The sequence below is a fragment of the Camellia sinensis genome, chromosome 7 (assembly GCF_055761805.1).
Source record: "Camellia sinensis isolate YWXY chromosome 7, ASM5576180v1, whole genome shotgun sequence".
Classification (NCBI taxonomy): domain Eukaryota; kingdom Viridiplantae; phylum Streptophyta; class Magnoliopsida; order Ericales; family Theaceae; genus Camellia; species Camellia sinensis.
In genome coordinates, this window is record NC_138967.1 from 110,116,125 (window position 1) to 110,260,303 (window position 144,179).

At 38.8% G+C, this 144,179-nt stretch overlaps 3 protein-coding genes and 1 long non-coding RNA gene across 9 annotated transcripts; 3 read left to right on the top strand and 1 right to left on the bottom strand.

Annotated features, from left to right (window-relative positions):
- Positions 1-2,321: 2,321 nt before the first annotated feature.
- On the top strand, positions 2,322-4,827 carry LOC145794732 (uncharacterized). Its single transcript, XR_014334671.1, has 2 exons — positions 2,322-3,107; positions 4,271-4,827. It is a non-coding gene; the product is annotated as an uncharacterized LOC145794732 (long non-coding RNA).
- Positions 4,828-6,957: 2,130 nt separating this feature from the next.
- Positions 6,958-28,943, bottom strand: LOC114315057 (mediator of RNA polymerase II transcription subunit 22a). Of its 6 annotated transcripts, none has more exons than XM_082879069.1 (4): positions 28,774-28,943; positions 10,201-10,384; positions 8,423-8,488; positions 6,958-7,550 (listed from the first exon to the last, which is right to left on the bottom strand). In XM_082879069.1, the coding sequence occupies exons 2-4, from the start codon at positions 10,366-10,368 to the stop codon at positions 7,311-7,313; spliced, it is 474 nt and encodes a 157-aa protein (XP_082735195.1). In that variant the 5' UTR covers positions 10,369-10,384; positions 28,774-28,943; the 3' UTR covers positions 6,958-7,310. The 6 variants fall into 6 exon arrangements, with proteins under 6 accessions (XP_082735195.1, XP_082735198.1, XP_082735196.1 ...); XM_082879072.1 differs by lacking the exon at positions 28,774-28,943 and adding an exon at positions 11,734-11,936; XM_082879070.1 differs by lacking the exon at positions 28,774-28,943 and adding an exon at positions 10,677-10,757.
- LOC145796028 (uncharacterized) lies at positions 17,850-80,055 on the top strand. Its single transcript, XM_082881001.1, has 3 exons — positions 17,850-18,757; positions 18,845-19,109; positions 79,928-80,055. Exons 1-3 carry the CDS (start codon positions 18,167-18,169, stop codon positions 80,053-80,055), a joined length of 984 nt encoding a protein of 327 aa, XP_082737127.1. The 5' UTR covers positions 17,850-18,166.
- Positions 80,056-82,892: 2,837 nt separating this feature from the next.
- On the top strand, positions 82,893-102,330 carry LOC114310150 (secretory carrier-associated membrane protein 1). Its single transcript, XM_028256057.2, has 13 exons — positions 82,893-83,279; positions 85,392-85,457; positions 94,373-94,483; positions 94,592-94,654; positions 95,280-95,313; positions 95,412-95,534; positions 97,798-97,860; positions 97,951-98,044; positions 100,637-100,682; positions 100,773-100,840; positions 101,581-101,629; positions 101,802-101,867; positions 101,960-102,330. Exons 1-13 carry the CDS (start codon positions 83,223-83,225, stop codon positions 102,044-102,046), a joined length of 927 nt encoding a protein of 308 aa, XP_028111858.1. The 5' UTR covers positions 82,893-83,222; the 3' UTR covers positions 102,047-102,330.
- Positions 102,331-144,179: the final 41,849 nt, after the last annotated feature.

Sequence of the window (144,179 nt, forward strand, 5' to 3'; positions counted from 1 at the left end):
TCAAAATTTGAATTTTAGAATTAAATTAAATTCCCACAATAATTTTTATTGAAAAAATTCAAAAGAATTTTATCTAAATAAAAATTAATGTTAGACCCGAAAACGACGTCAACTTCCCATTCACTCATAAATGGTTTTGACGTTCCGTCTTCACCGTGTGACTTGCTACGCGGCAAGGAACACGTCACCTCTTCTAGGGATGGCAATCTGAAACCGGCCCGATGGGGACCCGACCCCCCGATCCCGAATATAACGGTTATTCCCCGAAAATTATCCCCATAAGGCCGGGGATGGTATTAAAAATAAAATCCCCGATAATTTTCGGGCCGGGGAGGGGGATAGGTTCCCCAACCCCGGACCCGGCCCGGCCCGGCCTCGACTAATCCCCAGCTCTATACATATGACTAATCCCCGTATATATATATATATATATATATTATATGTTTAGGTTATGTTGCGTCACTTCTCTTCTCTTAGCCTCTCTCTCACTCGCATTTCACTCACTTCCCTCAGCCTCTCTCCCTCTCTCTCTGCTGTGTAGTTCTTGAGATGAAGATCAATGGCGAACGAGCTCGTGCAGATGGGTGAAACAGAGACCTTCACTTTCCTTCCAAGCCGAGATCTTCACCAGATCTATAGAGCCCCTCCTCCGCTCTGAGAGCTCTTTCCCCAACACAGTGCCGTCGACGGTCCAAACGAACCAGGCCCTCTGCTGACGACGACGAGTGCCATCTCCTCTTCCTCGTCCTCCGACGAGATCGATCGAGCATGGTGCAGATTTGCTCAAGATCTTCACCGTTGCATGATGGATGGTATTACCAAATCTAGTTTCTCTCTCTCTCTCTCTCTTTCTCTCTCTCTCTATCTCTCTCCCTCCTCCGTCGTCCTCTCAGATCTGTGTATCTTATTCTATCAATTTTTTTTTTTTTTTTTTTTTTTTTTTTTTTTTGTAGTTGATCTGTTGTTGATGTTGAAAATCGTCCTCTCAGATCTGTGTACTGTATCTTATTCTATCATATTTTTTTTTTTTTTTTTTTGTAGTTGATCTGTTGTTGATGTTGAAAATGTATGTGTGTCTCTATGTTGTCGCTGATCTATTTGATGATATTGATGATTTTGTGCATCTCTCAAATCTGTGTTATTGTTGTTGTTGAAAATGTATGTGTAATGTTGTTATTGATGATGTTGAAAAAATTTAGGCCGTGTAATTTGCGGGATCGGGGAAACCCGATCCCCGATCGGGGGCGGGGATGGGGAGAGTAATAGGTTCCCCGTCGGGGATCGGGGCCGGGGACGGGGCAATGCTCACCATCGGGGATCGGGGACGGGGAGGGTGATCCCCGGCCCCGCCCCGCCCCGTTGCCATTCCTAACCTCTTCGGACCCACCCCAAAAAAATGTTTGGGGCCCACTCAAATTGAGCTAAAAAATATGCCTATATTAAACCATTTTTCCAACAGATTACTCTTTGCTACATCTAGCATGCCCCCAAAATTTCATTGCCTGCTTCATTTGTACCTATATATTTTAAATTTCATTTATTTATAATAGCAATAATAATTCTTAGAGCAAATTACAAATACAATCTATGAAGTTCGCTTAAAATATGAATTACACCTTACAGTTTGAAATATTATAAATAGTCCCTATTAGAATTTTTTATTTAACAGAATTAACTGAAAAAATAAAATTTTTAACTGCTCTTCTATACAATGATAAAATTATCTAAATTATTAATTAAAATAAATTTCTGACATCATTAAAAATCATTAATTAACTTGATGATTTATTAACAAAAGATCTTTGTTATGAAATTAAAAACTTTAGGGAATGGATTGTAATTTCCAAAATTATATGGGAAAAATTGTATTTTAAATAAATCTTAGGGGTATATTTGTAATTTATCCTAATTGTTATTGTTAATTAACCTAGCACATAAGATAAATAAATAAATGGATTAAATTAAGAGCACGAAGCTTTCATTGTTTAGTAAGCAGGATGTCACAAGTTGTTAAATTTCCTATGGCAAAAATCCCTTATGTGGGAGCTTGGGAGCATAAAGGTTAATGAAAAGATCTAGAACTTCTTAGCTCATTCCAACACTTGAGAGAACATGAGAATTCTAGAATATTCTTGAGTATTCAAGACACTTAGACTTGTAAATATCTTGTATAGATATTTCTATAGCATTCTAAAATATTCTTATAGCTTGTAAGAAAGGCTTCAAAGGGAAGCCTCTCCATGTATTTCCTAGTGGCTTCTAAAGTGTTCTATGAAAGGCCAAAAGTGCCTATAAATAGGGAAGGAGCTCATTTGCTCCATGAATGATCCAAGAGTTATAAAGCTTTATCGTAGGGAATACAAGGTATTCTCTCAAACTCTCTTGTGTTCCTCTTACTTGTCTTTCTTCTAAGTTAGGATGACTTAGCATCATCAAGGGAGACTTGAGATTGTCTAAGTGCCGCACGGATAGCTTGGAAACAACCAAGGCCATGACACGGAGGTCTTTGTAGATACCCCGTTTTTGACGGGCCTTACGACTTGGACGCCATCGCATGCACACCCGATAATGAGTTTATTTGCTCATCGAGTGGTCAAAGTCCTCAACCGAATGCCACAGCTTTGAGCCCTTCAAACCCTACACCTCTTGTTGCCTCATTTTGACCAAGCCTTGGTCCTTCAAACCTGCAGTCTCTGGTGGCTTGCCGGCCACCCCTTTTGGGCTACCAGCCATCACTTTTGGGTTGCCGGCCACCAGTTTTTTTTGCAAATATTTTGTGACAGCTGTGCCAGCTGTTTGCACAGATACATGCATTTGCCCCCATGTGTAGGGCTGAATATCCTTGAGGAGAATTCATGTTTTCTATATATAGGAGACCCCCCTCTCATGTTTTAAGGTTAGAAAATTTTGAGATCAAAATCTGTCCTCTCTCTCTCTCTCTCTCTAGCAAATTCCTACACTTTTGCTTACAAATCCTTAACCTTTACCTATACACCCTTAACCAAACCTTCTTATCTTGGAGCTGAGGCACTTTTGAGCTTGGTTTGAGCTCTTGAAGGGTGTGTTGTCTTGGTTTTGTTGCTTGAATTGCTTCTTCTCTTCAAGAGGTATAAGGCTTTGCCTATTTGCTTGCTTTCTCTACTATTATTTTTTCTATTTTCCAACTATTTTGGGCTATAAAAACTTTGTGTTTTTTGGCTGAAGCTTGAGTTTTAAGGCCATTAAAGGTTGAGGAGTGTTCTACTCTTCTTGGTACCTTGTTTTAGAGGCCTTTCCCCTTGTGCTTCCCACATTTCTACTATCTTTTTCTGAGCTTTTAAACACTGATTTTCAGAGCTTTTTCAGTAGTCAAAATCATATTTTGATGTCCAAATTTGAAGGGGTTAGCCTCCCCTCCTTGTGTCTTACTTACTAACTTAGATTGCGCCATGGTTTAGCATGTTAATCTATCTATTTTTAGCTCAATTCTAGCATGTTTTAGGACTGTATTAGACCTGTTTTAGCACTGTTTTGGGCTGTTAGTTGTATTTGAGCTTTATTTTGCATGCTCGTAGTGTAATAATCCTCATAAGTTTGGTGTTCTAGGCCTTAGACACCATCTCCTTTGAGTTGATAGCATTTATTCATGCTTTTCTTACTCATTTTTAGCACTAATAATCTCTGCAACCTATTTCATTTCTTGGCTTTTGTTTTGCTTTGAGAGTTGTTTTAAACCTCTTGTTCTTTTAAGCATAAGATTGAGGTTGTCATGCTTAATGGTTTAACCCATTTTAGGGATTCATTATCAACGGCATGACATCTCTTTCATGTCTTAAGTTGACTCTTGGTTTGGTACTTTACTCCATTAGAGGACTTAAACTCACCCTTTGGACTCCATTGACTAAAGAATGGTCAGTAATTTAAAATGGAGTAAAATTGAGGCTAAAAATGCTGAAAGACAATAATTTGGTTATGTTCAATCGGACGTTAATTAAACACATGGAAGCTTGAACCATTTCATACTCATTAGTGATGAAATGATTCGAGGTTCCAAGGTCACCACTTCGCTTGATCATTCATGATAGGGAGGTGGTTTTGAGAGTCTCATTTTGTTGCATTTATTGAACTTGCACACTTTGGTTCACAAGCATCATGCAATGAAATTGCTTGAGTTGATGGTTTGTGGCTTAAGCTCACTACTCCTTTGATTTGTTCATGAAAAGGAGGGGTGAGTTGTGCAAACAAACCCTTGAAATACCCTATGCATTAATCTGTTTGTTCTCTGTTGCAGCAAGGTGAACTGGGTAGCAATGGCCGGCAAGCCACTTACCATGGCCGGCCGGCTATCACTGGTGGCCAGCATGCCTCATCATTGGCCGGCCGGCCACTGATGCAAAATTCAGTAGTTTGTTTGTAAGGCAAAGCAGAGTTATTTTGCAAGTAGGCAACAGTGTATGTGTTCTATTGTGCAACAGAGGCTCTTTAGAAGCAAAACAGTGGCTTTTCGGGTGGAAACTGAGCATGTACATGCACATCCCTCGCGTACCGAGTTTAAATTGTTGTAATTAATTAGTAGTAGCTAGTTAATTTTGTAAAGTGTTGTAATTAATTAATTAGTTAACTAGTTATTCAATTCCGTTGTTAATTAAATAGAATAGTTAGTTAGTTAATTTATTTGTTGTAATAATTAGTTAAGTAGTTTAGCTAATTTCGTTTTGTTTTGTAATAGTTAGCTTAGCTTTAATTAGTAAGTTAATTAGTTAGTTAGTTAGTTCATTCAGACTCTCCTTCATGAGAGCGCAATGTTGTAATAACGTGTATGTCTTCCAACCCCACGTCTTTCTCCTTTTTATTTACTAGCTTATGATGGTTAGTTTAGGGACATCATGTTTTATTTAGCATTATTCATGCTTGCATCCACTTGTATTACATGCACCAAAGCTCAGTTCATCATTCTAATTGCATTGTCATTTAAATACTTTTTTGAATACGTGCTTAGACCGCATGCAATTTAATCGATTCATATGCCATATTAGTAGTCGAGCCTAGTAATTGCATATCGCATGTGTTGCATTAGTCATATTGCATAAGTTAGGATCATGCACTTTCTAACTTTATCATTGTTTTTGGTTTGGAGTACTAGGTGAGCCTTTACTTGCTGTTGATGTTGCCATGTCTAGCATGTTTGCCATGAGGCTAAGTAGTTAATTGATAAATTGCTTGAATGCCTATGGATGAAAGGCTAGTTGCTTGAATTAGAGTAATTTGAGTAATGTTCATATGCGATCACTTTTTCAAGTGGTACATATTCGAAATAATTTTTGCAAACAAACATGAATTAAGTGTTCCAATTCTTGCAGAATTAGTCTATACTTGTGTGTGTGCGCATCACATAGTAATGCTAGCCTAATAATCGGAATAAGAGCATATAATGTCCATAAAATTCATATTATGTTTAGTAGAGGTCGATCTTTGACCGAGCGAGCGGGGGTGCTCAAATTCATTCATGACCTTCCTCTCTCATACCTAAGTTCCTGAGCCGAGACAATCTTGGTGATGACGAACACGTAGCATTTGGCACGAGTCATGGGTTTCCTAGATTTTCCAAAATATTTAGGTGGCAACTTTGTATCTAGCAAAGTAGTCTATTTTTGGCAATTTGATTCAAAATCGATTCTTCAAAAGATTTGTCGAATTTAGATTCTTTGGTGATTATTTATTTCGCATTACACTTGTGAAATCAGATTTAGAACCACGGGAGTCTGAACTGTAGTATTTCTTTCGACTTCCGAAAGGGGGTGTGAAAAAATCGAGCTACACTCTTTGAGTTTGACTCTCAATGAAAGCACCTTCGTTTTTTTAGGTTTTTCTCTTTTCTCATCTACAGTCTCCTCATTTTGCACCAGACTCACCATTATTCATTACAAAAGCTATATTCATTGCATATTGAAGAAATTGGGTAAAATGATACCTTTGATACATACTGAAATGTTTATCACACCAGTTCACTAGCTTTTTGTACATTTTGAACAATTCAAAAAATTAGTTTTATTCCATCTTATAACCAATTTGGAGATTTCTTCTCCCAAAAGTGGCCTGACTACTTGAACATAACTCAACACAATATTGCATTTACATCAACTAGTGTCTTGCATAATTTAAGAGAAATAATATCTTACAAGTTAAAACCCCTCAGAAAAGCTGGTACCTTCTCAGCTCTGATCCTTGATGGCCAGCCTAAAAATAGACAGCATACAATCACACATTATTATCCTTATTATTATTATTATTATATTTTTCCCAATAAAAAAACAAAAACTAAATTGGAGCACATAAGTCTCTGAGGGTATGAAACCCCCGTATCATCATCATACGATTGATTAGCAATACAACTATGAAAAATATATGACCCATCAATTATCTAATATGGGTTAATTGTCACCAATTACGAATGGTTCACGAGGTACCTGCAGTCACACAGAAAATTACTAAGCTGATGAACACACAATATTACAAAGCTGATGAATTTCTAATAATCAACTATTTCATGAGATGTGCATCCTTTTCCACTTCTATGCTGCTCAATCCCAAATGAAAGTAGGTTTTAACCCGTCTCTTTGTGCTCACAATTCAGCTGCAATGCCAGAGATCAATCCAATGTTTTCTACATAACCCATCGACCCATCTGCCTAAGCTATCCCCAAAGATCCCTCCACTGCTTGCTATGCCAGGGCTTCCTTTAGTTGTAACAGAAAATGTGCTTACTTGGACAACAAACGTTTTACCAACAGCACACTACCACCATTACCACCACCACTGCTACTACCACCACTACCACCACCACTGCTATTGCTGCGGCCACCACCACACAGCCACCACCACCACAATTACAACAACCACTGACACATTAGTTTCAAAATTGCAACCAAACAGTAAAACATTTTCTATGGAAATAAACAAAGCGCAAGTAAAAACCAATTTAGAAGTACAAGAACAGAACAATTTAATGCTGCATTAGATTTCAGATATACAATTTCATAAAGCGCAGAGCAGTTACAACATATGTTTCTAAGATGACTGATAGGTGACTCCGGATTATGCCTAGCGACCAAAAAAGAACTAAATATTGTACTTTGGGGATAAAAATGATTCTGGAAATCATTACGAATGGTACTGTAGAATCCACAGGGAAAGATAGTTCCAAACAGCAGCACAAAAAGAAACACAGGATTCTTGTTGCTTGATGAAGAGCGGTGATTAGAAACTTTGAATCCTTCCACAATAGAAATTGACTTCGAGAATAAGTGAAGCAAGAAATACACTGCCCTTCTTCATAGCTGTGTGAGTTGGCTTCTCCTCTGTGCAGAGGAATAGTAATGCGACTCAAGCTCCTTCAGGCTAGCAGCTGCCTCCTCTCCAATTCTAGCCAACATGTGATCTGTTTTCTCCGCCTGTTGGTTAAATTCATCTATTCTTTGGTCTACATGGTCGTTGAGGGATGCAAAACCAGAAAAGATTGCTGTCTGTTTCAACTCCGACACCAACTTAAGTAATGAGTCAGCTGCCTGAACCTGTTCATGCATTATCATCAGGAAAAAAATAAAAATAAAAATAAAAATAAAAATAAAAATAAAAAACAAAGTGAAAAAAACAGAATGACATTGAGAAACCAGAAATAGGATACAGAAAAACAGTTTTAACTGATTGATTCACAATTCAATTGATAACCAAATTCTACATAATCACACTGTTCTGTCAAGAGTACTACTTTGTGAATAGAACCCCAGATCTGAAGAACATGAGAAGCTAAGTCTATTTGGATGGAACGATTTGATGAGAAATCATAAGAAATGATGACAAACAAAATTCTTTCTCATGTTTGGTTTACAAATTATGTAAGAAATTGTGAGCAAGGGTTAGAAATAGAGAGAGAGAGAATTCTCTTATTATGCCACTTCCATTTCTCACCAAAAATGGTGAGATTTGGTGAGAAACCAATTGTTTGGTTGATTTTTTTTTTTTTTTATAATACCAAGATTATCCATCAAAATACAAAGGAAGAAAAAGAAATCTCGCTCATATTCCTATTTCACGTGCTTTCCTTTCTTATTAATTCAAACATTATAGTGAGAAAACACAATCATTTCTTTTGTTTTCTCACTTAGATGAGAGACCACAATCATTTCTTTCATTTTCTCACCCCACGAATGGTGATATTCCTCTAAATCAAATTTCAATGTAAAGAAGTTCTAAGTTGTCTAATCAAATAGAAAAAAGTTTAAGCAATGTAGAACTTCAGTTGTCTTATTGCAGATGTTTTACTTGAAATGTGCATCAAACTAGCAGTCAACATAAATAAATAAGTACACATGAATTCATGTGCATGCACGCGTACTTTTACCTATGATATGTACGAAGAAAAATAAATAACAAACTCTCTTACCATTCTAGCTGCACGCATTTCCATCATGAAAGTTTCCTGTGAATTTCTAACTGGTGGATCATTAACCTACAATACAAATAGTTCTGTGATTACATCTAAAATACATGAATTTACAAATTCCATTTCAGTTATTTTTAATGTGTATTATAAAATATGATAAATAACCTCAAGAACAAAAGAAACCACTTCTTGGAAGACAGAACTTTGCCGACCTCCTCTTTGCATTACCTCCTCAAATAGACGACATAGTAACAAATTTACTCTACTGAAGTTATCAAGCATCTGATTTACTGGCCAATGTTGCTAATAATACCTGTATGTTCATGCAATGTTCTCTTTGGCTTTGCCTTTTTTTTTTTTTAACAAATCTCTTTGGCTTTGTTTGGATCATGGATTTGAGTAAACATTTGGAAAGGGAAAGAAAAAGGAAGAGAAAAATGCGAGGGAAATGGAGAAAAAATTCACATTTCCCTCGCATTTTCCTTTTCCTTTCCAAATCCCTATCCAAATCCATGATCCAAACATAGTCTTTGTTGGACGTACAGAGAATCAGGCTGTATTTGTAGAAAGGCTCTTATAATTGTCAATAAGCACTGGATATCAAGTTGTCAGCCTAATTCAAAATGCCATTCCAATTTGACTTTATTACACGTATAAAAAGTGATGGTGGGAATCTTAGGAAAGCTACCCACCCTCTACAACACGACATTAACTTATAAACAAAACAACAAAATGGATTTAAAAGCTTTGGTATTGACAGGCAATATTAAGTCAGCTTGCATACTAAGTCAAAGATCAATATACTTCAGGCATCAGCAAGGAGGTCATGGGCATACATTCTAATAACTCATACAGAAGTAACAAATAATTTATAGGAATCAAAATAAATGGAAACCATGATTTTAAATTTTAGAAATCTTCTTCCCAACTTTAATTCCATTATAAGCTGTGGATGTCTTCCTGAATCTAACTTATAAAATTCTGATAATCATGGAAACAAGAAATGCCTATAAGAACTATGTGTAATATAAATTCCTAAATATAAATTAACATAAACAAGAATTTGGGGCTTAAATCTAAACTACAGAAATCAATATATTTGCTGACACCAAACTTCCCCAAAATATGTGAAAACTAGAATAGTAATTCCCATAATTACTTTAAGCCTTGAGACATTATTTGACTAACTACAAATCAACCAAAGCATTTACTGGCCTCACTCACACTTACTTCAAATGGGATCACTGGTTCAGTGGTTACAAGTCAGCCTACTAACCTTGAGGTTCAGGGCTCAAACCCAAGGGCAACCACTTTATGCAAATCATGTCAAAAGTTCGGTCCGTACCAAACCTACACCTCCCACACCATCAAACAGGGACTAAATTGTGTCTAATTTTTTACTCACACCTACTTCATTTTTCGACATGTTATCATGTATGGATTAAAAAAAAAAGTTGCTTATATTATGCAAACTTTGACTTCAAATTGGATTTGGTTGGTCATCCAACATAGTACTTCAGGAGGTCGTGAAATGAGTTTAAACATCAAACAAGTAGGTCACGTTACTACTATTAGTCTAGAAACCACAGGGCTTGGAAATTAGATAAAACCAAAGCTCAGAAAATACCTACTCTCATACATGTAACCGACGGCATTAAAGAAATGCATCAAAGATGACCCCATTTGGTTTTGCACTAAAAATAACCCAGCAAGAAGGTTCACAAAGGTCACACAAACACACACATATATGTATATATAGAGAGAGTGAGAGAGAATACCCTGGCCACATTAACAAGGTAACTGAAATTATCAACAATATTTCCAATGTCATTATCAACTCTCTGCAACAATGTCTTCTGTTTTTGAGCTGCAGCTGCTGCTGCAGCGGAGGTTGGGCCGCCACCGCCACCACTTCCACTACCACCTCCAACCCCTCCTTTATTCATTGTAGATTTTCACTAGCTGTTTGTTGCACAAAAAAAAAAAACAGCAAGAATCAGAAATACTGAAATCAAATTTATAGGCTGATAACCAAGAACTAAAAATTTTACCTTTTTTACTCTGATCCAATTATCATATTAAAGTACATGAAATGACAATTGTAGTATGATAAATGCTTGATAAAGTGAAACCCACATGTTACATAGTTTAGAACTAGCTGAATCATAATTACATAAAAGAATCTACAAATCAAAGACCCAAATCAAAAACCCTAAATTTTTGTTGTTTGAAAAAGCGAGTTTGGAGGACGAACCTGGTTCAATCTATTCGTCTGTGGCGCCGCTTCACTTCTAGGTGTCACCCGTTTTTCAAAACTGTGTCGTTTTAAATAATTTGAGAAAAACTCTATTAAAAAAAACTGTAGAGGATTCTAGGGCAAATATAATTTGTTTCCTTAAATTTAAATATGAGGAGATAGATTATATTTGCCCTGGAATCCTCTACAGTTTTTTTTTTTTTTTTATATATATATTTTTTTTAAAGTTTTTCTAAATTTATTTAAAACGACACCGTTTTGAAAAATGGTGGCACTTTGGGTTATTTTGAGAAGATGATTTCAGCTTTTAATCAAGCTTTTTTACTTTTTCAAAAAGTCATTTGGGAAGTTAGTAAAAGTTATTTTTTTACTTTTTTAGTTAATAATTTTAATGTTGTCACATCATCCTGCCATAATGTAAAATGACCAAAATACCCCCTTCCCATTTGCAATTTACAGAATTTAACCTCATACGAGTATCCATCTCTCTGTGTCTCTCTCGAAACTCAAAAGCCTTGGAGAGCATTCAATGGTGGAGACACAGATAGATTTGTGAATTTAATCAATGTGAAACTAATAAAGAAGAATATAAAATTTGATTTGCACCATCTACAAAAAAAGAAAAACTACAATAACCAACTCTATTTTTCCTATGGTTGGGGATTCAGTTCAGTGGCTATAAATACTCAATAGGCCATATTGACAGCTTTTTGGTATAATCCATAAATGCAACCATGTACACTGTGATTCAAGTTAATGACTCATTGTTTTTGTTGTTCACAAGCAGAGATAGCTAATCTAAAAGGGGCTTCCATATGTTGCAAGATTAAGAGCACCCCTAATAAAGTTCCAGTAAATTTTTTTCATAGCAAAAAAGGCCAGCAGAAGTAGTAAAAAAAAAAAAAAACAGAGCACACAGTGGGTGTAAAGATGGCAATCGGACAACTGTTTACCCTAAAAATTATAACAAAAAAGGAGTAGCAGATGGCAGTCGGAAAGCCAAATAACACTTGTAATGTCATAAACGCAACTGAAAACTAACAGATCTATTTACAATTTAACAATTTCCAAACAATGGGTTGCAAATCACTGGTAGCAGAACACCGGCGGAGGGAAGAGGCTCGCATGATTGTGTAGATCAACCGACGAAGATGACCTGGTAGAGGGAAGTCGGTGGCGACATCGATGGCCAACATTGGAAACGAGTTTTCTGCGGCGTCCACAGCAGCGGTGCAGCGGTACGCAGACAATCGGAGAGGGAGAGAAGAACAAGAGGTGTAAGATGCGAAATGGTGAAGTGTCTTGTCTCAGCAAACCCTAAGTGAAGGGAGGGTATATTCGTAAATTGCAATATGGCATTTATCCAGCTTCCCAAATGAGTTTTAGAACAAAAAAGCCACGTTTGGCTTTTTCATCAAACGCCCAAAAGCAGCTACAAACCACGTCCCCAAAACAAGCCTTAGAAGTGAAGCAGTGGCACAGGCGAAGCACAGAGAGAGAGAGAGAGAGAGAGAAGAAGAAGAAGCAGCAGCAGCATCAGACGAAACTGGAGCAAAACGAACAGAGAGAGAGATAGAGGAAGAAATCGTTTGAGAAGAACGACGGTCCGCCGGAGCTCTCTCACGCCATAGATTGAACCAGATTTGTCCTCCAACCTCGCTTTTTCAAACAACAAAAATTTAGGGTTTTTGATTTGGGTTTTGATTTGTAGATTCTTTTATGTAATTATGATTCAGTCAGTTCTAAACTATGTAACATGTGGGTTTCACTTTGTCAAGCATTTATAACATGATTTGTAGATTCAAGCATTTATTTTATTTTCATTTAGTTTCTGAGCAACCAAGCGAATCACTAGGTCATTAACACAAATGCGTATAGTGAGATCTCGACAAATTGAGAAACAGCAATTTACTGGATCAGGGAATCAAATGGAAATCAATCGTGAATGTATGTAAATACGTAGATAAATATGAAGAGAGAGAGAGAGAGAGAGAGAGAGGGTTTGAGGGTGTAGGAGAGGGTTCGAGAAAAGAGTTAGAAAATTCGAAGATCTTCAAAGATCCTTGGAGAACAACTTCGAATTCTCTAGAATATGATGAGAGGCTTAGATTCTTCAATAATCTCAACTTAGGAACACAACAACAAAGGAGATGATGGAGATAAGAGATTGGGTGAAGAAGAAGGCAAAATGGCTAGAGAATAGAATAATGGCAAGGCTCTCCCATTGATCTCCCACTTTCACTCTCAAGGTTGATAATGGAGAAGGGAAATTAGTTCTTTCCCAAGAGTTAAAAATCTCCAAAATCCATCCCTTGTAAAGCTATGGGTGGGTGCTATTTATAGGCACCTCATGATGTAGGATGGAGCCCATGTGCAAGGCACATGGGGGATATTCTCTCTAACCACCTTGTCCGAGGGGGTGACCTCTCCGAGGAGGTGACTTCTCCGAGGAGGTGACCTCTCCGAGGAGGTGACTTCTCCGAGGATGAGAAAACCCCGAAGAGGAGATCAATCCCTCGGCGAACCCTTCTTCTTAGCCACACCTAACCAATGATCCCCAATCATCCCAAAGGGTCAGGGGTAGTCCCAGAGGACGTCCTGCCGCAAAATATTGCCGAGTCTCATGGACCCCCCGTGGTCGTGCCACCTCGACCCGGGTATAGGCTAGTTTAACCGAAGAGTGAATTTATCTCCACTCACCGTCCTCGGGATCGGGTCCTTTGTTCGAACTCCATTACGCCCATGGTTCTGGTGCGTAGATCCCGGAAAGCTCCAAGCCCGCAAGTGTTCTGGGACTCATTAACGGAGCGACTTCTAGATTGCGCCTGAATCCGTTCGAAGCCAAGTATTTCGGACCTCTAGGTTCGTGGATCCGAACCCTTTCGAGTCCGAGTGCCTCGGATCTCTAGGCTTGCCTAATACCCTTTCGAGTTCCGGGCCTGAGTAAGTCTCTAGGTTCGTGGATCCGAACCCTTTCGAGGCTTAGAGCGATTCAATCCGTTTGATGGCGATAAATCTGGGCCCACCGATTCTTGGACTTGCGATAAATTCGGGCCCACTAATCTTGGGCTATTGGGCCTAAATAATTTTGTGGGCTCAAATTAGCCCCTCTTACATTTGCCCCTTGCGTGTATGAGAAATTTTAAATTTCTCAGACATGCATACTGTCATTTCTTCGACCCTGTTTCGCATCACGTTCCCCAAAAAAAAAACGTTTTGTCACGACAGAGCCTATGGATAAAGTTGATGACGCACTTCAATTTACAGAAAAAATTGACAAGCAAAAATTTTATTTTTTTGTACTCTTTTTTTTTTTTTTTTTTTTTTTTTTTTTTTTTTTTTTTTTTTTTTTTTTTTTTTTTTTTTTTTGAATATAGAAAGGCTCACACGTTTTTTTAAAAAAATACAGCAGGATCACTTTTTTTTTTTTTTAAAGTCAAAGGTAATAAAAGCAAAGCACTCACCTATTTTTTTATTAAAAAAAAAAGGTAAGGCTCAAACATTTTTTCATGGCTTAGAAGTGAATACGGCAGCCTCTTTTATATATACATATATATATATTCAAAATATTTGATAAAATATTCCATGCATCAAACCCTTTTTTTTTTTTTATTTAAAGAAATGGCACAAAACCCTAACTTCACCAACCTATTTTTGCCTCAGCCGCCGAAATCACCCACATTTCTTCTCTTAGCCTACTCTCTCTCTATATTGAGAGACCCAGTTCTTCATTTTCAAGGAAAAACTTTGCTTCTAAAATACTACTAGGCGCCACTGTCGGGCTCTCTTTCTTCAACAAAGAGAGACCCAACTTTCTTCTTCATTTTTTTTTGGTCTTCGGCAACCCAGTGGCACAATCTCACTTTCTAAGCTAAGGACTAAACTTCTTCTTCTCCAAGAAAAGTCTGCTTCTACAACACCATAGGCCGCTGCCACTTGCTCACTGACCTCCACCGCAGCTCCAAGCTCCGCCGCTGTCGTCGTCTCCACTGCAGCTTCATCGCCAACCCACTGTCGGCCTCTTTGCTGCGACCTCTCTGCCAGCCTTGACTGTCCAACGCTGACCACACATATCGCCCCACTCAACGCGATGTGTGGTCACCGTTCAGCTTGTTGACAGCGTGGCAACTTGGAGGCGCGCACTCGCTCACGGCAGTCAGTACACTGAGTTGTTGATCTGCTCCACCCGCTGCTACACTACGGTTCAGCTCTCACCTTCGTGTGCCTCCAGGCTTGCATTATTTTACCGATTTCAACTCGGTCGTGGGCCATCCATGCCGATCTCATACCACACCAATGCTCACTAGTGCTGCTTTTCACCCAGCTCCTTCCTGCTGATTTTGAATTGTGCCGATTCAACCATTCATTGCTCCGGATCGGTAGACGAGCTTTTGTTCAAAGCCCATTTCTGAACTTCGTTGGGATTCGGGTTATTCGACAGCTTGTAATTCTGATTTGGGATTGCCAGTGCTTTATTAAATCTTGGTTTGTATTGTTCTTGGCCACTCTCTCTCATGGGCGTGGCCTTCAGATCTGTAAGTATTTTATCGAAACCCACTCTCGATCCTCTTGCTTTGATGAAATCTGAATTTCTTTTGATTTGGGCCTTTGAGATTTGTGGGCATTGTTTTATATCAATTTTGAATTTGAGATAACTGAAGCTTCCATTGAATCTTGACTTGCATATGAAATGAAATCCTGAAATTCATATTCTGGAGCTTCATTTTTGGTGGGCCTTGGTCTTCCTCTCAACTAATTTCATTTTTTTTTATTTTGCTACTTGAAAATCTGTAGACAAGTATATATATTGATTATATATATATATATATTTTAGCTTCGAATCTGCTGGTGCTTGCTTTAGATTGAATCTGCTGGTGGTTCATTTTTTTTTTTTTTTTTTTTCACTTTGCTGCTTGACAAACTTTGGGCAAATATATATATATACATACTGATTATCATATATATATATTTTTTTGTTTAGAGCTCGGATTAACCACATTAGCCTTGGCTTGTGCACAATCAATCGCTGCTTCCGGCTTCAGTTTATCCGACGTCGACCACGCACGTTCGCCCTCTCAACGCAACGTGTGTGGTCTTGCCCAACCTAGCTCCACATCGCTGCTTCCGGCTTCAGCTTATCCGATGTTGACCACGCACGTTCGCCCTCTCAACGCAACGTGTGTGGTCTTGCCCAAGCCTAGCCCAGTCTTGTTGATTACAGTCTGTAAAGCCTCTCTGATTTCAGCTTAAATTTCCAGTATCGGCTTCTGACTTCACCTCTCTAACTGCCCAAATTTGTAAGTATGACATTCGACCCCCTCTTCCGAATATAAATATATTTAAATATATATAAATATATTTTTGTGGCAATGTAGAGGGCTCAAGCAATCTGATGAAAATAAAAATAAAATAAATAAATAAAAACTGAATCTGAATATGGACTCAATTTTTGTGGCAATCCCAATGATATTTTTTTTTTAGCTCAAACACCGTGATTTTGGCCATATGGAAACATGCACTAGCACTTGAAACCTTATTGAGGTGCTTGGCTTGAACATAATTTGTTGAACTTTATCACCGAGGAAAGGCCGAATATAACTTGTTGACTAGTATTTGAGCTCCATTTTTGACATGGAGAGGGAAAACCCTGGACTTATGAATATGGACTTTGGAAAGGACATTCTTGTAATTTGCATAATGATCCATTGAATCTTGCTACTGATAAGCAATGTAATATACTTCGGATCTCGGGCCTGAAATTTACTATTGAACTTCACTCTGTCCAAATTTTGAACCCCGTATAAATTGGACCTTTAATATAGAACATAGTGACTTTTAAGAAATTGACCCAATTGAACTTCATCATGAAGCGACCTATGACATTGCACCTCTTATTGATGATAGAAGACGAAAATCTATATGTTGATGATGCACCCATTGGTATTAAAATTTGTTGAGCTTGAAGAATATCCAAGAAAATGAATTGTTGATGACGTCCGAAGTTGAATTTGTTGATAAACCCATCATGTTGCATGTAACAATATTCTGAATTTTAATACGGTCAACTCTTTAATATTTATACAGGTTATTTCAGCCATATGTCTTCTCGAAAGAAACCCGTTGTCCCGGGGTCATCGGAACCGGCTCTCATGAAAGAGAGGGATGTACCTCCGGTATCTGAGTGGAGGAAATCTCCTTATTTTGGTCGGAAGGACCCCTTCTGGCGGGCGGCTACCTCTACCACTTCTCTTCTATCTCCGAAGGGGGCTCCATTATGTCTCACTGAGGACACTAACTCTGGCCAGGAGGCCCTCATTTCTCCTTCCTCGGTGCTACGCTTTCGGATTGAGCGGGGGGACTTTCCATACTGTTATCCTCAGTTCAAGGCCTTCTCAAACCCTCCTTTCGGTTGGCAAGAGTGGGTCGATGATGTCCTCTCGGACAAGAGCCTCTGTCAACGGCTTCAGGAGGCTCGGCTATTGATCCCGGTGAAAATATCTAGATCTCTATCCATCCGTCGCAACAATGCTAGCCTGGAAGCCATGGCTCTTCGGTGGAGCACCGAGACACACACCTTTATACTTGGCCAGCACGAGATGGGGCCCACCCTTGAGGATGTGTTCATGTTGCTGCGTCTGGAAGTGACCGGCCCTGATGCCTTCGACCCTGAGCAGACACCCCCCGAAGATGATTCTTTGATCCAATCTCTGAAGCTAAATCTTCAAACTTGTGGTCGGTGGAGTTCTGTTTTTGATGGTTCAGCGAGGAGGACTAGTCGAGTAAGGACGGACCGTGCCTCCTATACTGCATGGATCCGTCACTTCTTCAAGGATCTTCAGCCCTTGGCCAGAGATGCTGACCCTGACTCTCGGGAGTATGAAGCCGGTCCGATGTATGGCTCCAGGCTCTATTTCTTGGGATTTCTGGCTTGCTTCCTTTCATTCTTCATTCTTCCGAGCACACCTCCGGATTCCCTCAATCCTTTCGTCTTCCCCTTGGCAGTCCGGCTCTTTAGAGGAGATCGGATCCCTTTGGCTCCCCTATTTCTTGGGAATCTCTACTATCGGCTGGATCTACTACATCGAGATATGGTTCGCTCCGTGGGTCGATATGAGCCTGTCTCCTTTATTCACAGCCAGTTCCTGCTATGTTTCTTCTTCGAGAGGTTCCCAAAATTTGCCCCTGCTCCGACTGTATTTGAGGCGGAAGTTCTTCGGGAGATAGTGGATAAAGATGGCATCCCCGTGCTCAATACTGATGGGTCTCGGACATTTGAGAAAGCGAAGTCTTGCCAGCCGTTGATTACACGGTGGTCACGTACCATTTCCACCTTATCCTTGAATACTCTGGTGGATGATCCCCGACGCTTTGTGGCACAGCCGTATGTATGCCCACCTGTGGGTGTGGCCACACCGCTTATCTATCATGGTTCCTCCCGCTCGGTGTCCTTTCCTTTGCCGAAGAACATCCCTGCACCCTTTGTTGATATGCTGATTATGATCCGTCCGAGTTCATTACCGGTGTGGCATGAGGAAGGCGTTGATAGTGCCGTTTATAGGCCTGACCGTGTAGCATGTCAATTCGGGTTTGATCAATGTGCCCCGGGGCCAGCACCTCATTTATTATCATTTTCAGAGAGCTACGGGCGCTTCAGTCGCCGGCTTATACACACCGTGCTTCCCATATCCGGCTCTTTGACGATGCCAGGCTTGAGCCGAGTAGGGGGTTTCACCCCCTCTTTCAGGCGGTATTGGCAGAAGAATATCGATGCGTTTATTGCATTTGTCCAGAGCAGACCGACCGTATGTTTGCCTCCGCCGATTTATAAGAAGGATTCTTCTCTTCGGCTACCCGAGAGCCGAAAATCTGACCACATGTACGAGGGTTTCTTCACTTCATCTGCTCCAACTGACCCTTCTGCTCGGGCATCTGCTTCTAGCTTGGCAATTACTTCTCCAGAGCCAGTCCCTTTGAATAAGGCCTCTGGTCCTCGGACGACCCGCCTTAAGAAGATGGCTCACAAGAGGACTTCTGATGCCAGTCCTTCCGCTCCTCGCCTTTCCAAAAGGCTTCGTGAGGTACCCGAAATTCTTGATTTGAAGCTACTTTCCTTCTTGCGACTATACCTTCTAAAATGAAAACTTTTATTTGCCCATGTTATGTAGGATCCTGCGGTTGTTGACGTTCTCGGTACCGTGGCTCCTGGCCATGCTGCCTCCCCCAGGCCGGACTCAGACTTGGACGACACCCTCCCTTTGTCTGCAAGACTTGTGAAGATGTGCACCCCTCGTATAGCAGTCATAGATGACGATGATGATGAGGCTGAGTCCTCCGATCATTTTTGTGACCTTATTCCACGCACGCGTCGTCATCGCCCTACCGTAGCTGAGGAGGAGCACTACCTTGGTGACGAGTTTGTTGGGGCTCACCGTTCTGATGTTGAGATTGCTGGAGGGACTGATGCCACAGAAATTGATGTCGCGGGCCATGCTTCTAGAGGCGATGTAGAGATGAGGTGCGCCTCTGGGAATGGTGTGGAGGTGGATGTGCTAGAGATCTCTGAGACTCGCTCTGGCACTTATGGTGATTCTCATCCTCCGGCCCTCCTTCCTTCTTCAGGGATGACTACTACTGTTCAGGCTTCATCAGACATTGAGATCGATCAGGTGGTCTCTACACGACCAAGTGACTTTGCTGATGCTAGGAGTCCTTCAGTTGCCCCTGCTTTGCATATTGATTCTCCCTCTGGTAATCTTTCTTTCTGAAGTTTGTCATTTACTTATATCTGTGAGAAATCTTTACTTAAATGACTTTCCTGTTCCCTACCTCTAATAAGGCCTTCTTATCTTTTCTTCAGTGTTAGCTGCTAACGGGGTCTTGCCTTCACCTACCTCAGACTCTGCTCCAGTGTTAGCTGCTACCGGGGTCCTGCCTTCACCTGCCTCGGACTCTGCTCCAGTGTTAGCTGCTACCGGGGTCCTGCCTTCATCTGCATCGGACTCTGCTCCAGTGTTAGCTGCTACCGGGGTCCTGCCTTCACCTGCCTCGGACTCTGCTCCAGTGTTAGCTGCTACCGGGGTCCCGTCTTCACCTGCCCCGGACTCTACTCCGACTCTCTTTGTAACTCCTCACGGTTCTCCTTCTCAAGGGGGAACACCTGCCTTTGAGACGACTGCTAGAGGTTCTTCATCGCCAGTGCCTTCAAATATTTTGGATTTGAATCTCAGTGATTTCCACATTGATAGTGATACTTTTGGTCTTTCCCCTTATCGTTCGGCATTCTCAGGCTCGGGACCTCTGCCGGGAGTTACCCCTCCGGGTGGTTCATCTAACCCGATAGACATTGGGGAGATTCCTGAGACTAGCAGCTTTCCGGCCCCAATTCCTCCTTCAGCTTCTGGCAAAGTATCATTTCTCCATTATTGGGTAGCTCCTGAGTTTGCTTCAGTTCTACAGCTTGTGCATTCAAGTTACCCGGAGACCTTTGCTTCATTTGCTTGCCAGTGTCCACTCATTCAGACTGCTCTTCTCGAGTCTTTTGCCACTATCTTATATAGCTTGGACACGCAACGGTTGTGTGACCTTAATGGAAAAGTAGTCGAGACGGCGTATCAGGGGATCTCTGACATGGAGCGTCACCAAGTGGACTTATCATGGCTTCGGAAGCGCCTGGATATAGCTTCGAACGCCAGTCATCGGCTGGAACTTATGTCTGTGCTTGCCTCTTATCGCACCTCTATAGATGAGACAAAGGTAACTCTTCGTGAACTTGAGTCGGGTTATGCTCGGGCCTTGGAGACTTTAGAGGCACACTCTACTGTTTGTCCTCCAGATGTAGATGTGACGGGCAGCTTCTTCGAAGGTGTCTTTAGGAAAGATTGAGTTTTTTTTTATCATTACTTTCTTGCCCCTTTCGATAAAAATGTTTTATCTAGGACAATGCAATGAAATGACAAAATTTTTGTTGTTTGGATATTTTCGCATTGTTTTCTCATTCTACTTGATAAAATATTTATTTCGAATGATAGAACAATCATATGCACATGTTTATAAAAGCTGAAATATTCTCATTAGTTCTTCAACTTTCTTGACAAAAGCATAATAGATTCACTGTAAGTGATGGGATAAAACATACACCATAGAGAAAACCAGCTTCTTCATAATGCAAGGGAAATACAACCTTTAGACAAAGTAAGAAAGTGAAAATGAATTTCAACATAGATGAGTCCAACTATGGGTAGTAATGCTTGATAAACTTTGCATTGAGCGGGCCAGTTCGGAAGCCGTCTTCAACCCTTACAAGTTTGTAGTACCCGCTTGAGCTTGCCTGAACCACCTTGTAGGGCCCTTCCCATTTTGGAGAAAACTTGGGTAAAGGCTGTCCTCGCATGATTGGGTCTACAATCTTCCATACTAGATCACCTTCTTCAAACTTCCTTGGTACCACAGTCTGGTTATAGGCTCGGGCGATGGACTCATGATACCTTTCCATGACTTTTGCAGCTCTGTCATGCTTTTCCTCTAATGCTTCCAATCTGGTGGTTCGAGGCTCCAATACCATTCCCGAGGCGAGAGCCATTCGAGCAGATGGCGTTTCCAACTCTATAGGTAACACTGCCTCGGACCCATACACAAGGGAGTAAGGAGTTGCTTGAGTTGGCTTTCTCTTCGAAGTGCGATACGCCCATAGGGCTACTATCAACTGTTCGGACCAAGTCCCCCCAAACTCATCCATCATCTTGCTCAGAATCCTTATCAGTGTCTTGTTTGTGGCTTCCGCCTGCCCGTTCCCTTTTGGATAGTAGGGTGTGGATTTGTGATGCTTCACTTGGTAAGTCTCTAGGAGGCTCTTCACATCTTTGTTTATGAAGGGAGTGCCGTTATCCGAGAGGATGGTGTTTGGTACTCCAAATCGGCAAATGATATTCTCCTTGATGAAGTTCGCAACTGCAGGCCCCGTAGCGTTCTTCAGAGGAATTGCTTCGACCCACTTTGTACTCAATTCTGTGGCTGCGAGAATCCACTTGTACCCCTTAGAAGATGTGGAGATGGGCCCTATCAGATCAAAAGCCCAGGTATGGAACGGCCATGGCGTTCGGATACTATGCAGGTCTACAGCTGGAGCATGGATCAAATTTCCGTGTTTCTGACAAGTCTGGCACCTCTTCACGTGATGGGATGCATCTGACTCCATGGTCGGCCAGTAATACCCAAGGTGTATAAGTTGCTCGAACAGCCGAGCCCCTCCTTGATGTTCAATCTCGTGGGCTCTTCCGAGGACTAGATCTGACTCCTCCTTGGAGAGACATCTCAGGGGAGTGCCCTCAATACTTCTTCTATACAGCTTGTCCTGGTCAAGAAAGTACCGCCTCGCTCTCCTCTTGAGGTGTGCAATGTCCCTCGGGCTCTCAGGTAGTGTTCCCTCTTTGAGATAGTCGATGTAGACTTGCCTCCAGTCAGGGGTATCAATTTCAAAGCAACTCTCATCCTCCCGAATGTATGACTGACACTTGGGGCATTCCCTCTGTAATTGATTTGAGTCCTTTTCCATCTCGGGCCAATAATAACCTTGTCTTTGGATTCTTCTATACAGACTGATATCCCCATCCCCGCAAGACTTTTCATGGATCTGTTGTAGCCGGAAGCTTGCTTCTTGTTGGCCAATACACCGGGCTAGGAATCCGGTACCTCCTCGGAAGTAAAGTTCACCTTGAATAATTGTGAATTGGGCGAGCTTGGCCATAGTCAGTTTTCCAACTTTGCTTCTGAGTTGCTCGAGGACTTCTCCTCTCCAGTCCTCCGGAAGGCCTTTGTCTTCGGGTATTATTGAAGGTTCTGTTCTCTTCTTGATAACAATTGTTGCCTCTTCCTCTAGAATGTCAACTCTTGCCCCTAATGTTGCGAGGGCATCTGAAAACTTGTTGTCGGAGCGAGGCACATGCTCTATTTCGACCTTCTGAAATTTGTCAAGAAGCCTTTGGACTGTTGTTCGATATGTGGCCAAGGCAGGCTCCTTTAAGACGAACTGTCCTGAAACTTGCTTCACTATCAGCTTTGAGTCCCCCCGGATCCGAATCTTCTTGATACTGTGCTTCTCAGCTGCTATCAAGCCTAAAATAAGAGCCTCATACTCGGCTTCGTTATTCGAACAATGGAAATCCAGTTTATAAGACAAATATAACTTTTCCCCACTTTTGCTTGTAAGGACTATCCCGGTTCCTCCCTTCCCTCCGGCTGCTGCTCCGTCAAAGCTCAATGTCCAGAAGCTTTCCTCGGAAGCCATAGCTGCGTGCACCTCTCCTCTTAATTCTTCATTCACTGGTTCATAGTCACCACTTGGAAATTGGGCAAGGAGATCAGCTAAGGCTTGGCTTTTGATCGCCTTGGGGGCTACACATGTGATCTCGAATTCACCCAATGCTAACAACCATCTTGCCACCTTCCCGGTTAGAGCAGGCTTGCTGAGGAGGTATCGGATTGGATCACTTCTAGTAACAATCTGAATCTGATGTGCTAGGAAGTAATGTCTGAGCTTTTGGGCAGTGAATACCAAAGCTAAACAATGTCTCTCTACTGGAGTATATCGGACTTCTGCTCCTCGAATCTTCCGACTGATGTAATACACCGGGCGTTCTACTCCATCTACATCTTGGACCAATAATGCCCCTATGGACTTGGGGGTTGAAGTTAGGTACAACATTAGAGGCACCCCGGGCTGCGGGGCTATCATGGTCTGAGGCGAGGTCAAGGCCGCCTTGATTCTCTCAAAGGCCTTTTGGTGCTCTTGGTTCCACTCGAACTTGGCATCTCCTTTTAACAAAGAGCCGAAAGGCGCAGAGATCTCTGCCAGTGCTGGGATAAACCTCCGAATATAAGACACCTTCCCGAGGAACTTCTTTAACTCCTTCTGAGAATGCGGGGGAGGCATTGCTCTGATAGATTTGACCTTGTCTTCATCTGCCTCGATACCATGCCTATGTACAAGAAACCCGAGGAACTTCCCGGCCGTCACCCCGAAAGCACATTTGAGAGGATTCATTCTCATTTTGAATTTCTGGCACCTCTTGAATACCTTCTCAAGGTCTCGGAGATGGTCTTCTTCTTTCTTGGATTTCACCACTAGATCATCAACATAATCTTCCACCTCATGATGGATCATGTCATGAAAGATTGCAGTCATAGCCCTTTGGTAAGTTGCACCGGCATTTTTGAGTCCGAAAGGCATGACTGTATAGAAGAAGTTTCCGAGAGGTGTTCTAAAAGCAGTCTTTTCTGCGTCCTCTTCAGCCATCTTAATCTGATTGTATCCACTGAATCCATCCATGAATGAGAACATCTGGTGTCCCGAGGTAGTATCCACGAGGGTGTCGATGTGAGGAAGAGGGAATTCATCCTTCGGGCAAGATTTGTTCAAATCTCGAAAGTCTACACATACTCTGATTTGGCCATTCTTCTTCTTTACTGGCACGATGTTTGCTAACCACGTGGGGTACTGTATTGGCCGGATGAAACCAGCTTGTTGAAGTTTTTCAATCTCCTCCTTAATCTTCTCTTCGAGATCTGGATGATATTTTCGAGCAGCTTGCTTAATTGGCTTGGAGTTTGGGAACACATCAAGATAGTGGGAGACTAGGTCAGGATCTAGTCCGGGCATTTCCTTATATGACCAAGCAAACACATCTGAGTATCGGCTTATCAACTTTAACAACTGTTCCCGCTTTTCTGGGCTAAGGCTCGAACTTACGAATACCGGCCTCGGTGCATCTTGTCCATCACTCAGATCTATTTCGATAAGTTGTTCAGGCTGAGGCTTCGGCCCATCTTGCATACATTCTGGAGCCACTTCAGGCTTTATTACTATATCATTGTCAGGAGGCTCTTCTTTTGACTCGGAGTCGGTGACTGAAGAAACCGACTCCCCGCACCTTCATAAATAATACACCATCTTGCCTCCTTCTCGAACTTTCATCACCTTCCGAGGAATAGGCGGACTTTCTGGTCTAGACATCGCCCGCTTACCTGATTCTGTCATCGGCTCCCTGTCATCTTTGATATCCTCCCAACGAGGAATTTTGACCCCCCGAGGCTTAGAGGTGGTGGGAACTTCTTCGACAGCCAGTTCGGTGAAGTAGATGGCATCAGAATAATGAGCTTCATGGACCTCGAAAGGCCTTTCTGTAGCCTGAATTGTCACCGTCTTCTTTCCCCATTTAGCCTTAACACACTGATGATAACTCGATGGTACAGCCCCATATCTATGCATCCAGGTCCTCCCTAGAATGATGTGATAATTTGCCTCAGAATCGATAATATGGAACTTGGTGGCCGAGCGAATCTCTCCAACGGCTAAATCAACTGTTACGCATCCGATAGTAACTCTCCTTTCTCCACTGAAGCCAGTGATGACTATCGGCTGCTTCACAATGCGTTCTTTAGAGATTCTAGCTTTTTCTAGAGTAGCGCGAGTCATAATGTTGATAGAGGCTCCACTATCTAGAAAGGCCCTTTTGAACTCAACCCCGTTAATAAAAACAGTCACATAAAGCGGGCGATTGTGAGAAAAAGGATACTTCCGATCAGCCTCGGAGAAAGTAATGGCACTAGATTGCTCTTTTGCCTTCCTCGGGATAGACCCCTCAGTCGACATGCATTCCTCATGGTGTGCCTCGGCTATATTAATGATAGACTTGGTGATTTCCGTTCTTGCCTCCCTGGAAAGTCCAAGCTGGTCAAAGAACTGCTTGAACTTTACACAGTCTTGCAGGGTTTTGGCATAGTGATCCAGATCTTTTTCCACTCTTGGAGGCTCGTAGTTAACCATCTCCTCGGTCTCTTCAAAATACGATGCCACATAAACATGGTGTCCTCCTCTTCCGTAGTACTCTGTTCCTCCTTCTGGATCAAAGGGATCTTCGCTATGAGTCATAAATGTTCTGCCCTCTGGATCGAGAGCACTTCCATAGTAAACTTGCCCACCCTCTGGCTCGAGGATGTCGTCCAGATAACAATCATCGTCATCGAGATTGGCGATAGCCTCGATCATCGGGCCTTCATAAGTTATCATAGCAACATTCTTGCCCTTGTCTCGGTGTTGAGGATATGGTTGTTCTCGGATGTCTTGAGTCCCTTGCTTTTTGAACCTCAATTCGTCTGCCTCGACTTTATCTCTGAAGATTTTCCTGAGGGTCCAACACTTCTCTGTCGGATGTTTCAATGTACGATGGTAGACACAAAATTCAGGGCTCTCACGGTCCTTTTTTGATGGCATTTCTTCAACATAAGGCAATTTTAGCTCTCCGTCAGCCACCCATTCCTTAACTAGAGCTTTCACTTCCTCGATTCCACATGGATAAGAAACATTCCCCTTTTCACCATTATATTGCTTTCTTTTCTGGCCGTTATGACCTCCTCCTTGTGAATTTCGGGTATCCGGGGCAGAGGCAGCAGCAACGATAGGTCCACGAGATGACTTGAAACTAGTCTTGTAACTGGCTTTAAATCCGGACTCCTGAGCCTGAGGAATGCTAATGTTCCGAGCTGCTTCTATTAATGCCGAGAAGGTGGGTAGCTTGTGGTTAATTAGAAACATTTTGTACCTGCTCAATGCCCCTTCTAGACAAATTTGAACCAGATAACTCTCCTCAACTGCTTCATGACAATCCACGGCCTTGTCCTGAAACCTTTTGACGTAGTCAAGGATGTCTTCACTTTCTTGTTGCTTCTCTTTACACAATGTAAGTGTGGTCACCTTCTCCGCCACTTGAAAGAACTTGGAGTGGAATTTGTTAACCATTTCCTCCCAACTTCGGACAGAGTTTGGGGCCAAATTAACATACCAACTATATGCTCGGTCGGTGAGGGACTTAGAGAATTCTCTCAGTCGGAGGACGTGGTTTGAACCATGAATACCTAGAGTCTCGATGAATCGCACAACATGTTCTCGGGCATTTCCTTGTTTGCCGTCGAACTTGATGAACTTCGGCACTGTATACCCCTCAGGGTATGGATAGCTCAGCATCTCAATGGGGTAAGGCGGCTTGACGTCTGGATCAGGCAAAGAGGGTAAGGTCCTCTTGCCCCGTTCGAGATCGAACATGGCCTGCACATCGGCGAGAGTGAGAAACTGTTGAGGGAGAGAGTTTGATGGTGGTATTCCCGGGACTTGGCTTATGTACCCGAAGACTGAGCTAGGGGCGTCTTGGCCATTCTGGTGCTGCGAATTCATCATTGGTGAGGACATTTGACGATACTGGCCATCAGCGCCTATAGACAAGCCAGTTGGTGATGGGATATTGAATTGAGGCCCGTAAAGTCCACCGTACGGCGCCGCTATACCGGGTTGTGCTTGCAGATTTGTTGTCGGCACCAAAGGAGGCCCGCTTGGTGCTTGGGTAACATTTACTGGTGGCGTGACAAGATTAGGTACGGGCAGAGCTCCCTTTTGTGCCATCACGCTCCTTATGTTTTCCTGGACACCAACAGTCGCCGGAGCACCATTCATTACACTAGAAACTCCCCTAGTCACCATTGGATCTTGGCTTGGCACGCCATGGAGCCCGGGTATGGGCAAACTGCCGCCGCCTACTGTGGTTTGAGCATGTGTTACTGTGGCCGTGTTGCCATGAGCCATAGGCTGATTGGGGCCTACTTCTCCTTGGATTTGATTTTGCGCTCCGGCGGGAATAACTCCACCACCAGTTTGATTTCCGTTTGGCGCCGGTGCAAAGTTAGAACTCATCACCAACATGGTGTGAGTGAGATTCTGAAGAGTGGTAAGAATCTCTTGCTGAGTATTCTGAAGTCCTTGAATGGCTTCAAGCAAAAGTGGTTGATCTGGAGTCATGGTTCTGTCATCACCACCATTAGAGGATCCTTGTTGGTGAACTTCATCTTCTCCCGCCATCCTTGTTGGAGTTGTGTGGATTCCAGATCTCGTTGAGACCATTAACCAATCCGCCTCCCCAGCAGAGTCGCCAAAATGTAGGAGAGGGTTCGAGAAAAGAGTTAGAAAATTCGAAGATCTTCAAAGATCCTTGGAGAACAACTTCGAATTCTCTAGAATATGATGAGAGGCTTAGATTCTTCAATAATCTCAACTTAGGAACACAACAACAAAGGAGATGATGGAGATAAGAGATTGGGTGAAGAAGAAGGCAAAATGGCTAGAGAATAGAATAATGGCAAGGCTCTCCCATTGATCTCCCACTTTCACTCTCAAGGTTGATAATGGAGAAGGGAAATTAGTTCTTTCCCAAGAGTTAAAAATCTCCAAAATCCATCCCTTGTAAAGCTATGGGTGGGTGCTATTTATAGGCACCTCATGATGTAGGATGGAGCCCATGTGCAAGGCACATGGGGGATATTCTCTCTAACCACCTTGTCCGAGGGGGTGACCTCTCCGAGGAGGTGACTTCTCCGAGGAGGTGACCTCTCCGAGGAGGTGACTTCTCCGAGGATGAGAAAACCCCGAAGAGGAGATCAATCCCTCGGCGAACCCTTCTTCTTAGCCACACCTAACCAATGATCCCCAATCATCCCAAAGGGTCAGGGGTAGTCCCAGAGGACGTCCTGCCGCAAAATATTGCCGAGTCTCATGGACCCCCCGTGGTCGTGCCACCTCGACCCGGGTATAGGCTAGTTTAACCGAAGAGTGAATTTATCTCCACTCACCGTCCTCGGGATCGGGTCCTTTGTTCGAACTCCATTACGCCCATGGTTCTGGTGCGTAGATCCCGGAAAGCTCCAAGCCCGCAAGTGTTCTGGGACTCATTAACGGAGCGACTTCTAGATTGCGCCTGAATCCGTTCGAAGCCAAGTATTTCGGACCTCTAGGTTCGTGGATCCGAACCCTTTCGAGTCCGAGTGCCTCGGATCTCTAGGCTTGCCTAATACCCTTTCGAGTTCCGGGCCTGAGTAAGTCTCTAGGTTCGTGGATCCGAACCCTTTCGAGGCTTAGAGCGATTCAATCCGTTTGATGGCGATAAATCTGGGCCCACCGATTCTTGGACTTGCGATAAATTCGGGCCCACTAATCTTGGGCTATTGGGCCTAAATAATTTTGTGGGCTCAAATTAGCCCCTCTTACAGAGGGTACCTCTTGTTTGCCCTTGCTGAGGGGTTTGTCGAGGATGTTGGTGTATTGCTTGATTTTCCCACTCCGATCATCCTCTCCTCCCCTCTTACTTTTCTCTCTCTCTCTCTAGAATTTCAGCGAGTAAACCAGTACACAATTTCCACAAGAAGCATAGAGCAGTTCGGAATGGGTGTTTGTTTTGTTGGGTAAATTACATTTATTATAATTTTTTTTACCTTTTAAAAATTACATCTCTTTAAAGTTTGAAATTTCGTTATAGATTCATCCTTCCATAATTTAATTTTTTTAAATATTAATTTTATTTTTATTGGATAAATTATATTAACACCTCTTACATTTTAGAAATTATAATTTCCTTCCTAAGATTTAAAATAAAACTACCATTTGCCTCCTCGATTAGTATTAATTGAAAATTTGAAATTTTTTTTTGTTAGTAAAGCTTTTAAATTTCTGTTTAAAAATCAACGTAAATTCATTTTTTGAATTTATATTTTTTTCTCAAATTTACAAACTGAGACAATCATTTATAAACAAAAAAAATTATCAAACAAGTTTTTATGACAATTTTTTAAAATTTTTGCAAATATAAATTGAAAACTGAAAACGGAATGGTTATCAAATTTTTAATTTTAAAAAAAAAATTCTAAAAATCAAACCATACATAGCCTAAGAATCTTTTGATAAGTCATTTTTTACGTTGGTAACTTATTTAATTATTTGTTAATTATACAACATTTTTACCATCAAGCCTATTTGGTAACCATTTCGTTTTCAGTTTTCAATTTATATTTACAAAACTTTAAAAAACTGTCATAAAAACTTGTTTGATAATTTTTTTTAATTTATAAATGGTTGTCTCAGTTTGTAAATTTGAGAAAAAAACGTAAATTTAAAAAATGAGCTTACGTTAGTTTTTAAACAGAAATTTAAAAATTTTACTAACAAAAAAAATTTCAATTAATTTTTTTTTTTCAAATAATTTTTTTTTTCAAATAATTTTTTTTTTCAATGAATTTTTTTTCCAACTAATACTAACTGAGGGGTAATTGGTAATACTACTTTAAACCTTAGGAAGGGGATTATAATTTCTAAAATGTGAGGGGTGTCAATATAATTTACTCAATGAGAGCAAAATTGGTATTTAAAAAAATTAAATTACTGAAAGAGAAATCTGTAATGAAACTTTAAATCTCAGGGAGACATGTAATTTTCAAAAAATAAGAAAAAATTATAATAAACATAAATCTTAAGGGGTGTGAGTGTAATTTACCCTTGTTTTTTTTTTTTGTTTTTTCAGATCGCAGCTTCTTTCCAACTCGCGAGACCAGGCAGCATACCTATTTTGCTAATTTGAGTTTATATTCTTTTATTTAATAGGATAAATTGTAAACATATTTTCAAGATTTATTAAAAATATAGATTTTTATAAATTACGTTTGAGAAATTACTTTTAATTATACTAGTAGAGGTCTATGTGCATTGCATGTGGTAAATTTCACATATTATTCTATATTTTTATGTTAATGTTTAAATATTAAAATTTTAAAAATAGATCAAAACTAATCACATAAAATAATTATACTTCATTGGTAATTAAAAAGTGAAAAAAATAAAACACACAACTAACATTGTAACATTATTATTATTATTAAAGGTGAAGAAATAAAATACCTGTATGAGAGGGTTCAAGAACGTCGTTAGAAAATTTGAAGACCTTCGAAGATCCTTGAAGAAAAATTCGAATTCGAATTCTCTAGAAGACAATGAGAGGCTTAGATTCTTCAATAGTCTCAACTAAGAACACAAAAGCAAAGAGCTGATGGAGATAAGAGATTGGGTGAAGTAGAAGGCAAAACAGTTAGAGAGAGAATAATGGCAAGACTCTCCCATGGATCCCCCACTTTCACTCTCAATGTTGATAATGGAGAACGGAAATTAGTTCTTTCCCAAGAGTTATCTCTCCAAAATTCATCCCTTGCAAAGCTATAGGTGGGTGCTATTTATAGGCACCTCATAATGTAAGATGGAGCCCATGTGCAAGACACATGGGGAATATTCTCCCTAACCACCTTGTCCGAAGAGATGACCTCTCCGAGGATAAGAAAAACCCTCGAAGAGGAGATCAACCTCTCGGCGAACCCTTCTTCTTAGCCACACCTAACCAATGATCTCCAATCATCCCAAAGGGTCAAGGGTAGTCCCAGAGGACATCCTGCAGCATAAGGGTCAGGGGTAGTTCAGGAGAACGTCCTGCCGCAAATATTGTTGAGTCTCAGGGACCTCTTAGATCGTGCCACCTCGACCCGGGTATAGGCTAGTTTAACCGAATAGTGAATTTATCTCCACTCATCGTCCTCGAGATCGAGTCCTTTGTTCAGACTCCATTACGCCCATGGTTCTAGTACGTAGATCCCAGAAAGCTCTGAGTCCACAAGTGTTCTGGGACTCATTAATGGAGCGGCTTCTAGATTGCGTCTGAATCTGTTCGAAGCCAAATGCTTTGGATCTCTAAATTCGTGGATCCGAACCCTTTCGAGTCCGAGCCTGAATAAGTCTCTAAGTTCGTGGATCCGAACCCTTTCGAGGACTAGAGCGATTCGGCCCATTTGATGGCGATAAATTCGGGCCCACCAACCTTGGACTATTGGGCCTAATTAATTTAGTGGGCTCTGTAAACACCCCATTTTTGACCGACCTTAAGACTCAGACGTCACCGATTGAGCGCTCGATGATGACGCATATTATGCTCGTTCTGAGGTTTCAGAGTCTCGGCTGCGAGCCTTGCCTCCAAACTTTGGGGCTCTTTTGTGCTTTGCCTCAGTTTGCGAATCAGGTCCTGTTTTCTCTGTTTTCTCTTCCTGAAGGGAGGGAGAGGTCTCGTAGTCCATCTCTCAGTGGTCGTAGGCTACGTTTCGTGGCCGTAGGGCATTTTTCCCGTTTGGAGACCAGTTTTCAGTTTTCGGAGCCGTCGGCCGTGTGCCTCGATTCGGGACCGCTTAATTACCTGCGTTTGCTCCGGTTTTTGGCACACACCTTGTTTCCTCTCTTTTGAGGGACACTGTGGCCCAAGAGACCACCTTCGTGGTCATACGCCACTTCTGGTGCCTAACAGCCTATTTTCGGGGCCCCAGGCTGTGCGTTTTGGCCCCCGAACATTTGTTTTACATCCATCTTGGTCCATTTTTGGTAGGGACAGTATTTTCATTTCTAGGGAGGTGGTAGTATGGTGGGAGGCCACTTTTTTCCCTTGGAAACCAGTTTTCTCTTTTTCTATCTTCTAAAGCCGGTTTTTCTCACTTTTGAGCCACAATTTCTGGTTTTTCATACCACCATTGTGTTGTGCTCATCTGGGAGGCCACCAATATGGGTAGGCCGACCAGTAATTCTTCTTGACCCTTTCGAACCTTGCTAAAAAGCTGGTTTTTCTCTCTCTTGGCTCACATTTTCTGGTTTTCCACCATACAGCTGTGTTGTACTCATCTGGGAGGCCACCAATATGGATAAGCCGACCACCTTTTTGAAATTGACTTTTTTGACCTGGCTGGCCGACCACCTAAACTTTTTGACCTGGTTGGCCGACCAGGACAAGTGGCTGGCTGACCACCTGAACCTTTTGACCTGGTCAGCCGACCAGGGCAAGTGGCCGACCGACCACCTGAACTGGTCGGCCAGCTTTTTCCTATTTTGTCTCATTAAGTTGAAGCCAGCTGTGCCAGCTAGAAGCCTCAGAATGCATCCTCCATACACGTGTATGGAGGATGTTTAAGCTAGCTTTGAAGCTTCTTGGAGAAGCTTTAGACCTTCTCCTCTATAAAAGAAAGGGCCCTCTTTCATTGCTAGGGTTGAACCCTTTGGTTAGAGCATACATACACTTCCCTCCATATCTGTCTCTTCCAAGCTCCAAAACCCCTTTGTTCTTGCACCATTTACACTACACCTCCTAGCCTACCACCTCCACCATCCATTCAACCACCTTGGGACTGATTTTCAGAGGTTGAGAGCTCACTTTCTTGGTCCAGAAGTTGCTGCATTGCTGTGCTATAAGGGTGAGTCTCTATTTCTCCATTTTTGACATTATTTTGCTCCATTCTTTAGCCCTATTTTCAAGCTTTTTTGGACTTCGACATGAACTGAAAAAAGTCTTGTTTTGATCTTCTAAACATGTTTGTATAAGAACTTTTTTCTGTTTGGGGTCATCTTCCCCCTTGTATGCTCCATTTCCTCATGTTTAGGGCTATGCATTAGAGCATTTGCATTGGCCTTGGTTTGGCCTTTTGGCCACTGAAATCTAGTGGATTTTCAGTGGCCAATATGTGTTTTTGGGCTCCAAAATCAGAGGGGGTGACCCCCTCTCTCCTTGTCTTGTTTGTTGGCCCTTTTGGCCTTCCAAAGGGGCCCCATCTTGCATTCTTTGAAGTCTTGTTTCAGGCCCTATTATGTGAGTTTTGAGGTTTGCCTTAGCTCTTTCCGGAGCCCCTTTGGCCATATTTTATGTCTATGATGCATGTGTAGAACAATCTCATTCAAGGCCTTTCAAAGGGGCCTTTCATTGCATGCTTTCTAGACTAATTTCAGGGCCTTTTTGGTGAGTTTTAGGGCTGTCATAACTTATTTCCAGAGGTGGTTTTTCCCTTTTGGCTGTCTATCATGTATGTGTAGAACAACCCCTCGCATGGCTTTCCAAAGGGGCTCATCATTCTTGCATATGTTGACTGAGTTTTAGTAATTATTTGGGCATATTTTGGCATGGAATACTTCTATTTTTGTCTGGTTGGGTGAGCCCTCATATGCTTCATATAGTTGTAGAACAACTCATGGTTCACTAGCTTTCTTTGCATGCTTTATAGGCCATTGATTCTAGCATATTTTGGCTATGCCTTAAACTGATAATGTGCTTATTTTGGACTGCCCTAGCTCTTTTTTTGGGTCTTGTGGTCGAATGATGTTAGTTTTGCATGCTTGTAGTTCAAGGTCCATGCTTAGCTTTGAGTTTTGAGATCCATTTCATGCATATACTGAGGTGTGTTCATGTTTGAGCCTATTATTCATCACATTTCAGAGCTTGTTTGAATACCATGTCGCCATATTTTCATCTCTTTAAATGCGTTTGAGAGTCGGGCTTGTATACCCCATTTACCGACCATTGAATGAGCTCCATTTCGTTGCATTCCGAGTCATCATTTTAGGTCAATTTCCCACTGTTTCAGACCTACCTAGGGTCTTTTTGGGGTTGGTTTTGCCTTTGGTGCATTGTTTTGGGTACCTTTAGTGTAACGCACTTCACTAGTTTCGGTACCCGGGCCCCCTAACTTGCATTGTGTGCCATATTTGCATGCTTCGGGACCCTTGCGCATCATATTTCAGTGCTGGAAATTGCATGTTTATATGCCATCTTTCATCCCTTGCCATGCTTTGGTAGAGTGGCATTTGATGCCTTAGGTTCGGTCCTTGGTATTTGGGACGTCTACAGTTTCTGGCGACTCTGCTGGGGAGTTAGAGAACTTGACTCGAACTCATGATATCTTGTTTTGATTACACTTATGTGTTTCTTTGCATTGCATGTGCATTGGTGCGCCTAGGACACCGTGTTTGCCGTATGCTATTCCTGAACGATTTGCCGGAGGCTCACTTCAAGAAGCGTGCCATAAGGCTGACCGGTTGCGGGCTCTGCCACGACGGGAACACAAACCCCGGTTTTATCGAGGCACCATTTTTTTTTACCATTCGACCTAGTGCATATTCGGAATCCATATTGACCATTCCAAACTAGGACAGGTTGCTTACCCGATTATAGGTTGTTTGAAACCGCTGTGCGGGTAATGAAACCCTAGCTCCTGACAAAATAGGACAGGGAAACCCTACCCTAACATAGGGGTGTTTTGGCTCTCATTTGCCTGCTATGCGCTGTCAGAGTGTGTCTCTGCAGGGCTGTGTATATCAGTTTGCAAGTCTGGGTATCAGGCCTGAGGGCATCAGTATGTGGAGAATCAGTTTGACCTGAGGGTATCAATTTACAGGCAGAATCTTGGACAAAATTCAGTAGAGAGCACAGTTATTCGGCTGCTCATATCTGTTTTGATGAAATCAGGCTGAGATGCTGCATGTTTTCTCTTTTGCTAGGCAGGTCTTGGAACCGTAGCTTCAGAAGGCTCCAATATCCCCCAAGGTTCATCGGACTTGTGCTGATAGATTTTGTTAGGTCAGAGTTTCAGTTCAAGCGAAATCAGTGTTCCTTTGCCAGAGGCAGGGTAAAAAGGCCAGTCAGGCACAGATCATCAGTGCAACAGTCTTCGGATCAGTAGTCATTATTCATCTCACCTGTGCGCAGTTGGGTTGAGATATCTATTTTTACAGAGATAGATACACCGGCAGTTCAGATAAATTAGGGCAGTATGTCAGGGGGCAATATGTCAAGGATGGAAGACATGGTGCGTCAGCTCCAGGAGAGCATGAAAGCCATGCAGGAGGACACTGTTCGTCAAGCAGAATTTGCCAAGCAACAGGCTGCGATCATGGCCCAGCAGGCCAAACTAATCACCAGGTTGCAACAGCAAAACGGAGCATCTGCATCGCATCAAGCTCCTCCACCACCAGGGGTTCAGACACCCGGGGAAACACCAAATGTCCAAGAGGGTACGGACATTCCAATAGGGCCGGCTCCGCCCCCAATCTTACCTCAGCTGTCCAAAACACCTACCAACCTACCGGACTCTCCCTTCGAATTCGAGGTCGACCCTACAGCATTGAAATTGAGCAAGCTTGAGAAGTTGTTCAAGAAATCCCAAGGGGTAAAGTCCATCCCAGACATTGAGGACGGGTACACTGACGTGGCTGTGACGCTGCCAGATAGGTTCAAAATGCCACAAATCGATCGCTTTGACGGATCTAGGGATCCCATGGTGCATCTCCAATTGTTCTCAGATATACTACGGCCAATGGGCCTCACCAGACCGCAGAAGCTTTCATTATTCGGCCGGACCCTGTCGGGTGTGGCCGCTATCTGGTACGCAAAATTAGAAGACGATGTTAAGAGGAATTGGGATGAGATGGCTGAGGCTTTTGACACTCAGTACTCCTATAATACACAGATCGAGGTCACAACCTGTGATCTCGAGACGACTAGGCAAGAGCCTAAAGAGAGTTTTTCTGACTTCGTAACCCGGTGAAGGGCCAAGGCCTCAATGATGACACTAGGCCCACTGACAAAGATCAGATTCAGATGATTGTGCGCAATCTCCAGGCCAAGCTTATGCAGAAAATGATTGTTCTCTCCTTCCCTACCTTTTCAGATTTACATGAGATGGGGGTACAAATTGAGGATGCTATGAAGCAGGGCCTCATTGACTAGGTGTAGGAGCAGCCCAGGAGGGCGTTTTCCTGCAATTCGAATGCGACCACCAGTGGTGATGCAGCTGCAAGATCTTCTGAAGTAGGTATGGTCACCACCGCCGTATCAAAAACAGTTACCCCATTCACCGGCGCGTCCAGAAGTAGCTCACAAAAAACTAAATATCCACCTCGAGTCAAGAGGGTTTTTACCCCACTTTATATGCCTTTGTCAAAAGCTCTAGAGGCCTTACTCCGAAAGGGATATCTGAAACCATTAGAACAACGGCCTCTACCCGATCCTATCCCTCCAAAGCATGACCACACTAAATACTGTGCCTACCATCAATAATCCGGTCATGACACTGACAGTTGCTTTTGTCTTCGCCATGATGTACAAGATTTGTTTGACAACAAGGTCATCGCCGCACCAGCTCAGCAAAGTCTATCGACACTTGATTAGTGAACTTGTGGGGGATAATGTGATGTGATCAGGGGATGAACCACCTGCGGGCGGCGCTCAGTTTACTCCCGATGTGGCGTATGGCACGCACTGTTTTGAGCATTTGTGAATGCTAGTTTTTGTACTTTCTGACTTGGGTATTGGGTCAGTTTTGCTGTTTTGTGCATAGTCAATCTTTTTGTACTGAGTCAGTTGGGTCTGTCTTATTGTATCGAGTCAGTCCTGTTTTGTTAGAGTCGGGTGATTTTGGGGGTGTTACCTCGGACATCACTTGCTTGTTTTGTGTTTGTCTTTTCGTTTTCTTTTGAGTCTGTTTCTGCCGGGGAGCCAGTTGTGCCAACAGGTCTGAATGAAACATCAGTGATTTTCACATTCTTGTGTTCACTTCTGCCTTGTACCAGTTGTGCCAAAATTTCTGAATAAAACGGCATTACTTTTTGCCTACTTTTATGTGTCTCAAACTCATTGCATTAACCTAAGTTTTCCAAAACTTTTCAAACACTGTGATGAAAACGAAGAGGGTGGAATTCCTCGGGTTCTGCAAAGTTTGATCAATTGAGAGAAAAAGAGACATGCTAAGCCCTTAATGAATGAAATCATGTTTGTTAACGTGAGTACTAAAAAGGATCCTGGCTTGATCCAGATTGGTTTCGCATTGTTTTCAGCGCGAGCGACTAATTGCTTTCTTAAAAAATTAAAAAAAATATTTTGCGCCGTCCTGCGAAGACCTGTGCGGAATCGCTCTTGAGATTGTGCAGCTTAGGATCGCTCTCGGCCTCGAGACTCGACCCCTCTTGATTTCAAACCTTGAACTTGGATTCAGAATGTTCCAAGGCCAATCATGATGTGAGGCCTGTGTGGCCAGATTTGAAGCAGCCCGTGAACTAGGGGCAAGAAAAGTCAGATTAAGAAGCTTGTGAAGCTAGATCATGAGCACCCCTCGAACTAGGGGCAAAATGTCAGATGTGCTCGAAGAGCCAAAGACGAAAATCGACAAGAATGCCAAATCCTAGAAGGGAGGAAAGGAGAAAGTATTGCCGAAGGACAACCAAGTTCCTATCTACAACACTAGGGGCCAATTCACCCTCCATTGGATGGACTTCTACATCATCAGCGAACAGCAGCCATTCTCCTGGATTCAGATGGCTTCGAGATCTCAAACCAATCAACATGGACGAAGCTACACTTTTACCCTTGAGAGGCTCGCTAGGCCGAAAACCCGGAAGGGCGACCCAGGCAATAGTTAGAGCAAGAAAAAAAGAGAAAAAATGCAAAGAATGAAAAAAAGAAAAGAAGAAAAATGAAGAAAATGAAAAAGGGAAAGAAGAAAAGAAATAAAAAGAATTGAAAAGAAAAGAAAAGCAGAGCTCGCAAGGTTGAAAACCCGGAAGGGCAGCCTTGGCAAAAGTTAGAGCGCAAAAGGAGAGTTTAATACTCGAGTGTACCTCAACCCCGGAACTACGCAAGGCTTGATTCCCATGTTTAGGATATGTAGGCAACTTCATTCTGAAGTCCAGCCGTAAAACACTTCAAATCTGACTGTGTCCATATGATGGTTCTGGTCATCTTTGTCTTCTCTGTATCCGAGAATTTGGTTATAATTGTCACTGTGAAGATTGGTTGCCATGTTCTGCGACGCTAGTGAGGACTGGTTGCCATGTGCTGCGGCGCTATTCAGACTAGGGGCAACTTTCCGTTGCCATACAGTGTGCCACGGTGTTATTCAAACAAGGGGCAACTTTCCGTTGCCATGCAATGTCCTTCAAGCAAGGGGCAATTTTCCTTCGGATCTGAGATTGTGCATCTCGAGGGTAGGTTCCGTGCTCGTTGAGCAGTGGCCGTTTGCAAAAACAGTTTTTGAGAATTTTTACTGAGGTTGACTATTTTTCTCGCAAAGTATTCCATTTTCCAAAACTGGACCGTTTCTTGGACCCAAAAAGGAAAATTTTCAGTGCTCATAACCTAACTTGCATGATTTCAAATCAGAAAATTGAACAAGCGTGTTAATCTAACTCTCATGTCGGTCAAAATTGTTTTAGTTGAAAACCAAAACAAAAAAATTGGTCAAAATGATGAACTACGGGCACGATTAAGTCAGGCTACCTGTCTTTTCCCCGTTGCCAATGCATTTGCCAAAAAGGGCACCATACTTGCCAAGAAGGGCACTCTCCTTGCCAAAAAAGGGCACAGCTGAAACTGTCAACAAAGGAGTCGAAAGCTTTCTCATCCTCAAACCAATGAGATATCAAGCCAAGTGCGAAGCACGAACTGGAACAGATCAAGGTATTCCACTCCCTCATCCGAACAGATCTAACCACGTCCAAACTCCCCGACAGAGCATCGACAGCCGATGTCAGTTGCAGATTCACTACACGCTTAGTTGCAGCGTAACCCCTCTGTGGGAAGAACTCACTAGCTGCGCACAGAAAAAGAAGAATCTAGCTGAGTGCTAAGGGCAAGAGCCCACAACTTTTTGTTTATCCATCAACCACCCTGGAGAGAGATAAAAAATGAGAGATTAAAGAATAGAGAGATGTGTGCTGAGAGGAAAAGCGAGGAAAGGGTTTTGAGAGAAAAACCGAGCTTGAAGGCCGAGTGATGTGAGAATCACAAATGAGAAAGGGTGGGAAACAATACCCAGAAAAACAGGCTCCCTGTGCACGTCTGAGCGTCGTGTCTTTTTGTTTTATCTTGATTCTTGTTTTGAGTCGTTTCGAGTGTTACTCGATGTGTTTAGGTTGTTTACCTTTTGTTTTCCGTTGTTGAGTCGTAGTGCGCTATGTTCAGTCGTAGGCTCAATACCTTGGTCAAAAACTCATCTCTCAATTTCAAAAATAAAATCGTTTTACGCTCAGAATGCCGTGTCGTTCTCCACATCCGTACAAAACAGGATTCGTTCTTTCATAAAACAGTAGGGTTCAACCTAGGTCATGTCAAAACAGTAAAGCCAGGACCTATCTGAAGCTATATGGGTTCCAGACAACAAAGAAAAAGAAAAGAGGAAATGTCGAGCATCTGAGTTTGTTTTAACTTCAGTAAGTTCCGAGACTACATTCCGTGTGTACCTCTTCAGGTCTTGCTAATGCTCCGAAGTATGAGTGTGCCTCTACCTCAAGCTCAAGATCAAGTCTACTTCAAGCTAGAATGGCGATCAGAAGTGCTCTCCCTGAGTACCATTCCCTGCCAGAGGCATCTTGGCTGTGTTCGCAATGAGTTCCTAGGAGGCCAACTGCGACGGTGGAAACTAGAGTTCGAATAGTTGTTGCCTAGAACGCAAAGGTTCGGGATTTCCGAGACTAAAGTCTGGTTTAAATGCCCAGAGGTGTCTCCTCGGCTTGAAATCTGTATGGAAGCCCCATAGGTTGAGATAGCGTGTATGCACCTCAATTCTGGATATCGAACCAACCTAGTCTGTCACCCCGTTGGAGAATAGGGAAAGTTGTGAATATGATCAGGAAGAAAGGCAGCATCCAAAGTGTCCTACACGAAGAACCCTTGTCAGTATTTCAGAGCCTTTGTACTGTGAGTTGAAGGTAAGTGTTCGAAGAGCACGAAGGGAGATCCCCGTCAGAGTAGAGCGGTTCATCGCCACTCACCCCATGAGGTGCTTTTTAAAGCGCCACTACGCTTGTTTATTGCGTTCCTTAAACATCATGCATTGTATGGCATTGCACCTATCAAGTTTCTTTCTCATTTATGCACGATATTGTATGTACAGGTCATTCAAAGAAGTTCTATTTGAGATCATTTATTTAGTGTATCAATCACACTTCATTTATTTAGTGTATCAATCACACCTCATTTACACTTTCTTCATTCGCTTAGTGTATCAATCACACTTCATTTATTTGGTGTATCAATCACGCTCTCTTTACTTAGTGTATCAAATCACACTTCTTTCATTTTCTGTATCTATCACACACATCCTTATTTTGTGTATCTATCATGCACATATTCACTTCATTTACTTTAGTGTATCTGTCACACTTCATTACCTTTTGTGTATCTATCACACCTGTTCACATAGTGCATCTATCACACTTTGTGTTCACCTTTTGTGTATCTATCACACCTGTTCACTTAGTGCATCTATTACACTTTGTGTTCACCTTTTGTGTATCCATCACACTTGTTCACACAGTGCATCTATCACGCTTCGTGTTCACATTTAGTATATCTATCATACTTGTTCACTTAGTGCATCTATCACACTTTGTGTTCACCTTTAGTGTATCCATCACACTGGTTCACATAGTGCATCTATCACACTTTGTGTTCACCCTTAGTGTATCCATCACACTGGTTCACATAGTGCATCTATCACACTTTGTGTTCACCTTTAGTATATCTATCATACTTGTTCACTTAGTGCATCTATCACACTTTGTGTTCACCTTTTGTGAATCCATCACACTTGTTCACTTAGTGCATCTATCACACTTCGTGTTCACCTTTTGTGTATCCATCACACTGGTTCACTTAGTGCATCTATCATACTTTGTGTTCACCTTTTGTGTATCCATCACACTTTGTTCACTAAGTGCATCTATCACACTTTGTGTTCACCCTTTGTGTATCTATCACACGCTCGCTTTGTGTATCCATCATACGTTTACTTTGTGTATCCATCACACACTCGCTTTATGTATCCATCACACGTTTACTTTGTGTATCCATCATACGCACGCTTTGTGTATCCATCATATGTTCACTTTAGTGTATCTATCACTACACTCGCTTTGTGTGTCTATCGCACATGCTTACTCACTCTGTGTATCTATCACACCTCGTCCACTTTTGTGTATCTATCGCACATACTCGCTAAGATTGCATAATCTTTTTATATCATTTCTGCATGTAATGTAGTTTGATTTTTATTCGCTTGCTTAAATTGTTGCATTTATTGTGTATATGTGCTTCATTACAGCTTCCTTTGCATGATCATAAGCTATGTTCGACTTTGTGCATGTCCCTTGCATTTTGCCCCTGCCTACGGGCATATTTTTGTTTATCTCGCCTGTTTGTCTAAGTCTTCGGCCTTGTCAAAAATGGATCGTCTCTGGGCTTTGACATTCACTCCCGTCACTTATGACTTTCGAGTTCTGTCAAAGAGGGGCAACTGTAGACACTCCATTTTTGACCGACCTTAAGACTCAGACGTCACCGATTGAGCGCTCGGTGATGACGCATATTGTGCTCGTTCTGAGGTTTCAGAGTCTCGATTGCGAGCCTTGCCTCCGGACTTCGGGGCTCTTTTGTGCTTTGCCTTGGTTTGTGAACCAGGTCCTGTTTTCTCTATTTTCTCTTCCTGAATGGAGGGAGAGGTCTTATAGACCATCTCTCAGTGGCCGTAGGCTACGTTTCGTGGCCGTAGGCTACGTTTCGTGGCCGTAGGCCATTTTTTCCGTTTGGAGACCGGTTTCTGGTTTTCGGAGCCGTCGGCCGTATGCCTCAATTCGGGACCGCTTAACTACCTCTGTTTGCTCCGATTTTTGGTACACACCTTGTTTCCTCTCTTTTGAGGGGCACTATGCCCCGAGAGACCACTTTCGTGGTCATACGCCACTTCCGGTGCCTAACAACCTGTTTCGGGGCCCCGGACTGCGCGTTTTGGCCCCCGAACCTTTGTTTTGCATCCGTCTTGGTCCATTTTTGGTAGAGACCCTATTTTCATTGCTAGGGAGGTGGTAGTATGGTGGGAGGCCACCTTTTCCCCTTAGAAACCAGTTTTCTCTTTTTCTCTCTCCTAAAGCCGATTTTTCTGACAGAAAGCTGGTTTTTCTCACTTTTGAGCCACAATTTCTGGTTTTTCATACCACCATTGTGTTGTGCTCATCTGGGAGGCCACAATATAGGTAGGCTGACCAGTAATTCTTCTTGACCCTTTTGAACCTTGCTAAAAAGCTGGTTTTTCTCTCTCTTGGGTCATATTTTCTGATTTTTCACCATACAGCTATGTTGTACTCATCTGGGAGGCCACCAATATGGGTAGGTCGACCACCTTTTTGAAAGTGACTTTTTTGACCTGGCTGGCCGACCACAAAAGTGACTGGCCGACCACCTGAACCTTTTGACCTGGTCGGCCGACCACCTGAACCTTTTGATCTGGTCGGCCGACTAGGGCAAGTGGCCAGCCGACCACCTGAACTGGTCAGCCAGCTTTCTCCTTTTTTATCTCATTGAGTTGAAACCAGCTGTGCCAGCTGGAAGCCTCAGAATGCATCCTCCATACACGTGTATGGAGGATGTTTAAGCTAGCTTTGAAGCTTCTTGGAGAAGCTTTAGACCTTCTCCTCTATAAAGGAAAGGGCCCTTTTCCATTGCTAGGGTTGAACCCTTTGGTCAGAGCATACATACACTTCCCTCCATATCTCTCTCTTCTAAGCTCCAAAACCCCATTTGTTCTTGCACCATTTACACTACACCTCTAGCCTACCACCTCCACCATCCATTCAACCACCTTGGGACTAATTTTCAGAGGTTGAGAGCTCACTTTCTTGGTCCAGAAGTTGCTGCATTGCTGTGCTACAAGGGTGAGTCTCCATTTCCCCATTTTTGACATTATTTTGCTCCATTCTTTAGCCCTATTTTCAAGAATTTTTTGACTTCGACATAAACTGAAAAAAGTCTTGTTTTGATCTTCTAAACATGTTTTTTTAAGAACTTTTTTCTTTTTAGGGTCATCTTCCCCTTGTATGCTCCATTTCCTCATGTTTAGGGCTATGCATTAGAGCATTTGCATTGGCCTTGGTTTGGCCTTTTGGCCACTGAAATCCAGTGGATTTTTAGTGGCCAATATGTGTTTTTGGGCTCCAAAATCAGAGGGGGGGTGACCCCCTCTCTCCTTGTCTTGTTTGTTGGCCCTTTTGGCCTTCCAAAGGAGCCCCATCTTGCATGCTTTGAAGTCTTGTTTCAGGCCCTATTATGTGAGTTTTGAGGTTTGCCTTAGCTCTTTCCAGAGCCCCTTTGGCCATATTTTATGTCTATAATGCATGTGTAGAACAATCCCATTCAAGGCCTTTCAAAGGGGCCTTTCATTGCATGCTTCCTAGACTAATTTCAGGGCCTTTTTAGTGAGTTTTAGGGCTGTCGTAACTTATTTCCAGAGGTGGTTTTTCCCTTTTGGCTGTCTATCATGTATGTGTAGAACAACCCCTCGCATGGCTTTCCAAAGGGACTCATCATTCTCGCATGTGTTGACTGAGTTTCAGTGGTTATTTGGGCATATTTTGGCATGAAATACTTCTGTTTTTGTTCGGTTGGGTGAGCCCTCATATGCTTCATATAGTTGTAGAACAACTCATGGTTCACTAGCTTTCTTTGCATGCTTCATAGGCCATTGATTCTAGCATATTTTGGCTATGCCTTAAACTGATAATGTGCTTATTTTGGATTGCCCTAGCTCTATTTTTGGGTCTTGTGGTCGAATGATGTTAGTTTTGCACGCTTGTAGTTCAAGGTCTATGCTTAGCTTTGAGTTTTAAGATCCATTTCATGCATATACTGAGGTGTGTTCATATTTTGAGCCTATTATTCATCACATTTCAGAGCTTGTTTGAATGCCATGTCGCCATGTTTTTATCTCTTTAAATGCGTTTGAGAGTCGGGCTTGTATACCCCATTTACCGACCATTGAATGAGCTCCATTTCGTTGCATTCCGAGTCATCATTTTAGGTCAATTTCCCACTGTTTCAGACCTGCCTAGGGTCTTTTTGGGGTTGGTTTTGCCTTTGGTGCATTGCTTTGGGTACCTCTAGTGTAACGCACTTCACTAGTTTCGGTACCCGGGCCCCCTAGCTTGCATTGTGTGCCATATTTGCATGCTTTGGGACCATTGCGCATCATATTTCAGTGCTGGAAACTGCATGTTTGTATGCCATCTTTCATCCCTTGCCATGCTTTGGTAGAGTGGCATTTGATGCCTTAGGTTTGGTCCTCGGTATTTGTGTATGTGTGCGCGCATTTCGGTTGTCTCATTTTTATCTAATGGCCACTGATGTGAGTGTGGCTGAGGTCCACTCATATTGGTGTAAGTTCATCGTGCATTGTGTATGCCATTTTTAGTCTATAGCATTGCGTATGTTAGGTTGCATGTCAGTCGCATTGTGTATGCCATCTCATTTGCATTGTGTTTGGAGTAGGGTTTAGTCCAAACACGGGAAACGAGGGACGTTTCGTACTCCGAGTGACTGAACGTGTCTCAATTCCCGGTCGCCGACACTCCGGATTACCCATGATGGAGTTTAGGTCTCGTTGCGTTTTCATATGCATTCATATCATATCGAGTCGTGCATTTTGACTCCTCGGCCATCATGCATCGAGATGCGTGATTGGTGGCACGAGGATCGAGGTGTGGATACATATGTGAAAATACTTTTTCATGCCCCTTTCTTGCCCTTTGTTGCAGCAAATTAGAAATCAGCAGCTTTCTAAAGCCTTGCACAGCATTCCGGCATCAATTGCAAACAGAGGCGAATCGGGACATCGCAATGGATTTCCGCGCAAGGCAACTCGAGCATACATCATTCATCATTCGGAACAAGAGCTGAAGCAGTCCATTTTATAATTTGCATGCTAATTTACTTGGTTTCCTAGTTAAGTTGTTAATTAATTAGGATTTTGTAATATTTAATCATTTATTCGGACTGTAATCATTTATTCGAACTGTATTATTTATTCGGACCCTCCGAGCGAGGGCACAATTGTAATAAGTATGCATATGTGTGATGTATGTCTTCCAACCCCACTTCTTTCTCCTTTTTATTTACCAGCTTATGATGGTTAGTTTAGGGCATGTTTCAATTAGCATACCTATGCCTGCATGTTTGCATCATTCATCTGTCTTGCATGCACCGGGCTTGGCACATCATACTAACTGCATTTGTATTTCAATTCCGAGTTAAATACTTGTTAGCTGTAACATTTCACATGTCATCTTAGAATAGCCGAGCCTATTGTAGTTGCATTTTTGCATGTGTTGCATTAGGCATTTCTGTATAGTTAGGATCATGCATGGATTACTAACTAGTTTTGGTTTTGGCTCGGAGTGCTCGGTAAGTGCTTATACTTTAGCATCCTTGCATGCGTGTGAGTGACTACCATGATAGCATGCTTGCCATGAGGCTAACTGCTTATGTGATATAACAGCCTGAATGCTTGTGGGTGAAGGTTGGATTATCTGAATTGGAATAATGCATTGACCATGAGTTTTAAGGTCACTAGATAGTGGCAAAACCATGTTTTGTAAGCCCACCTGAGGGTGGCAAATCCACATTTTAGCCTACTTGCGAGTAACAAACCGTTTTCAAAACAAACATGAGATGTTTTGTTCCAATTCAGGCGATCTAGTCTATACTTGTATGCTGTGCGCATCACATAGTAAATCTAGGCTAATAACCGGAATAAGAACGCATAATGTTTTCAAAACTAGATATCATGGTTAGTAGAGGCCGATCTTTGATCGGGCGAGCGGGGGTGCTCACGAAATGACCTTCCCCAATCGTACCCAAGTTCCCGAGCCGAGGCAACTTTGGTGATGACGGACACGTGGCCTTAGGCAACAAGTCAGGGTTTCCTAAATTTCCCAAAATAAAATATTTAGGTGGCGACTTTGTATCTGGTAAAGCAGCCATGTTTGGCACTTCTTTCAAAAAAATCTGTTTTCAAAAACGATTTGCCGGATTTGGACTCTTTGATGATTCATCGGTCTTGCATTGCACTCCGCGAGATTAGATACAGGACCATGACACAAATTGAGTCCGAACTGTGGTGAGGCCCAAGGGCGCGTCTACAGGCTCAAATTAACTCCTCTTACAATACCGAACTAATATTGTAATATTAAAATTTTAAAAGTAGATCAAAACTAATCACATAAAATAACTATACTTCATTGGTAATTAAAAAGTGAAGAAATAAAACACACAACTAATATTGTAACATTATTATTATTATTAAAGGTGAAGAAATAAAATACCCAACTAATATTGTAATATTACTATTAAAGGTGAAAAAAATAAAACATCTAACAAATATTTTAATATTATTATTATTTTGAAATAAAATAAGTAAATGAATTGAAAACTAAAATATTTTTATAAAATTCATTCATTCTCTAGTTTTGATCATCCTTACGGTTAAACTTTGGAAATTTGTCATATTGCTATTTTTCATCTCATATTGATTTTCGTCATTTTGTACTTCTTTTGTTGCAATCTTTTCAGATGTGCGATTTTTGTCATTAATCTTCCCCAACCTTGTAAAAAATATGTATGTATGTTCAAAAGCAAGTTTTATTGCCTTATAAAATTTGATATTCTTACTTTCCTACAATAACAATAACAATGGTATAGTTTTAAATTAAATTATTTACTTTGTTGTGTATGTATGTTACTAATGTGACACTTTTATGCATTTGGTAAACTTATCTTTTCTTTAGATGCTATGAATACAGTTGTTGGACATTCAATAATTTTCTCAGCCACTTCAAATAATGTGACATACAATTGTCTTTCTCCACCTCCAACTGTAAGTTTTGTCAAATATCTGATATTTAGTTTACTCAATCTATTCTGGAGTTTATTGTCTGTATCATAGAAGTTCATTGTCTATATAACGGTTCCGGTTTAGACTCGACTCATTTCATACTCTTAGATCCGGTATTCCATACTTTTAATTATTGTTTATGCCCTTTGTCATTTTGTTGGTAGTTGAGCTGAGTTGTTGGTTGTGTTTGAAACAGATTGGGAGTTAGTTTTTTAATGGAGTTTATGTCCAGTTTTCTTCTCGTTTGCTCGAGTAGTGTTTTGGTTGCTCGAGCGGTCTTTGAGATCTCCCAGTAGTTTTGTAGGTCTACAAAACTTCTGAGAGTAGGGTGTTGTTCGCTTGAGCTGTATTTCTTGTGCTCAAGCGATCTCTGCAGTCTGCAAAACTTTTGGGAGGGGATCATTGTGCGCTCAAGCAGTGTTTTTGTCGCTTGAGCGATCTCACTTATTGTGTTTGTGCTCAAGCGGTGGTTTGGTTACTCGAATGATTTGTTCGTATATCAGTTTGGGGAAAGGGGTTGTTAAATCACTTTTTCATTTATTCTCTCTCTTATTTGCTCGAGCAGTGTTTTGGTTGCTCGAGCAGTCTTTGAGATCTCCCAGTAGTTTTGTAGGTCTACAAAACTTCTGAGAGTAGGGTGTTGTTCGCTTGAGCTGTATTTCTTGTGCTCAAGCGATCTCTGCAGTCTGCAAAACTTTTGGAAGGGGATCATTGTGCGCTCAAGCGGTGTTTTTGTTGCTTGAGCGATCTCACTTATTGTGTCTGCGCTCAAGCGGTGGTTTGGTTGCTCAAATGGTTTGTGAGTATATCAGTTTAGGGAAAGAGGTTGTTAGATCACTTTTTCATTTATTCTCTCTAATGTTTTGGTCGCTCGAGCGGTCTTTGAGATCTTCCAGCAGTTTTGTAGGTCTACAAAACTTCTGAGAGTAGGGTGTTGTTCGCTTGAGCTGTATTTCTTGTGCTCAACTGATCTCTGCAGTCTGCAAAACTTTTGGGAGGGGATCATTGTGCGCTCAAGTGATGTTTTTGTTACTTGAGAGATCTCACTTATTGTGTCTGGCGCTCAAGCGATGGTTTGGTTGCTCGAATGGTCTGTGCGTATATCAGTTTGGGAAAAAGGGTTGTTAAATCACTTTTTCATTTCTTCTCTCTCTCTCTCTCTAAAACTTCTTAAATCCTAATTTCTTCCCATTCTCTCTCTAGTTCTTGTTTAAAACCTCAAATACTCTATCATCCATTGATTTCTCCACCATTGCTTTTGGAGAAAAAAGTCGAGCTCGTCAAAAGCTTCATTCTAATTGGAGAGGATCTCATTTTCAACTCTGTCAAAGTTTCACTCTTGCACTTTTCCTCTTCTACTATTAAGGTAGGGATTTCTTCAACCTTTAGTATGATCTTTAACTTGGTTATTTGCTCCCTAGAAAGGATTAGGGATTTAGGGATTTTGAGTTAAACCTAGGATTTGGTTATGAAATATAAAAAATGGGTTTTTCAAATAAATGCTTGAGAAAGATTGTGGAAGTGTGTATACTGATGGGTTGTGTTGAAATAAGAGAGGATCTTTCTTTAAATGCATTTCTTGGAAATAAACAAAGTTTTGTTTGAAAATTATTGATGTTTGATTTACGAAAGGAAAATGAAGGATGTTGGGTTTTTGAAAAGATATGGAAAAATGTATCTATTGATGATGAGAGTGGAGTTGGATATGTATTATCGCTCCCATTTTGAAATTTATGAGATTATATATGTTATTAGAAAGTTATCTGTTGAGTAGAAATATCTATTTTGGGCTATCGGTGGAGGATAGTTTTAATTGTTGTAGAAATTGCATGAAGATTAAATCAATTGAAACTAATTATTCATACATCTTGCATTGAGCATTCTTTCATAGTTAATCATTGAAAATGTATTGTTTTGAGAAAAATGGATGTATAACTTGGTGAATCTGGTTAGGGAGTGTGGTTATGGTTTATATTGTAGGCCTGTGTGTCCTTAGTGAAAGTCCAGAAATCCGCGCGGTTAGGTGCCGATCATTTCAGTTAGTATGGTAAAATGACTTTGGTAGTACTTGTGTAACCTACTGGCAGACACGTACTTAGAGATTCCCAATGTTTTGTATCCATTGCCCTGTTGTCTAATGTAAAAGAGTATTTTTCATGAATTGAAATATAATAATGAAGGCATTGCATTGTTTTGAGATGGAAAAATATAGGCCTTGTTTGGTTTGATTTTGAGAGAAATTTTTTGAAAATATACTCTATAAAGACTTTTTTAAGAGTAATCAAACCAAACAGATTTTCTCAAAAAAACTCTTAGAAATGTGTTTGGTTATCCAATTTCTAGGATTACTTTTGAAACATGTTTGCAAAAAAGACAAACCAAACAAGTTTTTGTACTTTTATCTCAAAAACTACTTTACAAAAAAAATCAAAGTTATTTTAGAGAGAATATTTGAAAAAAGACAAACCAAACAAGTTTTGTACTTTTTATCTCAAAAACTACTCTACAAAAAAAACCAAAGTTATTTTAGAGAAAACATTTAGAAAAAGGCAAACCAAAAAAGTTTTTGTACTTTTTTATCTCAAAAACTACTCTACAAACACAAACCAAACACACCCATAATGTTTGGCAAACTACATGCATATGTATTCACATTATGACTTGTTAAGTTTCATATTTAGTGTTAAAGTATCTCTACTGAGCTTTAACTCACCCTATGTAGAAAATAACGTCCAAGTGCTGATAATACGCCTTTCCCAAGGACTTAGCTTGGAAGGACTATAGAGCTGAAGGCTCATTTTTGTTTCTTTTGTTGTAATTATCTTTGGTACAAATCTTGGGCTTTTTAATTGTTTTGGACTTGATCTATATGTTGTAACCAAGCAACATCTTGGAAAGATGTAGCCATTAGGGCATAAACTTATTTGTATTACCTTTTATTTCAATTCATTCTTGTATGGCATATGCTATAGATTCATGATCTATGATTTAGGAATGCATATTCGCATGTCGTCTTTTGTACGATAAAGGTATATGAATGAAAGGGTAATATTTCGCATGTCTATGTTCTCTATTGAATATCATGAGATGAGTTGTCATTATTATATCGGCGAGTTACAGTCTGAATGCAAAAATGCTATTTTATGCTCAAATATGTCTATGAAATTCAACAACCTCTATTGTTTGAGAAGTAAATATGGTTCTTAGATATTCAGAAACTTCGGGACTTACAAGAGCTACTTCTCCGTTATGGTAACAAAAGCTTAGAGGTTCATATTCAAACCTTTTAATCTTACAAAAACTTCAAGGCGTCATTTTGCATAATTCATGTGTCAGAGAGTAAACAATGATGCATCACCTATTTTTCACATATATATAAAACAAATTACAGGCATTAGATTCAAATCTATATAGTAAAATATGTCCAAAATAATAATTAATTTTGTATGTTTACCATTTGTTGGAGTTGTCTAGTCATGTCTTTCCAAAGAGTAAGTTATTTTGTCAAATGTGTTTGGGCCCTTGCAATTTATTTTCCTATTATTAAAAATATTTGCAATATATTGTTTTCACTGTTCTGGTGTAAATTTAGAATATCAATTATTTTGTCGAGCACGACATTCTGAAATTGCATTTGTGATAAATCCTTTGATTAGTAATTGTACAAATAGTGAACATATTTTTTTTCTTTTTTCATCGAAATTGACATACAAGTTCATACTATTGGTTTTGTCCATCTCTTTTTGTTGGTGGAGAAGTATTTTCTTTCCTTGTTCTGACTGAAAATCTGAAGAAAAAAATTAATTAAATCTAAGAAGAAAAAAATAATAATTTCAACTAAGAAGAATGAACATGCATCTATCAATAAAATGACTGAACTTATTTCAATTAAAAAATTTAACTTAGATCAAAGCAAAAATTAGTTATTTTGCAAGGAAATCCAATCAGTTCGTATGTATTAATATGTGAGTTTGAAAAATCACTAATGTATATTTTTATACCACCCACTTGGAAGGCCAAGACCTTTTTGCATATTTTCATAGTTAACATTATCATAGTTGGTTCATATATATACCAGATTTTCTCTACAAAAGCGAAGTACATGATGAAGAAATTTAAGCAATTAAAAATCAATATACCAGAACTATGTACAAAGAAAACAAATAGAGTAAAAAGGACGATAAAAATTTTACACAAATCAATTAAGTAGATGATAAAGAAACTTAGGCGATTAAAAATAAATATACCAGAACTATTAACAGAGAACAAAAAATAAATCAAAAAAGTTGTGAAACATAGTTGATTGAGAGACAATGTGATCGAGTATTTGGTTATGAAACAAAGTGGGTTGTTATTATTGAAATTGTGGGTTTTTTTTAAGGCTTATTTTGGGCAAACTTTGTGCGCAAATTTGAGTGGGTCCCATACGTCTTTTGGAGTGGGTCCAAGAGGTGACGTGTTTCTTGCCGCATGTCAAGTCACATAGTGCGAACAGTTTGTCAAAACCATTTATAAGTGAATAGGAAGTTGAAGTCGCTTTTTTGGGTTCGTGGAATGGACAATTAAAGAGTAAAATGTGGGTTTACTTGAAATGTTTGTCCCATATTGAAACTTTAAGTGAGCTTATGTGGGTATGTAAGCTCTAGATAGACACACTTAAGTTGGGCCCCAAAGGGAATCCCAAGTTTGTAGAAGGGAGGAGTTATGGACATAGTGAGTCTTGGCTCAAACCACCACACACGCACCACTGCCGCTGTCCTACCGAGCCGGGCCGGGCCAGGTCCGAGTGCGGGTTGTGGGTTGGGTCCTTACATTAATTTTTTGGACAAAATTTATTTGAATTTTTTCCATAAATTTCTTGCAGGAAAATTATTATTTTTGGACGAAATTAATTAAAATTTTACGCCAAATTTGAATTCAATTTTCTGTCCAAAAGGTGCCTCCTCCAGTCAGAAATTCCCTTCGATTTTCAACAGATTAAACTGTTCTAAATAGATTTAAATATGTCTAGCAGATTCGGACAGGTTCAAACCTGTTTCAACAGGTTCAATTCAAATTTGTGTCTGTTTAGTTTGAATTTGTATCTGTTCAATTCAAATTCATACCTGTTCGGGTCTTTTCCTACAGTCACCAATCTGCCTATAAATAGAGACCCTCTTCCAGCAGATTTTCAGATCCATAAAATTCATTTCTCTTCCTGGTTTGCTCTCTCTTTGCATTATTCTTCATACTAGTTTTAGAGGATTTTTTTTTTTAGAGTATAGAACACATGTTTTAGTTCGCCGTACAGATTGTTTGGAGTGCTACTACAATCTATGTAGATCATTGTATCCTGAAAGATAGATGCCATTTATCCGTAAGCACCGAAGCGAGGTGAATCTGTCTTAAGGACAGAGTGTCACACACTTGACTTGATCAATTTTGTTTTTTATTCATTTCGGTAAATAAATTTTGTAAGTAATTTATTTTTATTTTTTTGATTTGGTTTCATGCTATTTATTTTACATAGAAGATTGTTCTAACAATCTTTAGACAAATTTGAATTATTCTGTTTATACAAAATTTATCGTTTGTTTCTCTTTCTTCCTTTCTTCTTCTTACAGAAATTATTTTCTGTGATTATACAAAGTAATATGCTGGTTGGAAAATACAAATAATAGTAATATACTATATGACAAATAGTAGTAATATATTGTTTATTTTCTTTGACAACTAGTAATAATATACTGGTAGTCATTAACAATTTCAGAATATTCATTTGTGAAGTTGGTCAGAAATTAATTTTGGGTTTCAGCAAATTTCTGAGTTTTCATTAATTAAAATTCTATTTTTAGTATTTTAATTTTTGAAGTGTTATAGAAATATTTTTCTGTGAGGAATTAATTTGTTTAAATAAAATTTTATTTCAAATTAATTGGAAATAAAAGTTATATTTTTTTTTTAATTTTATTTTTACAGAATTAAATTATGTGTTTATGGTTTAAATTTTCTGTGTAGTATAAATTCTAATTCATGGCTACTGAAACTAGTCAAACTAATGTTTAAACCAGTACTGGTATGGTGACTGCAATTGCTCCAACCCCTCCTTCTGTTGTGACTGTGCCAGTCAATCAAGGTGAAAAGCAAGAGAAGTTCTTAGGAACTGATTTTAAAAGATGGTAGTAGAAAATGCTGTTCTATCTTACTACTCTTAACCTGGCACGTTTCTTCCGTGAGAATGCTCCTTCTCTGAAAAATGATGAAACCAACCGGCAAGTGGTTGTTACGGTCAATGCTTGGAAACATGCTGATTTCTTTTGCCGGAACTACATTTTGAACGGGCTTGATAACACATTGTACAACGTCTACAGCCCTATCATGATGGAAAAGAAACTTTGGGAGTCCTAGGAGAAAAAATACAAAACAGAAGATGCTAGCTCGAAGAAATTCGTAGTAGGCAAATTTCTAGACTTTGTGATGGTTGATTCTAAGACTGTGATCAACCAAGTTCAAGATCTCTAACTCATTCTGTATAACATTCATGCAGAAGGCATGTCTCTCAGTGAATTCTTCTAAGTTGCTGCCTTAATTGAAAAATTACTACATGACTGGAAGGAATTCAAAAATTACCTCAAACATAAGCACAAAGAAATGACTTTGGAAGAATTGATTGTGCATTTGAGGATTGAGGAGGACAACCACAATTCTGAAAAGCGAGCTGTTAAGCATTTAATGGAGTCTAAGGCAAATGTGGTAGAATATGCTTCAAAAGCAAAGAAGCGAAAGTATTCTGGAGAAAGTTCCGCATAAGGCTCTAAAGTAGGGGAAACTAAGAAGTATAAGTTCAATGGCAAATGTTACATCTGTGACAAAGAGGGACATCAGGCCAAAGATTGTCGTAGTAAACACAAAGGCAAATGAAGATCAAGCAAGAAGCCTACTCAAGTTAATATAACTGAAGTGGACAAAATTTCCAATGGTGTAGAGGACATAAATCTTTTTACAGTTGTTTCCGAGGCAAACATTGTCAGAAATCCTAAAGAATGGTGGGTGGACACTAATGCTACTCGCCACATCTGTGCCGACAAAAAGACATTCATATCTTATTCTGTGGTGGACAACGGCGAACAACTTTTTATAGGCAACTTCTCGACTTCTAAAGTTGAAGGACAAGGAAAGATTATTCTGAAGATGACATCTAAAAAGGAACTCACTCTCAACAATATGCTGCATGTACCGGACATTCGCAAGAATCTGATTTCCGGATCTCTGTTGAGTAAAAATGGATTTAGGCTAGTTTTTGAAAGTGATAAGTTTGTACTTACCAAAAAGGGGATGTATGTAGGAAAATGTTACATGTCTGATGGCCTTTTCAAACTAAATGTAATGACTGTTGTCCCCTCTGTTATTAATAATAATATATCCTCTTCTTACTTGCTTGAGTCTTCAAATTTATGGCATGGTAAACTAGGACATGTTAATTATGGATCTTTGCATAGATTAATTAATATGGAATGTTTACCTAAATTGAAATTGATCCAAATCATAAATGTGAAATTTGTGTTGAGGCAAAATTAACCAAAACTCCTTTTCATTCAATTGAAAAAAGTACGGAACCACTTGAATTAATGCATAGTGAAATTTGTGATTTTAAATTAATTCAAACTAGAGGTGGAAAAAAATATGTTATCACTTTCATAGATGACTATATGAGATATAGTTATGTTTATTTAATTCGAACCAAGGATAAAGCTTTAGAAACTTTTATTCAATATAAGAATGAAATTGAAAATCAACTTGGTAAGAAAATTAAAAAACTAAGAAGCAATAGAGGTGGTGAATATGAATTACCTTTTGGTGAGTTTTGTAAAGAACATGGAATAATTCATCAAACTATCGCTTTTTATTCACCTCAGCAAAATGGAATTGCGGAAAGGAAAAATAGGACTTTAAAAGAAATGATGAATTTCATGTTAATAAGTTCTAGATTACCTCAGAACTTATGGAGGGAAGCAATACTTTTTACTAATTATATACTTGATAAAGTACCCTAAAAGAAAATGAATCAAACACCTTAGGAAATGTTACGTCAGAGTATGGGGGTGTTTGGCTAAAGTGACTATTTCTAGTCCTAAAAAGACTAAGATAGATTCTAAAACTGCTGATTGCATATTCATTGGTTATGCCATGAATAGTAGCGCATATCTGTTTTTGATTCATAAGTTAAAACATTTCGAAATGCATCTAAATACTCTTATTGAATCTCGGAATGCATCTTTCTTTGAACATGTGTTTCCTAATAAGACTAGACAAGGGACTAGTACTAACAAAAGATCTTATGATGTTATTATTAGTCATGATCAAGAGCAAGAGATAGATCAAAATGAGGAAAAGGAACCTAGGTGTAGTAAACGTGCTAGAACCTCAAAATCTTTTGGTCCAGATTTTCTAACTTTTTTGTTAGAAAATGAGCCTTTAACTTTCAAAGAAGCTATGTCCAGTCCTGAAGCTCCTTTATGAAAAGAGGCTGTAAATAGTGAAGTTGAATCCATCTTGCAAAATCACACTTGGGAATTGGTGGATTTGTTACCAAGTTGTAAACCTCTTGGGTACAAGTGGATTTTCAAGAGAAAAATGAAAGTGGATGGATCAATTGACAAATAAAAGGCAAGACTTGTGGCCAAAGGTTTTAGATAGAAAGGTCTTGATTACTTTGACACATACTCACCAGTTACTAGAATAACATTCATTAGAATGCTAATTGCGATTGCATCTTTGTACAAACTAGAAATTCATCAAATGGATGTGAAAATAGCTTTCTTAAATGGTGAGTTAAATGAAAAAATTTACATGAAACAACCAGAAGGATTCTCTATTCCAAGAAAAGAAAAAAAAGTGTGTAAATTGGTTAAATAATTATATGGTTTAAAATAAGCGCCAAAGCAAGGGCATGAAAAATTTGACAAAGCCATGATGTCAAATGGATTTAAAATTAATGAATATGACAAATGTGTTTATATTAAAAACACAGACAAAGGTTATGTAATAGTATGTCTTTATGTGGATGATATGCTTATCATAGGTAGTAATAACGACATAATTAAAACTACCAAGAAAATGTTGAATAAACATTTTGACATGAAAGACATGGGGATTGCTGATGTAATTCTTGGTATGAAAATCACCAAAACATCAGAAGGTTATACTTTGTCACAATCATATTACATTGAGAAAATACTTGACAAATTCAGCAAAGATGATGATCATCTTGCTAGAACACATGTGGTTGTTAATTTGTTTATTTCTAAAAATGTACAGGAAAGTATTTCTCAATTAGAGTATGCCCAAATTATTGAAAGCTTAATGTACTTGATGAACTGCATTCGCCCGGATATAGCTTATGCAATAAGTAAATTAAGTAGATATACGAGTAATCCAAGAGTAGAACACTCGAAAGCAATTATAAAGGTTCTAAGATATCTCCGATTTACTCATAACATTAGGCTAAATTATACTAGATATCCAGTAGTACTTGAAGGATACTATGATACAAATTGGATATTGGATACTAGAGATTCAAAATCCACCAGTGGGTATGTCTTTACTCTTGGTGGGGCAAATGTATCTTGGAAATCTTTCAAACAGACTTGCATTGCTAGGTCTATTATGGAATCAAAATTTATAGCTTTAGATAAAGCTGGGGAAGAAGTAAAATGACTTCACTATTTCCTTGAAGATATTCCAATGTGGCTAAAATCGGTGCCTGCTATATGCATACATTGCGATAGTCAATTAGCAATAGATAGAGCACAGAGTCATATGTATAACAGTAAGTCACGACACATTCGTCTTTGACATAACACCGTGAGACAACTACTCTCTAATGGAATTTTTTCCATTGAATATGTGAAGTCTAAAGACAATATAGCAGATCCACTAACCAAATGGTTAGCAAGAGAGTTAGTTGAGAATTCATCAAGGGGAATGGGGCTTAAGCCTATTAAATAAGAGTTACCATAATGGCAACCCAATCTAGTTGACTGGAGATCCCAAGATCTAGGTTCAAAGGGACAACCAAGTTATGTATGACTCACAAGGATCATTGGGGAGTCAAACTCCTACCTATTTTTATGATAAAATAGTGATATCTGAAGCGTTTTAGGTTAAGTGATACTTTTAATGATTCTTATATCTAGGAATACCTAGTGGAGTATGGCAGGATACTCTTAATAAGAATCACCTATGTGAGTGTGAACTGGGCTGATTCTATGAGATTTGTGAAAGGCTACAATTCTCTAGAGCACTCATGAAACACCAGGTTGTTTAGGGCCAAAATGATCATAATAGTGAGAACTAAACTGTGTCTGGTAATATACTGTGTGAGTTTTATTGTCTTGGTTTACACAAATGGCTGAACAGTTCAAGACATCATGTTCACTGGTTAGCTAGTAAATCCGATAGTGTCTCATAAGGGAATGTTCAAAGCCAAAAACTACCTATCTTTTGCAGAATATTTTCAATTTCTATACTCTGAAATTAGATCATGTTGTTGCATTTTCTCTTCGTCAAATTCTATTCATGTGGGGGATTGTTAGAATTGTGGTTATTTTTTAGGCTTATTTTGGGCCAACTTTGAGCCTAAATTTGAGTAGGTCCCACAAGTCTTTTGGGGTGGGTCTAAAGAGGTGGCGTGTTTCTTATAGCATGGCAAGTCACATGGTGCAAACGGTTCGTCAAAACCATTTATAAGTAAATGAGAAGTTGACGTCGTTTTCGGGTTCGTGGAATGAACAATTGAAGAGTAACATGTGGGTTTCCTTGAAATGTTTGTCCCACATTGAAACTTTAAGTGAGCTTATGTGGGTATGTAAGCTCTAGGTAGATACACTTCGGTTGGGTCCCAAGGGGCACTCCAAGTTTGTAGAAGGGAGGAGTTATGGACAAAGTGAGCCTTAGCTCAAACCACCATATACGCGCCGCCGTCGCCATCTGTTCGACTAGCCGGTCTATTTGAGCGAGGTCAGAGTTGGGGTCGGATGCGGGTGCGGGTTGTGGGTTGAGTTCTTACATTAATTTTTTGAAAAAATTTTATTTGAATTTTTTTTCGAAAATTTCTTGTAGGAAAATTATTTTTTTAGACGAAATTAATTAAAATTTTGCGCCAAATTTGAATTCAATTTTTTGTCCAAAAGGTGCCTCCTCCAGACAGAAATTCCCTTAAATTTTCAACAGATTAAATTGTTCTAAACAGATTTAAATCTACCTAGCAGATTTGGACAGGTTCAAACCTGTTTTAACAGGTTCATTTCAAATTTGTATCTGTTCAGTTTGAATTTGTATCTGTTCAATTCAAATTCATACCTATTTGGGTCTTTTCTTACAGTCACCAATCTGCCTATAAATAGAGACCCTCTTCCAACAGATTTTCAGATCTAGCAAATTAATTTCTTTTACCAGTTTTGCTCTCTCTTTGCATTATTCTTTATACTAGTTTTAGACAAAAAAAATTTTTGAGAGTATAAAACACATGATCTAGTTCGTCGTACAAATTGTTTGGAGTGCTACTGTAATCTGTGTAGATCATTGTATCCTGTGAGATAGACGTCATTTATCCATAAGCACCGGAGTGGGGCGAATCTGTCTTAAGGACAGAGCGTCACACATTCGACTTGATCAATTTTGTTTTTTATTCATTTTGGTAAATAAATTCTACAAGTATTTTATTTTTATTTTTTTGATTTGGTTTCGTGTTATTTATTTTACACAGAAGATTGTTCCAACAGTTATGTTTTGATTTAAAACCATTGAGATATGTAATAAATTTGGTCTAAAACATTCAAAATAAAGTGGGTAATACTGATTATAGAATCTATTTTAGATTGCGAAACAAGGTTATTCCGAACCCTCCGGAGCACAGTCGATTATTATTTGTGAAAGTATTGCAGTGGTTGTGATCGACGGTTTTTCTGAATCCTCCGAAACAGAGTCTACTATTAATACACAAAACTCAATTGAAAAAACACAATCCAAGGGCTATCACTTTGATAGCAAGGGAACTTTGAATCATCATCACTCATTCAAAGTAGATCAATTGCAAAAATATTTATTTTCTTTATATATTTTCATGATTTTTCTTGTTTTGAATCTGGCAGAATTTCTCTCACTCATCGTTCATAAGAAGGTAGAGGTGGATAGAAATATTGGATGGGCCATAGTAGTAGAATTATTATAAAAAAAAAAAAAATCATATTATGATATTTGAAGGTGTTTGAATTCCGAGAGGTGTTTGGTTGTTTAGTAGATGCAAGTTGCTGTGTGATGTTTAATAAGGTTGGGAAGGCATTTTTGGGATACGACAAAAGTAGAAAATATATGTGTTCTTCAGACTTTTAAAATAGTAGTAGATATCAAATGATCGCATCCATTAATCAGCCTATAAATCAAATTAATAGAATATGATGTAAACAACAATTTTTTTTTATTTTTTACAGAAATACGTATACTAATAATCTTTATAAAATGAACACTTTGTTTTCTTTTTCCTATCTAACCTTCTTTATTTCCTATTTTTCTATTAGTAGCACCATTTTCCCCAACAATCACACCATTCTCTTCTACTTTTGACTAGTACCACCGTTACTATTGTTTACAAATATTTGGTGTGTTGCCAAAGAGAGCTGAAGAATACTGTGTTGGTATAGAAAAATACTTGGCGATGGGTGGATGAAAATGATGGTAGTCTATTAATTTCATTTTGGTGCTATAATATAGTATTTTCAGTAAATATGTTGTGCATTTTTTATGATAAATACGTTGAAATTGTGTGTTTGATGGATAATCCCGGACTGAGCACAAATCTCAATAAACGGTGATTCATACTCACCACCACGATCACTTCTTAAAGCCTTAATCTTGCGGCCTAATAGATTCTTAACTTCATTCCTATAAAGAACAAACTTGTCAATAGCCTCATCCTTGCTTTTGAACAAATACACATAACAATACTTTGTGTAATCATTAACAAAAGTGATAAAGAACATTAAATAAATCCATATATGATAAATTACATTCTTGAGCATAAAGCATGAAACATGATTAACTTAAATATATGTTTAATTGAAATATTGAAAACAAGAAAACAAACCAAATTCTGTGTGATACCACAGTGTCTTTAAAACAGATTAGCCGCCTCACCGTAGGTGCTGGAGGAACGTCGACTTCTGTCTCCCAGGATAAGATGGTCTAGACTGGCTAATGCAGAAGCACCTTATGTTAGCTTTGTCGAACAAACAATGGTAGCACTTTCTCAAAACAGGAAGAAAATTATAGACACAAACAGACTGACTATACAATTCTGGAAGGCAAAAAGCCGTACTAAAACCAAGGAAGATGGGTCTCCTTTTATACCCCTTGGGGGAGAGAGGAGGAGCCTCCAGACATGAAGGTTAGCCACTAATGCCCATGAAGGCTGGCCACTAATGGCCATTACTTCTGCAAAACTGCTGGAGTAATGGACCAAAATTGATGGGAGAAAATATCTATGTTTTCTGTATACACAAGAGTGTATTTCTGTAGCAGACTTGACCCAAAAAGATTAGGTTGGTAGACCACCAATTCGGCCCAGCCCAAACCTAACCTATTCCAACAAGCCTTAAACCTCAAGCCTCAAGCCCAAGATCCAAGATCCACAGACCACGGCCTTGGCCCTGTCCGGGCTAGCGGGCGGCGCGCACGCACACTCGTTTGGCAATTTTGCCATAACCAACTTGGACTATAGTCTTGGCCCAAGCCCATTCTTGAAGCATCCATACCTCTCTTCCTTCGAAAATTTTGGATGCCCCAAAGGGCTCATGCCTTTCTCATAATCTTAAGGTTTAAATACCCATCAAAGCTTTCATCTACAATCAATATAAGATTGGTAGTTATACACAATTCTCAATACTTCATTCATGAGGCCATTTTTATGAGACAATTTCTCATTAAATTCTTAATATTTTTTGTCATTCTTTTTGTGGTGTAAAGACCTTGTTACAAAGAATCTAAATCCATTTAATCCCACCTCAACCAATGGTTGGGACCTAATTTAATTTCACATTAAAGTCACCCAAAACCATTTTTTCCAATAGGACAAACAACTCTTCATGACTTTTATTTGCTACAAATGGCACGTGCTTGATTTTTACATGAGGAAATGGGTTGCCCTCACCATTAATTTATCATTTACAATGTGAAGTAATTCTTCTGTAAAATATCCTTGCTGAAAATTATGAAATGATTCAAAATTGGTCGTATTTACACCTTGATTGTAATACACTATGTGCATTGATTATTTACTTGCATTTCACCTCCTTCTTGCGATATTCTTAGAATCCATTATGGTTAGTGCTAGGGTCCAGGGAATATTGAGTTTCTTTTGAGGGTGAGATCTAGTATAAGGCTTCCCTCAATTCTCATTTGCTTCCTTGCTTGGTTTCTTGAACTACAAGGCTCTTGGGTATACTAACATATATGTTTCTATTATCACAAACATGGCCCTCTCTGTGTAAAGTCTTAAAGCTTAATAAGGAGTGGCACAGTTGGTGTTTAAAATTAAAATATTTCAATCAAGTGTTTTACTTGATTGGAATACATGATTGTTCTTAAGCCAATAGATGTATTTTAGATCTCCACTATGTTGATCCCTCTTGTTACCTTCCCTTTCTCTTTTTATTCCTCTTTTTTTCTTTTTTACTTTTCCCTTTTTTGAGGGAAACGGACTAAGGCAATCTGATTATTTAGCTAAAGCTTGTCTTGGTTTAGTGAGTTGAGTTGAAGCCAAGACCTCTTTGCATGTGCATAATTTACAAACTATGCGACAATTTTTACTGTTTTCATAATATTTAATTGTTTTGGGTATATTTTTTGTCTTAATTTGTTGAGGTGTTGTGTTCCTACTTTGCATATAGCAGTTCATAAGCTTGATCAATTTGAGCATTTCCTTGTTTAAGCTGACTATTTTTTCTACTAAGCTGACTCAACACAAGTTTAACTTGTTTGGGCTTGTAAACAAGCTTGAATGAGCTTATGAAAGTTGATTTCCCAAATTTTTTTTTTTTCCTTTTGTTGTATTTTCCACTGTCCTGCTATTATAAGAAAGGAGATAATAAAAGAATTTTATATATTGTTCTATAATCCAGATGATTAGCTTCTTTTAAATGTTTAACACATATTACTTCTTGAATGATGTGATATTAGACACACAATAGAATGCAAGAATATCAAAGGCAAGCATGAGAAAATATCAGCTTTTATTTTTTCTAAGAACTTTTAAACATATTTTTTATGAAATTTTTCTTGAAACCCATCTCAATTCAAATTTTCTTCAAATCTTCATCTATAATCCTCTCAAAATTCATCTTGAATCAATTTATGTCTAGATTATTTAAGCAACACTAGAAAGAGGAGGAAATTTCTCACCGTAAATGATTTTTCCACAATTTTTTTTCCTATGAACCTCTTTTCTTCTCTTCTTCATCTCTTGTTTCTCTTATTCTCGAGCTCGCTCTCTCTCTCTCTCTCTCTCTCTCTCTCTCTCTCTCTCTCTCTCTCTCTCTCTAACCTAGTGAGGTGTGTGCTTCACAATTCCACTCTCTTAAAAGAATTTGTATTTGTTCATTCATTTCTTGATGGGTTTGAAATTTTTTTATAATAAATCTTTGGGTTTAGTTTGATTATTTGATTAAAAAAAGGTCAATTGATGGTGTTTGATTACAATTCTAGATTATGGATTATTTTATTTTTTCAGCTTATTTAACTCAGAAAAAGTGAGATTACTTGCAATTTTTTTCAACTTAAGAATGTGCCTGAATTCTTCTAAAATTGAGTAGAATAAGTTTGAATTTTCAATTTGGAAGCTAAATAGGATAATGATAGTAGAAAGAAATGAGATAAAGAGATATTATTTTTAATTAAATTCCATGTTTATATAGTAATTTAGTTGCCATTTTTATTAATATTAGCAAAGATATGTATCAATAAAAACATTGAGAACACTAGGAAAATGAAATCTTAAAATACCACCATAGTGTATTTGCTAATCATTTTTCACATTGGTGGGGGTTGTGCCTCTTTGGGTTGCTTCAAACCATGGTTGTTTTGTCGTGGTTATGCCTCTAGTTGGGTTGCTTGAAGCCATGATTGTTTAGTTTGGTTGTCAGGTGGCATGAGAGGTGTCACACTCTTCATGGTTTTCATGAAAATATTGTTGGCTTAGAATTTTATTCTCAATTTTTTTTTAATAGAATTGCAAAAGGATGTAGCCATGGCTAGAACTCTGTTTTTGTGTATATAACCCACTCTACTACACAACTATATCACTATGATATTGAATAAATGATGCACATGACAACCCAATTCCATTTGTATAAAACATTTCAATAAAGTCACTACTACAATAATGGTTAAAGGTCACACTTTCCAGAATGAATTTAGATAAGATTCAAGCTTAAAAGTAGCAAATCATGAGTACAAACCTCTAAAATTTTGCTCAAAGTGTGGTATGCTTTAGTTTGAATTTATGTTCAATGTTGAGAAGTGTAGATAAGGAACATGAGGCTGCACCTACCTTGCTCCATTCTACAGATTTGATGAATAGATTTATAGCTTTCTTTTTCTTTTGTTTTATTTTAAAGCTATTAAATATATTTTATATAGCATTCCACCCCTCCCCCCTCTTCAATTTGACAATTCTAGTGGCCTCTCTGAGCTGCGTTTGCATTGCTGAATATATCTATTGAATTGTGGTTTTAACTTTGCATCTCTAAACATCATTTATAATTTTTAGATTAGATAACACTCTTCTGAGGAAGAAGTAGCCTTTGGACCTAGTTTTTGGTTGTGGGATTATTTAAGAAGTGGGGCTTCCAGTTTTCTGCTTCCACTTTCTGGTGGTGTTGATAGCCCATCTGCTGTTGCTGCATGTGCCAGCTTGTAGTAAAAGGTCAATTTTTAGCCTAACATATAATGGCAGTATTCTAGTATTGTACCAAATAATATTCTGCAAATCAACTCATAATTAATTAATTTAGGTACTTCATAGCACAACAATTTAGGCATTTACAATTATATATTTTGGCGGCGATTAGTAAATGTGTTCCTTCCTTGAAATGATGATGATTAACACCAAATTTGATTAGAAAACATGCATTTACTAGACTCATGAGAAGGATTTGGACCATATGGATATGAATATAGCTTTGGAATTTGATTTCTTTATTCTTTTATCCTATTATCAAATCTAAATGTTGTGTTCAAATCAAGAGGGATTGTTGTATGAACTTTTTTTTTTTGTTTTTTTTTTTGTTGACATTATGTTGTGTCATTGATTATATGCTTAGTTAAATTAAATAAATTCATATTTTTTTTGTACTATTGCATCCCATATCAGTTTAAGTATTTTTTGTTCTTTTATATTGAACATATAAAATCACTGCAATTAAGTATTTTTTGTTCTTTTATCTTATTGTTTTGAATTAATTATCATACTTAATTGCAGTGATTTTATGTGCTCAATTGAGCACTAAACTTTTCCTATGTTATGATTGAATTTTTGAAAGGCATTTGATATGTGGTGTTCTCTGCTATTATGATAGACCTGGACTAGAGATTGCTACAAATTAGCAAGGTGGCAGCAGAGAGGTCATCAGGACTATAGGTATCACATGTTTAGTTTTTGAACCATATAGATAATGATCATATGACTATGACTTTGGTTGTGTTTGTGAATCTTAAATTTTGCTGAAAATAGAGAAAAAAAAAACTTGAGTGCTAGAATTATGCCAATAGACACATCTCAGTTTCCTCCATTTTAGATTTACCAACTTGCGATGACCACCGCCACTAAACCAATTTCCCTATGTTTCTCTCTCCTCTTTATATGTGTTGAATTATTTCCTTTCTCTCTTGTGAAAGAGCATAGAATTGCCCAGATCACAAAATCTTATATCCCTTTCCCCATTTTTGTCTTGGTTTGAATTTTTGGATTAAGTCATTTTATGTTTTGGCAAATTTTTGTCTTTGATTTGACAAATTGATCGATTTTCATGAACTGTGTTGTACATTAAGAGCTTTGTTCTTCTTCTTCAATCAAAAAACACATCCGAGTATGCAAAATTCATTTTATCCCTACATGATTTGAGGTCGGAACACTTTACTCTCTATGGTTCAAATATAACTAAAAAACTCTCAAATAATTTTGGATTAAAGTATCACCGTTAATTTTCCATCCAAACTAAAGTGTCACCGTTAAAATAAATGCACTAAAATAATCCAAAAACAAAAAGTCGACTAGGCATAGTCTTGGTTGTGCTTTACATTTGATTTTGTTTGATTTTTTTTTCTTACTTTGTAATTAGTTATGGCAATTAATGTGACCTTAAAAAATTGTCAGTATGCACAAACATGCAAGAGTTTAATTAGGATGCGCAAGTGGCCTCCAAAGGTAAAGGAGGAAATCATTTATATCTTAATGCCTTTACATTGTTTTAGTGACAAAAGATAAATCATCATATTGAAAGAATTGTTACATTGTCCCAACCAACAAGCATCTTGAAGGAAAAAGTTCATAATTACTAAGATCTCTTTATTGATTTGGAATTTAGAAACCAGCTTGTACCATCCTATATAGGTGTGGTTGGTTGGGTGACAATCTCTTTTTAGGCAATGTTTATTGTCAAAAGAAGTAAACAAGCATCTGAGGTCAAAATCCTTCGTTTGGATTCTAACTTGTATTCCTGTTTGAAATCACCTCTTTACCTTGCAAACGGTTTTTCTGACTTAATCATATAGCGGAGAGGAGTAATAGAAAAAGAGAATATGAGAAATTTGAACAAGGACTTGATCGTCCAATGGAAAGGTGCTGTTGATCGACTTTGATTCTGTGAGGAAAAATATGTGATTCCCTATAAGTAAATCAATCAATGGGAATAAAAACTAATGCAGAAAAATTAAATCAAAGGTAACACAAGAATTTTTACGTGGTTCACTCAATGTGAGGTACGTCCACGGGATCAAAATCCGATTCCACTATCAACCAAATAAGTTCCAAACGATTACAAACGAGACACTAATGGTCTCATAAAACTACCCTTAGGTGAATTCCAAATAATCACAAATAAACAAAGAGGAAAGACCTCACCAAATAGATGAACCAAAATCTTCAGAACCAGAGTTGAAGAAGACCCAAAATAATAACCTAAATCAACACCGAAAACGAACCAAACAAAGCAGCCAAAACCACACCACCGAGTTGTATTCAAGCACTGCCACTCCAAACCAAAAATCACCAAAGGTGAATTAATTGGCACAAACCCCGAAAAAAAATGTTACAGCAGCGGCACCACTTCAAAAAGTTTGAACAAAATTTGTGAAAGTCGTACATCCCTCCTTTGAAGAATAAACAATATATATATATATATATTGAATCTTGGGTTTTAAAAACAAACCCTAATTGTTACCAAATTGAATTGGGTCTCCACAAATATAATATATAAAAATATATTATACCTAAACCAAGCCAAATTAAAACACTTTTTCCAAAACCAATTGGGTCCCACACTCCAATAAGGAGGTATACCCAACAATTCTCCCCCTATCGACTTAGGTGGAGAAATCAACCATACCCGCCAAAGTTCGACACTTTAAATGTTTGTCCCTCGACAAAGTCTTAGTTAACATATTCGAAATATTATCATCCGTGTGAACCTTTTCGAGTTACAACAATTTCGAATCTAACACATCACGAATCCAGTGGTATCTCACATCAATGTGTTTTGATCTCGAATGAAAAGTAGAATTTTTGCTCAAGTGAATAGCACTTTGACTATCACAATAAAGCACATACTTTTCTTGCTTTAAATCCAACTCTTGCAAAAATTTCTTCAACCATAACTCTTCTTTGCAAGCTTCCGTAATGACAATAAATTCGGCTTCGGTAGTTGAGAGAGCAACACATTTTTGTAATTTAGATTGCCATGCCACAGCTCCCCCTACAAAAGTCATCAAATACCCCGAAGTAGATTTCCTAGAATCAATATCACCAGTCATGTCAGAATCTGTGAACCCATCAAGCATCGGCTTACCATCCCCAAAACACAAACACACCTTCGAAGTCCCTCGAAGATATCTTAGAATCCATTTTACCACTGCCCAATGTTCTTTACCCGGATTAGAGAGAAAACGACTCACCACACCAACGGCGTGAGCAATATCTGGCCTTGTACAAACCATGGCGTACATCAAAGAACCAACTGCTGAAGCATAAGGAACTTTCAACATCTTTTCTTTGTCTTTCTCACTTGTAGGACATTGATTTGAACTAAGTTTGAAGTGACCCGCAAGTGGACAACCAACCGACTTTGCTTTATCTATATTGAACCTCTCAAGAACTTTCTCAATGTAGCTCTCTTGAGACAACCAAATCAGCCCCTTTTTGCGATCACGAACAATTTTCATACCAAGTATTTGCTTTGCCGGTCCCAAATCTTTCATAGCAAAAGACTTGCTCAACTCCAATTTCAACCTGTTAATCATGGTAGAATCTTGACCCACAATTAACATGTCATCAACATAATGGTCCGAAGTGGTTTTAGAAAAACCATTATTCATCATGGAAGAGTCAAATTTTTTGTACCATTGCCGCGAGGCTTGCTTGAGACCATACAAACTTTTCTTCAATTTGCAAACAAATTTCTCTTTCCCTTTCTCTACAAACCCTTCCGGTTGCTCCATGTAAATTTCTTCTTCAAGATCACCATGAAGAAATGCGGTTTTCACATCAAGTTGCTCAACTTCAAGGTTCATACTTGCAGCCATGCCAAGTACAACCCGAATAGAAGACATCTTTACAACCGGTGAGAAAATCTCGTCAAAGTCAATACCTTTCTTTTGCCCAAAGCCTTTCACAACAAGACGTTCCTTGTGCCTCAGATTCTTGCCATCATTCTTCAATTTGAAGACCCACTTATTTTTCAAAATTTTCCTCTCCTTAGGCAACTTCACTAAATCATAAGTGTGATTTTCATGCAAGGAATTCAATTCCTCTTCCATTGCCTTTTTCAATCATCTTTCTTTGCATGCTCAATTGCTTCTTGGTAGCTCTCAGGCTCCCCTTGATCGGAAATCAACACAAATTCATTGGGAGGATACTTGCTTGAAGGTTGTCGGTCCCTTGTAGATTTTCTTAACTCAAGTTGTGGTGGCGGTTCTTGAGTTGGATGCTCTTCCTCAATTTCTGGCTCAACTTCATTAGGATTAGCATCATCCTCTACATCTTCAATAGGTGGCTGCACATCTCCTCTATTTTCATCATCAACTGAAGATGAATGAGATGGATCCATGTCAATGAGATCACTAGTTTTTGGCTCCGGTTGATCACTTTTGCCAAAGTCTTCAATTGTTTGGTCTTCAAGAAACACAACATCACGGCTTCGAATGACTTTCTTGTCGACCGGATCCCACAATCTATACCCAAATTCATCACGCCCATAGCCAAGAAAAATACATTGTCTTGACTTACTATCAAGCTTGGACCTCTCATCTTTTGGAATGTGAACAAAAGCTCGGCAACCAAACACTCTCAAGTGCTCATAAGACACATCTTTACTGGTCCAAACTCTTTCTGGAACATCACCATTCAAAGGATAGGAAGGTGACAAATTGATCACGTCAACCGCTGTCTTCATTGCCTCACCCCAAAAGGATCTTGGCAATTTAGTTTGTGAAAGCAAACACCTTGTTCTTTCCACAATGGTGCAATTCATCCTCTCGGCAACCCCATTTTGTTAAGGAGTCTTCTTAACTGTCTTTTGGTGCCGAATACCTTGGCTGCGACAATACTCATCAAATGGCCCAATGTATTCACCACCATTGTCTGATCGGATGCACTTTAATTTCTGCCCTGTTTCTCTTTCAACCATAGCCTGAAAATGCTTAAATACTTCTAGAACTTGATCTTTAGTTTTTAGAAGAAAAGCCCAAACTTTCCTTGAATAATCATCAATGAAAGTAACAAAATAAAGTGTACCACTATGTGTTCTAACTTTTAATGGACCACAAACATCTGAATGAATCAACTCCAAAACATTTTCTTTTCTAGAAACAACATTTTTATGAAAAGAAACTCTATGTTGTTTACCTGCCAAACAATGAACACAAGTTTTGAGATGTGTACCTTTCAAACCGGGTAGAAGCTCTTTCTTGAACAAAACTTGCAGCCCCTTTTCACTCATATGGCCAAGCCGCTTGTGCCACAATTCAGTAGAAGTATCATCTTGAAGTGCATTGACAACACCTTTACAAATTTGTCCTTGCATCGAATAAAGTGTATGAGTCTTCTTACACTTAGCCACCACCAAGGAACCCTTTGTGAGCTTCCATATTCCATCACCAAATTTGTTGTTGTAGCCTTCATTATCTAGCTTCCCGGTGGAGATCAAATTGAGGCGAATGTCGGGAACATGCCTCACATCTTTAAGCAACAACTTGTAGCCTAAATTTGTTTCCAATAATCTTGGACAAACCTTCATTACCCATTCGAACAGAACCATAATCTCCTTTGATGTAGGTAGTGAAGAAATCAACTCGAGAAGTCACATGAAAAGAAGCACCGGAATCAATCACCCAATTGCTCTCTTGGCCCACAAAATTGATACAATCATCTTCACAAACGACCATGAGATCACCATTGGTAGTAACTGCCGTTGTGTCTTCTTGGTTCTTGTCCACACTTTTTTTCACACCTTTTCTCCTTGTTCTTGACCTTTCGGCATTCTCGCTTCATGTGCTCTTTCTCATGGCAATAATAGCACTCAATGTTTTTCTTTGAAAAAGAACCATCTTTTGATTTATCACGGCTTTGATCACGACCATGGGGAGTTTTACTCCACCCTCTTGTTTTGCTTCGGCCTCTCACAACAAATGCTTCTGAATGAGAGGGACCCGCTGATTTTCTTCTAGTTTCTTCATTCAACAGGCTACTAGTGACTTGGCCCATTGTGACAACTCCATCGGGCGCCGAATTACTGACGGTCACAACCAAAGTCTCCCAACTTTCGGGCAAAGAACTAAGTAGCATCAAAGCCTGCAACTCATCATCAAAAACAATTTTCATAGAAGCAAGTTGGTTAATAATACTCTTTATTTCATTCAGATGTTCTGGAATAGGGCTGCCCTCTTTATATTTTAAATTAACCAACTTACGAAATAAAAAAGCTTTATTTGTGGTTGATTTTCTTTCATAAAGACTCTCTAATTTTTTCCATAAATCATGTGCTGAAGTTTCAGTAGCAACATGATGAAACACACTGTCATCAATTTATTGACGGATAACACCAATGGCTTTTCGATTAAGCCTATTCCATTCATCATCTTTCATACCCTCGGGTTTGCCACTATCACCCTCAATGGGTCCATACAAATCTTTACAAAATAATAGGTCCTTCATTTTAGTTTTTCAAGTTACCTAATTACTTCCATTGAAGCTAGACATATGACCCACATTCCCCTCCATTGATTTACACAAATAAATAAACTCAAATAAACCGTAAGCTCTGATACCAGTTATTAGGGAAAATATGTGATTCCCCACAAGTAAATCAATCAATGGGAATAAAAACTAATGCGGAAAAATTAAATCAAAGGCAACACAAGAATTTTTACGTGGTTCCCTCAATGTGAGGTACGTCCATGGGATCGAAATCCGATTCCACTATCAACCAAATAAGTTCCAAACGATTACAAACGAGACACTAATGGTCTCACAAAACCATCCTTAGGTGAATTCCAAATAATCACAAATAAATAAAGAGGAAAGACCTCACCAAATAGATAAATCAAAATCTTCAGAACCAGAGTTGAAGAAGACCCAAAATAATAACCTAAATCAACACCGAAAACGAACCAAACAAAGCAGCCAAAACCACACCACCGAGTTGTATTCAAGCACTGCCCCTCCAAACCAAAAATCACCAAAGGTGAATTAATTGGCACGAACCCCGAAAAAGGATGTTACAGCAGCGGCACCACTTCGAAAAGTTTGAACAAAATTTGTGAAAGCCGTACATCCCTCCTTTGAAGAATAAACAATATATATATATATTGAATCTTGGGTTTTAAAAACAAACCCTAATTGTTACCAAATTGAATTGGGTCTCCACAAATATAATATATAAAAATATATTATACCTAAACCAAACCAAATTAAAACTCTTTTTCAAAAACCAATTGGGTCCCACACTCCAATAAAGAGGTATACCCAATAGATTCACCAAAGTCAACAATAGCTGCTGATGAAGACAAATGAAGGAGCTAAAGATTTTAGCCGAGCTACTTCATGGTAGGGTGGTTGATCTTCAGATCCTGATGGTGGTTGCCGCAAATGTTGTGGGTGGCTTGTCGATGGCTATGAAAACTTTGGTTCTCCCACTGCATCTATAAAAGGGTAGTGTATTGGAGGGATTCAAGTGTGGCAATTAGAAGAGAGTGAAATTAGAGTGTAAGCAACAGAGTGAGCGTGACTATGAGTAGAGTGAGTGTTTTTCCCTTCTCCTCCATTGTTGTAATATTTTAGTTTCTCTTCATATAGTGAAATCCGCTACCTGTAGACATAGGTGCATTGTCGAACCACATAAACCTTATGTTTCTATTTTCTGCGTACGTATTTGGTGTTCATTATTGGTCTCACAGGCACAACAAGAGGCATTTTATAATTAGAATAAGAGAAAATAGAAATCCAAACAAAGTTACTTTGACTTGATCATGTAGTGGGGAGGAGTATTAGAAAAAGAATAAAAGAACAAGAGATATTCGTACAACAAAAATCCGAACAAATAATCTCCTCTCACAAATATGAGCTTTGCATCATTTTTAAGAGGCTTTAGTGAGGCCTAATGCAAATTTTAAAGGTGCATGCATCTAGCTACTAGACCACACTACAACATATAAAAGCTTTAAGAACTTTCGTCTTTAAATGTGAAAATTTTATTGTAAAGAATTTTAGGAGACCAATTTCAGTTGTTATGTGCATCACCAATAAAAAGTTATCTCAAAAAGTAAAAAAAGAAGACATTTAAAAATAAAATTTAGAAATGTCGCTAATAATTGCATTTTTGTTGACAAAACAATTTGATGCTAAAAAACTTATACTTTTTAAGACAAAAATATTGATCCCAAATATAGTAATTTATTAATAAATGTTCAATTTCATTGTTAAAAAATATAACAACACTTTTGACATTTAAAATAATTTACCATTAAAAAGTAATTAAATTTTATCATAATGAAGTCTCTCTCAGTCCATCCTGATCCTCCAGCTTCATCATTAGTGGGACATGTTTAAGAAAGTGACCTCTAATCTATAATCATTTACACATCAACCATATGAAACAGATCTTGTTGTTACTTTATGCTTTGAAAAATAAAATGATTTATAATGGTTCTGTTATGAGATTATGTGCAAGACGAACAGGGTCTTAAAATGGTTTTGGTAATGCATTAATTAACTTGCACATACAACCCTTACAAAGCATTAATTAAATGAGCACAACCTTACCAATTACAAAACATGAACTCACTTTTTTTTCTTTTTTTTTTTTTTTGCCTTTTAAATTAGTCCAGTACTGTCTGTGTTTCAAGATGCCTGCCTAAAACTTTTATTTACACTCACGGTGTATATCAATTCAATTTCAAGAAAAAATCAAATTAAAAAGAGCATTTAAAAAAAAAAATAGAAGGGTACTTCTATACCCACCTAAATTATTTGGATCCCATTATTTCAAAACACCACCAACAAATTTTAAAATTTGTAAAAATTCTTTAGACACCTCTCCACTTAATACCAAAAATAACTCTACTCCCTAACCACCACCTCCCCACCCACCACCCCTCCTTGGCTCTGATTAGGAGCGTGCGTGGTGCGGTTTAAGAATAAAGTTATAAACTAAATCGTGAATGGCGGAATGACAAATTGTCAAATTGCGGTTTGGGCTATTTGGGCGATTTCAATTTGCTAAGAATAATTTTAAACAATTATTAAGCATTTGCATAATATTTTTCATGCATATTACACAAACTAATTTTAAGTAATATTTTTCATATATGTAACACTAACTTGCAATAACTTTCACATCTTAAATTTCTCTCACACTAATTTTTACTTTGATATTTCATAGAGATAAAAATATATGTAGGACAAAAGACAGTTTTAGTCTCTAAAGTATGTGTTATTTTTCAGTTTAGTCACTTAAGTTTCAATTTTGTATTTTGGTACTGAAAATTGTCAATTTTAGTCAATTTAATCCTAGGTCTAACGTTCGTCTACATTAAGAATATGGATAAAAGACAGTTTTGGTCCTCTAAAATATACATTTCTTGTCATTTTAGTTCCTCAAGTTTTAAATTGTCATTTTGATTATCAAAATTGTCAATTTGATCCTGCCTCAAATTGACAATTTTGAGGATCAAAATGACAAAATTTAAAACTTGAGGAACTAACATAACAAGAAATACATACCATAACAGCATGGGTTAGACCCAACCCTTTCATGTTCTTGGATCCCAGATCCGATACTTTTTATTGTTACATGCACTCCTCCTTATCTTCTTGTTATTCGGATTTAGTTATTTAGAATTGTTGGTTATGTCTTGAATAGGTTAGGAGTTAGTTTTTCAAAGGAATTGCTATCTGTTTCTTTTCCTGTTTGCTCGAGTGATGGTTTGGTCGCTCAAGCTGTCTTTGAGTTCTCTCAGTACTTTTGCAAGTCTGCAAAATTACTGGAAGTAGGGTGATCTTCGCTCGAGCGGTCGTTTCTCCGCTCAAGCGGTCTTCTGCAATTTGCAAAGCGTATGAAAGTGGGTCATTGTGCACTCGAACCGTGTATTAGTTGCTTGAGAGGTCCTTTGTTTTTGTGTCTTACGCTTAAGCGATGGTTTGGTCACTTGAGCGGTCTGTGCATATATCAGATCTGGAAAAAGACTTTTTTTTTTTGGGTCACTTTTTCATTTTTTCTCTCTCTCTCTCTCTCTCAAACATTTCTAAACCTAATTTCTTTACTCTCTCTCTCTCTAGTTCTTGCCTACATACACCCTAATCCATTGATTCCACCACCTTCGTACTTTGGAATAAGACATAGAGCTCGTAAAGGAGATTAATCTAATCGAAGAAGATTTCATTTTCGGCTCTGCCAAACTTCAACACTTGTTCTTTTCTTCTTCTAATCTTGAGGTATGGACTTCTTCAACCTTCTTGTATGGTTCTTAACTTAGTTATGTGCTCTTTGTCAAATATTGTGATTTGGGAGATGGGGGCTTGATTTAAGGTTTGGTTTTGAAATGAAAAATAGGGATCTTCAAAATGGCTTCTGAGAAAGGATGTGGGAGTGAGTATGTTGTTGAGTGTTGAAATATTGAAAATTTCTCTTAAAAATGGGTTTTTGAAAGTAAAAGATATTTCATTTGAAATCATTAGTGTTTGACCTTTGATTAAGAAGAAAATATGTTGAATTTTGAAAAGATAAAATAAATGTATCTATTGACAATGAGGGTGGAGTTGGATATGTATTATCACTCCAATTTTGAGATTATGAGATTATAATCATTGTTGGAAATTTATCAGTTGTATAGAGATATTTATTTTGGGCTATCGATGAAGGATAGCTTTGATTGTTGTAAAAATTGCATGAGGATTAGGTTAATTGAAACCAACTACTCCTCCATTTCGCATTGAGCATTATTTCATACTTAAACATTGAAAATGTATCATTTTGAAGAAAAAAAAAAGTGTATATAAACCTTGGTGAATTTGGTTAGGGGGTGTAGTAGTGGTTTATTATGTTGGCCTGTGGGTCATTGGTGAAAGTCCAGAAACCCATGCGGTTAGGTGCCAATCTTTCCGGTTACTGGCAGACATGTACCTAGAGATTTCTAGTGTTTTGTATCCACTACCCTATTTTTTGAATTTAAAAAGTATTGTTTATGAATTGATATATATAACTACGGGATTGTATTGTTTTGAAAGAAAAAGTGTAACGTTTTGGTAAATGGCATGCACACGCATTTATCATATGACTTTGTTAAGTTTCATGCGTTGTGCTCAAGTATCTCTACTGGGTTTTAGCTCATCCTATGTGAAAAACAACTTTCAAGTGTTGATAATATGCCTCACCAAGGACGTAGCTTGGAAGGACCTTGGAGCTGAGAGCTTCTTTTTGTTTCTTTTATGTAAATAATTGTTGCACAACCCTTGGGCTTTATATGTATGGAGTTTAACTCATTTTTATTGTTCCCAAGCATAGACTTGTAAAGATGTAGCCAGTAAAACATTAACTTATTTGTACTTTCGTTTGTTCCAGTTCAATCACACATGTCATATGTTATAGATTCAGGATTTATGATTTATGAATATATACATGCATATGTCATCTTTTGTATGGTAAAAGAATATCAATGGAAGGTTAATATTACGTAAGTTTCGTTTTTCCTTTGAATATCATAAGGTGAGTTGTTATTATTTTGGAGTGTTACACATATTTTATAAACCAAAATTATCTTTTATCTGAGGATAAAATAATTTTTCAGTTATCAACATAAACGGACGTTAGAGGTAAGACTAAATTGATTCAAATTGACAATTTTAAGGATCAAAATAACAAAATTAAAACTTAAGGGACTAAAATGACAAAGAACATACACTTGAAGGACTAAAACTGTCTTTTATCTAATATACATATATATATATATATTAACTATAACGGAGTTAGATGATTTTGAAAGTAGATTGTAAATTTCAAATCACAGATTAAAACTAACCTGCAACTAGCGGGCAGATTGGTGCGGATTGAGCAGTTTGGTGTAGATTGGGTAGTATTTTGCACAACCGTAGCTCTGATTACCCTCCATCGCCCTCCTTACCCTCATGTGCCACTCCAGCCTTTTCCGACACCACTGTTTGGCCCTTCGCCACCCTAGTTCTCTTTTTACTCTCCAATGTGAGAGAGAGAGAGAGAGAGAGAGAGAGAGAGAGAGACTATAGGGAAATAGAACGTACGATTAGGGTCACAAAGAAGGGACTAAGGTGGCAATCGGATTTGTGAAGCCCCCGAAATGTGTATTCACTTTAAAAATCCTAATGTTGAATTATTTTCTTAAAGCCCCTCGGTTACTTGAATAAATTCGAATCTTGTCAGTTAGCATTACTATTTTATTTATTTTTTTATTTTTATCGAAACAAGAATTACCCTAGCCGGATTAGGTTCCCTAGCCTAATTGAATTCTACATAAATTACATGTATTTAATACCAAGCCCTTACTTCTTTATTAAATTCAAAATAAACCGCAAAAACTAGTACATGTACCCTAATATTATTAGTACCATCAATCTTGTAAGATATATATATACACCTTGAAGAGTGTGCTCACTACAAGAAAAAGCATCTTTGGCGACTAAATTTTTAGTTGCCGAAAGTCGAGTTTTTACTTTCAGCGACTAATTTTTTTAGTCGCCCGTTTTGTCGCGTATATATGGTCGCCGGAGGTATTGGCGACTAAAATTTTTTTAGTTGGCAAAAAATAGCTCTTTAGCGACCAACGATTTAGTCACCAATAGTGATTTACATTTTTTAAAATCACACATTTAGCGACTAATCTTTTAGTCGCCAATAGTCCATGAATTGCCGACTAAACCGTTTAGTCGCCCAAAATAAACACTTTTGGCGACTAAAATTTTAGTCGCCAAAGGTGCTTCCGTGAAAAAAAAAAAAAACCAACTTTTTTGGCTTTGCTAAGATTCAAACCGCCAACCTCTCCCACATTCTAAACCTTTGGCTACACACTCTCTCCACTATGCCACTACAACACCACATAAATATATTTGCAACATATATTATTTATATACTATATTGACCTGTATTAATATCTAGCTATATATATGAAAATAATTATTTTTATTCAATATAATTTATGTAAAAAATAAATTATTTACTAAAAAAAATTAGATCACTTTTGGCGACTAAATCTATTTTTTAGTCGCCAATTGTATAGTTTTGGCTACTAATTATATTTTAGTCGCTAAAAAATTTCATTCCCGCCTAAAAACCTCCACTTTTGGCGACTAAACTGAAATTTAGTCGCCAAAACCTCTACTTTGGGCGACTAAACTGCATTTTAGTCGGCAATTCTTGACTTTTAGCTACTAAATTTTTTTTAGTAGCCAAAAAGCTTCACTTTTGGCTACGAAATTGATTTTTGTCGGTAAAACACGTATAATCGGCGACCAAACTATTTTTTAGTCGCCAAAACCTATACTTTTGGCTACTAAATGTTTTTAGTCGCCAAAAACCTTCTCTTTTGGCTTCTAAAATTTTTTTAGTCACTAAAACCCCTATATTCGGCGACTAAACTGACTTTTAGTTGCTAAAACCCCTACATTTGGCTACTAAACTGTTTTAGTTGCCAAAAGTGTTCACTTTTGGCGACTAATTTCATTTTAGTCGCCAATTCTGCTACTTTCAGCAACGAAAAATCCATTTTTAGTCACGAAATCTGCTTTTTCTTGTAGTGGCTCCAGGACCAAAACAAATAAAATAATAACCCATCACACTCCTAGGGAAGAGAGGGAAGCCAATTTTCAAGAATCATGATTATGAAATTCTAGGAAACTACAAACCTAGTACTCTAGACCTAGGATGCTAATCTCCACACTAGTTACCTTTCAACCAAGAACCAACTAAATGATGCCTAATCCTATGATTTAGCACCTTAGTTACTCCTATCCCATTTGACACCAAGCAAAATCCCAACTTTTCCATCCATTTTCAACTAATGGGCCTTTTTGTCCTTTTACACCAAATTGCCTGTATATATACCACACCCCCCTAGCTTGGCAAGCACAAACACCACACCCACACACACACTTTTGGCTAGAGAGAGGGAGGAGAGCAAGAGAGAGAAGTCTAGAGAAGAAGAGGAAGGAAGAAGAGAGCCTTCTTGTGCAAAGCTTAGTAGGTAAGCCACAAACACAACCTTCTCTTTCATTTTTTTTTTCAATACATGTTTCTAAGGGTTCTAAATGATGTTTTCAGATCTGTTATTAATGAGTTCTTATGTTAAAAATGCTAAGGGTTGAGTATTGATTCCATCTCTCTTGTATTTTCCCCATTTTGGCACAAAACTATCTTTTTTTATACTAATCTCTCAACTTTCCAAAGGCACTCTTTCAAGCAAATTTTCTGAGTTAAATATAGGTTAGTTAGCATGTTTTTTCACAAAATAAACAAAAACTTTCCCTTGGAGAAACCCTTTCCTCATAAAACTTCTTGTTTGGGGCATGGTACTTTAGAATCTGTTTTTGCAGCCCACTTCCAGAAATTCTAGAAAAATGTATAAAATTATTTTGGACCTCTATTTTATGTCAAAACCTTCCTTAAGGTGTTAGCTTTCAACTAAAATTTTTTTCATCGAAAAACATTAAGCAATTTGAAAGAAAATCAAATTTTCGTAACAGTCGACGGATCTGGACAGAATCTGGACAGCGCTGGAATATTCTCTAAATAACTTAAAATCTGGAAAAGCATTCCCATTTCTGAAAAATGTTCTAGAAACTAGATCAAATTCTCTGTGAACCATAGGAAGGCCAAGTCTGGTGAAGGATCCAAAATAGCCCTTTCATTTTAATCTTTATGTGATATTAAATCTGGAAATTTTGTTATTTATGGATGTTTTATGCCCTTGTATTCATGAAAATGTTTATTAGCTTATGATCATATCTTGGCATGATATTGTATGTGTTATGTTATGTTCTTCATCTTCTTCACCTTGTTGATGCATGCTTGTGTAGATATTTTTATCTTGTTAAGTTGTCTAACCTTGATGTAAAATATTTAACTCAACGGGAAACCTAATTAGGAGGGTATTGGGTTTTCGAGCACTTGAGTAATGAAAAGATGAGAAATGTGATATATGGATTGTTGGGATGCGTTCCCTATTTGAAAGTTAAAGTCTTGCACAAGTGGTTTTCTGAATCCTTGAACGGAGCGGTTGTATTCGGACCCTAGGTGGTTTAGTGTAAGGAGGGATTTTGGGCAAGGCCCTATTTTACCGTCTCTTTTGAGGCCCTGCGGTTGGCGCTACACGGTACATAACTGTTGGTAGGCATCTGGGGTTAGGTCTGCAACAAAGCAACAAAAGAGGGGGTATACCGAATAATCTGCGTCCGATTCTTGTGGTTTGGAGGACGAAATCTCTTTGGGGGATTTCTAGTTGCTAACATCTAACTTAACCCTTCATTTATTTATTAAAGTATCATGCTTTATTACTTGATGTTATAATTGTGATTGTGTATTGGACTGGGAAAAAGGAGTAGGGTGTGTGTGTGTTTACTGGGCATTCAAAGCTCATGGCGTATCATGCCAGGTGACAAAGCGGAACTCATAGCTGGAGATGACGAGCCCGAAACTTTTGAAGACTTTTGGTTATCCTAGAAAAAAATTAGAAGTTTCTTTTTGGATATTTTGTAAGACTCGTGTAAAGATTTAAGCTTCTTTTGGGATGTAATGTAATAGAACAAGCTTTTGAAATTAAGGATATTCGTGGTTGTTATGTACTTATACTTTAATATTTACATGTATGAACCTTATCGTTGCTTATGAGACCTTGTGTCAATACCTTTTAAGATCTGCCAAAAGGGTAGTGCGCTGCCTAAGAAAGCTGGACTTAGAAGGGAGACTAATCTGACTCCTCCGACGATCTGGGATCTTACTGGTTATTGACCATAGGACTGATTAGTGACTCTCCCTTGACTGCAACCAATGGTGTAGAATCAGGGCGTCACAGGATTACTAGTGAGGGTTGCGAAAATGGAAAGGGTAAAGAGGAGCTAAGGTGGGTGGCCGAAGTTGTGGAAATGGCTAGAGCTGTTGTGGTATATGGGTGGATGCAGGGTTAATGTTAGGGTTTGGGAGGTAATTAACAGATGGGGCTCAAAATGGAATTTTATGAATAGGTAAAATTCTAATAAATAAAAATTATGGATATATAACCAAAAATAAATTATATTTGCACACCATCTATTGTCTCAGTATATATGATTTACTTAGTACACATTACATATCATTTCACTTTTTAATTTTTTTTTTCTTCTCAATTCACACCATAATCTTTCAAATAATACCAAAATGTCCTTATCTCCTCAAAACTAATACCTTTACCCTAATTGCATCACCCACCACCGTTGCCATCAATCGTTGCCCTTTCTCAGCCCATCTTCCACCTCATCGCTAGTTTCTCTCTCTATTGTCTCACCTTTCTTAGCCTCTTTACACAGCCATTACTACTCACGTTCTTGTTTTGGTCCCATCACTACTGCTACAACAATAAATTTCCTACTACCGCCACCTTTACAATCCACCTCCGTAGTCCTTCCTTCTTTTCTCCCTCTATTGACACCTTCTATTCGGTCCTCTCAATCCCTTTCCATTATGGCCCATCCCCTTGTTTCCTTCACTACGGCCTTGCAGATGAGCAAGCAAGTGATTTGATTGATCAATTGAGAGTGATCAATCACTGAGAGAGAGAGAGAGAGAGAGAGAGAGATAGAGCGAAAGATCCCCCTTTTTAGGGTTTTTAGATTTTATAAAGAAGAAAAATGATGGAGAGAACATGAAGAGGACATCTGAGGAGGGGGTGGTCAGAAGAAGCTAGGGTAGAAAGGATAATGACTGGAATATAATGAGAAAAAGTTAGGGGTGGCAAAGCGATGCCGGTGGTGGTAGTAATAGTGGTTGGTAGTGGCGATAGTGGTGGTTAGTAAAAAGTGTGGTGTGCAGAATATTGTCCAAAAGTGTAATTTTCTTGAATGATACAAAATAAATAAATAAATAAATAAACAAACAAATGGTGTGTAATGGTGCACAAATAAAACCACTCATGACTAAAGGAGCATTTGGGGTTCTAGTAGCAACACCCAAAATAAAATAGACTAATTACAAGGTAAATTACACTTTACTCTTTTAAACTGTCACTCAACATTAGTTTACCACATTCAACTAAAAGTAATGGATTTTGTCACTTTAAACTATTAATTTGTATCAATGTAACTTTTCGCTTATATGAAAAATAAATATATACCTTACACATGACATATTAAATATCATAAAAACCTTCAAATAACATTTTGCCCACGATAACAACCATATTATAAGAAATCATGGTTGTTGATGTGGATGGAAGAAAAGAGAGAAAGGGAAAGATCTTTATTGTCATGCTCACATTGATACAAATTGAGAATTTAGAGTGATAAGTATTATATATGCATTTAAACAAATATATTAAAGGGACAAAATATTATTGGGGTGGAGTGATGTTAATATTTACATAATAATTAGATTGAACTAGTTAATTATACTAAATTCGTATCGTAGGAGATTGACACTAATCTGTCTTTTATTTATTTTTTTGGGTAAATTATGCCATTTTTTTTTTGAGGTTTGAAAAGAATATATAAAGTTTATAAGTTTGATATAATTATGTTGAATTTTTTTTTAATTTTAATTTATATAATACTCAACTCTATTTCTATCAATAATTCGTTAGTTGTACGAATACAAAATTATATGAGTAAATTACACCAATTTCCTCTTGAGATTTGAAAAAAAATACAACAAACCCCATAGTTTTGGTATAATTAGACTAACCTCTTTTTAATAAAGAAACATGGAGCAAAATTAATACAAATGGTGTGAAAAAAACAAGAATAAACAAGAAAAAATATACATGTTATCGTAAAAGAGATGATAACATCATTTCTATATCAATTTATCTAATGAACTATAAATTATATCATCATCCATGTATACAAATTTAAACGTGAAAGGAGCCAAATATTACTATGTCAGTATAATTTACTCAAATTATATCATTACCCATGCTACATTAAAATATATATTTTATTCTTGTCTCTACAAATCACATGTATTAACTCCAATTATTTTAACCCCTTCTAAAATAAAAATCGTTATAATTATATAAAATTTATAATTCTTATTATATACTTTTCTAGATCTTGGCATGTCAATTTAATTTACCTTCTATATATTTATTTATGTTTATGTTTTTTTTTGTCATACACCACTCTACCCACTTGTAATGAAGCATAATACTACCCACTTTGGGTTTGTTTGGCATGAAAGTTTTGGTTAAGTTGTAACTATTTTTGTCCCAAAAATATAAAATAAGTGTTTTAATTTAATAAGATAAAATATCATATTTAAATAATAATCATTTTATTTTTTCTCTCATAAAAATAAAAAAAAGTGAAAAAAAAACACATCCCAAACGAAACTTTTTAGTCTCAGGCTATAATATTTTGGGAAGTCAATAAAAAGCTAATTTTTTGATGACTTTTTTGTATAAAAAAATAAAAAGTAAAAAAATTAACTTTTTAAATAAATTTCTAATGTCTCATTTGGAAACATGCTAATTTAGTAACTTTTTAACGATTTAGTTAAAATATGAGCTAAAAAAAACTAGTATGTTCAGGATGATTTTTTGACTTTTTACGAAAAGATGTGGAAAAACAAGAGAGAAAAGAGAGTCTTTAATTTTTTGGTATGAATTGTTGACTTTTTAATTTTTTTAATGATTTTTTGATTTTTTAACTGAAAAAGTCACTTGCCAAACAAGACCTAAATTGCTCTTAAAATAACTAAAGAGTCAAAAAAAAAAAAAAAAAAAAAATCAATTCACATCACAAACAAAGACTCCCTTTACCTACAAAATTCCACCGAGTCACCGCAAGTTGACTCAACCGAGTTTTAGGACAAAAATCACAAAAAACATATTTCCCCACATCTACTGTTAACCCGCGAATAGTTTCCTTCGTGGTTTTCAATTTTCTTTCGAAACAAACACAACATTGGAAAAAAAAAATTACGAAAGAGAAAGTGGTACCCTACGTCTCCCTCACGTTTTCTTCGTTTCCACCCAATCGAAAAGCTTTAATAACATCTTTTTCCAGATTCATTTGGCCCCACGATTCAGATCTCCAGATCTCTGGTTTTGTGCCATTTTTGGTGCTTCAAATCAAAGAACTAGTACATTTTCTGATTCTGATTCATGGCCGGTCGTTTCGATTCTAATCCTTTCGACGAGGAGGAAGTGAATCCATTTTCAGTAAGTTCGAGATAATTATGTATATACCTATTTATGTACAATGTAGGTGTTAAAGGGAAAATTTAAAAACTAGAATACTTTTACGTGTGCTTTTGCAGTGCTATGTATATTCTTTTGACTTAGATTTGATGGTTTGAAGTATTCTTGGTTTATGGACATTTTAAAAATTTGCTATATACATTTGATTAGATTTTTTTATGGTTGATTTGGTTGTTTGAATTGCCAGATCTGTGTATTGGATTTGATTTTGTCTGTGAATTGAAACTCTTGTTGTGGCTGATTTGAATGGCTTCCCAATTGTCTCTTTCTTTTTAATTAAAACTATCATATTTTAGTAATGTGCTGTTTGGCTGCTGAGTAATTGTAGGGAAAACAATGAAAAGAAACAAAAGTTGGAAATTGAATTTTAGAAGTTTCCAATCAAGGAATTGGGAAGTAAATAATCTCCAGCAAACGAGCCTGGTTGAATTGTTCTGTGTGATTGAACTGAGGTTTAGAATTTTTTGTTTTTTTTTGGAACTTAAAAAACATGATCATTCTTTTCTTCTCTTTTCCTTGCTTCCTCAGTAGCCAAATGGAGTTGAACGAAAATTTTGTAATTGTTTTAGTGCTGTTTTTTATTGGGAGAAATTTAAGTTATTTCTATAGACGGAGCTACTTACTTACTATACTGAGGATATAATTTTTTGGAGGTAGGGAAGCAACTTCAAAGTATGGATTGTTTGTTTCTGAGTTCTCCTGGTTGTTGATAGTCTGCCTTTGAAAGTGGAATTGTTCATTTACCTGTATTATGATGTAGGCAAGTTGTGTTATCTTGTGGGTTGACTTTTGCTTAAAGAAGAAACGGTGTAGTGTATGTGTAGACATATATGTATGTTTACTGTAAATATATATAGGGTAATTTACAGTTTACATAAATACATAGAGGGTAATTTGCACTGACCTCCCTAGAAGTTTGGAGAGAATATAGCAAATCTCATAGTTTTGACATAATCACACTGACATCCTTTTTAGTAAGGTAAAAAAGACCAAAATTAATGTAGATGGTATGAAATTACAAACACACACAAGGTAAAATATACATTTCAATGTAAAATAGATGATACCACCATTTTTTTCATTCATGCGACTATTGAATTTCTGATAAAAAGGGGGCCAAGTTTTGTATGAATTAAAACCTTAAGGGAACCCAGTGTAATTATGCTAAACTTGTGGGGCTTACTGTATTTTCTCCAAACCTTAGGGGAGATCAGTGTAATTTACCCATATATTTGTATGCTATGCTATTATAAGGAGATGACACCATCTTGGTGTTACCTCATTTATAAAGTCATGTTGAGGTTTTTATTCCAGAATGAACATATCATATATTCTTCTTACCATTTGGTGGTACAATATAAGTTACTTTATAATAGATAGTTTGGATTGTAAGTGTTCTTTTTATGTGGAATTGAAGAGCTTGATGTAATCAACTTGATGAGAAAGAGAACAGAGAGAGATAGTTAACTAGGGGGACAGTGGAGCAGTTGACATTGGGAGAGGCTCTCTGATCTGATCTCTGGCTCTCATGTGCCAAGTATGTGAGTCATAGCTGGGAATACAAAACAAAAACAGACAAGAGTGTGAAAAAGGCAGCTCATGGATTTTCTTGCACAAGTTGTGTGTTGTATACATATCCCAGATTCTTCCAAGTTCTTCAGTCAATTTTTTTTAAATTTTTTTTTTTTATTCTTCATATGTGGTCAATCAGAGTCTCAAATGTGAACAACTATTGTTGATCACGGCTATTTGTCCCCACACTTAGTTTTCTCATCCATGTCACTCCCCCAACATTTATTCCTGGTGCTAGTAAGTAAGACTTTGTTTACTTTTGCTTTATCTTTGAAAAGCAAATAGGACTTTGTTAGTTATATAAGATCACCAAATCTGCAAATGTTTATCCTCTAGTGATTGTATGGAGCCTAATATTTTGGTGATCTATTGTTCAAAATTTAAATGTTGGGTTTGATATGTTACTTTGGTATTTTGTTCTTCTCCTTATTCACATGAAGTGAGGAATGTACTTTTTTAATAGTTTGCATTTATATGTAACTGCATTATGATTAATGTCAGGACCAAGCTGGTCGAGGGAAAGGTTCAGGACAATCAAACTATGGTGGAGGTGCATTTTATATGACAGTAAGCTAATTTTTCCTTGATTTTTGTAGTTAATTTTAATTTAAAATGATACTCCATTTTTTTGGAAAAACTGAGACTAAGCTAGTTTGTTTTGTTGGAACACTTTATGGAAAAGCATACTTCTTTTTCCTCTGCTACATGTCCTTAGAATAGTGCGTGTATAAATACATCGATGTTGAGTTAATTGTGTATTGAGATAACATTTAAACCTGCACATGGACTTATTTCCATATTGATTAACATGAAAGCTTATGTAGTAGAAGTTAAGTATGTAGATGGTTGTTCCTATCTTTGTTGTCTATTTAATCCAATGATTAACATTCTATAATTTTTTGTTATATATATTTAGGCTTGGTTTGGCATGTTTGAAAAAAGTCAAAAAGTTAAAAAGTCACTATCCTATTTAAGTCACACCATTTTATTTAAGTCACATCACATCTCTAATACATCACTTCAAACCCAACCCAAACCCAACCCATATTTCATACAAAGTCAAAAGGTGCAATTATTTAGATCATCCCAAACAACCCCTTAGAGAACGCCCATGAAATTCCAAATGATGCAGAAAAAAATTCTAGAAGGGTACAATGAGTCAGAAGTTCTCCGATACAAACAGCAAAAGATTCTAAAGAGGCTGAACAAGGATGCAATCCCCAAAAAATTATTTTTTGTCAAACAATATATGTTTCCTTCATAATTTTCATTCAAAAAAATATTTAGTGTTATCGAAAAGATCCATTTCCTTCCATTAACAGCATAAATGCTGTTAAGTTCTAAAATTATCAATCAAAACTCACATGAGAAGTGTTGGTCAGCAAGTACTACATCAAATCCCAAAACAAAAAAAATAGTTACCAAAATATAAACTGACCTAAAATTAATTACGTGGTACTTCTATACCTAATTTACCGAAATCCCTGAAATAACAGAATTATGACTTAAGAATGAACTAATTCCTAATGGTTAAATGCATGTGTGGGATTCTTGAAACTTCATTAGCATCTGGCTGCTGCTAATCAAGATGATTTCAGTCTTAGGCTAATTGAAAATGTTAACTCTTAACTTGTATCCTTTTATGTTAGTAAGATTATAACCTTTTGTGTATATGATGTGTTCAATTCTATCTCTCTCTTTTTTTTTTTTTTTTTTTGTGTGTGTGTGAATCTGTATGCTTATTTGTAAATAATCATGTTTGCGTGAGGCTGTGAGGAATACTATTGTTGACTTGTTGATGACAAAAAAGTTGAAATTGTGTGGAAACTTTTGGTTGTAAGATTATAATGCCAACAATTAGGATGAAGGATCTTATGAACAAAATGTGCAGTATGTTGTCTATGTGGACAATAGTCCAAGCTATCAAGTTTAAATAGTAAAGGACACAAAGAATGTCACACATATAGTGATCTTACTTATATATACAGTAGGAAAGCAGTGTAACAGCTACCTGCAAGATTTTTCAACTAAAAAAAATCATATATGCTTTCTAAAGTTTTGGATGGCTTAGAAGCTATCATTTTGATCTCTAGCTTTCGAGTTCACCTTGACCGTGAAATTGGTATCTAAATTCTAAGCATAAATTTAGATTTGTTGAGGATATTGTGCCATTTTTCCTAGTCATAGAATCAAATCAAGTTTTTGGAGCTTGTCTGTGTTGTGCAAACGAAATCCTTTTTTTGAATTAGCTAATTCAAAGCTTGTTAATTCTTAAATGAACCAATTCATGTTTTTTGTATGCGTTAACCAAAACTTTTTTCAAATCCTTCAATTTTACATTAGGTTTCCTATCTCTTAAAATAAATGATCAAATGTAAAGTTTCCATAAAAAAAGCAAATTTGTACATTTTTTAGTTATTTCATTTTTTTTTCATGACCAAGCACCATATACTTATCTAATTCTTGAATTAATTGATTCTAAATTGCTCCATTCATATTTTTGGGCACAATTAGAAAGTACCTTAATGTTTTCATTGGAAAACAGAGTATCATTATAATCCATCCCTTAGCTTCTTGTTGAAATGATTGAACTATCTCCAGAAAGTCATCATTTCCATTTTATTGGTGTTATCATTTGAACTATTAACCAATTTTTATCTTTATATATATGATTGCCTCTTTGGAATTGTCAAAAGTATTTCTATGATTGTCTTTGTGGTACTTATTTTTTATTAATGACTATATTTTCATCAACTTGTATTTGTTTGAGAGCCACTTTTGAAATGTTCAACAAGTTTGATTGATGTTTAATTGTTGTGAGATGTGTAACGTTCTAGATAATATTATACACATTTATATCACTAGAAGAGGATATGATGTTGGTTGAACATATTGAAAAGTGGGTGAGTGCATATTTGATACATAGAAGTATGCCTTTGAATATAGGCTAAGAAGCACGAACACTTCTAAGAAGGCAACGTGTTGTGTTTGACACCGTGTCCAAGGCTAACACGGCACAACCCTCTTTAGACACTTCCCATCACTTAGATACACATGAAATATATTATAACTTTGAATAAAATAACTTGGAATCCAATGATAAAACAAAATAATGCAAATTAATACCTATTCTACTATTGTCTTAGGTATAAATATTCATATATATGATATATAATAATTATTTATCCTTATATATGACATATAATAAATATATAAAATTATATATTTTGCATGCGTTTCCCATGTGTCGCATCTTACATAATTTGAAAATTTACGTGTTGGCGTGTCCATGTTGTGTCACATGTCCATGTGTATGTCCATGCTTCTTAGGTTATAGGGTTTGATTTTTTGTAGATAACCACTTATCAAAGGGAAGCAACAAAGATGAGTCTGTTCACAAGTTTGCTTTGAAGAAATTATTATGGTGTAAAGTAGAAAAGTCTTGGAAGTATTGGATTGTATGCAGGCAAATTTGACAAGGAGCTTTGTTATGGGGCTACATTTTTCTCAAGAAAATAATTATGGTATTAGTGGAAAGATTTTGAGGTGCTTTGATTAAAGACAATGGAAGAGGAGGATAGTCAAAAAGTACATGGAAAAATCTAATATGAAGGTACATAAATATATAGCTTTTGATGAGGTGTTAGGAGAGGTGAACTTCTTTTAAAATTAGGATGAAGCATTGTTGGCAATGATTAGGCCATAGTGGTGGTGACAATGGTCGTGATGATGCTAATAACAAGTTTGTGGTGAGTGTTAAAAGTTTTAGTTATTGTGGCTCCTAAAGGTGATGACTTTGTGGAATGGAGAGGCTATGGTTTTACTTTTTTATACATTAGATGGTGTTGGCCTAAGAAGCACAGACACTTTCATGGAGGCAGCATGCTGTGTTGGACACTGACACTCTACAGACACTCTGTAGACACTCCTGAAGCATGTTAGACACTTCTTCGACATGTCTTAATTAAAATTTTAAATTTATAATATCATACACTTTACACTTTGTAGACATTTTGGTGACACTTTTTGAACCCTTCAAATGCGACTTATGTGATGAATCTTATCGTAGTAAACAATGTTATAACTTGTGCACTCTAGATATGTTTTAAAACATTTATAAGATGAACATATCATGTACATTTCAATGTTTTTACTATTATTTTTCATTCTTTAAATGCAATTGTTACATGAATGATATCTTCATGTTTAAGATTTGGAATTTATGGCCTTTTAATTTTAATCATTATTATCTTACTTTCTTTTTTATTTTTTCATTACCTTTGAATAAAATATTCATATATTTGGCATATAATAAATTTATAAAAATATAAAATTTGATTGTGTCCCATGCATATTGTGCCCTGCATTTTTGAAATTGCCGTGTCAGCGTGTTTGTGTTGTGTCGTGTTGTGTGTCCATGTCTATGTTACTTAGGTGTTGGCACTAGTAAGATGGTAATTGTAGAAATTTAATGTATAAAGAGAAATAGAGAATTGTATTATTGATTCTTGTATTGATTTTATTACAATGATTCATGATTCCTATATATAGAAGAGGGTGAGTGTGTAGTAGGTAAGGAGTAGGTGAAGTGGAGGTGGTAGTGGTGTAGTGGGTTAGGTTTAGTGGAGTAGGTGAGGTGGTAGTGGTGTAGTGGGTTAGGTTTAGTGGAGTAGGTTTAAGTGGGTGAAGTAGGTGGAGAGTAGGTGGATTTTAACAGCCCCCGGCAAACTCAAGGGGGATAGGAACTAACTAACTTGAGTTTGGAGAGAGTAACAAAACAAGAAAATACATAAAAATAAAAGAGGATAAGAGACACTGTATGGTCGTGTCAGACCATTGGTGAAGACACTGGCATAACGTTGTAGAGGACACTGTATGGGGGTGTCATAACCATGTAGAGGACACTGTATGGTGGTGTCAGAACGGTGTAGAGGACACTGGATGGCGGTGTCAGACCGATGTAGAAGACAGTTTATGGGGTTATGTCGGACCGTTGTAGCAGACACTGTGTGGTCGTGTCAGACCGATGTAGAAGACAGTTTATGGGGTCATGTCGGACCGATGTAGTAGACAATGTTGTGACAGTTTACGGAGTCTTGCTGGACCCTTGGAGAAACTAACCGGAATCAATGTCGGGACAGTTTACAAAGTCTTGTCGGACCCATGAAGGAGCTAACCGGAATCAATGTCGGGACAGTTTACAGAGTCTTGTCGGACCCTTGTAGAAATTAACCGGAAACAATGTCGGGACAGTTTACAAAGTCTTGTCGGACCCTTGTAGAAACTAACCGGAATCTATGTCGGGACAGTTTACAGAGTCTTGTCGGACCCATGAAGGAGCTAACCGGAATCAATGTCGGGACAGTTTACAGAGTCTTGTCGGACCCTTAAAAAGTCGCACTCTCAAAAGGTGTGCCCAATCTTTCAAAAGGCGTGCTATCAAAAGGCGTGCCCAATCCATAAAAAGGCGTGCCATCAAAAGGCGTGCCATCAAAAGGCGCGCCCACTTCATCAAAAGACGTGCCCGACAGAAAGCGTCGAGCCATCAAAAGGGGCGCCTGACACGCGGCGATGCACGTGATTGACAGAGCGCGTGTCGGCCTCGTCGTCTCTGTCTTTATAAACCAAAGCGAAGTCTGAGGCTTGGAAGCATAACAAACCAGTTGAAACCTCTTCGTTCTCTGTAACATTCTGTAACCAACCCTTCTCCGAAACACTCAGCAACCCAAAAACATGGCTTCTTCTTCCCGTTCAGCTACCCAGAACATAGCCTCTTCTTCCCGTGGTCTGCTCACTCTCTTTCCCGACCTCAACGAGTCAACAAGAGAGATAACTGGTGCGGTGGCCTGTGAACCTCAACCAAACACCTCTGGTTTTGCTCCGTTGAACTTTCCGATGCGGTCGGTGGAGCAAAAAATGGCAGTACAAACGGATATTGAAGCTAATCAGTATACATTGAAGTCCTGTGTTGAAACTATGACTGCGGTCACAAACTTGTCGCACCGGCTGCAGAGTAGGACAAATGAGGTGCAGCAGTTAAACGCCCAACTGGCTCTGCTCCAACGCATGTATAAGGATGCGCGAGCAGAGATAAGTGTGCTAAAGGCGGAAAATAAGGAGCTGAAGCGGAAGGCCACCGTTATGTTCCGATTTGGAGGTCCGCCATATGCTGTAGTGGAGGAGCAGGGTGGAGTGATCGTGCCCAGTGGAGTGGGAAACACGGAGGCAACACCGTCAAGGGCCGCCCAGGACGGAGGCAAGAAGAAAAGACCGGCGGAATAGGCGAAAAAGTGAGGTCGGTGGGTGGCCGTCTGCAGAAAAGAAAACAAATCTTGTGGTGTTGTGGTTTGTGTTGTTGTGGTGGTGGCTTGTTTGTTTTTTTTTTTTTTTTTTTTTTTAAATTGTGATCGGGGTTGATCCCTGAGATGAATAAAAGATGGTTTGGTGTGCAAAGCTATATGGTATGAATGGAATTTGAAAAAGATTAAAAAATAATGTGAAAGAAAAATAAAGAAAGAAATAATAAAAATATATTTGAAATCAAAATGAAAGATGGGGGAAATAAGGAAAGTGGTTTGGAGAAAATAAATAAAAATAATGGATTTTGAAATCAAACGGAGGAGAGAGAGGGGACAAGCCCATGTGAGAGAAAGAGGGGAAAAATGATAGCCGATGCACCCAAAAATAATCTAGCTGCTATCCACAGGCGCTTAGGGGAAGGAAATGGTAGCAACAGACGGCCAACACCATATATGGCTATAGCAAAGAAATGGAGTATCAACCTCAATAGGCTAGGATTTAGACCAGAGAGTAAAGCCACTGGTCCTGTTGAACACACACCTCCAAGGCTCAAATAATCAAAACATGCTTCACGCATTTCCTTCCTTGCTTGATCAGGAGATGCACAAAACACCTTATACAGGGCTCCAGTCATTCCTCCACCAGTTAAAGGATGACGCATGTTGAAAGCATCACCTATTAATAGTGCTCCAGGAGTAGGGTAAGGAGCAGCTGGCATACTTCTATTGGGCATTGTTCTAATACTTCCCTTATCAATTGCAGCTATAAATGAATCATGCAGCTCAGGTGGAACCTGGGGAGCCACCAGAGGGAAGCAAAGCCGAAGGCTGTAAAAGCGAAAAAGGAAAAGAAGGCTCCGGCTAAGACAAAAGCTGCTGCGCCAAAAGCTAAAGCCGCTGTGAAGCCCAAGCCAGCTGCGAAGCCAAAAGCTGCTGTGAAACCGAAGGCTGCTGTGAAGCTGAAAGCTGCAGTGAAGCTCAAGGCTGTGGCGAAGCCCAAACCAAAGCCGAAGGCGAAGGATCCTAACAAGAGGCAAATGAGCATGGAGGAGAAGCATAGATTGAGTGTTGGGTTGCAGAGTTTGCCCTAGGAAAAGATGCCACAGTTAGTGCAGATTATGAAGAAGAGGAATTCACATTGGCCTCAAGAGAGAGGATTTAGGCAGTGATGGGAAGGTATGTGTAGAAAATAAGCGGAATAGGTTGAGGTCCGGCGGGCGGCCAAGGCGAGGTTGCCGCCCGCCAGTGAAACGAAAAATACTAAGTGCTTAACCTTGCTCTGATACCATGTAGAAATTTAATGTATAAAGAGAAATAGAGAATTGTATTATTGATTCTTGTATTGATTTTATTACAATGATTCATGATTCCTATATATAGAAGAGGGTGAGTGTGTAGTAGGTAAGGAGTAGGTGAAGTGGAGGTGGTAGTGGTGTAGTGGGTTAGGTTTAGTGGAGTAGGTGAGGTGGTAGTGGTGTAGTGGGTTAGGTTTAGTGGAGTAGGTTTAAGTGGGTGAAGTAGGTGGAGAGTAGGTGGATTTTAACAGTAATAATAGTTTGCGAAAATTGATGGCAAGGTGATTAGGGCTATGGCAGTCATCAATCATCAAAGGTGTTGGTGATGGCGTGGAGTCCTAGGATTGAATGAAATGGTGGTTGGTTTGTATTGACTATGTTTCGGAGGTGGTCATCTTCTGTTAATTGTGATGGTAATGGTAGTAGTAATGGCTAGCCAATGGTTGTGGTTGTAGTGGGATCGTAGCAGTGAAATCATTAATTATGTATGGTGTGATTGGTTGCAGTAAACTTATTGGTGTCAATTCTGGATTTTCCTTGGTGTTGGAGGTGGCATTGGTGCCCATTGTGGTGATGAGTTGTGGACATAATGAAGTGGCGGTGGCTATGGCAGTTGTTAACTTATGGGTGATAGAAGCAGTGTTGGCAAACATAATGTTCTTAATTGAGCCTTTGAGGTAGTTGAGGTGGCAATATATTGTTAAAGTAGTGGTAGTAATACTGGTGTCTTGTTATGAACAGTGCTAGGTAATGGGAATAGTTTGTACCGTTCAATGTGGAGGCATTTGCTGTGGAGGTAGGTCACTAAAGGTGGTGATGACGGTGGATGAGTAGGTAGTGTGGTTCTTTTTAGTTTCCTGTTTTTGATTTTCTGCTTATCAACCCTTTTTAGCAAGTATTGTATGTGATGCCTTTGTGCTATGAAGATTATTCAAGTTCTTTTTGTCACAAAAGCTCTTTTTTTTTTTTAAACACTTTTTGTGAAGGACTTTGAATTGGTTTTTGGTGTATAGTTGGCTCTCCTTTTTGTATATGGGTTACACTCCCTTGGTGCTTCTTTCTATATTATTCTTATACTCGAAAAAAAAGAAAAAGGATTTCTGATGGAATCCTGGTCAACAATGCTGGGTACACTTTTAACCTGACATTGGAATAAGACATCTCAGATTCAAATCTGACTGCTAATTTAATTATTATTATTTCTTGAACCAAATGCTCCGTAATATTTTTCTTACGTGCTTATTTTGTCTTGTATGGTCTACGTGATTTATTTTTCCCGGCAAAATGCTCTCTCATTGTCATAATTGTCTGTGTTTAGTTAACTTTGGTTAACTTACTGCTTTGTTCTTAAGCAACATTGTGCACAATGTTACCAAAAAACGCTGATAACCTAGCAAATTACATTTTGGAACACATGTTCCAAAATATGGTATACTTGCATTCTAAAACGGTAAATTTAGCGATCCAAAGTGATCCCAATTGTTTTTTCTAGTATATTTCCTTTTATCAAATATTGTGAACTAAAATCTAAGGCGAGTGAAGTTTTGGCATAACAAAACGTCAAAAATGGGTCACAATACTCATAAAAAACCTGTATGATCAATTTGAAAAAAGAACATTTTGTTGGATGTCTAATTGTTAAAAAAAATTACTCTAGATTAGAAGTACCTTAAATTCTTAGTGTAAAAACTATACAAGTATACATCACACCACAATTATGTGGCGTATTGCGTTCCCGTTCCACATATTGGAATTATCCATGTTCCAGGTAACATAGATTGTGCATTTAAGAGGCAATTGTGGTTGCATAGGAAACTTGTTCTTTATACATGATCATGTATTCTCTTGCTTGTGGTTTACTAAATTTTGTTCTTTCTGAGATAACCAGAATCCTGGAAGTGTTCCCCCTGCTACAAACTCAAGGCTTTCACCGCTTCCTCCTGAACCTGCTGACTATGATCGTGGTGCCACTGTTGATATCCCTCTTGATAGTGCAAAGGTAAATTAAAGTTCCAAAGATGGTGGATTGCATGCTTGCAAATTTACTCTTTTTTTGTTTGTAGAACAATGGACTTTGCTAATTTAATTATCCTATGCTGGAATCTAGGATTTGAAAAAGAAGGAGAAGGAACTCCAAGCTAAAGAGGCTGAATTGAGGAAGAGGGAGCAGGTGCTTGCTTATACTGATTTACATTGTAGCTGCTGTATATGATCTTCTTAAAATAAGTCTGATACACTACACTTTAAAATTTAATTTTTATTTTTTCTGATTTCTTTTGAGTTTGCATGTAATCGTGGTTTGATTTGAGAGATCTCTATATTTATAGTGGAGGTGCTGTCAGTCATAGATTTTAGCTGGCAAACAAAAATTCTTAGCTGCTAGTCCATAGTGAGTAGGTGGTCAAAAAAAAAAAAAAAAAAAGAAGAAAGAAAGAAAGAAAAAGAAATAAACCTAGCGTTTTTTTCTATGTTTTTGTTGTGGATTGGATTCCATGTAGATCTCTCACATTCTTGTTCTATATTTGGACACGAGAAATGCTAGAGACCCCAAATTCACCCAAAATGATGTGGCAATGGAGTTGGGCTGACGTACTTGAGTTTGTGACAAATCAAAAGTTGACACCTATTATGCCACATCATTGTGGGTCAAATTAGGGAAGCATTTTTTGGGGTCTCAAACGTTTTCCATTTGGACACCATAAGTGCTCCATGTGGCATAAATATTACATTTTCTTTTTGTTCACTTCCAAGCATAATCCATCCTTGTGGTAATCAATTATCAATTTTTATGATAGGAATTGAAAAGGAGGGAGGATGCTGCGGCACGAGGTAGTGCTATTGTCTTAAAAGTTTGTATATGAAGGAATCAAATAGGTTGATTTGCAATCCTGTAATATATAGCATAACTTGCACCTTTTGTTTGGCAGCTGGAGTCATTATAGAGGACAAAAATTGGCCACCATTCTTTCCAATCATTCATCATGATATTACAAATGAAATTCCAATCCATTTACAGAAGGTGCAGTATGTTGCATTCACGACGTTGTTGGGTATGTCAACTTCAACTATTTTTTTTTTTTTGGCATTTAGGTTCAGTTTTAAGAATGCCTAGATGCCAAAGTGAACACATTTTCTTCTCAGTTCCTTTTGGATGGGATGAAAGAAAAAGCTTGCTGAAAATTTTCTGACTGCAAAGGAAATGTAATTTTTTTTTCTAGAATGGAGGGCTAAACTAGGGTTAGTATTTAGTAATTAAGAGTTTTATCGTGAAGGAAAGGACTATTGAAAGGTTAATTACCATAGTAGGATTATGCGTCGTGTGCTGGAACTAAAATCAAAATTCAACAAGAATAAAAAGGATTGAAGAGGCTCACTCAAGTCTTCTAGGAATCTCACGAGTAGAAACTGATGTAGCATTGTAAAAAGAGTGCAGAATCTGTATAGAATCATTATTGACTTTCAGTTTTTGTATTTTATATACAAGAGTCCTCTAGAAGTATTTTTTTTTAAAAGCAAAAGCAAGTTTATTTTCTTTTTCTTGTTTTTGTTTTTTCATAAGCACTCATAAATTATTCATACGTGCCTGCGTTTGTCGTCTTCCTACTGATGGTGATGGAATTTCACAGAAAAGAGTTTCTAATAACCTGTCTGAATGAATTTGTTTATAGAAGAGTCTTTGTCCCATTCCCTGTTGCCGCTTGACCTTTGCCTCTACATTCTGTTTGCTTCTTGCATTCTTGTCCACCACATTTTTTTTTTTCACCACATTTTTTTTGCTCCCTTTAATCTAGCCCACACTAAGGACCTATTGATAAGGTCATTGTTACTACTATTTTTTGTGATTTTATTTTATTTTATTTTATTTTTTTCCAAAAGAAAAAAATATATGAAATTACATACCCTCTCTCTCTCTGTGGCTTTTTTGGGGGAGGGGCTTAGTTCGTCTACCTCAACTACATGTTCTATGCAAAACCTTGTATTACAATGAAATTACTGCAAGTCTCCTGATTTTGGAGATATTTTTTGGGGTAAATTATGCTTACCTCCCTTGAGGTTTAGGAAAAATACAGTTAATTCCGTACTTTTAACATAATTATACTGACTTCCTTTTTAGTATGACACTGAAACTAATGCAGATGGTGGATAGATATTGAAAATAAAGACAAACATACATTTTAGTTGAAAATAGATGATAACATCAATTTTTATTCATATGACTGACTTACTGATGAAAAAAGACCTAACTGGCATATGAATTAAAACCTCTAGGAGAGACTAATGGAATTATGTCAAAATTGTTGGACTAACAGTATTTTCTTCAAACCTTATAGGAGATGAGTGTAATTTAGTGTTTTTTTTTAAAGGGGAAAATACTTATTAGTGGTTTTTTTAAAAATAAATTACAAAATCATGAAAAATATATGAATTTACATATTAAAGTTTATAATGAATACCACTTGTTTGAAAATATTTTTGAAGTGTACATTGGAGTGCTATTTCCCCTTTTTTTATGGCAATAATTTTAAAATGACGTCAAAAAATTGATGTGAAATAAAAGTTAAAGACATTGGTGCATTACCATCTTATATTTTGGGCTACTCAACTGGTATACTTTTCCTATGTGCCTTTGAAAGGCATGCCATCTTTGGTTGATATTTTTGTTGCCAATATGAATCTTGTGTTCAACTAATTAGGATGACTCTTCTGGAGTTGGCTTGACGTGTATTTTGTTTACTACATTGCTTTTAGTCTTTTCCTAAGAAGCATGGATACAAACATGTGACATGACACAGATACGACACGGACACGCTGACATGTTAATTTTCAACAAATACAGGACACGACATGTGGGGGACACACATGAAATATATAATTTTATATATTTATTATATGTTATATATATAAATATATTATTCAAAGATAATAAAAAATGCAATATGACACTAATTCCTATAAATTTGTAGGGGTTTTGTTTTATTATTGTATCTTAAGTTGTTTTTGTCAAACTTATAATTAGTTTCACATGTGTTTAATCGATAGACACGTGTGTTTAAGCAATTGACACATGTGTTCTCCAAGTGTCCAAAGAGTGTTCGGGTCTTTAAAAAAATTTAAAAAATAGGACACGCTTTGAAGAGTGTCGAATACGTGTCCTAAGAGTGTCCAAAGAGTGTCGATGTCGGACACGGACACGACACGAATACGTCACCTTCTTAGAAGTGTTCGTGCTTCTTAGGTCTTTTTTATTATTAAAAAGTTCTAACAAGAAACCACTTAGTGAGTTGAGTTCTTTTAACTGCATTACATTTGCAGGCCTGGTAGTGTGCCTTCTATGGAATATTATAGCAGTTACCCTGGCCTGGATCAAAGGAGAAGGTTGGTTTGGAGCTACTTTGTATGACCTAAACCTCTTTATGACATGCCACTATCATATGTATGCCATTCTTAATTTTTCTTGTCTTGTAGGTCCAACAATTTGGTTTCTTGCTATCATCTACTTCATATCAGGGGTTCCAGGGGCCTATGTATTGTGGTATCGTCCACTCTATCGTGCTATGAGGTAATTTTCTATTCTCTCTACTTTTCTCATGCGCCATTGTTGGCCATTAGGCAATGACTGGTAAGATGTGTCATGTGCATTTTGTAAGGGGTATGAAATTACGGGCCCTCTACTTTCTTCGGATTGATCCCAAAATGTGTATTTGTGTGTTTTGTGAGATTTTGTGGGTTGAAACTAAATTGGATAGTCATTGTTGCGAGATTATTTCATTTTTACCCCTATACTTTGTCACGATTTTTAATGACCCCCCAAGACTATTATTTTCACGCGTACCCCTATATTATTTAAGTTACTATCAATTTTGCTCTTGCTGTCAGATTTGAAACGGAAAAAGTTAAAAAAATTATATTTTGGCCCCATATTTAAAGTGAAGAAGTAGAAGAATGAGGAAGATGGAGGAGAAATAAACAAAAGATGAATGTTTCGGAATTTTCAAAGTTAGGAGAACTTTTGACATACCGAAACCGCCCATTACATGAAGAAGTGAGAAAGCGAGGTAGTGTAGGACGAAGTAGAAAGTGAGGTGAAGAGAATGGCGAAAGAATAAAGTGGAACCGTGTAGAATCGAGAAAGATATGAAGTCCAAAAGATGGCTCGAAGAGAAGTCAGAAATGGAAAGAAAAGTCTTATTTTTTTTTTATTATCAACTTTCGGAGCTTTGATGACATGCAAAAAGAAGAAGAATGAGACATGTGAGAGGTGACACGAAAACTAGGCTATAAGATGAATCGAACCACGTAAAAATGAGGTGAAACGGAGTTATGATGAAGAAGACACAAGGGCTTGAAGTGGTGGTGGTGGTGGTGGTAGGAGGGTGGGTTTTTATCTTTCTTCTGAAATTTGGGGCAAGAAGGTGATTTTTTTAACTTTTTCCGTTTCAAATGTGACGGCAAAGGCAAAATTGATATGATTTCAAGAACTTTGGGGATAAAATTGAAATTAGTCGAAGTCTGAGGGTGTAATTGAAAATCGAGGCAAAGTATAGCAGTAAAAATGAAATTTTCTCAGTTTTGCAACCTGAAACCAGCAAAATGTAGTTATTAAATGAAAGCCCTGCTGTAACTGAAACTAAAAAGATACAGAGAAGAATGTGCTCTTAATGGACCAGTATTGATACTGCTGAAGTTGATTAGCGAGTAACCAAAGGCTTGAGAGTGAAGTTTATATTGATGAGGGTCAGAAACAGAAAATTCAACTTTAAGAAAATTTTTATGCTAAAATTGGTAGATGTTTTGATGTGCTGGTCAAATACTGAAAATACGTTTGGTATGTCAATAATTGTGAGGATGATTGTGTTCCTTAAGAGCATAAATAATAATTTTTATTCGAGCCTTGATTTGTTGACATGTCAATGAATGTTTGAAAGATTAGGTCCATGAAACACCGACACTTCAAAATGGGTGTTGTGTCCGTGTTAGACATATATGGGACACCGACATGCAGGGGACACCTGTGTCCAAGTGTCGGACATGCCATGTGATGTGCCAATTTTTTAATTATTATTTTTTTGTAGGACTATGGGGACACTTAATGGAAATTGTGTTTGGATACACCTCAGGATACCTTAGTGAGTTTCTTTTTTTTCATAAGTTTAGAAAGATGATTTGGCGAAAGTAAATGAAAATAAAGAGGGAGGAAAGTGAAGGAAAAAAAAAACACATCCACATATAAATTGATACCTCTCATGTGTCCTACAGTTATATTCATATACGTGGCAAATATATATATATAATTTTTGTCGTATCTCTGCTGTGTCCATATATTTTTTCAAAATCACTGTGTTTGGTGTCCATGCTTCTTAGTTGGGATCTTTTTGTAGGACTCTTTAATTAAAATCCTTTTTAGGCTATCTATGAAGCACGGGTACTTCGAAAACTATGCCGTATCCGTACTGAATACTTATCGGCATATGGTAGTATGGTACTTTTGCATACATACCGGGTACACGAAACACGTACTCAATTTTTTTTTTTTCTTAATGTTTGGCGTACCTAGATGTACCTAATATATACCCAAGCCGTACCGTACTTCAGTTGAAACAATATTTTCTTCTACTACAGATATACAACTTCTTTCACTAGACTTTTTATTTTTATTTTTTGTTTTATGCTTAGCATGATTTTAAAATTAAATTATGGTTTGTAAGTTATTTAATATATTGGCATTTAATTTTGCTTTATACCTTTACTTTTGGCATGAAATGTTAATTATAGATTGGATCTTAACAAATTAAACTATTTAATTAATTTTTGCATTATCTAAATTATTTTTTATTTTTTTACAAGCGTACCAAGACGTACCCATATCCTAATTTTTTAAAATTTTTTTACCGTATCGACGTATCCGTACCCGTATCTTTACCCGTACCCGTGCTTCATAGTAGGCTATGGACCTGTGGCGTCCTTTTATTTGCTTCACCTCTCGTATACCTTCCAGGGTAAGAATAGGATGACGAATAATTGTACAAGTAACGTCTGTCATCTAGATTTGATATTTGGGCCACTATTTACATTTTTGGTAAATTATTGTCCTTCAAAATTGGGATCTACTCCGAAATGCTCTTTTATATAATTGTTTGTTAACTCTTCACAGGACTGATAGTGCTTTGAAGTTTGGGTGGTTTTTCTTGTCTTACGCGGTAAGATTTTGCTTCCTGTTGCTCAATTTGCTTTCTACGTTGAAAGTTTTCTGGAAGCCTCATTTCTGTTATTTTTTCTTATCCATGCAGTTGCACATTGCCTTCTGTGTCTTTGCTGCAGTTGCCCCTCCAATTATTTTTAAGGGGAAATCTCTCACGTAAGTTTTATTTCAGAGATATTTGTGGGGTATACCTTCTCAAAATTCTGTCAGTTATTTCTAGTTGTTTCTATTGGGAACAATGAAGAATATTATTGGCTAAAAAGGAATTAGTGTTTTAGCGTGGATAACTCTATACCTATGATGACAATATGCAAACATGGATGGGGAAACATGTGAATTCATAACAACCTCAATTATTGATATAAAACTTTTGGATTTAGAATTTTACCACTCTGTTGAGTTCTTTTGTAATTGTTTGCCCCCAAAAAAATTAGAAACAGTGCACTTCTCTCTGATTTGTGGTGGCTCACTAGTCTCTCCTTGGCAAATGAATTTTGATCACTTGCATTCATCACATACATTGCTCTTAAAATTTGTTGGATATTAATGGCTAACAAGGGACTGAGATTGGACCTGAATCACATGCTGGTATACTACGAAGCACGGGTACTCCAAAAATGGTGTCGCACGAGTACCGGTACGGCGGTACGCGTACCAGGTATACTGAATACATGTCGGGTACGGCAAATACATTTGCGTACGGCATGGGTAAATCCATGGGAAATCATAACCATCACATTTTCCTGCATCACAAATCGAGCCACCTAGAGACTGCTTTTGGTGGGGCTGAATCCACTTTGAATTTGATAAATCCATTGCTTTTGAAGTATGTATTGTAAGTTGGTGTTTATTTTGTATTCTACAACTGACGTGCATATGATCCAAATGTGTGACAGGGGAATCTTGCCAGCAATAGATGTTCTGGGTAATCATGTTTTGGTTGGGGTGAGTTTAAGATCAACGAACCAGTTTAACTGCTGAAAATTGGCATTCTTATTCTATTTATATTTAAGCTAAGTAGAAATCTTATGCATTTATTCATGTTTTTAACTGGAGAGAGAGAGAGAGAGAGAGAGAGAGAGAGACCTTGATTATCTAATGATTTAGTTAATTGCAGATTTTCTACTTCATTGGATTTGGATTTTTTTGCCTGGAGTCAGTGATAAGCATCTGGGTTATCCAGGTTTGTTAATTTGATTTCAATTTCTTCTCCTTCCTAGCACTCATTTTGTTCCGTTCTTGAACTTTAATTTTATTTTTTCCCAATATATGCAGCAAGTTTACATGTACTTCCGAGGCAGTGGCAAAGCTGCAGAGGTGAAGCGTGATGCTGCAAGACGAACAGTGATGGCAGCGTTATGATTTGTGGCACCCAAACGACAATTGCAGACAGACAGATTCTTTGGTTGGATAATGCTCTGAGAAATTGAAATCAATCACTATTCTTACAATTTTCAGTGCCTAGTCTGGTATAAAGTTCATTCATGTGATTTCTTAAATATGTATCAAAAAGGCAGATCCCTGGCAAACAAATTTGTTTAGGACAATGGTAGTTTTGCTAATCATAGTCACCGGCTACTTTGAGGCCAATCTTTGAAACATTATTGTTTTTAAGATTTTATTTTGAAAGGCTATATTTTGTTCAATCTTTTTACTTGTGAATTATTGTTTAAAAGCATTTTAACCTTTTGAGTGGCAACTCCTAAAGTACTCCCGTTGCTGCTGTTGAAGTCTTTTGTATTTTTATTTGATTTATTTTAATTCATGCTCCAATTTTACTTGAGCAGGTAAACAATCTGATTGAACTTTTGTGTGTTAGCATGAGCCAAGATCTAGGTACTGAAAGAAGCAAAGAGGTTTGTTTGGGTAACTTGAATTTCTTCTGTTGTCACCATTTTTAGGTATAAGAGAAGCATACCATGAATGAACTAAATTTTGGTTATAGGGGAGAGAAGGGTAGTTTGAGAATCTCCCATGGAATGGCTAAATAAATGTGTTACATAGTTAAAAAATTATAAAAATGAGATGTAATTTTGTATGTTATAAAGTGTTTGTTAGTTTAAAGAGAGTGAGTGACAATGGTATAATTATAATGGGTAAATTACACTTTACACCCTTGCACTTTACATCAAATTCTACTTTGGCCCTACTCATTAAATTGTGACATTTAATTCCCTGCACTTTTGGTCAAGTGTTATTTTGACTCTTCTGTTAGCCTCATTGTTAACAGATGTTAGTCATATGAAAAACATACGAGGATAAATCAGACTTTGCACCCTTATATTTTACACAAAATTTCACTTTAGTCCCGACACATCAAAATTGTGACACTTAGCTCCCTAGAGGATAACCTCTAGTAGCCTCACTATTAACAAAAGGGTCAATGTGACACTTGATCAAAAGTGCAGGAGGTTAAGTGTTACAATTTGATGCGTAGAGATTAAAGTGAGATTTTGTGTAAAATGTAAGGGTATAAAGTGTAATTTATCCAATTATAATTGAAGTGTGTTAAAGTACATGTTAGATAAGGGTGGCGTTCACTTAAATGTATATATAGATAAAATGATTAAAAATTAACCACAAAAGAAAAAAGAAAAAAGAAAAAAGTATAGTGTCAATGTCTCTGCCAATTGTGTCATCACAGGATTCTGTACTAGTGAACTACAATGTTAACAAAAGCTTTGGAGAGGAAAAATTGTGTTAATTTGATGTCACAATTTCTGATGGTAATGAATTTTTAAAGAAAAATGTTTGAGGGCCACAATTTTTGTGGTCAAATGGCTCGAAATTGTCAAAACGACGTCGTTTTGGCAATTTCGAAATTGTTTTATATTCAAAACGACGTCGTTTTGACAATTTCGAGCCATTTGAGCCACAAAAATTGTGACTCTCAACCATTGCTGATTTTTAAAAAGCTTATTGGAGATGCCTTGTGCTTAAAAAGCTTGATCACTCTTACCTCGGCTAATTAGTAGTTTTCTTTGCTTTTCAAGAGTTGGACACAATAAGCAACAAAACAAAAGCAAAAGAACATAGAAAATGTTATGGAAATATTATTGAGGGAGAAAATTTCTAATATTTAAATTGATTAGTTAAACTCATATAATCAAAGTTTAATTTTTTGATAATATCCAACTAAAGCTTTTAAGACAATATCTTCTTCTTCTGATTAGGAAAACACATAAACGATGTATATACATACACATATGAGATTATAAAAGAGATGTACGTTCCTCGTCTAAATCCTAAACCAGCAAGGGAGTGGTAGAGAACTTCTCTCTAGTAATTTTTGGCATCCGCTTAGCGAGATGTAAAAATACTTTCGAAGTGTAAATTTTGAATTTTAACATTTAGGAAGAGGAATTTGAGCATTTCTCTCTCGATTTTTTGCATGAATTTTTGGATTCTTAGCACGTGACGGTTCCTTCTTCTCTCAATCCTCCTATCTGTGGGAAAAATGGTTTGGAAACCATTAATAGGTAAATGAGAAATTGACTCCAAAGTGTACCATTTGAGTATGGTTTTAAGACAAAAATTATTGAATTTAAAATTTGATTTTTATTTAAATAATTTTTTTTTGGGGGGTCAAAATTGAATCGAATTCGATACAAAATCGTGTCTGTTCAATTGCACATATTCAATGTAAGAGTTGTGTCACTTCATCGAAAAGTCATCACAAACCATTCGAAAAGCCACCAATTTTCCTATATAAACAGGCCCCCATTGCATTCATTAAGCATCAAATTCATTTGGAGTTTTTCTTTTCTTTGGCATCTGTATTTCTTCTGTAAAAGAGAATTCTGCACAGTAAGGTTCGCTAGACTTGCAATGGTAGTGCTGGTTTGCAAGGTTCGATCGTTGTATCTTGAGAGACAATAAAATCTTGTGAACACTATAGCGGGAGACGAATTTGTTTTACGTTGTGTTTGATGGAGGATTTGGGAAGGGAAATGAAAAAAATGTGTGAAATTAGGTGAAATATATGTATATATTATTCATATTTCACTTACCTTTTTCCTTTTCTTTTCCAATTCCCTTCGTAAATCCCCAAATGAAATACAGCATTAAGGAAATTATATCCAACACAAATCTCGATCAAATTTGGTTTCATTTTCAGATTTATACAATCTAACTGTGGCCCTCGATATATCGCATGGCTTGATTTTTTCCAAACAATTTACGTTGTTTTCAACATATGTATTCTAATGCCCCCCAAATTTCAATCCATTTTATAATTTAAAAAATTTAAGCATTCCCCAATTTATTACAAGAAAGTATTAATATGAAACATTGTTTGTTACTCGAATATTCTCTTCCTCATTGAACTAATCCCATAACAGTACATATTATGTTCATAATACATATCATAGTTCAAGAAGTTAGAGAGAAATCAAATAAGTATGCCCTAGCGGTGAACAAGTCTTCAAGGGCATTCCCTTGATTACACAAAAGGACAGACATCAGTCCCAAAACACAACATAGCTTCGGAGCTTCAATACACAACAATCATTGAGCCCACATGCTCCATGCAAAAGTCTTCACCGTGTCATCACTTGAGCGGAGTCACACCATCAGTTCCTAAAAGTTTGTTAGTTTGGGGTGAGCTAATGCCCAGTAAGAAACACTATTAATAGGGTATATAAATGATTGAGATGCATATAATCATTCTATACACGTGTTAAGATAAAATATATGTTTTTCTCTTCTAAAATTTATAATGCTCAGTGCATGATTCTGTTTAAAATCTCATCTATAACAATAGGGTGGTAAATACGTTATGACGTCCCAAGCAACAACCATAAAACCATACATACATATACAAATTTATTTATTGAAAATATTTTCACATTTGCCGACTCCTGAAATAGTAGGCTTGTAACGCCCCAAAATAATTACTATTACCCATACTCAATATCAACACATGCTCATAATGATAAAGAAGTTATCTTTCATTGATTTACAATTAAGCTTTACAAAAGAGTGATATAATAGAAAGACAAGATAAAAGTTAGACAAATAAGAAATGACCTAAAGGCTTACATCTTTCCAAGACGATACTTGGTTACAACAAAAGTGGACGTAAGTCCAACATAGTTAAAGCCCTTGGTTTGTACAAAAATAAATACAATAAATACACAAAAGAAGCTTTCGCTTTAAGTTTTCCCAAGCTATTGCCTTGGTGGAGGCATATCATCAGCACCTGAAATGTTTTTCCTACATAGAGTGAGCCAAAGTTCAGTAGAGATAATCCAATACAGTATATGAATCTTAACAAAGCTATAAGGTGAATGCATATGCAATGCTTGTGCCAAAACATTTTACATCTCTTTCCAAAACCATGCAATGCCAAGTTAATATCATGGTTCATAAATCATTTGCTTTACAATAGAAAATAGGTTTCCTTTACAATAGAAAATAGGGTAGTAAATCACACTCTGGGAACTTTAAAACAATACAACTTTTCCTGAAAATTTTGTCCCGAGGAAACCGTAAACCGAGACCCATGTAAACGTAGGCTATACAAGCACTACTATTGCTATTTCACAGAAATTTCATTTACGGGATTGGCATAAATGTATACGCGCGGTTTTCAGGACTTTCACCTTGGACATACAGGCCAACTTATTTGAAGTAATAATAACTCTTTCCCAGATTCACCCATTTTCTCAAAACAGTAACATTTCCAATGTATAAGTGTGAGATAATGCTCAATGCAAATGAATGAGAAAAAATAGTTTCAATTCTCCTAATTCACATGCAATTTCTATAGAGCTATCCTCCACCAATAGCCCAAAACAGATATTTCTAAATAGATAATTAATATTCTATAAAGATAAACTATACAAATTTCAAAAAGTGAGTGATAATACATATTCAACTCTAGCATCCTTATCAATATCAATCCATTTCAATAATTTCAACATCAATTTCATCATTTATACAAAATCAACATTTGAGGCAGTTAGAGTGAAATTCCTTTTTCTTTTCAAAATCAACTCCAAGTATCAAAATCAACCATTTTCACCAAACTCAACATTATTTCCAACATCAAAATCATTTCTAAGAATCTATTTTTTTAAAAAAAATCACTCTTTTGATTTTTTTTTTTTAAAACCAAAACCCTAGATTTGTTTCAAAAATTCCCAAAATCACAATATTGTTTAGAAATCACAAATAACTAAATTAAAACTCATAGAAAGTGCGAAGAATCCCTACCTCAAGTTTTAGAAAAAAAGAGAGATAGTGTAGGAAGCCCAAAGACATCGAAAACCGACTTTGCTCCGATTAGAATGAAGCTCTTGACAAACTCTACGTTTTTAACAAAGGCACACGGGTAAAAGATCGACGGATTTAGGCGTATTTGAGGGTAATAAATGAGTATGAGAGAGAGAGAGAGGCAGTGAGATATATTAGGGTTTTGAAATGTTTAGAGAGAGAGGGGTGAAAAAGTGACTCAGAAAAGTGTTTTTACGAATTGATATACGCACAGTTCGCTCGAGCGCAAGATGTGTCGCTTGAGCGACTAGACACAACAAGTTGCACTGCTCGAGCGTAAGAAACCTAGGTCGAACATAGAATACGAACTCCCAGTAGTTTTACAGACAGAAGACTGTCGCTCGATTGCAAGAAGCTTTGGTCGAGCGAAGAATGCAAACTCCCAGTAGTTTTACAGACCTGCAAAAGTACTGGAGGTTCATAAAGACTGCTCGAGCGCAAGAAGTGTCGCTAAAGCGAAGGAACAAAATTCTGGACAATAACCATTTGAAAAACAAGCTACCAACCTGTTCCAAACACAACCAACACTACCCAAAAGCCAAACTCAAAGAGATATAAGGGGAAACAAGACATGAACAACTTTATAAGACAATGAAACCCGGATCTGAAACATACAATGGGTTGGGTCTAAACTAGAAACACTATAACCTCCCCCCTTAAGGAATTTCGTCCCCAAAATTTAAACCAAACATTAAAACCAAGTTTAAACCAATTACAACAATGATAGTCATTCAATTTCATCACCATGACCCATCCACCGGTCATATATTCTCATCAACATGATAAACGAGTTCTCGATATGGAATATACAATTCATTTTTTCAAAACATATGCAATGTTTATATTTCATTAACATAACAAAGTTTTCAATACATGTTCAAACATTAATAAATAAGTCCAGATATTTCTCACAGACTTTCGCTTTACGCTCCCAAGTGGCCTCCTCAACCCTGTGGTATCGCCATAACACTTTTACCAATGGAATCGTCTTGCCTCGCAAGACTTGGTCTCGAGTATTTAAAACTCTAACAGGTTTCTCCTTATACGAGGCATCCTTATCTACCTCTAACTTCGTCTAGTCCAACACATATGATGGATCGGGCTCATACTTCCAGAGCACACAGATATGAAACACGCCATGAATCCCGGAAAGCTATGGCGGCAATGCCAAACAACAAACAACCTCCCCAATCCCCTCTAGGATCTCAAAAGGCTAAATAAACTAGGAGACAACTTCTCGCTTTTCCCAACCTCATCAAACCCCGTTTAGGTGATATCTTTAAGAAGATGTGATCTCCTACCTCAAAGGATAATGGTCTCCTCTTACGGTTTGCCTAGCTCTTCTGATGACTCTGAGCTGTAACCAACCTCTTACGAATAAGTGCAATCTTTTTTGTCGTCTCCTAGATGAACTTTGGACCCAACATTGGTGCATCACCCATCTTGGCCCAACACACAGGGGATCTATACGGTCGACCATACAAGGCCTCAAACGGTGCCATACCAATATATTCGACTAGAAGCTATTGTTATAAGTAAACTCCACTAAGGACAAGTGCCTCTCCCATGACCCCTTAAAGTCAAGGACACAACCTCGAAACATATGCTCAAGGATCTGAATAGTATGCTTTGATTGTCCATCAGTCTGAGGATGATAGGCGGTACTAAAAGTCAACCTAATGCCTAAGGCATTCTGTAGGCTCTGCCACAACCGAGCCGTAAAACACGGATCTCTATCCAAAACAATAGTTACAGGGACCCCATGAAATCGAACTTTGTCCCTAATATAAAGGTTGGCTAAATAGTCTACTGAATCACTCGTGCGCATAGGTATAAACTGCGCTAACTTGGTCAATCGGTCAACCACCATCCAAATGGCGTCATTACCTCATCGAGTCCTTGGAAGACCTACAACAAAATCCATTGTGATGTGTTCCCATTTCCACTCGGCTATAGGCAAGGGTTGTAACAAACCCGTTGGCCTCTGATGCTCAGCTTTCACTTATTGACAAGTAAGACTCTTCGATACAAACATGGCTGTGTCCTTCTTCATCCCTTTCCACCAAAACTGATGACTAAGGTCGTGATACATCTTTGTGCCTCCTGGATAAACTACAAGGAGTGAATGGTGAAACTCTCAGAGTACTTCCTCTCGGTAAGACTTCGGTATAAAAAGACGGTCAAGATATCTAACACTCCAGTCAGAATACACGTTCAAGCCTCTTTCTACCTTACCACTAGAGATTTTCTCCTGGAGGGTTCTATCTCAAAGTCACCCCTCTGTGCTTCTATAAGTCGGCTCACAAGTGTAAGTTGTGTAACTACCGAAAACAAAGCTACCGATTCAACGGACTCGCCAAGATGCAAGTCAAAGTCACTAATAGCACCACACATCTCCTATTCCCAGATGGCAATACAAGCTATATTGCTAATAGATTTCCTACTCGAGGTATCAGCCACTATATTGGCCTTTCTCGGATTATAGTGCAATCAAAATCATAGTCTTCCATAAACTCCATCCACTTCCTTTGCCTCAAATTTAGATCTTTTTGTGAAAACAAGTACTTTAGACTCTTGTAATCAGAAAACACCTCAAACTTCTCACCATAAAGGTAATGCCTCCAAATCTTCAAGGTGAAGATCATAACTGCTAGTTCTAAATCATGGGTAGGATAGTTCCTCTCATGTGTTTTCAACTAACGTCTCATGTGTTTTCAACTGACGTGAGCCATAGGCTATTACCTTCCCTTCTTGCATTAAGACACAACCTAAACCTTCCCATGAAGCATCGCAATACATAGAACAGCCCAAACCACTCTCCAGAATAATAAACACTAGAGTAGTGGTAAGTCTAACCTTAAGCTCTTGAAATGACTTCTCACAAGTCTCACTTCACACAAATTCGATTCCCTTCCTCGTCAATCTAGTCAATGGTGAGGCCAATCTAGAGAACTCCTTCACAAACTGATGAAAATACCCAGCCAATCCCAAGAAACTACGGATCTCGAAGGCATTTTTAGGTTATTCCCAATGTTGTACTGTTTCTATCTTGGATGAATCAACGGTAATACCCGGCCAATCCCAAGAAATTACGAATCTTGAAGGCATTCTTATGTTGTTCCCAATGTTGTACTATTTCTATCTCGCATGAATCTATAGTCACTCCTCTTTCGGATACCACATGGCCTAAGAACTTTATTTCTCTCAACCAGAATTCGCACTTCTCAAACTTACCATATAGTTTGTGGGCTCTAAGCAACTCATGTACAACCTACAGGTGTTCCTCGTGCTCCTCCTCAGAGGATGAGTAAATCAAGATGTTATCAACAAAGACGACTACAAAACAGCTCAAAAATTCACGGAAGATTCGATTCATCAAATCTATAAACACAGTTGGTGCATTGGTTAGCCCAAAAGGCATCATTGGGAACTCATAATGGCCATAACGTGTACGAAATGTTGTCTTTTGGATATCTTCCTCCCTTACTCTCAACTAGTGATAACACGACCTCAGGTCTATCTTGGAAAGCAACAAGACCCTTTCAACTGATCAAATAAATCATCTATATGAGGCATTAGGTACTTGTTCTTAACAGTTACTCGGTTCAACTTCGGGTAATCTATACAAAGTCACAATACACCGTTTTTCTTCTTGGCAAAGAGAGCCGGTGCTCCCCAAGGCGAAGTACTAGGGCGAATAAAACCCTTATCTAATAATTCTTGGAGTTGAATCTTTAACTCACTTAATTTAGCGGGAGCAAATCTATATGGTGCCATAGAAATTAGTGTTATGCCAGGCACTAAATCAATAGAGAATTCAATCTCCTAGTGAGGTGGCAAACTAGTGAGATCCTCAGGAAAAACATCCGGGTACTCACAGATTACCCTTGGTAAATTAGTTCGAACTTCATCACACTCACTACTTAAGAAGTTTGCAAGAAGGCAACTAAGCTCACTTCGACCTCGCGGATTACATACGGGCAATGAAGCTTTATCGGTCCTGTCTCCCATGAAATAAAAACAATCACCATTCAAGTTACAACAATAACCCTCTGATGGTAACAATCTATGACAGCCTGATACGATGACAACCAGTCCATACCCAATATAGCATCAAAACTCGACATGTCAATCAACACAAATGCAAAAAGAAGTCTGCGACTGACAACCTCTATCTCATAACCCCGACACCCCTGTTCCAATACAATCTCACCACCAACAGGTGACTTTACATTGAGTAGAGATGCTAAACGAGAAAATTCTAATCCTAATGTCGATGTAAATGTAGACGAGATGAGTGAATGAGATACACCTGTATTAATTAACATATTGGCAATAGAATTACACAACAAGAAGTTACCTCGTACTACCGAAGGTGCTGGCACTAAGTCTGGTGTGATAACAGCATGCATACGCCTTGTAGGTCTTTGCTCCACCTGCTCACCCCTCGGAGCTCACTCAATTTGCTCACCCCTTGGAGCATAAGTCTGATACACTGACTGGGCCGAAGAGGCTCTCTAATTAGCCCTTAAGGCCTAAATTGACTGTGTAGGCTAGTGGCTCTATGTCGGCCTCAGACCAGCCACATCAGGTGTGCTGCCCAACTGAGGGCAAAACCTCTTCATATGCCCTGACTGCCCACATTGATAACAAGTAGGTGGCTGCCCTCTCCTCTGACTCTAGCTCTGAGAATGAGTTGCAGGTGGTGCAGACTGTTACCCTCATTCTCTTTGCGGGCAAGCTGGAGACTTGTGATCTAACTGGCCACACTTGTAACAAGAGAAACCTCTTGGATTACTTCTCCTTGAACCCAAACTCCGCATAGGAAAGCTGGACCTAGACTGTGCTGCTTGGGACTATTGTGGGGTGGAAACCCTCTGCCTCTTATTGTCCCGATTCTTCCCCTAAACCTCTTAACTCCTCTTGGAGCCCTTTATCCGCTCCTTCTCTGCCTAAACTACAGTCTCAAGATGAGCTGCCGCCTACACAAGGCGTCCGTAGTCCCTAATCATCGACCTAGCTACTTTGAAAAGAAGCCCGGTCCTCAATCTCTTCTTGAACTCAATACAACAACGTTTCTCTATCACCACGAGTTTTGGTGCAAATCTAGAAAGGCTTGTGAAAGTTGTCTCAAACTCGGCTACAAGCAGGCTAAGCTGCTTGAGCTTCAGAAACTGATCTCTCAACTTCTCCCTAGCAGTTGGAGGTAAGAACTTGTCCTGGAAGGCGTTGACAAAGGCCTCCCAAGTCACCTCAATGCGCCCAGGCGCATACTTTCACCATTGACTTGCATCTCCCTTCAGCTAGAGGGATGCCAAGGTCACTCTCAAACTATTGTCCTCGATGCCAAACATCTTGAATGTCTTCACCATCTGTTCTAACCACTCATCTGCCTTCAGTGGCTTCTTAGTATCACCCAAAACTTATCCGAATTTGATCGGAAGAACTCCCTTTTCAAGAAGGATAGCCTTGCTTCAGTAACTTAGGCCTGGACTTGATTCTCAACCTTGAGAATGTCTATAGATTCCTGTAAAGCTCAGGCCATCTCATGGGCCAAAGTGCCCATGGTCTGCTGACCAACTGATTCGGTCACATTTTCCTGACCAATCCTTTCCTCTTGTGCCAGAATCTCATCCGGTAAAGGCACCTCATGCCTTCTAGGCCTACCATGCCTACCACCACCACGTTCATGTCCTAACATCCTAACAAAGGTAACAAAAGAATAGCACATTTACAAATGTGCCGAAGCTAACTCACTCGCGTCCTATTACGAAGGACAACAGTAATTCACTCCATGTAAGCACGAAGTCACATAAACACATACGAATTTCCTTCCTAGATAATGATCGTCCTGTGGCATTGCCAAAGTTTCAATTAGAAACAGCACTGATCAGGTGCTCGTCTAATAGGACTTCTAGAAACCCCGTATACCCAAACAATATCTTAGGAATTAAATCTCATACCCATATAATCACATAAGAAAGTTATCATATAGCATTACAAGCATACAAACATCTTTATCAAGCGAGATAAACCCATTGTGGTAAGAATCACTTCTCACATATCAAAAGTATTCGAATCCGGTACGCTCTGATACCAAGTTGTAACGCCCCGAAATAATTATTATAACCCATATTCAATATCAAAACGTGCTCACAATGATAAGGAGGTTATCTTTCATTGATTTACGATTAAGCTTTACAAAAGAGTGATATAATGGAAAGACAAGATAAAAGTTAGACAAATAAGAAATGACCTAAAGGCTTACATCTTTCCAAGACGATACTTGGTTACAAGAAAAGGACTTAAGTCTAATACAGTTAAAGCCCTTGGCTTGTACAAAAGTAAATACAATAAATACACAAAAGAAGTTTTCGCTGCAAGTCCTCCCAAGCTATTGCCTTGGCGGAGGCATATCATTAGCACCTGAAATGTTTTTCCCACATAGGGTGAGCTAAAGCCTAGGAGAGATAATCCAACATAGTATATGAATCTTAACAAAGCTATAAGAGGAATGCATATGCAATGCTCGTGCCAAAATATTTTACATCTCTTTCCAAAACCATGCAATGCCAAGTTAATATCATGGTTCACAAATCATTTCCTTTATAATAAAAAATAGGGTAGTGAATCACATTTTGGGAACTTCAAAACAATACAACATTTCTCAAAAATTTCGTCTAGAGGAAACCGTAAACCGAGACCCTTGTAAACGTAGGCTATACAAGCACTACTATTTTCATTTCACGGAAATTTCGTCCACAGGATCGGCACCCATGTATACACGCGGTTTTTAGGACTTTCACCCTGGACACACAGGCCAACTTATTTGCAGTAACCACAACTCTTTCCCATATACACCCATTTTCTAAAAACAGTAACATTTCCAATGTATAAGTGTGAGATAATACTCAATGCAAATGAATGACAAAAAATAGTTTCAATTCTCCTAATTCACATGCAATTTCTACAACAATCATAGTTGTCCTCCACCGATAAACCCAAATAGATATTTCTAAATAGATAATTACTATTCTATAAAGATAAACTTTCCAAATTTCAAGAGGTAAGTGACAATACATATTCAACTCTACCATCCTCATCAATATCAATCCATTTCGATAATTTCAACATCAATTTCATCATTTATACAAAATCAACATTTGAGGCATTGAGAGCGAAATTCTGTTTTCTTTCCAAAATCAACCCCAAGTATCAAAATCAACAATTTTCACCTAACTCAACATTATTTCCAACATCAAAATCATTTCCAAGAATCTATTTAAAAAAAAAAAATTGGTCTTTTGATTTTTTTAACAAAAACCCTAGATTTGTTCCAAAAATTCCCAAAATCACAATATTGTTTAGAAATCACAAATAACTAAGTTAAAACTCATAGAAAGTGAGAAGAATCCCTACCTCAAGTTTTAGAAAACAAGAGAGATAGTGTAGGAAGTCCAAAGACACCGAAAACTGACTTTGCTCCGATTAGAACGAAGCCATCGCCATGCTTTACCTTTTTAACAAAGGCACATGGGGTGAAAGGATCGACGAATCTAGGTGTATTTGAGGGTCATAGATGAGTTTTAGAGAGAGAGTGAAATATATTAGGGTTTTGAAATGTTTAGAGAGAGGGGTGAAAAAGTGACTCAAAAAAGTGTTTTTACAAACTGATATACGCATAGTTCACTCGAGCACAAGATGTGTCACCCGAGCGACTAGACACAACAAGTTGCACCACTCGAGCGCAAGAAACCTAGGTCGAACGCAGAATACGAACTCCTAGTAGTTTTACTAATAGAAGACCGTCGCTCGAGCATAAGAAGCTTTGCTCGAGCGAAGAATGCAAACTCCTAGTAGTTTTACAGACCTGCAAAAGTACTGGAGGTTCACAAAGACCGCTCGAGCACAAGAAGTGTCGCTCAAGCGAAGGAACAAAATTTTGGGCAACAACCATTCGAAAAACAAGCTACCAACCTGTTCCAAACACAACCCAAAAGCCAAACTCAAAGAGATATAAGGGGAAACAAGACATGAACAACTGCATAAGACAATGAAACCAGGATTTGAAACATACAATAAGTCGGGTCTAAACTAGAAATGCTATAACAATATGATGCTCATGCATGATTCTGTTTAAAATCTCATCCACAACAATAGGGTGGTAAATATGTTATGATGTCGTAAGAAAGAGCCATAAAACCATACATATATAGATTTATATATTGAAAATATTTTCATATTTTCTCACTCTTGAAACGGTAGGCTCGTGGACATCCAAAAACATTTTTCTACATTCGTCCGACAATAAGTTTAAGACAAGGCAATTGGGTACCTTGACTCCCTACGCAAGTACCAACACAATACTGTAGCTTGCTTTTCGTGCTCCTTTCGGATATGATAGCCCTACAGTTCGGACTCCCATGGCTCTGAATCTGATTTCACAAGTGCAATGTGAAATAGATAAACACAAATGAGTCAAAATCTGGAAAATCTTTTGAAAAATCGATTTTGAATCAAAATGCTAAAAATGGACTGCTTTGCCAGATTACAAAGTCGCCATCTAAATTTTTTTGAGAAATTTAGGAAACCCGTGTGTAACTTGACTTTTGTGCTTCTTTTGGATACGACATCCCTACAGTTCGGACTTCCATGGTTTTGAATCTGATTTTACAAGTGCAATGTGAATAGATAAACACAAATGAGTCCAAATCTGACAAATCTTTTGAAAAATTGATTTTGAATAAAAATGTCAAAAATGGACTGCTTTGCTAGATTATAGAGTCGCCACCTATATATTTTTGAAAAATTTAGGAAACCTATGACTCGTGCTGAAGGCCACTTATTTGTCATCACCAAAGTGTCTTGGCTCGGGAACTTAGGTACGAGAGGGAAATGTCATTAATTGAGCACCCCACTCGCCTGATCAATGATCGGCCTCTACTAATCATGATGTGATTCTTATTTACATTATATGCTCTTGTTCCGATTATTAGACTAGTATTACTATGTGATGCACACAAGTATAGACTAATTTGTAAAAATTGGAACACTTTGATTTCATGCTTATTTGAAAATTGTTTTGAATATGCACCACTTGAAAAAGTGATCCCATATATATACATTCATCAATTTATTGCAATTTGAACAATTAGCCTTTATCCACAGGCATTCAAACAGAAATGTCACTTAAGCACTTAGCCTTATAGAAGATATGCTTGATATGGCAACAATCACACGTATGCGGTATGCTAAAGCAATAAGTACTCACCTCGTACTCCAAGGCAAGCCAAAAGAAACAAAAGAGTTAGAAAAAAATACATGATCCTAACTAATGCAATATGACTAATGCAACACAAACAATTATGACTAATGGGCTTGGCTATTAACATGGTATTTGAAGTAATTTGATAGCATGTGGTCTAAGCACATATTCAAAGATTTAAGCAATAACAATGCTTTGGTAGAATGATGAACCGAGCTTTGATGCATGCAAGACATGTGGATGCAAAGCATGGAAAATGTTAAGAAAACATGATGCTCTGTACTACCATCATAAGTGGAGAAATAAAAGGGAGAAAGAAATGGGGGTTGGAAGACACACACACTTATTACATATTTGCCCTCATGCAAGAGGGTCTGAATGAGTTTCCAAATGTCTGAATTTAAACTAACTATTACAAAACCAAATGAATGAATTAAGCTAAGAAATATTAAATAACTAATTAGCTATCTATTTTATTACAAAAAGGATGAACAATAAAACTAACTATCTAAGTTAACTAACTATAACAATTACAAATAAACATTAATTACAACCACATTAACTACAACAATAATAACTAATTACAACAAGAACGGGAACATTTATTTACAATATTGATATAAACAAAGATCCACAAGGATTGCATACACGTGACTATTTTCAGAAGCAACTCTGTCTGCCTCCCTCGGAATCTACCCTGTTTCACCTTTAGCCATTGCCCTTTGTTTCTACAAAAAACACATTGTTTACCAAACATTGGAGCCCGACCAGCCCCCAATGAGTCCTGGCCCTGCCCAAACAAGGTCGGCCGTGCCTTGATTTCATGCAAAAGTTTGCTTATGTGCTTTAAGGTGAAAACAGTGCAGACATAGTTTTTTTGAGCTCTATTTGTCCCTTCTGCTCTTCTCTGTCATGGAACTTCAAGAGAAGAGCAGAGAGCGGAATTGGTTCTAAAATCATCAACAAGCACATGTTGATGGCTTGATGATTTTGAACACAATTTGGACAAAAAATTAATGAATGCAATGAAAATGACCACGCCTCTCTCTCATCATGGGAGCTCAAATAGGGAGACAGACATGCCTCAAGTTTCATCAACACATCATGAATTGGTGTGTGACGACTCTTGACCTTATAGACTCAGTGTAATGTCCGGCCGAATCCAAACAATCTTACTCATTTTCTTTATGTTGGTTTCATTGGTTTTGAGCCCATTTTATTAGTCATTTCCATTCTTTAATCAATTTGTCCAAAGTGATGGTTAATTCCACTGCATGAGAAGAAATGCCAAACGAGAAGTGATCCGAAGTATGAAAGAGGGACTACGCCTTGACGATGAACTTGCATAGAGGTTAAGCCGTTGAGCATATGTCTCTTTCCCATGCCTTGAATAACCATCAATCTTTTTGAAATAATTCTCAAACGAAAGGAAAGAAGAAAAGAGGGAGGTTGCAGACATGTACCTACAAGATTGATTTTAAGAATGAGACTCTTAATATGTAAAACAAGCAAAGAAAAGCGATCAACTCAAATGGCTTGATGTCTAAGGCCTAAACAAGCAAAGCCATGAGTACTTACAACATAATAGGCAAAGTATTCAAAGTAGAAACTAATTAAATGAATTAAAACAAGTCTAAACAGCCTTTAATATGTAAAAACTAGTGACTAAAATGATGTTTAAAGAGTACGAAAAAGAAAGGAAATAGCAAGGAATCACAAGGCTAGTGAACAAGAGCAAGGAGAGATGGCTAGACCCTTCATTTTTGAGACCTCAAACCATGTTTTTTAGCCTTTTTTGAACTCTAAAACTCAGTTTGAAGACTGAAAAAAAGTGTAAAGACAAGGGTGTGAGCTATGAAGTAAGGTGTAAGGAAGGGTGTTAAACCTTTTTACCTTTGGTAGGTATTCAAACCCATGTTCCAACAGTTGTAATGGATCTAAAACAATACAAAGACACAAGAAATTGATAGTAAGAGACATAAATGAAAGCAAGAGAAAAGATGGTAAACTTATACCTTTTAAAGGGGACAAGCTCTTGTTGTGAATCAAACTTGGTCCAAGCACACTCTCAAGGTTGAACTTTAATTCTCAAGGCTCAACCAAGGCTCCAAGGTTAAGGTTTGAGGGTTTGTATGGTGTATAGATATGGTTCAAAGATGGTAAGCTTGCTCAAAGATGGCTTGGCAAGGAAGAACGAGCTTTCAAGTGTGTGTATAAGCTTTTTGGAAATTGTTCAACCCTCAAAAAAGAGATATAACCTCGTATTTATAGGCCAGAACAGTGTTTATCGCCTAGAACAGTGTTTATCGCCCACATGGCATGGTTAGCACTAAATGGCCACGGCCCGCTCCCAATGGGGCATGGTCGGGCCCTAATGTGCTCCCCTGTTCCTTTGCTTCAGGCTCAATGTAGGATGGCACAATGTTCACAAATGGACCTCTGAGGTAAGAACAAGGTAAATATGAAGGTTTTGGGATTGTTTTGAGGCCCAACCTTGGATTCCTTTATTAAGAATTCGAATCAAACACAATGCTACTTTCATCATCGAGTGCCCAGGACGAAGCACACAAGTCTTGTGGGTGGTCAAAAATGGGGTGGCTATAGTTCCCCCTCTTTGATAGAGCTCAAAGTCATGAAATGACGTGAGTGAATGTCAAAGCCCAAAGACAACCCATTTGACGAGGTCGTAAGACTTGGGCAAGAAAAATAAATGAAAATACAATTGGTTGAACCCAAGGGTTGCCTACGTATCCCTTTGCAAGGAATCAAACCTGCGTATTTCATGGGCAAGATACAAAATGATGTGCAGAAAATACATAACTTAGGATAATGAAACATTTGAATGAAAAGAACAAGCAATGAAACACTGCTACAAGCAAAACAAGAATGCAACGTTAAACAAAAGCATAACTCAGAGCAAAACAAATCCAACTGTGTCTCACATGGAAAGAAGTGAGTAACAAACACGTCTCACGCGAAAGGGACAAAGAAAGTACAACCCGAATTACGTCTCATGTAGAAAGGATGTAAGAAAATGTAGGCCTAACTATGTCTCACATAGGAAGGGTGAAAAGCTCCATGGGTGGTGTGAACACTAGGCACACCTGATGCTTTTAACCGGGGAAAACAACAACCTCAACTATCGCACCTAAAAGAAGGAAATGTGGTGTGAACACCAAGCACACTTGATGTTTTTAACCGAGGAACAACAACCTAACATATCTCACACGAAAGTAGGAAAGGTAGTGTGAATAAACAAGCGCACCTGTTGTTTTTAACTGAGGAATAACAACCTAACGTGTCTCACACAAAAGAAGGAAAGGTGGTGTGAAAAAACAGGCGCACCTGCTGTTTTTAATCGGGTGAAAACGAGATCCTAACACATCTCATGCGAAAGAAGGAAAGGTGGTGTGAACAAACAGGCATACCTCATGTTTTTAACCGAGGAACAACAACCTAACATGTTTCACATGAAGAGAAAATGTGGTGTGAACAAACAGGCGCACTTGTTGTTTTTAACCGGGTGAAAATGAGATCCTAACACGTCTTACACGAAAGGAGGGGATGAAATCAACGAAAGGGCAAACAACACTTAGAACTCGACAAAGCAAGATTGGAAGGCATCAGAAACTGAAGCTCACTAAGATAACCCAAAGCAAGGTACAAAAGGTAAACACGAATTTTGACGAATGCACTTTAACAAACTAAATAAATGTACAAAAGCCAAATTAATCAAAACGAATCAACAACTTAAAATCAATTTTGCCAATTCTTTTTTGAAAATAGACTTCATTTGAATGCAACATGAAATAAATTACGACAATAACGTAATTACGAAACAAAACAAAACAAGAACAAAAACAAACACCTTTTCTTGTTCTCTCTATCTTTGCTCATTTTCATTTTTCTTTGCTCTCTCTCTTTTTCCCCTCTCTTTGTTTTTTGCTTTCTCTTCTTCTTTTCCTTTATTGTTTCTTTCTTTTGCTTTTTTCCTTCTTTTACTTTTCCTCTCTCTTTTTACTTTTCCTCTCTTTTCTCTGTTTTTTTTTTATACCCAAATCCGAAGTAAGGTTGCCCTGCACTGAAATAATCAAAACATACAAGCTGTATTACATTTGGAACCAGCCGGGCCCAAATGAAGCATGATCGGGCTCCAATAGAGCCGGTCGGGTCATGACAGTGGGGCAGATCGGTCTTTCCATGAGCTACGGTTGTTTTAAACAAACCCAATCCTCATTTCCACACACACACACCCATCCGAAACTCCCTCTCCTCTCTCTCTAACCTTTCTCTCTCTCTAGCTTTCCTTCTCCTTGTGTTACCCAACAACCCTTGCAACTTTTTCCCTTGAAACCTTTTTACCCTTCTTCCTTTTGGACTGAACAAAATTTGCTTTGGTGGAGCTTTGTGTTTTTTTTCTTGATTTTTCTTAGATTCTCACACATTTACCCACACTTTTCTCTCTTCCCCTTTGATTCCTCACTCTCTCTTTGTTTTCTCTCTCCTAGGGTTTAGACCTTTGGGTTTTTTTTTGGGATTTTCACTTAAACTCACTCACTTTTTCTTCACATTTCCTCACTTTTCTCATTTTCTCCATGGTTAGCGACGAGGTCCCTATTCCTGACCTAACTGTGGGTATTGGTGCTGTCCTAGGCACGGATATAGAGGCCGAGGGCATTCCTGAGCCCGTGTTGCCTCCCCTTGCTGACAGACCATTTGAGGTGGCCACCTACCAGCCATGCACACATGCTTTGACCCCTGGCGGTATTCTGCACTTCAAGGGTCTTATCCTTGGGATTGACGAGGGCATTCTGCTATGAGAGCCCACAAAGCACTTGTCTGCCAATGCCTTTACGGCAAGCAATCTTTCCTTTGCTTGTTTTTGTGTACAGTTTGAATCTTATAAACAAATTATCCTTCTTTAATATAATGCACATATTGATAACATTCCCAACCCACAGGTGATAGCTAGGAGGATTTCCAGTCCCTGACATTGGTATGAGCTGCTTTCGGCAGAGGTCTGCACTTTGGTTGATGTTGTCAGCTTCGGGCCTTTCTGCTTAGGCTTGGTATAGATACGGGCCAAGCCATTACTCTATGGAGCCCTCGTGGAGAGATGGTAGGACACCACAGATTCGTTCCACTTCTCGTTGATCGGGGAGCTAACCCTGACCCTATATGATTTCTCGATGCTCACTGGACTACGAGTTAGGGTTGGCGGCCCGATCCCTTTTGATCTCGATATGGCGCAGTGGAAAGCTGCATAGCTTCATCTTCTTGGGGCAATCCCAAACACTGCCGGTCCTGGAATGGTACGGTATAGTTGGTTCCTAGATTGCTTCACCGACCTTCAGCCAGCTACTCCAAATGAGGTTGCCCAGTACACCCATGGCTTCCTCATATATCTCCTCGGTACAACCATGTTTGTAAACAGGAAAAATATTGTGGGGCTATATCTCTTGGGAGCACTGGTGCATGTACCACAGGTGGTAGAGTATGACTGGGGTGGCGCTAGCCTGGCCACCCTGTATTGTTACATGAGCTCTATATCCTGCTGAAAGGCAGATTCATTTGGTGGCTATTGGAGAGTCTGGGAGGTGCATCCCACACTTACTGTTTTGTTCAGCTTTACATTCCCTATTTATGCCTGCTTTTCATTTTCTGTATATATCTACTCATCTACTTCACTTATTCCTCAACTTGTTTTCTTTTTGTAGCTATGGGTCTACACATATTTCACTTCTCTTGCTCTGATCCCAGTGAGGCCAATTGAGTTGTCAGTACCTCGCTCCTAATAATATAACTCTCGATTCGAGCGGTATCGACACGTAGACCGAGACTTCCTTTTTGCTTCTTCTTCGACACCGTCATTGCAAATAGGGTAACAAAATCTGACACTGGCCTTGATTTTTTACTATTTCCACTATTTCCACACTACTATTTTCATACTGTTGTTTCCATACTGTTGTTTCCATATTGCTGTTTCCATACTGCTCAATCCATGATATCTGACACTTAGCTTGCACATTCTGTTCACAAGTTGACTGGCACCCTTGGGCGGGCATCCTTTAGGCAGCAAGGATGACCTATGTTGTTGCATGTCACGCCTCCACCATGCAGATTCTATTTGAGGGTCCCTTTGGCAGGGCATATTACCTAGGAGAGAGGTTCATTCGTCGGACGCGAGGCGTAGCGGATCCCAACATCCCACATCCTCCTCCTCCCGATATGAGGGTAGTTGATGATCTTCATGACGGGCCCCGGATTGACTTCCTTATGTTGGGAGAGGACGGTGATCGTCACCATGAGCCCGACGACTTCACTACTTTCTTATAGACTCAGGTGATGGCACCTCTTACCCAGGGTGTGGTCCATGCGTCCTAGAGGTTGCTGCTGCCACTGCTAGAGGTGCTCCTGCTGCAGCTTCCATTCCCGGGCTTCCTATGATACCGATTGAGGTTGTCTACATGTGACTAGATGGGGTGATCGAGCAGATCCCCCTTGAGCATATTGAGGAGAGGGATCGTAGGTTGGTGATGGCTCCTAAGCAGGTAAACACTTCTATATATTTTTGCCCACTACACTTTATTATTTTTTCCCACTGTACTCTGTCATTTCTGTTCACTATGCTTTATTATTTCTGTTCACTATGCTCACATTCTTTTCCTTTTGCACGCACCCGCGGTGTATGCTGATGACCTTCTTCGGACGATTAACCGATTGCTTCTCATGGAACAGAGGAGACAAACGGCTCTGGCCACTCATGGAATCAAGGTATATTTTGTTCCCAGTTTATTGTTGCAATCTTGTCCATATTCTATTGCATCCATTCTGATACATGTACTCAATTAAGCTGAATCTCTTCTGATATCTGTACTCATTTTAGCTTGAGCCGGCGCCAGCTGCACCCACAGGACCTCCTTTAGCTGGGAGGAGATGGAGACGAGGCCCAGTGAGAGGTCAAGGATGGGCTGATGGAGGGAGAGGCATAGCGAGACAGTGCTCACCTTCCGAGGAGTCTTTTGCTGAGAATATGACCCCCGAGGATGAAGGGGATGAGGTTGACATGTAGTCCAGCAGCCTTAGTGATGACAGCGACGCGCCTCCTCTGCAGCTGAGGAGAAAGAGGGTGAGGATGTGTTGATTAGTTTCTTTTTCCTTTTCTTTTGCTTTGTAGTTAAAAATAGATTTAGATAGAATTTTTGAAGACTTTTCTTTTGTTTTTGCTTTGTAAAACAATGATCGGGGTTAGACCCGCTAGTGTATGAAAAAAAAGTTTTGGATGATTGCTCTTGCATGAAATGCGATGAATGGCATAAACTCTGCATGATAACCTTGTATAAGACTTTAAAACTGTGGATGCTTGCCCCTTGCATTCATTTCTTGAATCGGATAACAACCCACAATCGGACAAAATAGCAAATACAACTCGATAACAGGAAAACGAAATGAAAACAACTCAAAAATACTAAAAAAAAAACACTTGATACAAACAAAATAAGACTCAAAACATAGCCACAACACTTTAAGGCCAGAACCTACCTTTCTGTAACCTACTCATCCAAGGCCAACATTTAGACCCGGCTAGGCCCAAATAGGCATGGCCTGGCTTCAATGAGGCACGACCGGGCCTAAAAAAAAGTGCGGTCAGTGGGATCCTGCTTTCATGTACTGCCTCTTCTCAAACTCTATAAATGATGCTCGCATGCTGTTTTTTTGGCAAAATAGCAAGTCTTTGGTATCTTGCTCTCAAGATGGAGATAATGCTCAACAATAGGCTCTGAGACTAGGTAGCCACTTTAGACGGCTCGGAAAAGGTGGATTTCTATGGTTTCGGCCTAAACACTCTTTTTCCTTTGTGTCACACTTCCCTTTGCCTTCCATTTCTCTATGTCGTTGTTCGGTGTTGGAATCCAGTTACACATGTATTTCGCTTTGGATCACAAGAGATGTTTTCGACATTTGAAGAATTTCAAGCTTTGATGGAATCCCGGCATGACGAGGAGATCATGCTGTAACCTCGTTTTGGCCATGCTCGAACACTTAGAAAAATGTGTGGGCTTTCATTACACGAGGCTCGTTCATTAGCCCACAACAGAGAGGTAGATATTCCCAGTTTAATTCATCGAATTTCTGCCATTGGAGACCGGAGTGACCTTCTCTGGTGAAGTTACCGCCAATATGCTCTCTGTTTATGTATGCTTGCGCACTTCCTTCTTGTCCCTAGTTACGGTGGAGCGAGCATTAGGCCGATCGAGGTGGCCCAATGTTTGAAAGAGGGTAAGAGTTGCATGGGTTTAGCCCTAGCCGAGACCCTGATGGGTTTAGACACTTTTCATTGGCGAGAGACTACTCAATTTGCAAGGAGTCCACTACTTTAGGTATTGTTCCCCACCCTTTCTTATTTGTGATTCTTGCGTCACTCGGCACTCACTCTCTATTCTTCCTCTCAAAGCCCTTTCCTTACTTTTCTCTTAACGTACACCTCTCTATTCTTTAATCTCTCTTGTTTTTGATCCCTTCCCAGGTGTGGCTCATGGATAAGCTGAAAGTGGTGGACCCCTGTCCCGTATACTCAGCTCGTGCCTACTTTTTTCGCCAATGGCTAGTAGACTTCCCTTCAGAGGGATGGTGGTGCAATTAGATGTGCAGCAGATCTGCAGCTGACATTGTTTGGTGCTGCCCTTGGCTTAACCTAGCTGAGATGAATTACAGCATGTCCCGGTAGCCGGGTATAGAGTTGGTTGGGCTTATCCATTGTGTATTCTATTTTCCTTTTCAGTTCAGACGGTAGTTTGGACATGATCAGACTTGTGTAGAAGAGGGGGTGGAATACCTGGCTTCATTCCTGATTCATGCTTCACATATGGTTCCATACCTCACTACTTGGAGGACAAGAGAGCTTCTGGCCCCTACCCCTAGTTTCCGTTACACCCTTTCTGGCTTATGCTTGGCTTGGCTTAAAGACGAGGCACAGGTGGGGCCAACTTTGGCTACAGAGACCTCCGCAAGCACGAGTAGAGGAAGCAGGACCACCTGACCCCTATGCCCCTAGTTTATTACTTTGACCCTTCTTTTCAAGTTTTATGATGTAAAAGCAACTTTGATTTTTATCAGAGAGTTAGAGAATGTACTTGTGTTGAAATCAATGGAATTAAAGTTATAAGCACTAAAAAGTTTCCTTTTGGTCCCAAAATGGTCTAAGTTGTAAAATGGTAAAATTTTGGGAAAATCAACTTTTATTAAAACTTTTCCAAACAATTTTAGAAGATAATAACTACCTGACATGCACGGAATCAATCCTCAAGATGTACAACCCCAAATCAGAAGATTATAACTATCCTCAATTGCATTTACCACTACTGCTCTGCATTGTAACCGGCCTTTTTGCCCAAATAAAGATCACACAACCAAGTTAATAGATAATGAAGGAAGATGGCCCGATCAAACAAATGGACAGGACAGTTGAGTGAGAGATGGTTACGATCGAACTTTGGAATGAAGTTGCCTACGTATCCCAAAGATGGGAATTAGGCCTTACATAGTTTGGTTCAGGTTCACTCGAGTATTAACTCTCTCCTTTTGTGTTCTAACTTTTGCCAAAGTTGCCCTTTAGGGTTTTCAACCTTGCGAGCTTAGTTTTTCTTTGTTTCTAATTTTTCATGCTCTAACTTTTGCCTAGGTCGCCCTTCCAGGTTTTCGGCCTAGCGAGCCTCTCAAGGGTAGTATTTCTTCAACTTGTCCATGTTGATCAGCTGTGAAAATTCTAGGCCATCTAAGTCCGTGAGAATAATTGCCCCTCATGACCAGATAGATTTGATGATGTAAGGAGCAGTGAAATTAGGTCTGAACTTGCCCCTAGGGTCATGGATGGGAGCTCGGTTGTCCTTGAGCACCATGTCTCCTTCCTTGAGATTTCTGGACTTAACTTTCATGTTAAAAGCCCTGGCAATTCTGCGCTGGTAGCCCTGAACGTGATACAACGCCTTCAGTCTTCTTTTATCAAATAACATTAATTTTTTGAATCTACTCTGTTGCCAATTCGCTTTCGTTATCTGACACTCGGCCATAATTCGTAATGACAACACTTCGATTTCAATTGGTAGAACAACTTCCATCCCATAGACAAGAGAATAAGGGGTTTCCCCTGTGGATATTCAGATTGACGTTCTATAGTCCCAAAGAGCAAATGGATGTTTATCCAGCTAGTCCTTGTATGTTTCCAGCATCTTCCTTAAGATGTTCTTAATATTCTTGTTTGCGGCCTCAACAGCTCCATTGGTTTGTGGTCTGTACGTTGATGACTTGTGAAAAGCCATGTTATATTTCTTGAGCAGATCCACCACCTCTATCTTGAAGTGTGAGCCGTTATCTAATATGATCTCATTTGGAATCCCATACTGGCAGATGATGTTGTTTCTAATGAACTTGGCTACATGCGATGCTTTCAACACAGCATAGGATTGAGCCTTCACCCACTTCGTAAAGTAATCGATTGTCGGCAGGATGAACTCATGTCCATTCGACCCTTTCGGCGAGTCCGCACTGATAACGTCGAGTCCCCAAATTGAGAGAGGCCATGGTGAAGTCATATTGTAAAGCTTAGACGGCGGTATGTTCATGCGATTGGCATGGATCTGACATTTGTGGCATCGCCGTACAAAACTAATACAATCCTCCTCCATAGTTGACTAATAATAACCTTGTTTGAGGATTTTTCGGGCTAGTATCACACTATTTATGTATGCTCCACATTCCCCTCGATGGATAGCCTCCATGAGCCGCTTTGATTCCTCTTTTGTAACACACAACTTGCGCATTCCTAGATAACCTCTTTTGTATAGCTTGCTCCCACAGATGATAAATTGGACAACCAGACGCCGTATTCCCCGTTTATCCTTGGCATTTGCCCCTGGTGATATGTCACTTTTTCCAAAAAATTCCAAATATCGTAATGCCAGGGGTTTTTGTCTTGCACTTCATCTATTACGGCGATGGTCTAATAGGTAGGTGCGTATTTCTGTTCAATGATAATCAAACACATCTTGACTCCAAGTGGGATGTCTATCATGGAAGATAGAGTTGCTAAAGTATCAGGGAACCTGCTGTTCTCTCTCAGTAGATGCGTAGATGTTAGCTTTTCAAACCTCGAAATTAGAATATCCAGGGCTTGATGGTAAACCCTCATTTTCTTCTCTTTGACTTTCCAGTCTTTGTTTGCTTGAGAAACAACCAAATTCGAATCTCCAATAACATCCAACCTTATTGCCCCTAGTTCTAAGGCAGCTTCCAGACCAGCAATACACACTTCATATTCTATTTCATTATTGGACACTTTGAATCAAAGTTTGAAGGCTAAGGGTATATAGGAGTCATCAGGTGCTATCAGCAACACTCCTATCCCGTAACCGTATTGATTGGACGCTCCGTCAAAGTACATTGTCCATGTTTCCTCTTCCACTTACAGAATGTCTTCATTTGGGAACACGTATTCCACTGCCTCATCCCCTTCTACTGGGTGATCTACCAGGAATTCCGCCACAGCTCTCCTTTTAACTGATTTGCGTGTAACATATTTGAGTCAAATTCGGAGAGAAGAAACTGTAAGTGCTGGTTTTTTGAAGAGTTATTTGATGGGATCTAATCTCGAAACCAAATTAATAGAGTGAGCTAACAAGTGATGCCTCAACTTCTTGGTAGCCCATACCAAGGCTAAGCAAGCTTTCTCGAGGATAGTGTAGTGGGTCTCATAATCCAGTATCTTTTTGTTCAAATAGTAGATGGCCTTCTCCACACTGTCTTCAGATTCTTGAGCGAGCATGCACCCCATATCTGAGTATCCGACCTGGTTGGCCAAAATCGTCCCAGTACCGAAAAAGGATGGCAGAATCTGGGTCTGCGTTGACTTTCGGGATTTGAACAGAGCTAGTCTGAAGGACGATTTCCCACTGCCACATATTAATGAGTTTGTAGACTTCATTGTAGGCCATGCATTGATATCGTTTATGGATGGGTTTTCCGGGTATAACTAGATTCTGATGGCACCAAAGAACAAAAAAAAGACCACATTCATCACACCGTGGGGTACCTACTGCTATCGGGTTATGCTGTTTGGGTTGAAAAATGTTAGGGCTACCTATCAGAGAGCTGCGACCACCATTTTGCACGACATGATCCACAAAGAGGTTGAAGTGTATGTGGACGACATGATCGTTAAGTCCAAGGAATGAGGAGGCCACTACACTGGAAAAGTTCTTCCAACGGATAAAAGAATACGGATTGAGGCTAAACCCACAGAAGTGCACTTTTAGGATGACAGCAGGGAAAATGCTGGGATTTTTGATCACACAGAGGGGCATTGAATTAAATCCTTCCAAAATCAAGGCCATCTTAGAAATACCACCACCAAGGACCGAAAAGGAGGTGCGTGACTTTCCGGGTAAAGTGCAATTCATAAGGTGATTTATTTCAAAACTAACATTGACTTGTGAACCACTATTTGGTCTCCTGAAAAAAGGGAAGAAATTTTGATGAGATGATCGATGTCAGTTTGCCTTTGAGCAAGTCAGGCAGTACCTCCAAAATCTACATGTGTTGTCACCACCAGAGCCGGGAAAGCCTCTGATACTAATAAGAAACTTGCATCAATTTGCTTGGTGACCTCTTCCTAGATTTTCAATGCCCAGTCCGGACGAATTTTGCACAGTTTCTGTTTGACTAGCCGGGTCTCAGGGTCAAGAGGGATCCGGTGCTGTACTATCTCAGGATCAATTCCAGGCATGTCTTCGTAGGACTACGCAAAAATATCTTTGAAATCTTTTAATAAAAAAATTAAACGCTCACGTTCCTCCGAAGACAATGTGGATCCGATCTGGACCAAGCGTGGATCCTTCTCAATACCCACATTAATGGCAATGATTTCATCAATACAAGGCTTAGCACACCTCTCCTCCTCTCGATTAATCAAGTTTTTCAAAGCCAGAGGAATTTCTTCCTCTTCATTTTCATTACAATTTTGAAAATTTTGGTCAATACAATAAACCAGGGCACAGAGAAGTACACAGAATCTGTAGCGTTCTCATTCAAAAGGTCTAGATCTTCGATTATAGACTTAAAAGAAAAGCTGAATGAAGACCTAGACAGGACTTTGGTATCCGGGTTGCTACCCCCAGAAATACCGGACTCAGACTCAGAAGAACTTGAATCTGATCCCGACTCCACAAACTCAGTGGAATCAGATTCTGGCTCATCACCCCGATTCAGAATTGGAAAGAAAGCCTTCCTCAAGCTGCCAAGTAAGACACGGTGCCCTTGATGCATCCAGAATGCCATTGGTTGGGTTCACACCTGGTTCTTTCCCGATCATGGAGACAGTAAAGTTATCCCCCAAGTTCTCTGTGTCGGTCACGGGATCTGTCAGGAGATCGACTAGTGCCGTCCTTATTTCAGCCTCCCTGTCGTCTGAGTCATCTTTCGTGCTCTAGCTAGCTTTGATGCTTAGTTTAGCCCTTTCCTCATCATTGTTCTATAATGGCAAATCAAAAAAAATCTCGAACCCGGGGACACGTTTTTCGAGGAATTTACCTAAGGCTTAGTAAAGCCACAAAAAGGGAAATCCTCTCATTCTTTAACAAAAAGGTCATTTAACATCCCTCGGATTGGCCTATGGACGAGCTCATAATGCTTTCTAGCTCTCTTGGCTTTGGCCTTGCCTGTCATTTCCTCCCCCTTTCTTATCCACTTCTCTTTAGTGGGCATATAGCCCAAACCAAAGCCATGCGAGTTGTACGACACCCCTGCCAGTGCTGTAACACTTTTCCAGTCACTCTTTGCAAGCCCCATTCCCGGAATGTGTAACGGTTTGTTTATAAAGTAGATGGACTGGGCACTAACGTGCATGCCTTCATCCGCGACTAGCACTGTTTGCACTACTCAGGCTTCCGCCAAAGTGAAACCTGAAAGGAATACATCCTTATTGACATGATTGATCTCTAGCACTAGCATGGTCACCTCTGGAGGCAGATGGATGGATGAGTTCCCAAAAATGGTTGCTACTTCTTTCTCATGAGGATACTTCAACATCTAATGGAGGGTGGAGGAGACAACCTTCACGTGATGTAACCACGACCTTCCTAACAGCGGGTTAAAGGTAGCCGACATATCCAGTACATGAAACTCTATCTCTTGCTCAAACGGGCCTACTTGAACTCGCACTTTCATTGTACCCATGACCTCTCTGCTTGTGTTATCATACGCCTGTATCACTTGAGCTGTAGGAACAAAATCCATCAGTTTGAAGCCAATCGCATAAGCAGTACGGAAAGGACAAACATTAATTGCAGAATCGGTATCTACCAATACCACCGGCATCCACTTCTCCCTACATTTTACAAAAATGTATAATGGCTTGTTGTGGGCCGAGCCTTCCGGCGGCAGCTCTTTGTTAGAGAAAGTGAACATTGGCTTGGCACCACTCGGAAAAACCAAGCCCAAGAGTTGCTCGGGTGTTGTATCAATAGACAATTTAGCCTTGTCCATTGTCGACAATACTACCTATCGGTGTACCCGTGATGCCATAAGAAGTCCCCAGATAGAAATATCAACTTGAATTTTCTTGAGCTGCTTCAGAATTAACTCCTCTTCTAGTTGCTTCTCCTTTTGTTTCTCAACCTTTTTGTTCTTTCCTGATGGCTCTGCTTAATCCAAGTGTGGCGGCTTAAAGTACTGTCCACTTCAGGTAAGATGATCTATCTCCTCAGCATACCATGTATTATCCGGGATGCAATCGCCCCAGTCTTCGTCAATATGGGCCAGGTACAAATCATTGTCATCCCACCACTCGCCATTAGATACCATCAAACAATTATCTGGCTCTACCTGAATCACCTTCACAGTACAAATGCCCCCCTCGGGGTTGCACACAGTCGCAGTTTTCATGCTGTCTTCAATTCTTTCTCGTTCAAACTACATCAGTGCAACTTCCTGTTCAGTATCTATAGTGTTCACGGCTCCCACATCTTAACTTAGGTTTCCTATGCATGTGCCCTCTGGCAGTTTTCCTTTCTCATCAACCTTCTCGGCCACTGTAGCTACCTTTACTTCCCTTCCCTCTGGTTTTATCCTAGTTTCTTCTTTCTTGTCTGGCTCATCACTTAGCCAACCTTCTCGGCCACTGCATCGACCCGGTATTATTAATCGATCCATTCAGGATGAACTACCTGATCTGTACATCTCCATAATCATGCTTATCAAAGAACTACAGGTTGTCCAAATCCTCTTCGAGGTCTACCAAATCGTTTAATCCTTGGCTCGAACCATCCTCCCTAACCACATTAACCACGTTGAGATTGACAATACCACTTCGGGCCTAGCTTGAGTATTTGGCATGATGTAGCAACTTGGGTCATATGCCGCTTCAAATAGGTCTCCAAGACACCCCGACGACAAGCTAATACCTCCCTTTGAGGCCAAGACTTCCTTTACTGTAGGTATTGTCACCACATTGTGAGGCTCAGGTTGTGGATTAGATATGCTCATCATGCACAAATTTGTGCCCTCAGGAATGAACAACATCGGTTTTGGTAGGTGGGAGGGGGTAATATATACACTGGGGTCATAAGGAGTGGCCAGTGTATAAATTAGGTTGAGATTTTGAGACAGGGGGACTTGATTATAGGTTGGGAGCGGATTTGTGGTTAGATTTGGTTTCTGAGGTGGAGTGATAACCTTGTTGTCAATGAGAACCTGAATCTCATGACGTAAATGGTAGCATTGGTCGGTGTTATGACCATGCTACTGGTGAAAAGCACAGTACTTTGTAGGATTATGTTTGGGTGGAAGAGGGTCAGGAAATGGGTGAGGTTCTAAGGGTTTGAGGTGCAATTTTTTGATCAGCACTTGCATGGCTTTGGAAAGGGTAATGTATAACTAGTTAAAAGTCCTTTGGGGTCGGGTAGGGTTGGATGATGTTTGTGGTCCTGTATTGGTAATGGGGGCAGCAGTTTTTGTCATGGTGACAACACTTACATCCGATGGCCTCGCAACTGTGCTACCACTAGAATCATCAGAACTGCGAACAAACGGCCTTTTAGTCGGCTCTTTGTCATCAGTAATGAGCCCTTGTTTCATAGCATCCTCGATTTGAACCCCCATTTCGTGCAACTTTGTGAATGTAAATAAGGGTAGAACAATCATCTTTTGTAGCAACTTGCCATGCAAATTCCGAACAACCATTCTTATCTGGTCTTTTTCTGAAGGTCGAGTGGTCATCATGGAAACTTTGGCCCTCCATCTCATCACAAACTTAGAGAAACCTTCTTTTGGCTCTTGGTGCGTCGCCTCAAGATCACGGGCTGTGACCTTGATTTGAGTGTTGTAAGAGTACTGTGCCATGAAGGACTCGACTAATTCATCCTAATTTTGTTTTACTGAGTCTTCTAACTTGGTATACCAGATGGCTGCTATACCCGACATAGTCCGACCGAAGAGGGATAACTTCTAGAACCTAGTCAAATCCATTGGCCGCAAGATGTTCGAAAACAGCCGTAAGTGAACCATCGGGTCTTTGAACCATCAAAACGATCAATGTGAGGCATCTTGAACCGTTCTGGCAATGTAACTGCAGACTCAGTGTATCCATCCTCTATATCTGGAATGGAGTTGACCCCCTGCGCTCTTTTGAATAGCTTCTCCAATTTGTTGACTTTAAGCGTGCTGGGATCAACCTCAAATTTGAACGGTGCCTCTGTCTGATAAACTGGGACTTTGGATGCTTGTGTCGGGATGGGTTCTGCTGGGACTGGAAAAATCAGAATACCCTCGATTTATGGATCTTGAGCAACGGCAGTATTAGTAATGGCACTAGGCACAGGGATAATTGTGGTGGGTACATGGGACGCAGAGGCTGCGGCCTGCTGCGGTTGTTGTTGCTGTAGCCTAGTTATAACCTTATCTTGACGGGCCGTAACCTTAGCCTGACGGGTCGCATCACGTTGTAGTGTTTCAACGGTTTGTTGCAGACGCAAAATTAGTTCTTCTATATTGGTCGAGGGATACTATGCCATGGGAATAGGTGACTGGTCTTAGGTTGGACTAGAAATAGACTAATGTTCTTGAACCGGACTAGACACAGGAAGAAAGCCTCGAAATCCTCAGCAGAAAGCCTCAGCTTTGAGCCTCGAAAGAACCACAACCTTTGCGCCTTGTTTTTGGACCAAAACAACAGTTTTTTTTTTTTAAAGCCTGACTATTTGGGTGCCTGTAGACCCATTAGTGGCTCCAGCCACCCACCACTAGTGGCCGGTCACTCCCTTTTTAGTGGCCTGCTGGCCACTTATGCCTGCAAACCCACTTGTGACTCTTGCCGCTCACTACTAGTGGCCTGCCGGCCACTTGTGTAAAATTTTAGATCTTTTTGCCAACTGTCTCCACAGGTGCATGCATGATACCAATTGTATGTATATTGATATTTTCGAGAGCCAAACCTAATTTTTTATATATACTTGACCCTCTCTCATAATTTAGGGTTAGAACAAATTTTGGAACAAAAGTTTGGAAAATATTTCTCTCTCTACAATTCTTTCTCTCTCTTGCAACTTCTATACCCTTTGCTTAGACACTCTAAACTAAACCTTGAGGCTTCTTTGCTGAGGTGTTTTGATCTTGTATTTTAGCTCTTGAGGGTGTGGAATTTTTGGTTTGTAACTTAAAAGAGTATTCCTCTTCAAGAGGTATAATTCCTAGCTTTCTTACCTTATTTATTTACTCTATTTTCCTACCATTTTGGGGCTATTTTTATCCTATTTTTATGGGCTAAAACTTGTGGTTTAAAGCCATTAAGGATAGAGGAGTGAACCACCCCTTTTTGACCCTTGCTTCCTAGGTTTTTTACCCTTGTCTTTCCCACTTTTTCATTATCTTTTTTTAATCTTTTTATCACTGATTTTCAGAGGCTAAAAATCATGTTTTGAAGTCTCAAAAATAGAGAGGGTAACTGTAGACGCGCCCTTGGGCTTTGCTACTACAGTTCGAACTCAAATGTCACGGTTCTGAATCTAATCCCGCAAAGTGCAATGCGAGACCGATAAATCACCAAAGAGTCCAAATTCGGCAAATCGTTTTGGAAAACTGATTTTTAAAAAAGAAGTGCCAAACATGGATTGCTTTGCCAGATACAGAGTCGCCACCTAAATATTTTATTTTTTGGGAGAATTTAGGAAACCCTGACTCGTGCCTAAGGCCACGTGTTCGTCATCACCAAAGTTGCCTCGGCTCGGGAACTTGGGTACGATTGGGGAAGGTCATGCAATGAGCACCCCCTCTCGTCCGATCAACGATCGGCCACTACTAGACATGATATCTTGTTTTTGAAAACACATGCGTTCTTATTCTGATTAATTAGATAATCTTACTACGTGATGCGCACAGCAAACAAGTATAGACTAGATCGCCTAATTTGGAACAAAGCATCGCATATTTGTTTGTTTGAAAACGGTTTGAAGTTTGTTACTCGTAAGTAGGCTAAAATGCAGATTTTAATGAATCGTTCCAATTCAAGCAATCTAACCTTCACCCACAGGCATTCAGGCAGTTAATCACATAAGCAATTAGCCTCATGGCAAGCAAGCTGTCATGTTAACATTCACATACATGCAAGATGCTAAAACATAAACACTTACAGTGTACTCCGAGCCAAAACAAGAAACTAGTTAGTAATCATGTATGATCCTAGTTCATGTTGAGATGGCTAATGCAACACATGCAAAATGCAACTAGAATAGGCTCGGCTATTCTAAGATGGCATATGAGGTATGACAACTCGATACATGTATTCAAGTAGGGATTGAAATACAATGCAGTTAGTATAATGCACTGAGCCTGGTGCATGCGATACAGATGAATGATGCAAACATGCGAGCATAAGGAAATGGGAGTTGGAAGACATGTATCACACACACGCACGCTTATTACAAAATTGAGCCCTCTCGACGGAGGGACTAAAAGAATAATACAAATCATCTAATTAACTAACTAACAAGCTAATTAATTATTACACAACTCTAAACTAATTAAACAAATTAATTAAGCTATGAAAATAGTAAAGCAACTTCGGGAAGAGGGACAAATGCATGCTCGGTCGGCTTCGCACGGAAATCCGTTGCCATGCCTCATGTTGCCTCTGTTTTCACTGCTCTGTACCTCTGAAAATTGTGCCAACTTCTGTGACACTTCTAAACCACCTTGTGGGCATGCTGGGAGGCCATCGACCAAAAGGTAAGGCCATCGGCCAAAGGAATGAAGGTCATCGACCACTAATAAGGCTCTCGGCCAGGAATAGTTAGCCGATCGGCACTGAATATGGTCAGTCGACCATTTTTTCCTGCAGACTGCTCCTGTTGCTGCAGCAGAGGACAAACAGAGTATGACAATGCATTTACAAGACAATGTTTGCACCACCACCCTCCCTATCATGTCATGAGCTCAAGAGAGTATAGTCCTCGACCCTCGGACCATCAATCATGTATTTCAATGTATGATGGCCAAAGGAGCCAAGTGTGTAATTCAATATCAAATGAAATGCACAAAACACATAAGGGGCCTCAACCTCTATCATGCTCGATCAAGAAGCAAGGGAATGCACACACAATGCAATGCAACCCTAGCAAGCATGTGACAACATGCAAACTAGTAAACATGCAACAACATGAAATCGAAGCATACAAACATGCATGCATACAATGTAATAGGTATGCAACAACAATACCAACAACAAGCATGCAATGACATGTAATCTAACAAGTATGCAAGGTGCTTGAGCATGCAATAACATGTCAATTAGTAAGCATGTAATAACATGTAATGGACCAAGTATGTGGCAAACATATAAGCATGATGTAAAGTAACAACTTTGAACAACATGGTAAGATGCAACATGAACATGCAAACATGTAAGGCATGTAAAGGCGGACAAGTATGCAACAACATACAAAATGAGACAAGCATGCGACAACATGGTAAAATGGACTTAAACTAAAGATGGATAGACCTCAGCCATGCCCAAAATCAGTGGCCAAAATGCTATGGAAATGAAGACAAAGGTACATACAAACATGCATGCCAATTGCCTATCACCTAAGCATAGGAGAGCAACTTTCAAGAACACTTAAAAGGGGACAAAGCATGCAAGTATGACAATACTACAAGCTCTGAAATGATGCTAGGAATGATGCCAAATCACACAAATAAGCCAAGCAAGGCATACAAGAAGGCCTAAACCTTAAGGCTAGCCAAGGAGCTCAAACCATGGCTATGCAAAACATGAAGCAAATGGCAAGTATAATCCAAAACAGTCCTAGATCATGTCAAAATGAGCCTAAAACATGCAAGGACCAAAGCCAAAATAAGCTAGAATAAAGGGCCAAAAGCATGAGGCATGCAAGGCTATAAAATGGGTGTTACACTACACCTATCAAAACCAAACATGACATGACTTAAACCAATAAAATCAGAGTTATGGCATGTCAAAGTAAGCCCAAAAACCCACTTAGATGGCATCCCAAACACCTATACATGATGGCATACACAATGATCCATTCATGAGACATAAAACATCAACTCTTTAAAGCATTAAAGGAGTGATAAGTGCAAGTATATGAACATACTATATGGACTAAAATAACATAACAAGTGTTGCCAAATCACTGAAATGGCCCAAGTGAAGCATGCTAGTGACTTGGACACTCAAAGCTAACAAGCTAGATTGCATGGTAGCTATACAAAGCATGCAGCTATACAAAGAATGGCATATATGACCAAAACAACACCAAACAGACCTTAAGCATGTTAAAACAAGGCTAAAAGCTTCTTGGAGTTGAGCCAAAATCATGCTAGAATGACATGTTAAAACATGATGCATATTAAGGCAAACGAGGGGATTGCAAGACAAGTATATGGAGCATGTAAGAGGCCATTAAACCAATCTTAGACAGAGGTAAAACATGGCAAAATAACATCAAATACTTGCTGAAATGGAGCTAAAACAAGCTAAGCAAACATGCTACCAATATAAGCCATTTATACTAGCATACAAGACAACAAGGAGAGGGGATCACCCTCTCCTATTTAAGACCTCAAAACCACCTTTTCATCACTGAAAATCCTCTGGATTTCAGTGGTAGAAAGGTCATGCAAATCTAAGAACAAGGGCCAAAAGGGATGGCCTAAAACAAGGCCTAACAAGGCCTTAGAGGGGGTAAACAACCCCAAACCAAAAAGAGACCTTAACCAAAGGTCTAAAGCAAGTAAAAATAGAACTTTTATTAGTTAAGAGCTAAGCTTAAAACAATAAGCAAGAAGGCCTAAAAGCTTAAGCAAGAATGGGGTATTAAAAGCAAGTTTGCTCACCCTTGTAGAACCTCTTCAAGAACAAAGCTCCAGCAACTTTTCCAAGCTTAAACCACTCCAAGAACTCTGAAACTAACTCCCTAGTGCCTCAGCAACAAGAGGATGGTGTATTGCTAGGTGCTCTAGTGCAAAAGTAAGACAAAATCACACTTTAAGGCACAAATACACACACAAATCAAGAGAGAGGGAGATATAGAGATAGATAGATACAACTTTTCTAATCCTATTTTTCAGAACCTCTGAGAAGGGATGAGGAGCTCCTTTCTTATAGAAATCCAATTCCAAAGCTTCCTAAGCAAGCTAAGCAAAGGTGCAAATCCCTCCATACACGTGTATGAAGGGTGTGAATTGTGCATGCCAGCTGTGACATAAAATATCTGCATAAAGAAGATGAACAAGGTTCGGCCAGAAAATATGGCCGATCGACCAACACAAGGGCCGACTGACCAAATAATGTGCCGATCGGCCAACACTTTTGGCCGATGACAAGAAAACAAGGCCGATGGCTTCAAGCCTTGGCCGATGGGTTGAGGGGATGGCAAACAAGCCACCCACTTCTCTCAGAAGTAAAAACACAAGTGTTTAGTCCACAACCAAGCACAAAACAGACAAATTGAGAGATCCGAAGGCAAGGCGCGCGGTCGAAACCTTCGGGAACTCAAAACGAACACGAACATGGATGATCATCGAGTGCTCAAACGATGACGTTCAAGTCTTGAGGACGGTCAATAATGGGGTGTCTACAGTTGCCCCTCTTTGACAGAACTCGAAAGTCATAAAAATGACGGAAGTGAATGTCAAAGCTCAGAGACGACCCATTTTTGACATGGCCGAAGACTTAAACAAGCATACAAGATAGCAAAGATATGTGCCCGAAGGTAGGGGCAAAATGCAAATGACATGCACAGTGCCGAACATAACTTATAATCATGCAAAAGGAGCTGTAATGAAGCATAACATGCAACAGTTTTAAGCAAGCGAATTCGAACCAAACTACATTACATGCAGGAAGGATGTAAGAGAATTATACTATTCTCGCTACGTCTCACGCGGAGAATATACAATACCGTCTGGTTCGTCTGGTCGCGCCAATTTCAAATGAACCGTACATACAATATCGTGCCTGTAAAAGAAAGAAACTCAACAGGTATAATATCGTTAGAAATATGCATAGCAATGCAAGTGAGAAGTGCGTGACAACGCGAGTGAGGTGTGCATAACAATGCAAGTAACGTGCGAGACAACGCAAGGGAGATGCAAGACAATGCAACCTAAGTGTGACGCATAACAATACGGTAGGAATGCAAGACAATGCAACCTAAGTGTGACGCATAACAATGCGGTGAAAACAAGCATAACAATGCAAGTGAAGTGCGTGACAACGCGAGTGAAGTGTGCATAACAATGCAAGTAACGTACGAGACAACGCAAGTTAAAGATGTACATAACAATGTAAGTAAGAGAAGTCCGAAACAACGCAAGTTAGATGGGTGCGAAACAACGCAAGTTAGAGGGGAAGTGCATGACAATGCACAAGTTAGAGGGGGTGCAAGACAAAGCACAAGTTAGAGGGGGCGCAAAACAATGCACAAGTTAGAGGGGGAGTGCAAGACAATGCACAAGTTAGTAGGGTGCAAAACAATGCACAAGTTAGTAGGGGGTGCAAAACAATGCACAAGTTAGTAGGGGGAGTGCAAGACAATGCACAAGTTAGAGGGGGTGTAAAACAATGTACAAGTTAGTAAGGGGAGTGCAAGACAATGCACAAGTTAGTAGGGGGAGTGCAAGACAATGAACAAGTTAGAGGGGGTGCAAAATAATGCACAAGTTAGAGGGGGTGCAAAACAATGCACAAGTTAGTAGGGGGAGTGCAAGACAATGCACATAACGAGCAAAACAAGGCAAGTTATAGGAGATGCAAAACAATGCAAATAATGAGCAAAATAATGCAAGTTATAAGGGATGCAAAACAATGCAAATAATGAGCAAGACAATGCAAGTTAAGGAAAATGCATGACAATGCGAATGAAGCATGCGAGACGACGCATGTAATGAAATGCATGACAATGAAAGGTAAGGAAAATGCATGACAATGCAAATGAAGCATGCGAGACGACACATGTAATGAAATGCATGACAATGCAAATGAATGAAAATGCATGACAATGCAAATGAAGCATGCGAGACGATGCATGTAATGAAATGCATGACAATGCAAATGAAGCATACGGGACGACGCATGTAATGAAATACAATGCATGCAAAATGCAAGTAAGGTGCACAAAACAGTGCGATGCGCAAAATAGCGCAAATGATGCAAAATGCAATGCACTAACAGGTGCATATGAGGTGCGCAAAATAGCGCGAATGAAATGTAATGCATGCAAAATGCAAGTAAGGTGCATAAAATAGTGCGATACAATGATAGTATAGTAGATACAAAAAGGGTGACATACTCTAGCCATGCTGGAATCATGAGAAGAGGAAAAACAAACAATCAGGCGCGTATACAACGCAACCTGAGTCAAATTCCAAACACGCTAAAATTGTTCGAGGAAAGGGACACTCAAACCACGCTGAAATCGTGAGAGGAGGTCCAAAACAACCCGCGCAGGTGTGTTCAAAACACAACTAGCGATAAATTCCAAACATGCTGAAATCGTGTGAGGAATGGGGACACTCAAACCACGCTAAAATCGTGAGAGGAGGTCCAAAACAACCCGCCCAGGTGTGTTTAAAACACAACTTGAGATAAATTCCAAACACGCTGAAATTGCGTAAAGAAAAGGGACACTTAAACCACACTGAAATCGTGAGAGGAGGTCCAAAACAACCCGCCCAGGTGTGTTCAAAACACAACTCGAGATAAATTCCAAACACGCTGAAATCGCGTAAGGAAAAGGGACACTCAAACCACGCTGAAATCGTGAGAGGAGGTCCAAAAACAACCCGCCCAGGCGCGTATACAACACAACCTGAGATAAATTCCAAACACTCTGAAATCGTGTGAGGAAAGAGACACTCAAACCATGCTAAAATCGTGAGAGGAGGTCTAAAACAACCCGCCCAGGCGCATATACAACGCAACCTAAGATAAAACCCGCCCAGGCCCGCGCACCACGCGTCCTGAGATAAATGCCAAACACGCTGAAATCGTGTGAGGAAAGGGGAAATCTCTCGGCATAGCACACGCGAGAGAGGGAAGAGAGTGGTACAAGCACTGGAACGTATTCCAAATGCTCTTAACCAAAGAGGGAGAAACACAGGGACGTATCTCAGTATTTTAGAAAGGTATAAGCATTGGAACGTATTCCAAATGCTCTAAACCGAAGAGGGAGAAATATAGGGATGTATCCCGGTGTTTCAGAAAGGAAAGAGAAAATCTCTCAACGTATCACACGCAAGAGAGGAAAGGGAAAAATTCTCAGCGTATCACATGCAAGAGAAGAAAGGTAAACCTCTCAGCGTATCACATGCAAGAGAGGAAAGGGAAAACTTCACAATGTATCACACGCAAGAGAAGAAAGGTAGGTCCAAACGCATGCCAAAAGTGAGAGGAGAAAGGTATCAGTTAAACTGAACCGGAACGTTTTAGAATGAATAGTACATACAATACTGTGCATGAACGAGAAATGAACCAGGTAGGTACAATGCAATACAATGCATGATGTTTAAGGAATGCAATAAATAAACAAAGCGACGCTTCAGCAAGCACCTCACGGGGTGAGTGGCGATAAACCGCTCTACTCTGATGGGGATCCCCCCCTCGTGTTCCTCGAACACTTATCTTTAACTCACAGTACAAAGGCGCTGAAGTGCTGACAAGGAGCGACATTTGCTGGGAAAACCACGAATGCCGCTTTTCTTCCTGATCATACTCACAACTTTCCCTATTCTTCAACGGGGTGACAGACTAGGTTGGATCAGTATCCAGAATCGAGATACATACCCGCTACCTCGACCTATGGGGCTTCCATACAGATTTCAAGCTGGGGATACACCCCTGGGTATTTAAACCAGACTTTAGTTTCAGAAATTCTAAACCTTTGTGTTCTAGGCAACAACTATTCGAACTCTAGTTTCCACCGTCGCAGTTGGTCTCCTAGGAACTCATTGCAAACAACGCCAAGATGCCCCTGGCATGGAATGATACTCAGGGAGAGTACTTGTGATCGTCATTCGGGCTTTGAAACAGTCAACACAGTATTCTGTTCACTGCGAACACACAGCTCGTACAGCACACTGCTCATTCTGAACACACAGCCCATAACACAGTACTCTGTTTCTCTGAACACACAGCCCGTTTTGAACACTACTCATTCTGAACACACAACCCATAACACAGTACTTCGTTTCTCTGAACACACAGCCCATTCCGAATACTGCTCAATCTGAACACACAGCCCATTCTGAATACTGCTCATTTTGAACACACAGCCCATAACACAGCACTCTGTTTATTTGGCATACAACTCATATTAGCACACTGCTCACTCTAAACACTCAGCTCATAACACAGTGCTCGATTCATTTTGAACACACGGGATGGAAAGACAGAACTTGTAGGAGTCGAAACAAACTCAGATGCTCCGAATTTCCCTCTTTTCTCTGGCTTTGCAGTCCGGAACCTATGGCTTCAGATAAGTCCTGATTCTACTGTTTTGAGATGAGCTGGGTTGAACCCCGCGGTTTTATGAAAGAATGAATTTTGTTTTGCACAAATGTGGAGAATGGCACAGCACTCCGAGCACAAAACAAATCATTTTGAAATTTAAGAAATGAGTTCTCGACTGGGTATCGACCCTACGACTGAACACAACGAAAAAGACTCAACAACGGAAAACAAAAGGTAAACAACCTAAACACATCGAGTGACACTCGAAACGACTCAAAACAAGAATCGAGACAAACAAAACAACAAACACGACACTCAGACGTATTACAAAGGTGAGAGATCTCTCAGTTCGCGAGGGGCCAGTTTCTTTGGGTATTGGTTCCCACCCTTTCTTATTTGTGATTCTCACATCACTCGGCCCTCAGGCTCTGTTTTTTTGAAAAAGCCCTTTTCTCAATTTTTCTCTCAGCGCACATCTCTCTATTCTTCAATCTCTCTTCTTTTTTATCCCTCCCCTAGGTGGTTGATGAATAAACAAGAAGATGTGGCCTTGTGCCCCTAGCATTCTGCTAAATTCTTCTTCTTTCACTCACAGCCAGTGAGTCCCTTCCACAGAGGGGTTGTGCTACAACTGGGTGTGTAGCAAATCTGCAGCTGACATTAGCTGACAATGCTCTGCTGGGGAATTTGGACGTGATCGGATGTGTCCAGATGAGGGTGTGGAATGTCTTGATCTATTCCAATTTGTGCTTCGCACTTGGCTTGATACCTCATTGCTCAGAGGATGAGATAGCCTTCGGCATTTTGCTGTTGGCTTTAGTTGTGCCCTTTTCCTGGTAGGTAAAGTGTCCTTTCTGGTAAGTAGAGTGCCCTTTCTGGCAAGTATGTTGACAATGGGGGAAAAGATAGAACACCTGACTCAATTATCCCCTAGTTCATCATTTTGACCATTTTTTTGTTTTTGAGCTTTCTACTAAAACAATTTTTTACCAACATGAGAGTTAGATTAACGTGCTTGTTCAATTTTCTGATTCGAAATCATGCAAGTTAGGCTATGAGTACTGAAATTTTTTCTTTTTTGGGTCTAAGAAATGGTCCAGTTTTGGAAAAATGGAGCGGATTTTCGAGAGAATTAGTCAACTTCAGTAAAACATCTCAAAAACTATTTTTACAAAATGGCCACTGCTCGACCAACACAGAATCTACTTTTGAGATGCACAACCTCAGATCCAAAACAATGGAAAATTGCCCCTTGTCTAAATGGCACTACACGACAACGGAAAATTGCCCCGTGTTTGAATGGCACCACAGCGCACTGTAATCAGTCCTCAGAGTGATGATCATAACCGAACTTTCGGATGCAGAGAAGGCAAAGATGATCAAAACCATTGACATGGTCGATTTGGAAATGTTTGTGGTTGGACTTAGAATGAAGTTGCCTACGTATCCCAAACATGGGAATCAAGCCTTACGTAGTTTTGGTTAAGGTACACTCGGGTATTAATCTCTCCTTTTGCGCTCTAACTTTTGCCAAGGCCGCCCTTCCGGGTTTTCAACCTTGCGAGCTCTGTTTTTCTTTTCTTTTCAATTCTTTTCATCTTTTCATTTGTTTTCTTCTTTTTTCATCTTTTTTCTTTTTTTCTTTTTTTTCTTTTGTTCTTTTTCTTCTTTTTCTGGCTCTAACTTTTTCCTGGGTCGCCCTTCTGGGTTTTCGGCCTAGCAAGTCTCTCAAGGGTAAAAGTGTAGCTTTGTCCATGTCAAATGGTTTTTGGATCCCGAAGCCATCTGAATTCAGAAGAATGACTGATGTTCGCTGATGATGTAAAAGTCCACCCAATGGGAGCTGAATTTGCCCCTAGTGTTGTGGATAGGAACTCGATTGTCCTTCAACAAATCTTTCTTCTTTCCTCCCTTCTGGGATTTTGGCATTCTTGTCG

Coding starts and splice junctions, on each gene's coding strand:
- LOC114315057 (XM_082879069.1), bottom strand. CDS start 10,368: ATGAATAAAGGAGGGGTTGGAGGTGGTAGTGGAAGTGGTGGCGGTGGC. Junction 8,489..10,200: donor ACCTTGTTAATGTGGCCAGG/GTATTCTCTCTC, acceptor TTTGTATTGTAG/GTTAATGATCCACCAGTTAG. Junction 7,551..8,422: donor AAATGCGTGCAGCTAGAATG/GTAAGAGAGTTT, acceptor ATGCATGAACAG/GTTCAGGCAGCTGACTCATT.
- LOC145796028 (XM_082881001.1), top strand. CDS start 18,167: ATGCTGATTATGATCCGTCCGAGTTCATTACCGGTGTGGCATGAGGAA. Junction 18,758..18,844: donor TTTCCAAAAGGCTTCGTGAG/GTACCCGAAATT, acceptor CATGTTATGTAG/GATCCTGCGGTTGTTGACGT. Junction 19,110..79,927: donor CGAGTTTGTTGGGGCTCACC/GTTCTGATGTTG, acceptor CCAATGGTGTAG/AATCAGGGCGTCACAGGATT.
- LOC114310150 (XM_028256057.2), top strand. CDS start 83,223: ATGGCCGGTCGTTTCGATTCTAATCCTTTCGACGAGGAGGAAGTGAAT. Junction 95,314..95,411: donor GGAGGATGCTGCGGCACGAG/GTAGTGCTATTG, acceptor TTTGTTTGGCAG/CTGGAGTCATTATAGAGGAC. Junction 98,045..100,636: donor CCACTCTATCGTGCTATGAG/GTAATTTTCTAT, acceptor AACTCTTCACAG/GACTGATAGTGCTTTGAAGT.